This window comes from Zalophus californianus, chromosome 10 (genome assembly GCF_009762305.2).
Source record: "Zalophus californianus isolate mZalCal1 chromosome 10, mZalCal1.pri.v2, whole genome shotgun sequence".
Taxonomy (NCBI): Eukaryota; Metazoa; Chordata; class Mammalia; order Carnivora; family Otariidae; genus Zalophus; species Zalophus californianus.
In genome coordinates, this window is record NC_045604.1 from 90,087,865 (window position 1) to 90,232,043 (window position 144,179).

Sequence of the window (144,179 nt, forward strand, 5' to 3'; positions counted from 1 at the left end):
GATATTGGTAGGAACTCTAACCTCAACACCAACCATAACATTTCTCTCTCTGGACACATTTGGTTCAGGGAAGGGCGTGCTTCCCAAGCCAGCCAATGAAAACCTTCCCCTGGAGAGAGTTTAGCCAGCATTTTGGCTAACAGATAAGTCTTGCGGGAAGCTGCCTTTGTATGATCAGCACCGCGGACAGCAGTGCTCCTTTATGCAGGAGGTCTCCACTGGGATGTTGCTCTCCCAAATACTACTTGCAGCTTTGAGATGGATATAACAAGAAGAATGAAATAGTGAAAGTGACCTCCTTCAATCAGGTTATTCAGTTGGTATGGGTGAGAGATGTCACAGTCAGATTGCCTTTAAAACTAGAAATGACCAGTCGATTCTTGATGTTTGTCCTTGCGATAGTTATGTTTTATAAAATTGCCACAAACATTGAATTAACAGATATTGAACTATCACTCCTAAGCAAAATATAGAGTTAGGTTCTTGCAAGTTTCTGATCATAACATATTCATCAACTGATCAATAAATAACTTTTTAAAATGTGTGTTTCTGTTTAAAGATACCTTATTTAGGGCCTTCTGGGTGGCTCCAACTCTTGATTTTAGCTCAGGTCATGATCTCAGGGTCATGGGATAGAGCCCCATGACGGGCTCCTCACTGAACATGAGCCTGTCTAAGATTCTCTCTCTCCCTGTGTCCCTCCCCCACTTGCATGCACTTGCGTGCTAAGAAAAAGAATTTAAAATTAAAAAAAATAAAGATACCTTATTTAATATACATGATTGAATAATCAACATTGAACTCATGGCCAATGGCACTATCACTCTTGCATAAACAAAACCTATCTAACACATATATTTTCTCTGAAAGGCATATCACAGCTTTTTTGTGCCTACAAATACTGGGGAGCATGTCAATGCTATGCTCAGATGCTGTTTTAAACAGCAACATCAGCAACAAAAAGCATGAAAATGTGAAAAACTGGGCACTAAATAGGCTGCAAAAAGAACACTTGTTTACAGCATGAGAGCTCAAACAAGCAGGCAGAGAAGATGGACATCCCAGCTCAAGAAAAAGAAAGAAAATGTGCCCTTTCGCTGCCTTTTTCTTCTATTCCGGTTCTCAGTAGATTAGATTATGCCTACCCACATTGGTGAGGGTGATCTTTACTCCCTCCACCAAATCAAATGCTAATCTATTCACAGAAGTACTCAGAAATAATGTTTTCCCAGCTGTATGGGCATCCCTTACCCCAGTTAAGTTGACACATAAAATTAACCATCATTCCAAGTCTCAGGATACAAAAGATGTTCAGAGGTTATAGAAGCCAAATCCCATATGGCCCTACATAATTCAATTACTCTTCTTTTTCTTGTGTCTCAGGGTGGATGATTAGGTTATTGACTTGAGATTTTCTTCTTTCTTTATTCTTTTATTTATTTTTTTTAAATTTTTTATTTTTAAGTAGGCTCCACGCCCAGCCTGGAGCCCAACACAGGGCTGGAACTCATGACCCTGAGATACAGACCTGAGCTGAAATCAAGACTCAGATGCTTAACCAACTAAGCTACCCAAGCGCCCCTCTTCTTTCTTTCTTTCTTTTTTTTTAAAGGTTTTATTTATTGGGGCGCCTGGGTGGCTTCGTCGTTAAGCGTCTGCCTTCGGCTCAGGTCATGATCCCAGAGTCCTGGGATCGAGTCCCGCGTCGGGCTCCCTGCTCCGTGGGAAGCCTGCATCTCCCTCTCCCACTCTCCCTGCTTGTGTTCCCTCTCTCACTGTGTCTCTCTCCATTATTTATTTATTTGACGGAGAGAGTGAGAGAGCACAAGCAGGGGGAGCAGTAGAAGGAGAGGGAGAAGCAGGCTCCCCGCCAAACAGGAAGCCAGATGCTGGGCTCAATCCCAAGACCCTGGGATCATAACCTGAGCTGAAAGGCAAGGCAGACGCTTAACCATCTGAGCCACCCAGGCGCCCCGCCCCTCTTCTTCTTCTTCTTTTTTTTTAAGATTTATATTTATTTGAGAGAGCGAGAATGAGAGAGACAGAGCACATGAGAGGGGAGAAGGTCAAAAGGAGAAGCAGGCTCCTCGCGGAGCAGGGAGCCCGATGCGGGACTCGATCCCAGGACTCCGGGATCATGACCTGAGCCGAAGGCAGTCGCTTAACCAACTGAGCCACCCAGGTGCCCGCCCCTCTTCTTTCTTAATATGGATATTTTCAGCTATAAATTTCCCTCTAAAAACTGCTTGAGCTACATCCCATAAAATTTTGATATGTTGAATCTTCATTTTCATTCATCTCAAAGTATTTTCCTTGCTTTTTTTTTCTCATCTCAAAATATTTTCTAATTTCCTTGGGGTTTCTTCCTTTACCATTGGTTAGTTGGGAATATTTTCTTTAATGTTCACATATTGGTGAATTCCCCACATTTCTTTCTGTTACTGATTTTTGATTTTCCTCAACTGTGGTCAGAGAATGTACAGTGTATCATTTCAACCCTTTAAACATATTGGGAGTTGTTTTATGCCCTGCCATGTGGTCTGTCCTGGAGCCCTACGGTATTGAGTGCCACTAAACCAGCTACCACTCTAACCCTCATATCCTATACTTGCCCTTCACTTACTTCCCCCATGCCCGCCTCCTTGCTGTTTCTCAAACACTCCCAGGCATGCTCCCATCTCAAGGTCTTTGCATTGTGATTCCCTCTGCCTGGAACGCTCCTTTTCCTAATTTTTGCCTAGCTCACTATTTCACCTCCTTCAGTTCGTCGCTCAAAAGTTGCCTTCCCAGCAAGACTTTGATGATCACTCTATTTAATTTGCAACCTCCAGTGTTCTGTTCCCCTTTCCTGCTTTATTTTTCTCCATCGCATCAATTTTCATCAGTTACGCTGTGTATGTTACTTGTTTGTGTCTTTCTCCATTAGGATGTAAGCTCCTAAGAGCAGGTATTTTTGCTTGATTTATTTACTGCTTTATCTCTAGCATACAGAACAGTGCCTATCACATAATAGAAGCTCAATATGTATTTTAGGAATAAATGAGTGAGTAAAATAATACAATCCGTTCTAATTTGGTTGATGGTTGGCTCCCCTGCCTCTAGAAGGCTATGCCTGGGGAGAACAGGGTTGTTTCAGGCAGGGGAAATGCCCAGCTAACTGCAGACTGGACAGTTGAGTGGGCCAATAAGAGACAGTTAGGTCTGTTTGCATTGGCAGAAATAGAAGAATGAGTGTTTAATGTTTTTATTCTTTCAGCTTTTCTCTATGTTTGAAAATTTTCACAATAAAAGGTTTAGAAAATAAGAAGTAGAGTAGTTAGTGATGTGCTCATTAATATGGACATGTTTTTTTCATCTACCAATGAAATGGGTGATCTTGGGGCACCTGGGTTGCTCAGTCAGTTGGGCGTCTGGCTCTTGGTCTCAGCTCAGGTCTTGATCTCAGGGTCATGGGTTCTGGCCTTTTGGATTAACGGTCCACTGTAAGTGACTTCACTTAAACTGAATCACCTCTTTATTTATTTTTTAAAGACTTATTTATTTGAGAGTGTGAGTGGGGTAGGGTAGAAGGAGAGAGAGAGAATCCTGAGGCAGACTTCCTGCTGAGCAGGGAGCATGACACGCTGGGCTGGATCCTAGGACCATGAGATCTTGACCTAAGCAGAAAACAAGAGTCGGATGCCTAACCACAGGAGCCACCCAGGCAACCCCTGAATCACCTCGTTAAAGACTACCTCTGAATACAGTCACATTCCCAAGTACTGAGGGTTAGGACTTTAACATATGAATTTGGTGGGGGGACAAAATCCAGCCCATAACACTGACATATTCAAGATGCTACAAATTGGTTTGCTTGTTATTTTCTTCCTCTCTGCAAATATTTGATATTATATTTTCAGTTCTGTTCTATCTTTACCTGATTTCCAGCTTTTGAAATTTCTTGACATCTCTCTGCTGGATTAGCTGTTACTAATTTGACAGCCTTACCTCCCTCTTCTATAGTTCCCTTGGCATCACAGGGAGGATGCCTAGAATTACACTTCTAAAAATCTCTTTCTTAGTGTTTGCTAATGTGAGGTACCTGTAAAGAATTTGGAAGATAAAAGAGACATTGTTATTTTCTGGTTTCAGTTGTAGGCAGACAGAGGAGCAAACAGCTGGGCCTGAAGTTCTCATTAGCTTCCAGGCAGGCTACTATAAGTCATTTCTTTTAATCCTGCGGGTAGATGAGAAGACAGTGGGTCTTCCCAGATCTCTTGAGCAGGGCTGGGATTTAGGGTGAGGTAAGTGAGGCAGGGTCGTCCAAGGGCAGGGTCAGTGTCTGTTTTTATTTAAAAATTTCACATTTTGTTCATCATGGATTTTTTTCCATAAGTTTTCTTTTCTAAATATTGCATTAAAATGTTCTTTATTTGGATGAGTGAATTGGGAGGGTTTATTTATGTGTCAACTCGACTGGGCTCTGGGATGCCCAGATAGCTGGGAAAACATTATTTCTGGATGTATCTGTGAGGGTGTTTCTGGAAAAGATTCGAACTGGCAGACTAAGTAAAGAAGATCACCCTCACCAATGCAGATGAGCATCATCCAATACACTGAGGGCCTGAATAGAGTGACAATGCAGAGGAAGAATGAATTTGATTTTTTTTTTAACTGGAGCTAGGACATTCATCCTCTCCTGGCCCTGGACATTGGCACCCCCCTTTAGTCTTGCAGACTCAGACTGGGAGTGACACCATTGGTCCTGTGACTCTGAGGCCTTTGGACTGAATTATAACACCAGCTTTCCTGATGGTCTAGCTTGCAAACAGCAGATTGTGGGACTTCTCAGCCTCCATAACTACATGAGCCAATTCCTAGAGTAAATCTCCTTTCATATCTCTATATATCTCTATATCTCTATATATCTATTCCATTGGTTTGTTTCTCTGGAGAACCCTAATAGTGCCTTGGTGCTCTCTTAAAGTTTGTGTCCAAGGCAACTGCTTCACTCGCTTTGTCCTATCCCTGGTCTTGCCCTTGGGGAGGTACAGGGCTTCCAGGTTGCTCCTGGGATTCACTCACTTTGGTGATGCAGGCTGAGATGGGTGACAGTGGCTTGCTTGCCCTGCATTCCCCAGCCTTCCAATGATGGAGTAAGCCTCAACGTCCCCCTTCCTACCCAAAATACACAGAGTGGTTTCTGTTCTTCTGATGGAACCTCGATTCATACAACCTTTCATCAACTGTATTCACTTTTTTTCTGATCTCTTTTGTGGGTTTACATCTGTTTTATTCTTTTACTATCATCTGAGTAGTGTTTTGGTATGGAGCAGAGGAAGATTTATATGTTTAATCTGTGCATTTTTCTAGAAATCCCTCTCTCCTCAAATTCCCAGAGTTCTGAATCATTTGAACAATTATTCATCACCCATTGCATCATATCCAATTATAACTGATTGCATCTTCTTCATTTTTGTGCAAAATTTAAATCTTCAGTACGCCTCCTTGTGTCCACAACGTCCTACATTATCTGACCTCTTCCCCTCCTCCTCAACTGCATCTTTGGCCAGTTTCTGCTTTGCTCAATTTGTTGCAGCCACCCTGACCTCCTGCTCTTCTTCGAACATGCCAAACTCATCCTCAACTTAAAAGAGTTTTTGCACTACCTCCTCCTTCCATCTGGGATGGTCTTCCCCAGATTTGTCCCCTTGTTTCATTCACTTCTCTGTTCAAATGTCCCTCCTCAGAGAGGCTTTCAATGCTCTATGTGAAAGAGTCTCTCTCCTTACTCCCCATGTCCTTCCTAGGTTTTAGTTTCATTCAAAGCAATGATCAGTAGCTGAGATTACATAAGATATTTGTTTATTTGTTTATTTTCCCTCTGGAATGGAAAACATTTTGTGTTTTCACTGCTGCATCCCCAGAATCTTGAACAGGTGCCTACCATATAGTGAGCACTCTAATATATTTTTTAAAGATTTTATTTATTTATTTGAGAGAGAGAGCGTGCATGTGCACAAGTGAAGGGAGGGGCAGAGGGAGAGAGAGAATCCCAAGCAGACCCTATGCTGAACGCAGAGCCCACTTGGGGCTCGATCCCATGACCCTGAAATCACGACTCTAGCTGATACCAAGAATTGGACACTTAACCGACTGCCACCCAGACACCCTACTCCAATATTTCTTGAGTGTTTACACTGGAATGGATCTCACAGTTCTCTGATTTTGGCAAATAAATTAAAGGTTTTATTTTTTTCTTTTCCATGGTGTTCTGGTGTCACTCAGGCATCCACAACTCCTCCACGGTCTCCATTCCCTGTTCCTGACTCCTGTCTGTGATGATCTTACAATTCCCAGGAGGATCTCTGGCCTCTGGCCTCTGACACGTGAGTAAGGATCAGACTCCCCCTCCATTTGGACCTGCCTGATCTCAGAGACCTGGAAGCTGAGAGCCCCTGTGGGAGCCCCTCCTACCAAGCAAGTGCATCAGTTGCCTCTTAAGATGCCCAGATGCAAACTCTCCCAGAAAGGGATTCTTATTTTCTCTACCATTCTCAAGTCTTCCTTTCAAAAAACATTGATTGTTCAATATTATTTTTTAAATCTACTTTCATTTTTTAACTTAAATGCACTTTAATACACTTTTTTATGTTGGAATAATTTTAGATGTATAGGGAGTTGCAAAGAGAGTACAGAGTTCCTATATAAAATTATCCAGTGCCCCACTGGGTATTTACCCCAAAGATACAAATGTAGGGACCTGAAGGGGTACGTGCACCCCAATGTTTATAGCAGCAATGTCCACAATAGCCAAACTGTGGAAAGAGCCAAGATGTCCATCGACAGATGAATGGATAAAGAAGATGTGGTATATATACACAATGGAATATTATGCAGCCATCAAAAGGAATGAGATCTTGCCATTTGCAACGACGTGGATGGAACTGGAGGATGGTATGCTGAGTGAAATAAGTCAATCAGAGAAAGACATGTATCATATGACCTCACTGATATGAGGAATTCTTAATCTCAGGAACAAACTGAGGGTTGCTGGAGTGGTGGGGGGTGGGAGGGATGGGGTGGCTGGGTGATAGGCATTGGGGAGGGTATGTGCTATGGTGAGCGCTGTGAATTGTGTAAGACTGTTGAATCACAGATCTGTACTTCTGAAACAAATAACGCAACATATTTTAAGAAAAAAGAAAAAGAAGAAGATAGCAGGAGATGAAGAATGAAGGGGAGTAAGTCAGAGGGGGAGACGAACCAGGAGAGATGATGGGCTCTGAAAAACAAACTGAGGTTTCTAGAGGGGAGGAGGGTAGGGGGATGGGTTAGCCTGGTGATGGGTATTAAAGAGGGCACATTCTGCATGGAGCACTGGGTGTTATGAACAAACAATGAATCATGGAACACTACACCAAACAAAATATGTAATATACGGTGATTAACATAACAATAAAAAATTTAAAAAAAAAGAATTCCCTTTAAAATTATCCAGGGCCCCCCAAGGTTGACAGCTCATGCAACCATGGTACAATTGTTAAAACTTTAGCCCAAGAAATTAGCCTTGGTGTAGATCAAGTCCAGGTTTTACCTGGATTTCATCAGCCTTTCCATGAAACTCTTTTCATGTTCCAGAATCCAATCCCAGATACCTTGATACATTTAGGCGTCATATCTTGTTAGTCTTCTTTGGTCTTTGACAGTTTCTCAGTCTTTGATTTTCCTGACTTGGCATTTTCAAAGAGGACTGGTCAGTGATTTTGTAGAATGCCCCTAAATTTGGGTTTATATGAAGTGTTTCCTTATGATTCGACCAGAGTTATGGGTTTTGGTAAAGAATACCATAGAGGTGACGTGCCTTCTTCATCACATTGTATATACTGGGGTTTGATGTTTAATTTTATATGTCTACTTGACAGGGTCATGGGGCACCCAAATATTTGATCAAACATTATTCTGGGTGTTTTTGATGAAAGTAACATTTAAATTGTTAGCCTGAGTAAAGCAGATTGCTCTCTCCAATTTAGGTGAGCCTCATCCAATTGGTTGAAGGCCTGAATAGAACAAAAATGTTAACCCTCCCTCAGTTAAGAAGGAATTCTTCCTGCTATATTGAATGAGCTGGGACATGGGTTTTTTTGTGTTTTGTTTTGTTTTCCTGCCTTTGGACTTAAACTGAAGCATTGGCTTTTCCTGCTGGCCTTTGGCCTAGAAGTAGACCATTGGTTCTATTAGGTTTGCAGCTTGATGACTGCAAATCTTGGGAATTGTCAACCTCCATAATGATGTGAGACAATTCTTTGTAATATATCTCTCTTTCTGTCCTTTTCCCCCCCTGAATCTCTGCCCACCCCATCTCTGGTTCTCCCTCTCTCTATATATGTATGTATATACACACACATGTCTTATTAGTTCTGTTTCTCTGGAGAACCCTGGTTGTGACAAGGGGTTACTTAATATCAACCTGACTTATCCCTGGGTGATGTTAACTTGATCACTTGGTTAAGTTAGTGGCTGCTAGTTCCCTCCACTGCCAAGTTACTCTTTTTCCCTTTCCACACCTCATTCTTTGGAAGTGAGTCACTAAGTCCACATTCAACTTCATATCACTGTAGCAAGAGGATAATCAGTGTTGCTATAAATAGAGGACAACTGTAAAAATGAATAGAGGAAAACAAAACAATGTAATTAAAGTCTATCTAGATACTTTTTTGGTTATCCCATTGTAAGTAACAAATTACCCAATAAGGGAAGGCGTTAAAACAATACAATAATTTATTTTACCCATGAGTCTGGGCAGGGCTTGGCAGGGAAGGCTTGTCCCTGCTGTAGGGACATCACTGGGTGGATTGACCCACTTCCAGGATAGCTCACTCACACAGCCGGCAAGTTGGTGCTGGTTGCCAGCCGGAGCTTTGCCAGGGCCTGGGGCTCAGGGCTTTGGTCCTGATTCTATGTGGGTCTCTCAGCGTGGCCTGGGCTCCCTCACAGCATGGGTCCCAAGGGGGAACATCCTAAGAGAGAGCGAGAGAGACAATTGAAAGGCACATCGTGTTTTATGATCTGGCCTCGGAAGTCACATAGTGTCACTTCTGCGGAATTCTGCTAACCAGGATGGCCATGAAAGCCCACCAAGTTTCCAAGGGGAGGGGGCATAGACTCTACCTCTCACTGGGGAGTGGCAAGGTTCTCAAAGAGCATGTGGGATGTAAGCTACAAACTATCCCAATAGTGTTGCCTGCTGAAGGCTCTGAACAAGCCTGCTCCATTGGTGTTTAAGAAGAGAGAGAAAGAAAGATATTAGCAGGGGGCACCTGGGTGGCTCCGTCAGTTAAGCATCTGCCTTCGGCTCAGGTCATGATCCTGGGGTTCTGGGATCGAGCCTCGTGTTGGGCTCTCTGTTCAGCGGGGAGCCTGCTTCTCCCTCTGTCTGCCACTCATCCTGCTTGTACTCTCTCTCTCTGTGTGTCAAATAAATAAATAAAAATCTTTAAAAAAAAAGGAAGATATTAGCAAGTGTTGGAGCAATGTACAAAACATTCTAGCCCCATGTTGAGACAGTTTCTTTTAAAAGGAAATGAATGGAAAGGACATATTTTTCTTATCATGTATTTCTGAGTCTGTAGAGCTACTTTGAACTTGAGCCTCTTTGACATCCAAACCTTTTCATGTCCCTGCATCTTTACACATGTGGTTCTCTCTTCTTCAGATTCCCTTACTCCCTTCTCTGCCTAGAAAACTCATTTTCACTCTTCCAAACCCAGCTCGTTCTCTGAGGCAACAACAACAACATCCTGTTTATTCTAGCCCTTATTTATCCCTTGTGTTATAATTTCTCTGAGACCTGTTTGGCTTCCCACATTCACTCACTATAATTTGAATTCCTAAAGCATAGGAACCACATGTTATTTGTAGTTAGAAATTTCTGCCCATTTTACCTCTTCTTGCCACACCCCAACCCCACACTATATTTCCTACCTGGGCAACTCCTATTCAACCTTAAAAACCCAGATTGACTAATACTTTCTAAATGAAGTGCTTGCTACCTTCCCCCAACCGAATTATTAACTTCATCTTCTGTAATCTCTCAGGATCTCATTTGTATCTCTAGGACAATGTCTGGGTGTTACAGTGCAATTCTATAGATGGTACACCAGTCTTTCAGGGCTGGATATGAGTTAAATCATCCTTGTCATAGACCAGTTCCCCAGCACCAGACCCTGAGATGACAATTCACATGAAACGATTTATTCAGGAAGAGCTCTTAGAAGAAACTCCTGAGAAGGGAGGGGAGCAGGTCACAGAAAAGGAAGAAGTCAAGCAAGGATGGGATGACGGGCAAGGTCTCAGAAAGAGTATCTTTAGCCTAACCCTGCAGGGAGCTCTGGAATGTTACACCTCACAGTTTGTCCTGACTGGAGGCAGGGAAGCTGGCTTCCGTACTCCGGCACCCAGCTGTCATTGGCTAAGGGCCACCCCAGAAAACAAACCCTAGGTGCTTCCAGCTTTCTGTGTGAGCAGACACGGCAGTGGCAATAGCCCAAAAGCAGGTGCCAAAAGACAGTCACATTTGTAGCAAAGTACACAGCTGGGGACGGGGCCACAGAAAAGGCAAAAGGATCCCACAGGATCTGGGTAGGGCCCCAAGAGTGTCAGCTACAATCCTGTATCTTAGTGAATGCCCTTGAAAAGAAGAAATGACTAGCAAACAGGGAAGGCCATCACACCAATGACAACAGAGCCACAGATTGAGGAATAGATTTAACTTGCATCCATGGCCCTGAGCTAAAAATGAAAATAAAACCTGAAGAGAATTCTTTGTAAGATCTCACTAGCAAACTGGAAAACACGGGTGATTTTCTAATGAGATAAAAATGGCTGAAATTAATTCAAGAGGAGAAAGAAAATTTAGACAGACCAGTATTAATGGGTGAAATTAATGGATGAAAAGTATTTCAAAGAACTGCCTGCTCCACCTGATCTAGAGAGTAAACTGGGTGAATTTTATAACCTTTGAAAACACATCATTTAAATTGTTCCAGACCTAAAGAAAATAGGGAAGCTTCACAGTTGTTTCTAAAAAGCTGGCAAAACTGAACCCTGACAAGAATACTGAGCACACATACAGCCTGCAAGCTGGCTTTCTTATAAAAATAGATGTGACATTCTCTATGAAACCGTTAGCAAGTAGACAAAGAGATACACTTGATGCTATCAACTTGGTGTACCAGGTGGATAGGTTACAATGGACATCTGTCATTTCGGGCTGCCCGGCATGCCGCGGTCCTCCTTTCAGAGGGAATCTCAAGATCGATGGGAAGCAGCTCCATCTCCCATGATGGAGGCTGGAGGGAGATACGGCGCTGTCCTACATTCCAGCAGCTTGTGACCAGAACTAGGATCTAAGCCCAACAAATGGGTGCTTCCACTTTGGGCTTAGGATCTTGAAGGTGGGACAGCAAAAGCTCGGGGACAATCAAGAAATTATTCAAGATTATTCAGAGTGGCTATGGCAGAACCAAGAGTCCAACAGTGTGGGCTGCCACTGTCAAATGGTGGTGCTGGTCTTGGTGGTTGTGGCATGTCCAGCTTCACCGATGGTGCCATCTTAAGTAGAATTTTCTGGAGCAGATCCCTGGCAGTGTACTTTTTTCTTTGATTTCCCAAGTCTGGTTCTGAAGCTTTTCTGACAGTTCTGTGAGTTGCTCTATATCCACCCTTCCAATAAGCTCCTTTTCTGCTTAAGTTAGCTAAAAGTAGTTTATGTTGTTTGTTCTCCAAAACCCATGATGGGTATACAGGTCAAACGTAAAAAAAAATAAAAATGAAAATAAAGTCAAAATTAAAAAAAAGCATATGCTCATCACTGTTCATGCCCAGAGGGCATTTGATAAAATTCAAGATCCATTTCTGATAATAACCCTTTCTGAAAGAGGAATAAATGGATACCACTTTAATGCAATAAATAATATATATCTCAAACCAAAAGCAAGCATCATGCTTAATGGTGAGGCACTGGAATCATTGCTGTGAATGTCAGGAACAATGCAGGCTTTCCCACTCTCATTAATATTACTTAATAGAATTCTGGATGGGCAATTAGACAAGAAAAAAATAATGGTGAGGTACAAATATTATAAAGGAAGAGGCCAAATTATTATCTCATGCATACTAGGAGTTCCTGAAAAACCCAAGAGCATCAACAGAAAATTATAAGAAAGAACTAAAGTATTTCAAGGTGGCTGGTAACAAAAATAATTTTGTCCTAGAGACAAGCAACAGAAAATACAATGGCATAAAAATATCCCATTCAGGATAGCAACAGGGAGTAATAAATTCATTAATGTTACACAGATATGGAAGGGAACGGTATTATTTTGAAAGACATTAAAAATCCTCGTGTAGGGGCGCCTGGGTGACTCAGTCGGTTAAGTGTTTGCTTTCGGCTCAGGTCATGATTCCAGGATCCTGGGATTGAGTCCCAGGTCCAGGCTCCCTGCTTGGTGGGGAGTCTGCTTCTTTCTTTCCCTCTGCCCCTTCCCCTACTTGTGTGCGTGCTCTCTCTCTCTCTCTCAAATAAATAAGTAAAACCTTAAAGAAAAAACCCTTCTGTAATTTTTAAAAGAAATACTTTATTCCCAGATAAGAAGGTAAATATTGTGATGATGTCAATTTTCCCTAAATTAACCTATATGAATTAATCCCCTCTAAGGATTAAATTCATCTGAGAGAAAAAGGAAACAGCCAATCAAATACTAAGGGGTATTGTCCTACAAAACATTGCAATATATTCTAAACCTGTATTATCAGGGAATACAGAGACACATCAAAGAGATAGAACAGAATGTTTAAGCACTCCAAATGTATGTGGCGTTTAATATGTGATAAAAAGTGACATTATAAAGCAGTGGGAAAAAGTTAGATGACTTTCTTTTTAAATGGCCCTGAGACAGCTGGCTAGCCATGTAAGGTGGGTAAAAGGCAAGATCCCTACCTCATTTCTCACCCGAAAATAAATTCCAGATGGAGCCAACATTAAAAGTAAGGCAAAAGAAAAAAAAATAGGAACTATAATAGAACTAAATGAAAGCAGAGTGAGTACTCTTATGATTTTGGAGTGGGGAAAGGCTGTTTTCTTAATCATGTTTATACAAAAAGATCAGAAACCTTTATGAAAATATACTAATCAACCTGACCATATAAAATAACTACAATTTCCTATTTAATATCAAAACCTTATAAATATGGTGAAAGAATAAATGGTATAGACCAAGGAATAATACAATTCACATACAAAGTGCTTTTATTAGCAGGCATTATAAAAAGAACACATCAAAGAAAAAATGGGCAAATGATGTGGGCAGGTAAATCACACCAGTAAAAATACAAATTGCTAAAAAAAAAAAAAAGGCATTACTAGTCATTTTCTTGCTTGCAAACAACAGAAACTGACATGGGTTAATTTCAGCAGTAAAGGAATTTATAGGAAGCCTATCAGACTGGCTCGCACAATAAACAGAGCCAGAGAAACAGGCTTGGGCAGAGACCCAGGGAGGCAGACACCAGTAAGGGAACTTGCCACTCAAGCAGCCAGCTGGACCCTCTCTGCCATTATCGCTGGCCCTGCCACCACTTCATCTCTGCTGAATGTAGAGCCACTAGATTCACTAATTTGCTGTGTTGTCTCCAACTAACCTTGCATCAATACTTCCCGAGCCAAGGCCCAGGTGGGAGCATCTGATTGCCCTTGCTTAGGTCACCTTCCTGGGCTCTGGCATCCTGGGGTTGGGAGGAAAATACCTGCTCCCCAGCTCCTGCCCATTTTTCACTGTGGGAGCTTGAGCTGTCCTGTGTAATTCGGGATCCTTTCCAAATAGGAAGTCTGTTTAGATGCTATATAGCTAAAGAAACAGCACACGTTGTTCAACTTCATTCCTACAAATACAAGCCCATAACATGACATCTTCTGTTCATTGAATTTGCCAGTGTAAAAAAGCCTGAAAAACTTGACACTGTCTTGGGATTAGAAAATGTGTGCCCACCCCCGCTTTCACTGTTGGGAGGATAAAGCCTTTTTGGAGGTCAGCTTGACAACAGGTGTCAAAATATGAAATGTGCATAACCTTTAATCCGAGGGGTCAGTTTAAGGAGATAGTCGCAGGGATGAACCAAGTTTGGATTGCGATGATTATTCACCGCATTGCTCCTTCTAATTTGTGTTTCCGTGGAGCAGGGAGGGTAAAGGGTGGGTACAAAGAGGGATGATGGAAGATTTACTACGGAATGTTGTTTGGGGTGGATCTTAAAAAAAGGACATCTAGGTGCTCCAATTAGGAATTCTTTTCCAACCCTGTTCTGGCCAAGCTGGGGTAGGTTGGCTTTGGGGCTCCATGGGGACCAATAAATGTGGAATGGTGGGAGGGCCCAGATTGGGAAGGGGGTCATGTGTCTCACTAAGGAGGTCCCATGCTGTTTAGATACATTGCTGCCAAATAATCACTATGCTATAATGATGGCTACCTTACTAGGTATCCAATAATGAATAAGATGAGCCCCTGCTGGATTGAAGCCTACACTTAAGGGCAGGTGAGTTTGTAAGCTGACTTCTACTATGGTAACGTTAGCATCTGAGAGGTGCCAAAAAGGGACAAAGAGAGGTTAGCTAAGTGAAGAGGCTCGAGGAAAGGTGTTTGGCACAGAGGAAACCGCTTGAACAAAGGCCCACATGTCTAGATCAAATTGCCTGAGGGCGTGGAGGGAAGACCAAGACTTTTCATAGTGCCAGGGGCTGGAGGGCAACTCTAGTGCGAGATCAGAGAGGACTGTATTTTAGTGGACTCAGTGGAAACCACCCTCAGGATTACAGCTAAACTACACTACTACATTTTGGATTTCAGCTACATGCTAGTGGGAAAAGGTAGAAGTGGAAATCGGGTGAGGGGAGGGGGCAATGTTCAATGGGGGTGAGCCTGAGCCCCTGTCTGGTGGTGCTAAGCTAAGGAAGTCAGATCTGGTAATGGGCTCAGCCCTAATTTCTTTGAAGCACACGATGAACTGGGATTCCATGGGCCTCTCTTCGACTGGAAGGAGGGCCTGGGCACTGGGTCATATTCAGGCTAAGGCTCTAGTATAAAGAGAAGCAGCATGGTAAACTTCCCCTGGTCTTTGACTTTCAGTTTAATAAATTTAAAAAAGTAGGATTTGTTAGCATCTGCTGTGTGCCAGCCATGTAAGACAGTAAAAGGAAAGAATGATGTTCTGGAAAGCAGTCAGCAGGACAGTCAGGAGGACAAGTCCTGTTGGTAGATAAGACCAAAGATTATTTACAGCAGCTAGGACAAAACCTGATCTTGACCAAATCAGGATCTCTCTTGGGTTAAATACCTAGCCCTAATTAAAGTGGCTCAGTGTCTTAGTTTGGGTTGTCCTTAGACCAGAGCCTGAGACAACGACCTGGGTGCTGGTAGTACATTTGGGAGGTGATTCCGGAAGCAGGAGTGAGGGAGTAGTGTAGGAAGAGGGAGACAGGGAAATAGAGAAATCTAGAAAAGGGTGCGTTATTGAACTGGTTGTGGAGGGCAAATGGGCCTGCATTCCTCTGGGGACTCTCTGAAGAACCCCATTATGTACACCTTAGAGTTGTCTCTCCAAAGGATGAGAGGCCTGGGAGTTTATCCAGTGGCTGGTATTTCCCACTGGTTGAAGGTTGCCCCTGTTGGGGGAGAAGGAGTTGTTAATTCAAACTCCCCTCTGAGGAGAATTCTTTGGCTTTGGAGAAAACCCTCAGGCAGAAAAGCAAAAGGGGTAAAGAGCAGGCATTTGAAGTGGGGGACAGTCACAACGCAGTGGCTTACACAGTTTATAATGGTGCCCGTAATTGGAGATGGGCTCTGGGCATAAAACGTGGGGAGTGAAAAGATTTTGCTATGTTCAATTTCATTCTAAAGCCGTTTATTCATTAACCAAACATTTATTAGAAACATGGTCAATGCTGGGCATCTATGGTCAGCAAAACAGATCTAGTCTCTGTCTTAAGAGCTGGTAGTCTTTTGCAGATTTTGAACAAGCAGGATGGTGCAATGAACATCTAGGTCCAAAATGGAGAAGTGCTAGAAAAAAAAAAAAAATGAAGCAGCTTGGGAAAACTAATTGAGGGCTAACTTCTAAGTCCATTTGACATTTAGGGAGACCACAGCCCCAAGACCCTTCCCACCACCTAAAAACAGGCAAGCAAGCAAGCAAACTTTTAACATAATGCCTGGGTATTGTGATAAAAGTGTTGTCAAAGTGCTTGAAATTCCATTAAAAGCTATTCTTTTCTTTTGTCCTTCCCTCACCCATGATTTTCATATTTGAAAAAAACTCAAATATGTCTGCCAAGGTTGAGGGCCATTGCATTCACACTAAAGTATGAATGATCAGATTGCTTTCTTCCCGGTGTCTAGATGAGCTCAAGATGAAGTGAAGAATGGATATTTTGACTAAGAGGTGGGAATGTAGGTGATTTGGAGGCTAGTGCAGAGCACCCTGGGTGGGGGTGGTCACCATAAAGGCCATGTTTACTTGGGGTGGAAGGCTCCGGCAAAAACCATTTACTCTGAAATGTGGTGTAAGGTGGGGTTTATGTTTTAAAAAGGCGAAGGGCTCTCCCTTCCCTGATTTCTCCCTTATGCAGTAACCAGAACTCAGGCTAAAGGTCAGCAAAGGACAATCTACAGAGAGGAGATCACAAACCAGTTGATTTTGAGCTCAAGGGAGCCCAAAGATGTACTTTTTTCCCCCTGCACTATTTCTTTTTTAGTTGAACCAACATTTAAAAACAGGATTCCCAACTTCTCTTTAAAAAGTCAGATGATCTGAGCCCTCATTTTTACATGGGAACAATTGGATCAGCTGAGTGACAGCCACCCCCTTTAGAAAGATGTTGATTTGCAGTTTGCCGTGGGCCCCACCATTCTTTATATTCTCCCCAACAGTCAAGTCACTTGAAGTATTAATTGGTCAATATGATGATTGAAACACCATGATTCTTTACTCACTGATATGACCTATCTTGGTCCCTGTGATATTTGTGAGTCTGTGACCTTTCGTTTAGAGGTCAAGTCTTGGGGCTTTGAACCAAACTTGGTTTTGAAATGGATACATTGTACCAATCTCAAAGGCACTGAACTGAAAATTAAGGGAAATATTGCAAGCTTAGCACAATGCTTGAAACATAGCAGCTATTAACAGCATCTGCGAGTGGGAAATGCAAGAGGGCAGGCAAAAACCGTGCTAATTTCATATTTTGTCATATTCCCAGAGCCTAGCAGTGCCTGGCATACAGAAGTAACTATTTGTTGAATGAATGAATGATGGTAGAGCTCAGCGGAGATTTAAAGGTAGGCTTGCAAAGGAAGGTGATTCTGATTATACCGTTTCACTGCAAGCCCAAGGGGCCACCTGGAAGACAAGCCTGCCAGGACGTGCCAGACTCTGTGATGGCGTTCCGGTATGCACGCAGGCAGTCGGGTCCCTCGGAAGCCTGGCAGGGCTGGCTCGCTCAGGACTGGTCAGTGCCATGTCTTTTACTTCTCCCACGGTCTGGTAAGGGGCGGTATCCTGATCTCCGCACTTTCCCAAGGCCTCCGCCTTCAAATCAGAAGACCGAGACCCACGCCTGGGGTCCATGCCGGGGCACGAGCCCAGCGGTGCCCACCGCGCCAGGACCGTGCCCACACCAGACATGGCCTCTCTCGGACTTCAGAAAGCGGGACCGCCCCGGAGCCGCGAGTCATCTGGTCTGGCTGGAGGGGCACCTCCATTCCCACAGTCAACATGGCAGCCGCCACGGCTTCAGCGCCGGGCGGGCGGCGCCGAGAGGCGCGTCACGTGAGCGGCCCAGCTGGGCGGATCGCGCGCGCGCCCGCCCGCCCCGCCGGCCGCCGCTCGGTCGCTAGCTCTCTCGGCGGCGCTCTGAGGTGTGTGGAGCGTCGAGCTCCCCAGCTCCGTGAGGCGCTGCGCTGCGCGGCGGGATGCGGCGGCGGCCGTGGCGGGGCCGCGGGCCGGGCGGGCGGGCTCGGTGATGAGCGTCGGCGGCCGCCGCCATGTCCAAGGTAACGGCGCCGGGGCCCGGGCCGCCGCCAGTGGCGGCGGCGGGCGGGAAGGAGAAGCGCTCCTTCAGCAAGCGGCTGTTCCGGAGCGGCCGCGCGAGCGGCGGCGGCGGCGCTGGGGGCCCCGGGGGGCCCGGGCCGGCCGCGCCCGCCTCGCCCTCGTCGGCGCGCTCGGTGGGCAGCTTCATGAGCCGCGTTCTCAAGACGCTGTCCACGCTCTCGCACCTTAGCTCCGAGGGCGCGGCCCCGGACCGCGGCGGCCTCCGCAGCTGCTTCCCACCCGGGCCGGCCGCCGCGCCCACGCCGCCGCCGCCGTGCCCGCCGCCCCCCGCCTCGCCCGCGCCGCCCGCCTCCGCTGCCGAACCGGTGCCCGGGGTGGCGGGGCTCCGGAACCACGGCAACACGTGCTTCATGAACGCCACGCTGCAGTGTCTCAGCAACACCGAGCTCTTCGCCGAGTACTTGGCACTCGGCCAGTACCGGGCGGGGCGACCCGAACCCTCGCCCGACCCCGAGCAGCCTGTGGGCCGCGGCACGCAGGGCCAGGGCGAGGTCACCGAGCAGCTGGCGCACCTGGTGCGGGCTCTCTGGACCCTGGAGTACACCCCGCAACACAGCCGCGACTTCAAGGTGAGCCCCGCCGCGTCCCCACCCCAGGAGGGGGCCCTGCACCCCGCGTCCGTCCCTGGGGCACCGTCTCCCAAAGTCTTCCATTCCTCCTTTCCTGGCGGCGCGGCCGGCTGGCTAACCAGCGCCCGGATCTAAAGAGGTGTGGGCCCCGAGTCTAGGACCGATGCCACTGATTGTAAGGGAGACGCACCCATTCATTCATCGTGTGCTCATTAAGGGCTTACTACGTGCCTGGCCCTGTGATGGGCCCTGGAGGGCTATCGCAATGAACAAGACCGGCTGCCTTCATGGAACTTACATTCTTGGGGGTGGGAGTGTTGAGCCTGGCTTCAAATCCTCGTTCTGCCACTTACTAGCAGTGTGACCTCGGGCAAGTGACTGAACCTCTGTGACAGTTTTCTCATCTAGTACCTACGTCATAGGTGGTTGTGAGCAGCAAACAGGTTGATATGTTAGGTTGAACCCAATGAGGTCACCCATTTTTGATCGTTTTTGACTTACAGGTTGGCACTTTTAAAGCATTCAACCTGGTATGTAAATCGCTTCCGTCGTACATAGTCCCATGTGTATTTGCTGCGTTATTGTTTTTATTATTAAAGATTTCAGTAAAGTAAGAAAGTAGTATCAGTGGTTCCAGGAAAGTAAAATCTGGTGATGTGATTGATGTGTTGGCAGGCTACTTTAAATGGGGGAGGGGGCAGGGTTAGGGTGACCTCTTGGAAGAGGTGACATTTGAACTGAGACTTGAGTAACCCGGGAGAACCAGCCTTGAGGAGGTCAGGGGGGAATTGCTTCCCAGGTGTAAGGAAAGTGTGAAAGCGCGAGAGCCTAGTGCGCTTGAACAGTGTAGCTCTGGGATCCGCAAACTCTTTCTGTACAGGGCCATATAGTAAATGGTCAAGATGCAAAATTGAGGCTAATATGTAGGTACTTATATAACAAGAGAAAACAAATTTCCACAAATTTCTCATTGACTAAGATAAAAATATGAGTACAGTACTTTGTAATAGGGGTCTACTAATGAGAGGAATGGGATTCTTTTTTTTGGAAGGGATAACATTGGAGTTAGAGTTCAAAATTAGTGTTCCCTGTCATCAAATTGATTACAAATATTTATCTCTACAAACCGTTCTTATGCTCACAGGCCATAACAAAAACAGGCAGTGGGCTAGATAAGGCTGTTGGGTTCTTGTTTGCTGTCTGCTGGTGCCATTGGAGCTCAGATGAGCGCCGCGTGGTGGGCTGGGCCAGATTGTGTAGGGCCATTTAGGCTGCACTAGGGAAATGGGCTCTTATTCTGAGCAAAAAAGAGGGAAGATGATTTGAAATTGTATGAGGGATACTTTGGGGTGGGACATGGATATGGTGTTAAATAGAATGAAATCACATGGTAGAAAGTTAATTCCTTTTCCATTCTGTCTGTCCTGAGTATGCCCAAGAACAGGTCTTAGCACCTTTAACACCTCATGCTCACACCCCCACCTTTCTTTTTCTTTTTTTTTAACAGAACAAGCTTTAAGTTTAGAGGCCTCGGCAGGTAACAGTAGCTAGGATTTAATAAGGTTGTGTTTTCATTGTCTTTGTGTTTACATTTGTTTTCTGTTTGTGGCAAATGATACTGGCTTTCCATTGGTGTTGTAAAGTTTCTTTTAAAATTTATTTAAGTAAAAATAAATGATTTTAGTAAAATGCAAAGTGATAATCTGAGGATTCAGCACTTGGTTGAGGACCCACCTTGCTGAAGAATAGTACTGCCCAAGTGCACCCGTCCCCTTTTAATACATTATATTTATTAATGTTCTCTTTTGCTAAAAAAAAAAAGTGATTGCTGTTTGATCTTGGAAATTTGAATAGAAATACTGGACTGGGATAGGGACTGGAAAAAAATGAGATCCATGTCAGAGATTTCAAAATAAGAAAGTAGGAGAGAATGGCAACCAACCAGCTACTGTTAAGTCTTTTTCCTTCTCTTTTTTTCTCTTTGCTTATAGTTGCCTATCAGTAGCCACAGCAATTGCAAACTTTTCAAGGTCAGAGCCCAGTGTTTTAAGTTTGGTTTTCTACTCTTTCCAAAATGTAAAAATCAATTTCTACAGCATTTTTGTATGTGAACATTTCCATTGCATTTTAAAAGGTTTTTTTTTTTAATCCATTAACAAGCTGTGAACAGAAATGGGTCAATGATTCTAGAAATGCAGAGGCTGATTTATAAGCATGCTTTGGCAAAGTTGAACAGATTCTTCGAGGTCTTATTTTAAAACATATAATCTTCTAGGGGAGCCTGGGTGGCTTAGTCGTTAGGTCATGATCATGATCCCAGGGTCCTGGGATCGAGCCCCGCATCAGGCTCCCTGCTCTGTGGGAAGTCTGCTTCTCTCCCACTCCCCCCTGCTTGTGTTCCCTCTCTCGCTGTGTCTCTCTCTGTCAAATAAATAAATAAAATCTTAAAAAAATAAAATAAAACATATAACCTTCTGAACCTTTAGTAGATTTCGCATTGCATTCATTCATTCATTCATTCACTTCCCATTTATTGAGGGTTTACTCCATCAGTTAGTAATGCATTCAGCGCAAAAAGAGGAAGCCCTAATGATGATTGTATTAAGCAATAAAGATGTTGAATCGGCTTAAACAGTAAGTCTGGAGGTACACGTTCTAATGTGGTACAGTGGCTTGAAGGGCCCACAGGGACTCAGACCATTTCTGTGTTTCCGCTCTGTTGTTCTTAGCTATTTTGTCCCTATTACGTCTTGGCTTTTTATCCTTAATGTTTGTCAAGGCAGGAAGTCACTGGGAAAATAAAAGTTCTTCCAGAAGCGTCCCCTCAGCAGGCTTCTGCTGACATCTCATTGACTTACAACCATGTCACTTGGCCACCTCTGGCTGCCATGGAGGCTGGAAGGTGGATGTTTGGGTTTCCCTTCCTAAAGGAGGGATTTGCCTCAGAGGCAACCTGCCAGTGTGTGAGGCACTTTGATTTTGGGAAGACACTGTACCTGCCTGTGAAGAACTGAGTCCAGTGAGACCTGGTACGTTCCCCAAGACATCACTTCTTTTTTTTTTAAGATTTTATTTATTTATTTGACAGAGAGAGGCACAGCGAGAGAAGGAACATAAGCAGGGGGAGTGGGAGAGGGAGAAGCAGGCCTCCCGTGGAGCAGGAGCCCGATGCGGGGCTCGATCCCAGGACCCTGGGATCATGACCTGAGCCATAGGCAGACGCCTAACGACTGAGCCACCCAGGCGCCCCCCCCCCCCCTTTTTTTAAGATTTTATTTATTTATATGACAGAGAGATAGCGAGAGCCGGAACACAAGCAGGGGGAGTGGGAGAGGGAGAAGCAGCCTTCTGGCCGATGTGGGACTCGATCCCAGGGAGCCCAATGTGGGACTCGATCCCAGGACGCTGGGATCATGACCTGAGCCGAAGGCAGACGCTTAACGACTGAGCCACCCAGGCGCCCAAGACATCACTTCTTACAGTTCAATGTGCACATATTCACGTGGGCATCTTGTTACCGAGCTGTTTTGGATTTGGTGGAGCTGGGGTGGAGTCTGAGATTCTGCATTTTTATCAAGCTCCCAGGTGATGCTGATGCTGTAGGTCCAGGGAACACTTGTTCTAGGGAACAAGTAAAGCATCACAGCGCAGTGGTCTGCAGGATGAATAGAAATTAGCCAGGCAGAGAAGGGGTGGAGATGGCATGAAAGGGCATGTGGTTTTGGGGGAACAGTGAGACATTTGGTGGCTGGTTACACCGTGGAGAATAATGGGGGTGCAGAAAATTTGGAAGAAGTGTGTTGTAAGTGGATTGTGAATGCCTTTGTAGGCTGTGTTGGTTTGGACATTATCCTATGGAAGCTGAGAATCCAGGGCTGATTCTTAAGCAGGAGAGTGACAGGATCAGATTTCTTCTTCTTCCTCCTCTTTTTTTTTTTTTTTCTTTTTGCCCCTGAATTAGGTTAAGTCTGGTGGCACTCTGGAGGATTACTTTTTTCCCCCAAAATGTTTTATTACAGCCCAATTTGATGGGTATTATTTTGAGCATAAAGAAAGTTGAGTTCAACACCAAGAAGGTGGATGTGAGGCATACCTGTTACCACGGCCCCTTGCCTGTTTGTGGCAATGTTGATGTTCGATGCAGATACTCTTTCCTTGAGCTCTCAGAATCCTGCTCAATTCTGGGCTCCACGCAGCCACTACCAGTTGACTGGAGTTGGCAGAGAAGATAAAACCAATTTGCCATCTCGAGAGTTTGCCTTGAGGTCTCAAAAAGCACTTAGTGTGTTTTTGAGTGTGCTTTTATTGTCTTAAAACTTCCTTAAGTTACTAATGATTTTCTTTGTAAGTTTTCTGATTAGAATTCTTTCTTGATTTCTAACCACATTGATTTATGTGAGCTTTAGGAACTTGGCAGGTAAACGGATTTTTGATTTTGGATGAGCTAGTTAGTTGGTTGTTAGGGTAGGACTTTCATTTCCCAGAATGAAATGGATTGACTGGCCTAACCTTGGTATGCTTTGAGAAATTTCTTTAGCTGTCACTTCTCTTTTTAAGCAGGTATTTTTCTCCTCTTTGAGCAGGGTTCTCAACTAGGGCTCTTTTGCCTGGTTCCCCAACCCCTTCATTCCTGGTACATTTGGCCTGTCTGGAGACATACTTGGTTGACACAACTGGGGTGGGGGTGCTACGGGCTCTGCTCCCCTCAGTGAGGGGTTATCCAGCCCAAAATGTCAGTAAGGCTAAGATTGAGAAACATTCTGTTGGAGGAATGTTTTGAGCCTCCTTAGGGCGTTTTTCTTACCAACCCAGCCTTTAGAAGGTTGCCTTGTTACTTTTTCTCCTCTGTGTGTATGTGTTTGCAGCAGCACTAGGGTAAAATTTGGACTTCACTGGCAGGTCCTTGGATCACTGTCTTAGTAAAAATGCCTTTTAGAGAAAATAAATCATTCTGAAACCCAAATACTCAATATGCTGTTTTTAGAGGAAATGAGCTTATTGTCTCACTAGTAGGATATTAGCATGCACACTTCCAGGTTCATATAGATGCTGATTTCTAGTGATTAGTGCCCCTTTGCAGTCAGTAAAAAGATGGATGGTCATCTCAAGTAACAAAGATACGTTTTATAGCAGCAGTTTTCAAACTGTGCTCCCAAAGAACAACTAGAACAGAGTGATCTACTGATAAAAGAACTGCAAATTTGCAGTAAAACAAATAATTGATGAATAGAAATTTCTCTTCTATATTTTTCCCTTTGAACTGTGGTGCCCGGTGGTGTTTATTTATTGGTGAGAGTTCTCAGGTTACAAAGGGAATAAATGTAAAAATGAGTAGGGGCAGACAAGCTAGCAATCAGGGTTATACTGGCTCTGTTTCACACCTAACTTTTTCACAGACTCATGTTAGGGGCTCCGATTTTATGCTGCAGACCTATGGTCTAAGTTTTCCTGGTTTGTGAGAAGATGTTTAGGATATTGGTATGTCACAGTGGTTCCCAGGGAGTACTCAGACCTCAGGGTACCCCCTGAATTTATTTGAAATGTAGAAAAATTAGCTTTGTAGCTGAGTATAGAATAGAAAGTATGTCTCTTCCTGGTCAGTTCCCTTGCCTGTCAAATGCTGTCACTTTTGTTTCAGTGAAGCTCCACATCTCTGAAGGAGAGAGGAGGTAACAGAGTCATCAAATTTTAGACTTAGAAGGAGATGTGGGGGAGATGTGAGCAGCCTCACCTCTTTCTGGATGGGGGAACTGAGGTTCACCTGCTGGCTAGAGACCAGGGGAACAGAACCAGCGTTCTTTTTTATTATTATTATTTTTTATATTTGAGAGAGAGAGAGTGAGCACACCTGTGCATGAGCGGGGGGAGGGGCAGAGGGAGAAGCAGGGAGCCTGACGTGGGACTCAGTCCCAGCACCCTGGGATCGTGACCGAAGGCAGGCACCTAACTGACTGAGCCACCCAGGTGCCCAGAACCAGAGTTCTGACTTCACTCTGTCACCCCTACATTGCTGAGGCACACACTGAGTCCTGCGCCTGTAGTTGCCTTATCTTTACAACCTCTGAAATGACAGTTCTCAACATAAAACATAAAGAGGTAGGGGGGCTGTGTTGAAATATGTAGTGTTTTTTTCCTCTAAGACTGTGGTGCTGAATCTTTGTGAAAATAAGATCAGCTGCAGCTAACTTTATGTATTTGCCATTGCTTCTCAGACTTAGGCGCTTTTGGAAGTCTTTCTTAAAAATAATCCTTTCAGACCACTTAAATTCATGTATAAACATGTGTATACATCTTTTACATCGATGGGCGCATGCTCCACATATAGTTCTGTAACTTGTTTCCCCTCTCCCTCTTCCCCGTGGATAGCATGACTTACTTTGTTTTTTTGTTGATACATCTAAACCCACCTCATCCTTTTTATTTTTTTAATTTTTTAAAAAGATTTTATTTATATTTATTTGACAGAGAGAGAGAGAGACAGTGAGAGAGGGAACACAAGCAGGGGGAGCAGGAGAGGGAAGAGCAGGCTTCCCGCTGATTAGGGAGCCCGATGCGGGGCTTGATCCCAGGACCCCGGGATCCATGACCTGAGCCGAAGGCAGATGCTTAACTACTGAGTCACCCAGGTGCCCCCCACCTCATTCTTTTTAACAGTTGTATAGTCCAAGGAAGGGTGTTTAGGTTGTATAAAGTTTTTAATCATGATAGCCAATCCTTCAACATATATCAAGTCTCCTTTTCTAAAGACTGAGTCTTAGAAGTGGCATTGCTGAGTCAAAGGGAAGGTGCGTTTAAAATGTGGCTACACCTCGCCATATTGCCCAGCAAAGAGTTGTAGAGGACAGGACTCTCTGACCCATCCATGGTGCATGCTAGGGCCCTACCCCCCTGACATGTGCCTCCTCCTATTAGTGACTGCCCTTGTTCGTCGTTTTTTAAACTTAAAGTTATTTTCTTTCACAGGGTCAGTTTTTGTCGGGGACTACCCTGGCATATTAGGATGTTTAGTGATGTCCCTGTCCTCAACCCACTATATGTTGGTAGTACGCCTCTCCCTACCCTGGTCATGACAATCAAAAATGTCTCCAGACATTGCCAAATATCCCCTGGGGGGCAAAATTGCTCCAGTTGAGAACCACTGATTTGGAGAGAAGGGGAAATAAATGCAGATGAATGAGCTGAGAGAGGGCAGATTGTGAGTGGCCTTGAAAGTCTGTCACAATAGTTTAGCCTTGAGGCTGCAGTCAGTAGTATTTCAATATAGGCTTGAGCTGTGCAGACAAATTTGATGAAAAGGATGTTTTTGAAAAATTGTTGTGATGGTGAGCACAAAAGAATCAGATGAAGGAGAAAGTAAATGCAAGAGGGCAGTCATAGGTATGAACAGAGGAAAAGGAGGAGGAAAGAGTGAGTCCAAGGGACATTTTGGAGGACATCATCATGTTATTAGGGAAAGTCCAAGGGATGGCGTAGTAAACACCACGGTTTCAGACCTGAGGGATGGAGAATATAATGGGGATTATCTGACAGAAATGGAGCAGTTGGAAAGGGGAAGTGGTTTGGGAAGCACAAGGGGCAGAAAAGATCGTGCATTTAAATTGAACACATGGGGTCCGGGGTCATGAGATATTTAAGAAAGGGAGTCTTGATAGACAGGAGGAACTATGGTGCGGTCTACGACTAGCTGTGTAGACTTGAATTCAGCTGCATATTATGTGAGCTATCTCACATAATTGTATTTTTATCACTGGACAACTTTAAGCAGTCTTGGGTGGTATTTTAAGGGAGTCACACACCCTGTCATGGATTGCAGTGGATTCAATATATTTATTTCCTTTTCCGTGTCTTTTGTTCCTTTCCTCTGACCTTTGAGCATATACAGAATATCTATTTGAAGGAGAGTTGACGGTGTTTGGCAGCTTTATGGGTGTGTGAAGAGTGAATAAGAAGGAGGAAAGGAGCATAACTTGGAGGTATTGAAACAGGGTGACTTGGGATGGCACTGTTCAAGATTGGAAGCACAGAATGGAAAACGGTTCTGGAGGTGGGTGGGAAGTTCAGTTTCAGACAGGCCATGTAGTGTTTGAACATAAGAGTACTAGGAAACTTTTTTTTTAAGTAACTTGTTGAATGTCTGTCATATATCAGGTATTATGCAAAGTGAATCATTTGAGTTTTTGGTGACCCATGTAGAAAGCAGCTGCTCTTGGAATTCTAAGTCAAGATACAGATGTAATAATACAGGTGCTTGTCCTGACTTACAGATGCTTATCCTGAACTAGTTGTTTTTTGTCTTCCTTTGTGTGGCCTAAAGCTTTTAGTTTGACTCTGCCTCTTTTGTTATTAGAGTGTGGTTTGATGGATTTTTCCTGTCCCCGTCTATACACTTGTCACAATGAGGGGCTACTAAATAGGGCAGTGTTCACTGTTTGTGTAGTTCTCCACAGCTGTTTCCTATAGTAAAGACTCTGCAAAACAATGACCTCATGGTTTCCACAAAAAAACCTTTTATGTATAATAGTGGAAAAGAAATCACTGAAAGCCGAGTGATTTAAAGTTCTGTCCTCTGTAGTTTTTTCCCTCAAAAATATTCTTGTTTGCTTTGCTAATTAATCGTTTGTTGGCTGTTCCTCAAATGACCTTTTATGTTTAACAAACAACATTTTTGCAGTGGAGCACAACGATATATCTTGTCTTTCATCTGACTGTGATCTTTCTCCATTTAGAAATCATTGTTTGATGCCATGGACTGTGGCAGTTCCTAGAGGAATTGGCCAGTCACTGAACATCTGTTGCTTCTTCCCTCCGGTTGTTGAGCTTGGATGGTAGCAAACAATGTGTCCACAAACAAACAGTTCACATGTTGGAAGATTTCATGGGACTGGTCAGGAAATGCCTTTGTTGCTTCTACTGTAAGGAATCTCTGTAAGCACATCACCAGCTCAGTAAATTCTTTTAATTTAATTCTTGGTATTCTAACCTATCTTCCTTTCTTCCTTCCTTCCTTCCTTCCTTCCTTCCTTCCTTCCTTCCTTCCTTCCTTCCTTCCCTCCTTCCCTCCTTCCTAAGTTTGTTTATTTATTTATTTATAAACTCTACACCCAACGTGGGGCTCAAACTGAGGTCAAGAGTCATGTGCTCTTCTAACTGAGCCAGCCAGGTGCCCTTGGTATTTTAATCTTTAATTATTTTTTTATAAAATAAAGATTTTATTTATTTGTCAGAGAGCGCGCACGCACGAGCAGGGGGAGCAGCAAGGAGAGGGAGAAGCAGGCTTCCCGCTGAGCAGGGAGCCCAATGCAGGACTCGATCCCAGGGCCCTGAGATCATGACCTGAGCTGAAGGCAGATGCTTAACCAACTGAGCCACCCAGGCATCCCAGTATTATAATCTTTAAAAGCAAGGCAGAGCTCTCTGATTTTTAGGAGATTTAAGAAACAATAATCTTAATAATGAAAATACCATTTATTTGTGTGGAGCCGAATCATTTACAAAGTCCATTTGATTCTTGAACAACACTGGTTTGAACTGTGTGGGTCCACCTATATGCGAAATAAAAAAAATACACACATATACATATGTATATATATATATATATATATGAAACTTTTCTGGAGATTTGTGGCAATTAAAAGAAACTTGCGGATGAACTGCGTAGCCTAGAAATATCAAAAAAATTAAGTGGAAGTTAGGTATGTCATGAATGCATAAAATAGATGTAGATAAAATCTATCAAAACTTAAGCACACACAGACTGTACATGGCACAATTTACAGTCAAATGTAAAAAGTTTAGAGATGCAGTATTAAATCATAGCTGCATAAAATTCACTGTAGTACATGCTGTACTACTGTGGGGTTTTCGTGGCCACCTCCCGTTGCTCTTGCGGTGAGCTTGACTGTTGTGAGCATCTGCTTATAATGCCGAGTGATGCTGATCATCTCTATGTGAGCAGTTAGTCTGTCCAGTAAGTTGTATATTGCAATAAAAAGTGATCACTTGTGGTTGTCACTATTAGTAGTTAAGTTTTTGGGGAGTCCGAAGTTACACACAGATTTTCGACTTTGTAGAGGTCAGTGCCTCTAACTTCCACATTGTTCAAGGATCAACTGTACATTCATAAAAATTTTTTCATTAAATTTTCACTACAGCCCTCTGAAAGAGGCATTATTATCCCATTTTTGATATTAGGATATTGAGTTTGGTGCTAGTAAGTAGCAGAGCCTTACATGGTTTTTTATGAGGATTAAATAAGAAGATATAAATAAAAGTTTAGTATAGAAACTTATACTTAGTAACTATTCAGTAAATAGCAGGTGGTGAAAATGAAGGCTGTCATTCTAAGTCTGTGGCCCCCAAGTACCCTTCCCCATTTCTAAACTCTGTCTCTTCCAATGGACAGTTTTTATTGCTGCCAGATTAATCTTAAAGTTTACCTGTGATTACATTATTTCTGTTCTTTTTTTTTTAAAGATTTTATTTATTTATTTGAGAAAGTGAGAATGAGAGAGAGAGAGAGAGCACATGAGACGGGGGAGGGTCAGAGGGAGAAGCAGACTCCCCGCTGAGCAGGGAGCCCGATGCGGGACTCGGTCCCAGGACTCCAGGATCATGACCTGAGCCAAAGGCAGTTGCCGAACCAACTGAGCCACCCAGGCGCCCTCATTATTTCTGTTCTTAAAAATTGCTTTTACTTTTTCTTTTATATACAACGTACAGTATAAATTTCTAGCTTGGCATTTAAGCTTTCCCAGGAAAATGGAGTAAAAAGCATACATAAAACCGGCCCTGTTAAAATTTAGACTCAGTAGACATAAAACTACTGTTAATTTGCTCTAAATGTTTCTAAATGTCTGCTCTCAATTTCTGTACTTTCCTGGTCATGGACTGGTGACAAAAAGTTCACAGATGGACACCTGTCCAGGGATCACATTTTGAAGAGCACTGCTGTAGTGCTTCCCAGAGTCTGAGTTTGCCTGTTGTATTCCTGTAGTTTCAGTTGAAATGTTCTGTTCCCATATTTCATGTAAAATGATAGATTTAGAGACTTAATGAGATTCAGAGTTGAAATGGTTTTTTTTTTCTTTTTTTTAAATTCCCCCTTTGTTTTTTTGGTAGTCTTGTAAACTTTCATCAGGAAGCCTGTAATGTCTGGTTGTGTGTCTTACTACGTTAATAGACATTGATGATTATTCCTTGATCCATTAGTTCATTGAGGCTTGAAAATGGTGATGTTATAACTTTAACATTCTTTTTTTTTTTAAGATTTTATTTATTTATTTTGACAGAAAGAGACAGCAAGAGAGGGAACACAAGCAGGGGGTGTGAGAGAGGGAGAAGCAGGCTTCCCGCTGAGCAGAGAGCCCGATGTGGGGCTCGATCCTAGGACCTTGGGATCATGACCTGAGCTGAAGGCAGATGCTTAATGACTGAGCCATCCAGGCGCCCCTAACTTTAACATTCTTATTAGAACGTTTCTGTACAGACTCTTGCCCTTATCAATTATTTGGTTACCCCAAAGTAAATTTGGAGAAGAAAGGCAACATAAATGCTTGAGGTTTTTTTCCCCCTTTATTTTTGGTTTTCATAATAATTTTTTTTAGGGTTTTATTTATTTATTTGACGGGGCGGGGAGAGAGAGCGAGTGCACACAAGCAGGGGGGAGCGGGAGAGGGAGAAGCAGGCTCCCTGGGAGCCTGATGCAGAGCTTGATCTCAGGACCCTGGGATCTGAGGCAAAGGCAGACACTTAACGGACTGAGCTACCCAGGCACCCCTCAAAATAATTTCTTAATTTCAAAATATGGCTGGTGAGTTTTTGTTGTAACCATATGAACTCATGGATTTAAGTGTGTATCCAGTGTGTTTCAGTTAAAATTACTAACCTTATTGATGCTCAAATTGTCCCATTTTTGGCCAGTAGAAGAAGTTGGCTCCTAAGTCCTTTTGACATAAGTAGTCTGTGATGTCACACCAGAATCCCGGGAAGATATCCTAGGCTCATCTTGCATGTTTCCTGCCGGGATCTGGGATCATTCATTTCTTTAAGGAGCCCTGGTTGCCTTTTATTGGCAAATGGCACTAAGAGGTCACAGTCTGGGCACTAGGGGTGCACGTGATGTCTGTGTCTTCTAAGTAGACAGAGCTAGGAAGTATGTAACTTCTTTTAAAGAAATAATAAATCATGAATTCATATTGATAATTCCCATTCAGGATTTCAGGGTTTTTCTTTCACTCGTTGATCTTGCATCTATTTCTCCTTTCTCGAACTATGCTGAAAACCCTGTTCCCAGCACTGGTGTACATTCTCATTTGCATTATCCCACAGTGCACTCATAAGTCTCAGGACAATGATCCCAATACTACCACCAACATACAAGTATTTGAAAAATATTTAAGATTTCTTTTCTTTCTTTCTTTCTTTCTTTCTTTTTTTTGCCCATAGGACATGGCCTACTAGGTCTGTAGAGTCAAATTACTATGTTTTAAAGTCATTTGGAATAGTTCTTAGTATGACTTTGTCACCAGCTGGATACTTAGTTAAATTCATTCGTTTCTTTTTGCTTTTGATTTTGAGTGATTGCTTCTTAAAATTTAATTTTGTTGCATAATTATGTAAAAAATAAAATACATGGCCCAAAGTCAAATATACAATATAAAATCTATTCAAATAAGTCTAGTTTGTCTTTGATCCTGACACCCTATTCTCTTTCTCCCTAAATTTTGATTTATTCTTTCATTGTTTTAATATAAGCAAATTAGTTTTGCTTGATGTGTATGTGTATATGTGTATGTATTGTGCGTGTATTCATATTTTCTCTTATTTAGATCAATGGTAGCACATTGTACAGAAGTTTTTCCATCTTTTTCCTATAGCTGATGTATGAGTGCTTACCACATGCCCTGCACAGTGGATTATTTTATTTATTTCTTATAACATTGTAAAGTAGATACATAAATTATTATTTCCGTGAGGCATTTCTACAGACTTCTAATTCTGTGAATCTCTAAATTTCCCATAATAACTGGTCCTGTCCTTTGTATGCATGTTTATGAGTGAATGAATGGGCAGGGACCTAACTTCTGTATCTGCTTTACTTTGAGCAATGAGGGAGGCAGAGAAAGACTTGTATTTAAATTGTAAGGAAGGAGATTCCACCTTTTATTTGAGGTCCAGAGCTCTCTATAGCTGGAGAAGAATTATAGAACTTTTCCTGACTAGAGGTGCTCCTGGTAATTTTAAAGATACATTAACTTGGAACATCCTGTAATCTTCCCATAAAGGAAGAATCCCTTTTTCATAGTATAGTGACAGCTTGGTAAATCTCCCTCATTTCAGAGCCTTTATGCCTTGAGAGTTAGAATAAACTAGAAATGCTAAAGAAAAGACAAACTCCTTTAAAAGCAGTAGCTCATGGGGAATAGCTACTAGTTAATGATATCAGGATTTTAATAGTGACAGGAAGGAAGGAAAGAGGAGAGTTGCCTCATTTCCCTGCAGGTGGGTGAGAGAGGAGCTTTGGTAGCTTGTTATCATGTATCCCGCAGGAGGAAGGGTTGGTTCGGTTGGAGACCTGTTGGTCGTTACCCTTTGAGGCTCTGTTGTGGTGCCAGGCAGCAGAGTAGGTTGGTGTAACTGCCCACACCCACTTCCTGGTGATACCAGATTCTGTCTCAGGCTTCAGGCTGTCAGCATCAGAGGTTTGTGCCAGGAGTAGGGTGAGGACAGCCGGGGATGCAGGTCTGCTCCTTCCCTTTTGAAAATCAGAACCCATGAGTTTTGAATTTAGTGAGCTGGTCACTGAGCCTCAGTTTCTTTATTTTCCTTTTCATTGCCACATGAGATCAGCTTCACAGATCACAATGTTTGACAACCATTGGTTCCTTTAGTGATGGGAACATTTTAGCAGGAAAAACCAACCAGCCATCTCACACATCCACCAGCCCAGTCTGTAAGAGCAAGCCTGAGACATAGGAAAGGGACCTTGGTAGGAAGAAGATATGGAGAATCCTACAAAAGGCCACTGTAGTCAAGTGCTGAAGAGAAATGTGTTCTGCCTCAAAATTTTCTCTGGGTTTGGCCTTGCAACTCTAATTGTTTTGTAGCTCACCTTTGATGCATGTGTGCTCTAGGTTTTGACCCCTTGAATTATAGACTATTTTTGAAGGGGTAGTATTTAAATCTCCAGTGTTATAGAGCTAGATGTCTCAACTGAGGCATCTGTCCCCTGGAGGGTACTTTTCAGGATGATATAGTCTGTGCCCTTGTGTTGTCATTTTATGATCTTTTCGAATAACACATTAACCCATTCATCTGGCCTTTGGGGGGAATAAGTGTTTTATATAAGTTATTTCCTAGATAATTATTTGTTCGAATATCAGGTCTTTAAATTTTTAACTTTATTATTTGATTGTTGACCTGATAGAGTATTTACACACTAACTTTCCTAGGAGAAAATCCTGGATATATTTCACTCTGTCCTTGGTGATTTTTAGACTCTAATAAGCATCATCTTTTACGTTCTTCTGTGCTGTGGAGGTTTCTTTGGGGCTACTGGGATTATAAGTCCTATGGGATATAACGATTGGTGCTAGATTGCTGTATTGTTTGAATTCTTATGTCTGCTTTTTTTGTAATACTCTCTTGCTTCCTACCATCTTTCTTCATGGTCCTTCCTTAGTTTTCTCTTGGTTTATTCAGTTTTGCTTTATCCTAGGGGCCTATACCTCCTGCTTCCTCATTCCTGTCTTTTGCAGTTTTTAATCTGCTTCTCGTTAAGCAACCAGATAAATACAGTCAGCTCCAAATAAGACTAAATAAACTGAGTTAGGGTGTAAGAGTCTGGCTAAATTAAGAAACTTTAGTGTTTTTCTTTTTTGAAGTCAACTAACTTTTTAAACTTTTTCAAATAAGATTTTACTTATGGGGTGCCTTGGTGGCTCAGTTGTTTAAGTATCTGCCTTCGGCTCAGGTCGTGATCCCAGGGTCCTGGGATCGAGCCCCGCAGCAGGCTCCCTGCTTAGCAGAGAATCTGCTTCTCACTCTATGCCCCTTACCCCTGCTCATGCTCTCTCTCTCTCTCAAATAAATAAAATCTTTTATAAGATTGAGAGAGAGAGAGAATGAGTGGGGGTGGAGAGACAAGCAGACTCCCCACTGAGCGAGGAGCCTGATGTGGGGCTCGATCCCAGGACCCTAAGATCATGACCTGAGCCGAAATCAGATGCTCAACTGACTGAACTACCCAGGCCCCTCTAATTTTTTTAACTTTTTAATGAAGTACGGCATACATACAGAAAAATGCATACATTGTTAGTGTACAGCTTGGTGAATTATCCTAAAGTGATAATGTTTCAACTAGATCAAGAAGTGGAACATCACCAGCACTCCAGAAGCTCCTTCGATGACCCTTTCCCAAGTTCCACCTTCTCCCTCCTCCCCAAGGGAACCATTCTCTTGACCTCTAACACCTCTAACAGGCTTTGCCTGTTCATGAGTTTTATTGTGAGTGAAATAGTAAAGTATATATTCTTTTTAAATAAAAACACCTTATTGGGGCACCTGCCTGGCTCAGTCAGTAGAGCATGGAAATCTTGATCTCAGCATCATGAGTTCGAGCCCCATATTGGACGTGGAGCCTACTTAAAATTAAAAAAAAAAAAAATCAAACCAGTTTTACTGAGATATAACTTACATATCATATAATTCACCCATTTAAAGTGTACAATTCAGTGGTTTTTAGTATATTCACAGAATTGTGCAACCATAACCACAATCAGTTGTAGAACATTTTTATTATCCCCCCAAAGAAACCTCATTGCTAATTGCAGTCACCCCTCACCCCCCAGCCTCCCAGCACTGGGTGTCTAACTGGGTGTCTAACTGGGTGTCTACTGACCTACTCTCTGTATCTGGGGATTTGCCTTTCGTATACATGGAATCCTGCAACATGTGCTTTTTTGCATCTGGCTTCTTTCACTCAGCATGTATTTTCAAGGTTCATCATTATACTTCATTCCTTTTTATAGTTGAAAAATACTCCATTACATGAATATACCACGTTTTGTTTATCCATTCACCCATTAATGAATATTTGGGTTGTTTCTACTTTTTGGCTGTTACGAATAATGCTGCTCTGAACATTCATGCACACATTTTTGTGTGGACATACGTGTTCATTTTTTTGGTATATGCCTAGGAGTGGAATTGCTGGGTCATATTGTGACTCCATGTCTAACTTTTTGAGCAATTGCCCAACTGTTTTGCACAGTAGCTGCACCATTTTATATTCCCATCAGCAATGCATGAAGATTCCAGTTTCTTTTTTTTTTAATGTTTTATTTATTTATTCATAAGAGTCAGAGAGAGAGAGAGAGAGAGAGGCAGAGGCAGAGGGAGAAGCAGGCTCCCTGCCTAGCAGGGAGCCCGATGCGGGGCTCGATCCCAGGACCCCGGGATCATGACCTGAGCCGAAGGCAGACGCTTAACCATCTGAGCCACCCAGGCGCCCCGAAGATTCCAGTTTCTGTACATTCTTGCCAACACTTGTTATTGTCTGTCTTTTATTAAAAGCCATTCTAGTGGGTGTGAAGTGGTATCTCATTGTGGTTTTTTTTTTTTTTTAAGTGTCATCTTTTAAGTAAATGCTACCCCTGATGTGGGGCTTGAAATCACAACCCCTGAGATTGAGTCTCATGCTCCACTGACTGAGCCAACCAGGCGCCCCTCATTGTGGTTTTGATTTGCATTAAGTATATATTCTTTTGTGTCTGAATTCTTTTGCTGAAGTTCATTATGAGATAAAATCTATTTTGATAATATTATATAAGTTATTGTGGAAAACTTAGAAAATATGTAAAAATTGAAAGGAAAATTGAAAATGTATGGATGTTGTTTGGCATATTACTTTCTTGCTTTCTCTCCCTTCTCTGTGTGTTTTAACATAATTGGCATCAAACTGTATATACAGTTTTGCATTAATGTGATTTTCATTTCATACTGTATTATGATTAATTTTTGTGACAAAAACTCTTCAGATCATTGAGTGAAGGTATATGATGACCTATTCAGGGATGGTTTCTGGTTGTGATGAAGATTTTTTTACATATATCTTTCACTTTTTTTAGGAGCAGAAAATGGTTATTATTCATTATATATATGAATTATTAAAATCCGTAAGAAAACTACAGTTACTTTTGATTATTTCTTTAGGATATGTAGAAGTGAAATTCCTGGTTCAGTGGCTGTCTGTTTTGAAGATCCTTAAGTCACACTGATAACCTTATTTTACAGGATTGTGCCATTAGCCGTGTGTAAGAATGTCTTTACGTCCCACTGTTGCAAAATAGAAATCTTTGTGTCCATAGGTGAAAAGTAGCATTTTACTGTTTTAATCTGCATGTCTTTAATAACTAGTGAGATAGGACAGCTTCGTCTGTCTTTTAGAGTGGAAGTATACCCATATGATAGTAACATTTTGATAACTTAGGGAATTACCCTGTTTTGATTTCACAGACTTCCCTTTGTTATCTATGTATTCACACACTCTTCCGTTTAATCTTCACCTTCTACAGGCAGATGACCAAGGCCCGAACCAGCTAGAATTGGCCAGGCCGTACCAGGCTGAGGCTGGGCAGGTTCTAAATTGTAGTTTGCTAGGAAAAGCCTGGAGCCAGGACGAGCACCTTGTGCTGGTTTTTATGCGATCTGATTTTCATGGTGAGGGTTGAAAGAACTGGCAGAGGCCAGGATTGATTTGGAGACTGTACCTGTGTGCAGCTCAGGAGTCAGCCTGGCCTGACTGTCAGGCACACAGTGTTGGGTGTGAAGAGGCGATATGGCAGGCCCATGACTTGAAAGCATCTTCAGCCAGCTAAGATTTATTGGGTTTATGGCACTCCAGGTTTTTGGCAATATGAACACATAATTTGTAGTGAAACTTGCTGGATCTGCTTATGAATGATACCTCTTGGTTACTACTAGTTGATGTTTCAGTTATCAAAATGCAATAATAATAATGCTTCAAAGCAAGATTATTTCCAGAATATTTTGGATCCCTTTATAAAATTGGCTGTTTGGTCAAAAACATTTTATATCTGCTTATGGTCAAATATCAATATATTCAGAATCAAGAGGATGCATACTTTGTCTCTTTGTGTATAATCACACACACACACACACACACACACAGATTATAGAAGAAATATATGCATGTTTGGCTTTGGGATAGTTCAAGGCTTGACCTTATGCATCCCCCACTGCTTGTCTTTCTCACTCTATTCCACCTCCAAGGGCGTATAGGTCACTTCACTTCCATCCCAAAGAGCAGTACCACTCAACCAAGAACTTTGGCCCCTGTGCCAGTGAGTAATGCCACGTGCTGAGTTTATAAGCCAAGCCCATGTTCCTCCTGTGCTTCTGTCCACTTGATCAGGAAGCTGACCTTGGGTTTTTTTTCTCTTCCCAGGGCTAAGCTTTTACCTCCTACTTGGCAAGACAGAATGGCTTAAAAAGGCCCCTGGTGGGTGTCTGTAGACATAAACTTTTTTTTTTCCTCTGTCTCTTTCCCCTATTTTTCTTTGATGTTAGCTGCAGTCCCTTTTTTCCACCAGTGATAAGATTCAAAGATTGGCATAGGTTTGGGTTTAGGATTACTATAGGCAGAAAACTTTGGTTTGAGCTCCTTAGGTCTGTGTAGCAGAGGAAAAAGAAATTATCAGCATCGTGCAGTCTGACTCACTAGAATTTGGGGCCCCTAATAAGGTACATTTCTTTGTTTTGCCAGCCCCATCTTCTTTGTAGAAGATTTGGGTTCCCTGGCCAGTATACTAGGGTGTTTTCTCATAAGATCCCCACATGGTCATTGTTACAAATTCATTTTAGAAAACGTGGGAAATATGGAAACATATAAAGAAGAAAGGGATAACTCATCTAAAACTTGCCACTCTGAGGCAATGACTGTTAATGTTTCAGTGTATATTTAGAAGGATAAAAGACAAAAAGGTCTTTAAAGATGTATTTTAAAAGTTTGAGATTATGTTCATATGTAGTTTTGCATCTTCTTTCTGCTTAATTGTATTGTGTATTTCTCCATGTTTTCTAAAACTTAAACATTTGTTCCATGGTAGGAGTATATAATAATTTCATAGATATTTAGATGGCTTTTCTAGTTTTTCTGTTTTGACTTTTTTTTAAAAAAAATCTAAAGATCTTTATTAAATAAATAATTTATGAATGAAGCAGCATCCCATCTAGCACGTGGGGGGAGGGCTCCAAGATCTCTGTTTTGACTTTTTTTTTTTTAAAGATTTTATTTATTCATGAGAGACACACACACACAGAGGCAGAGGCAGAGGGAGAAGTAGGCTCCCCAAGGAGCAGGGAGCCCGATGCGGAACTCGATCACAGGACCCTGGGATCATGACTTGAGCTGAAGGCAGATGTTTAACCATCTGAGCCATCAAGGCGCCCTCTGTTTTGACTTTTAACTCTTGAAGAGGCCTTTTAGCTAAATCAGGACTGGACGTTTGCTTTTTTGACTGTGTTGTTAGTCAAATTTTCCTCCTTTAAAAAAAAAAACTTTTTTTAAAAGATTTTATTTATTTATTTGACAGAGAGAGAGCGAGCACAAATAGGCAGAGCGGCAGGCAGAGAGAGGGAGAAGCAGACTCCCCACTAATAGGGAGCCTGATGCAGGGCTCGATCCCAGGACTCTGGGATCGTGAACTGAGCTGAAGGCAGACGCTTAACCGACTGAGCCACCCAGGCGCCCTAAAAAAAAAAACTTTTAAAAAGTGTATTTTATTACAGTTGGGAAGAATCTTAGACTGTGTTGGATAATGACAAAGAGACCGAAAAGAAGATACTCTTGAGTTACTTAAGTTACTTGATTAGATATGTAAACACATTTTGGTGACCTGAGCTGACTTTAACCTTGGAGTCAGCGAGACTTGGCCACATAGGGTGTTTTGGGAAGGATGGAAGGGCGAATCGGGATTCAGCGCCACCAGCAGAACCGCTTGAGCATTGTAAGGTGAAGAGCATCCCCCTTTACATTTGCTGATGAGAGACAGATGTAGTTTTCCAGAGTCAGATTGTTGTCTCTGTCTTGTTTGCTTTCTCCAGCATCCTGGGACACTCAGGCAGGACATAGTTCTTCACATACTGCAACTTGATCTTCTGACATAGTCCAAATTCCTCCTTACTCCTCAAATGATAACATCTCAATTAGATAAACTCCATTTTTTTTGTTTCTGGGCTATATTTCAGTCATAGGAAAAAATGCAAACTACAACAAAACAAACACATTAACAAGCATTTATTTAAAAGCAAATAAGCTCCCAGAAGCCTCAGGCTTGGTACAGCTGTAGTTCAGTCTCCAACACATGTTTTATGTCCACATTGAGAAGTGACATTTCCGAATGATCAAGCCCTGTATGAACCTGAGTCATGTAAGGAAAAGAAAATCATTTATTGAAGGATTTTTGGACAAAAATGTTTTAAGGCTGTTTTAGTCGGAGGTTGAAGAATAGTGGTAACTTTGGGCAAGTTATTTCACTTTACTGAGCCCAAGTTTTTTTTATCTGTAAATAATGATGATAATACTTAACAACATAGGGAACTTCTGGGGGTTAATTTTATAGGAAATAACACCTATAAACAATTAGTATAATGCCTGATATGTTACAAGCACTCAGTTATTAGCTGTCATTATTGTTACTGTTTTGTTTCAAGTATTGGATTTGCTAGGTGTTGGGGAAATAATATTGAATAAGACATTCCAGATCACTGTGTAATGGTGGAGGCAGATATGAGGTTTTGTGTTCTGGTGATATGAATAAAATAGTGTAATAAATGATATAATACAGTTATGACAAAAGAGCCACCCATGAGTTTTAGTGCTTTTGGAAGTAAAACTTCAGAGCTTTTCCAATGTGGCCATGTTCTTTCTGTCTTGGCTTCACTTAGAAATAGAATTTTTTTTTTTTTAAATCACAGTTGAAAAAGGTTAACAATGATCAGGTCCCACTGTAGATAATTAAATCAGCATCTCTGGGCTGCTCCCTCTTCATGGTTTTTGTTTTTGTTTTTTTAATTTCCTCAGATGATTCTAATGTGCAACCAAGGGTTAAGAGCCAATGCTTTAGATATTTTCTTTTCTTTCTCTGTGACATTTTCCAGGTTTATATAGGATAATTCCTTTTTTTCCTTGACTTTTGAAACTTAAATAATAGAAGCTCTGTAGAGTTTTAAAGTTTATAAAATGCTCTTATAAAAACATTTTTAATGAAAATGCTTTTATAGAGTTTGTAAAATAAATCTCATTAAAGCTTCACAGCAATTCTTTTAGAGAACTATTCTCGTCCCCATTTTGCGGAAGACATAGCCGATGCTCAGAGAAAACACATGAAGTGAAAGGTGGTGGGAAGAAGATTTGAGTCCAGGTACTCAGCATCCAGTCTTTCTGTTTCTGTTGCATTTCTAGTGGAAACTTCCAACCACTGTTTACATACATGGGGGTCTTCTCTTGCTGCTGTATTTTCTACCTATATAGCTCTATGGTCTGTTGTGAAATCTTTGCTCGTTGTTCATCTGGCTGAACCACTTGGGGTATATTCCTTTTTGTATTTCTCCCTTTCATCCTGGCTCTAATGCCCTTGACCCTACTTCCACCTTAGTTGTAATTTTTTGAAATGCAATAACTGTTTCTCAACACACTTATTAAAACTTTCTTTTTTAGATAAGATATATACCCTTTCCTAGTCTCTATTTCAGCAATGAGTCCCTGCCACCAAGTCTTTGTGGTATACTCAAGTTTGTTTAATATCCAAATCTACTCTTTTAACAATCCAAATATCCCTTGCTATCCAAATCTGTTTAGTTCCTGAGTTTGGATCATGAGAGCTTGGATACAAGTGACACCTATACTTAAGTTACTCATGTTAGGTCCTTCTGTAGTAACTCCCTTTCCCCTGTGGCCAAATGCGAACACATGAACAGGCTCTGTGTAGCACTCTCTACTCTTCTCATTGAGTTGTCTTTCCATCTTGGATGGCAGCTCCTTTCCTCTTGTCTCCTTTCTTTTCTCTCTCCTCTCCCACCCAGCTCGCAACTCCATCCTACCAAGGAAGGAGAGTGAGGGAGTGCATTTGAGGGATGGAAGTGGAGGGCATTCCAGTCATAGGGCAAGTATGTGTGAAAGTCTGGAGGCCTTACAGTCTCTTTCAAGGGCCTTTTGTTGCCACAGCTGGCTAATATCAAGGACCTCTCAGCCTAACTTGTGTTATGTGAAGACTTCCCCACCAGAGGTGAAGGTGAGGAGGAAAGAATGGATGAAGGACTCAGAACCCCGTTTGAGCATGGCTGCATTCTATACCCTGGTATGGAACACTGTTGAATGGACTCTTTCTCTATCACTGTTTTTCATGGGTCGTATCTGGTTTTACAGTATTCATCCATTTGTACCAATTTCATCCCTTATGTTTTAGTTAAGTATTCTTCATCAACTTAGTAGTTGTCCATAAAGTCAGATTCAAAAGGTGAAACTTTTCTCAAGACAGGTGTTATTATTCTGTTCTTTCCAATACAGTCCAGAAACCAAATTTCACTTTTAGATGCCATCTATGAACTCAGCTGTTCACATTTCATCTTTCTCTTAAAATTTCAGTACTGTTACCCTCCCAAGTTCTGCTTCTTACCCAGAATCACTGGAAATAAATTCTACGTTTCTTCTGGCATAGAATCAAGGAAAGTGGGTGATCATTTGGTTTGGTGAGTTTTGGCAAGCTACCTCTTCCCCGAAAGAGTAAGCCAGCTCCTGATCAAATCAATACTGCCATGTCCATTCCCCATAGGAAGAGATCATCAATAGCTGTTGCTTTGTTGTCTTCATCCTGCAGTTGGGTAAAGCGTGTCTTGGACCAGTTTCTGTCTTTTCCCTGGAGCCCAGGATTCTGCTGCTTCTGTACTAGGGTGCTATGGAAAGAAAGAACTTCATGTCTAATATTGCCGTGCCAGTTGGATAGACTTCATTCTTTTTCTTTTCAGGGCCATGCTTCCAACTCCTCTTTTTTTTTTTTCTTTTCTTTTCTTTTTTCTCTTTTCTTTGTAAGGGGAAAAAAGTTCTCTGTAGATCTATGCCTTAAGATTTTATTTGAAGGGTAAAGAGAAGTTTTATGAAATTCGAAAGCTTTAAAGATTTGTTTGACTTTTACTTTATTTAGTAACTGGATATTAAGGATCATCTTAACTGAAGATAAAATTGGAACGATGGTCAAACTTATATTTATAGTAGGATGTATAGGATTTAAACCAATAGGTTAGTTAATCTTTTTCCAAACACCACACCCACATTCTATAAAATTTCTATAAAATGAAGGTTTATTTTAAGAAGGCTCATATTCTATTTTTCGTAGAAGTGACAAATTTAAATAATTTAATTTCTCAGATTGTAGCCGTGCTCCTATTTATAGATGACATACTCCAGTGATAATTACCTTTTTTTTAAACCTGCAAAAATACAGAAAGATTGATTTTAGGACATAAATAAAAATAAACTAAGGTTTAATTTTGCAAAAAATTATAAAAGGCAAACCAAAGCAATGTCAGATGAGGCCCAAAGCAAAAATCAAATCACTTGTTGGGACTCTAAGGGAAGAGCTTGGGGGAAGATTTGGGAGGCTAGGAGTGTCATCGATGGCCAACTCAACTGCTTTGCTTTATAAACCAGAAATCACAGGTTCCATGAGTTACCTAAGATAACCAGTGGTTTGTGGCAGAGCCAGAGATTGGGCCCAGGTTTCCTGATTCCCACTATTTTTTCCTTCTTGACTCCCACTATTTTTCTTTCTTCTGTAAATGTACTAAAGGATGGTTATTAGATTATTCTATGTTTTGTTTTGTCTTGGTAAGAAGTAAAATAAATAGTCCCTTGGGTCTCTGCAGTGGGAAAAAGTCACCATTGCGAAGGAGGAAGAAGGGGCAGAAAAAGGAGCCTTTGTGTTTGTGTGTGTTCAGGGAGGTTTCCTGTAAAACGTGCTTAGTTTGTGATGTAGTGATTTAGGGTGGGGTTGACCTAGAGCAGTTTTTGCCCTCGTTACAGAGGTTGTGGAAGTCCTGTTGCCTGTTGAGTCGTGCCCAACAAAAATCTTGTCGAGCAGCCTCTGCACAGCACTTTGTACACAGTGATTGGGGGATAAGTGCTTAGATGAGTTGAAGTGATAGTGGCAGGAATCATAAATCAGATTTAATGCAGTCCTGATAAAGAATTGTGTATTGTCTCCACTCTGACATTTGACAGATACTGTGCATGAACTGTCCACCGTGACACATAATGAAGAATTTGATTTCGGCTAACTTGTTTCTTAGGAACATGTGTATTCGGAGAACTCCCCCACCCCCACTGGGAGTAAATATGAGAGAGGGTTCCTACACCAGACACTTGCCATGCTTCAGGCAGTTTGTGTGCCCCAGCCATATGCCGTGAGATTTGTCATTAGCCTTACCACACCTGAGACTTCCTCTTGGCAGCTGTCCTGTGCTTCTTCCCCAAAAGGAACAACCCAAAACAACTAACAAAAATAAAGGTTCCGGGCACCTGGGTGGCTCAGATGGTTAAGCGTCTGCCTTCGGCTCAGGTCATGATCCCAGGGTCCTGGGATTGAGTCCCGCATCGGGCTCCCTGCTAGGCGGGGAGCCTGCTTCTCCCTCCGCCTCTGCCTCTCTCTCTCTCTCTCTCTCTCTCTCTCTCTCTCTCTGACTCTCATGAATAAATAAATAAAACATTTAAAAACATATTAAAATAAAAAAATTAACTTTATTAAAAAAAAAATAAAGGTTCCCTGCCTTCCTGTCTATAACTTCTGAATCTGTAACTTTCTTTACCTCCCTTCTCTTCTGTCTCTCCCACCTCCTGTTTAAGGCACTTCTCTACCTCTTTTCTGAACCTCCCCCTTTGCCCCTCACTGAAGAATGCTCTTTCTGCAGGTGGCTCCCTTCTGTTATCTCCTTCCCCTGAGTATGCAAGTCCCTCTTCCCTGTAAGTCCCCCACCAGGCAGAGCATCTTTCCTTCTTCCTTCCTTCTATAACAGAGCCTCTTACATCTGAAGGGTGGTTGTCTTGCAGTCAGTCATTCAATTTCCTTACCTTTTCTTCTGTCTCACCCTCTCTGGTCAATATTCTACTTCACTGAAACTGCACTGTCAGCTTCTTAACTTGCTGTTCCAAAGGACCATCTCCTGCCCATCTTACTTTACTTTTCTATAGTCGTTTACATTGCTGCTTCCTTCTTTCTGGCTCTTCTGGCTGCTCTTATCTTCTTTGGCTTTCTTATTGTGACTTGTCCCTTCTGTGCCATCCTTCCTCAAGAATCTGGCTGCCTCCTTTTCTCATTAGATGTTCCCTGGGTTTTTTCCTCTGTGTTCATACGGTAAGAGAGTGCTGCTCTGATTTAACTTTCCAGCTCAGATTTCTTTCCTGAGCACGAGACTTCACCTCACTGGGGATCCTGTAGGTGCCTCAGATTCAGCGTGTTCAAAGCTCTACTGTCCCTCAGTCTCTTCCTCTGTTCCTGATTTCATTATCTATCTAAATCAGGTACTAAAAACCTTGGTGTCATCCCTCATTTCTTTTTGTTTTTTTAAATTATTTATTTATTTGACAGAGAGACACAGCGAGAGAGGGAACACAAGCAGGGGGAGTGGGAGAGGGAGAAGCAGGCTTCCCACTGAGCAGGGAGCCCGATGCGGCGCTCGATCCCAGGACCCCGATGAGGGGCTCGATCCCAGGACCCCAGGATCATGACCTGAGCCGAAGGCAGATGCCTAACGACTGAGCCACCCAGGCGCCCCTTCATTTCTTCTTTGTATCCCTTAATATAGTATTACCAGTCACTTGTTTCTTTTCCATCCTGAGTCAGCCACACCATCAGGGGTGCTGCTAGTGCTGATGGCTTTTATTGGTCTTTTTTTTTTTCTTTACTGGGAAATCTTCTCTTTCTTCTGTAGCTCACATTTTCCCACTGTCCACACCAAATGGCTCTGGCTTTGATTCTCCTAAATGAGTGCATAAGGCCACAAGCCAAACTATTTCAAGATGAAGTAAGGTGTCAGGTATAAAATGCTACAGGGAGATTGAGGAAGGTGAAGCCCAAGAAAGAAAATACTGGATTTGATGATTCAGGTGGTGTCTGACCCTGGGGGATGTTTTGTAGTATAGTGAAGACTCCCCACACCCATTTCTCCTTTTGTGTACCTTTGAGATAGCATTCAAGTGGTATCCTTGTAGTCACTGAAACTTTGTTATCAGGGTCCTTCTTCTCCTTTGCTCACTTTATCCAATAGTAAATTTTGCCAGTTGACACTTCAGTCTTCTCTCTCATTTGTGTCCCTTTGATTTTTTTCCTCCTTGAATTTGAATCTTCGTAAATCATCTTTTTGTTATCATTCACATTTAACTGATCATCAGGTTATGATCGTTCTTCTTCATAATCAAGTTGTAAATCTGTCCCTTCTTTTTTTTAAAATATTTTTTAAAGATTTATTTATTTATTTTAGAGTGAGTGAGTTGGGGGAGGGGCAGAGGGAGAGAATCTTCAAGCAGACTCCCCACTGGGCATGGAGTCTGAGGCAGGGCTCGATCCCACTACCCATGAGATCATGGCCTGAGCCAAAACCAAGAGTTGGAACTTAACCAGCTGAGCCACCCAGGCGCCCCTTAATATTTTATTAAGTGATCTCTATACCTAATGTGAGACTCAGACCCACAACCCCGAGGTCAAGAGTTACACACTCCACTGACTGAGCCAGCTAGGCACTCCCCTATAATCATCTTAAATTGGAAAATGCAGTGGACAGTTTTTAGTTCTTTGTCCTATTTTATCATTCTTAATGCCATTTAATCACTCTCTCCTTCATAACCCTCTTCTCTTGACTCTTGAGACTCTATTCTCCTGCTTTTCTTGCCATGTCTTTGGTGGCTTTTTCTTGGTCTCCTTTGAGGGCCCCCAAATATATTTGTCCTCTGACTTGATCTCTCATGACCATGTCTGGACAATCTCAGCTATACTCATGATTTCAACTACCATCCATCTGTTGACTCACAAATACTTGTCATTAGGGCACACTCTTCCACTGAGCCCCAGATCTGTATTCTTCATTTATTTACCAGGTACTTCCACTTGGAGTTTCCATAGAACTTTAAATGCAGTGGATTTGAAAGGGGACTCATTATCATCTTCCCCAGACTTCTTTTTCATTTTGTCTTGATGAGGGGTACCATCAGTTGCTCATCATCTAGATAGGACACCTTGGGGACATTAATGCCTCCTTTCTCACTGTCCCCATTCATTAGGTCACAAATCCTGTTGGGTCTACTGCCTAAATTTCTGAATCAATCTCTCAGGTCTGCCTTCATGTTTCTGTCCTCACTGCCTTAGCTTGGATCCTCATTATTTTCTTGCCTCATCAGTGCCTTTGTCTCTTCATTGCCCTCCCTTTGTGCAGTTGTGTCCCCTTCTTCCTCCCTACTTCCAAATGCCATACTCATCTGAAATTTGAGTGCTTATTATATCTTACTTATGTGTGAAATGTTGTGCATGCATTCTTACTTAACCACCACACTAAGTTACCATTCTCCCTTTTACTTTGGAAGAGAGTAAACCCCGGTCTCACAAATACAAGTGGTGGGAGAGCAATTTGAACCCAGGCCTTATGCTCCAGAGCCATGAACTTAACCATTTCACTGAGAACCTTTCATTGGCCACCCCTCTTTCCATATTCTAGTCTTTGGAAGCAAGTCACTATTCAAAGTAGAAGGTTAAGGTCCAACTCCTGAGAGGGAACTATTGATGTTGATTATTTGGAATTCTATAAGGAAGATTTATTTCTTATTTATTTACTCAATCATTTATGTTTTATAGATGTGTTTATTTCATACTTGGGTTTATAATTCAATACTATGTTTCTTATTTTAGAAGATGTTCTCATTTTTAAGATGTTCAAGTTATTACCAACTTTTTGCTATTATAAAGCCTGATGAATGAATATTTTCTTAGAAGTTTTGGCATGCTGTTTGATGGTTTCTTTAGATATATTCCTCAAAGTAGGATTGTTGGGTAGGTGCATTTAAGTCTTCTGTACATGTTTCTGGGGATGAAGTTTTTACATAAGGATCTGTTTTTATATTGCTGTCTTTCTAAGAAGTTACTCTAATACCCTTGAGATTTTGCATCCCTTTTTGGGATTATAAATAGTTCATCTTTAAAGCCAGGAACTCAACTATTCATGCTGATTTATTTACCTGTGTAGAGTATTGTGTCAAAGAACGCACTGCAATATCGGGGAAATTCCCAGCATGACGCCCAGGAGTTTCTGCTGTGGCTTCTGGACCGAGTTCATGAAGACCTCAATCATGCTGTGAAGCAGAGCGGCCAGCCTCCTCTGAAGGTGAGGGTGTGCACCCTGCTGGGGCAGCCAAGGAGCCGTGAGCAGGGAGCTCCGTGGTGGTTTAGTGAATGGAGTGAGTGTAGATTCTTCTCTCAAACCTCCACTGAGGAGTTGTTGCAGTTTGCATTTAGTTAATATAGTGAAATCAACTAAGCTCTGGGTGAGTATAAAATTCAGGGATACTTAGAGGAGTTTTCCCGTGTTTACTGCTTGCTGGCAGCATAAGAGAGATGCTGTGTCTAAGGAACTTAAGAGTCTAGTGGGAGGGGACATATTTGCATGTATGACTAGCTTTAGACTACAATCAGGTGATTCCAGTTCACTAAGCTGTTTTTAAAGCAGAAATTGGTTTCTTTTCCAGTGAGACATGTAGCCTTACAGCTCACTGAAATGAATACACACTCAAAAAGGAAATGAATGGAGGTCTTTGCTGTTACAATTGGATTTGAATATAGGAACTGAACCCCTAGAATATTCTACCAAGAAACAGTGATTCATCCTCAATTTTTATGCATGCAACCTTAATATGATTGGTAAAATGATTTATATAATGGAAATAATTAAGACCAAAGAGTTGTTATTCTCTTGCCACTTTTAAAGTTTTTGATAATTCTGCACTGTATCTCGAAATTTCAGTCTGGTTTTGTAAGGTGTTAAGTAATTCTGATTCAAGGTCCTTCTGTGCCCGGACACTCTGTACTGTCATAGGACCATGTGCTTGTGGCTGGCTCTCCCACCAGATTGAGATGTACTCAAGGTCAGGCACTATGTCTTATTTATCTATAATTGTGTCTTAATGCCCTTTGCGGGGCTCTCTGCAGGTGCTCGCAGGTGCTCAGTGACTAATTATCAGGTGGGTGGACATGAAAAGGCCAATTCAGTATGCCGTCGAGTGGCTGGGCATCCCAGCGAGCAGTGCAGTGGGCAGGGCCTTGAGCAGGTGGGCACCGTGGCTAGGGTTATTTCCTGGAAGAGGCCAGGGGGAGACCTTCGGAGCTGGAGGGAGATGGGAGCACCCTGTGGAAGGACTGCCGGACTGCCTGGGTGGGGTGGAGAGACCAGCACAGGCACGGTCTGTGGGAGAGCTTGTGACATGCGTCCTTGTGACCCCCATCCTGGCCGCTGTGTTCCGATGCCTGTAGCACGTCCTTTTTACGGGAACGTCTGGACCTGATGTACCACTTGTAGAGGAAGTCAAGGACATTTGTGACTGTTTCAGGCTCATCTTCCATTAAGAATTGGTACTTCTAACGTGTGAAATTGTACTTTCCCTTTTTTTAGCCACCGTCAGAGACTGATATGATGCCTGAGGGACCATCTTTTCCTGTCTGTAGCACTTTTGTACAAGAACTTTTTCAAGCCCAGTACAGGTATGAGCATATCAAACTGTCTCTTATGTGGTCTGCTTGGCATAGCTCTAGATGATCTCACTGTGCGTGTCTTTTGTTTTTGTTTCTGAAGATCTTCTTTGACATGTCCTCACTGTCAGAAGCAGAGCAACACTTTTGACCCTTTCCTCTGCATTTCTTTGCCAATTCCTCTACCCCACACAAGGTAAGAACAGATGTAATAAAATTAAGACTGTACATTCCTGTGTATTCCTTTCCTCTGTAGGCTCCTGTTAGGGCTCCTTACTTATTTAGACAAGTAATGGGATTAGTGATAAATTGAATACAGGCTTTGTAAAAACCTTACAGAAGTCTATAAATCCTGGTCTGAATGTGCAGGGTGAGCAGGCACATGGGGCAAGCGTCTTTTTACAGTCCCTGGGGTTGTTGTCTGTTCAGTTGCTCATCCACTGATAGTATGGGGCAGGGGGAGGGTTGTTGAGTGCCTTCTAGATTTTCTAGAGACTTTATGTTGTACTTTTTAAAAAATTTTTTATTGTTATGTTAATCACCATACTATGTTGTACTTTTAATTAGTTGCTTTATTTGAACTGTTTTTCAAAATTTTTGAGAGTTATGCTGTTGTAAAGAACGTACAACCACAGAATCAAGTGTTGATATGTTATATTTTGTTTGACTGCCTTTTCCAAAGATGTCTTGATTATTGTTTTCTGGTTCCACTTAGGTCCAGATGAGATTTTTTTTTTCCCCCTTTGGCTTCCAAATAAAGGTGTGGGTTAGCTTCAGTTTTGTGTTAATTTCAGATCAGGTTTGTTTTGCTTCTGTATTTTAGTTAAAGTAAGTGCCTAATGAAAAGATCTGACTTTGATCTGCACAGGCCTCTCTATGTTACCGTAGTGTATCAGGGGAAATGTTCTCACTGCATGAGGATTGGTGTGGCTGTGCCTCTGTCTGGGACTGTCGCCAGGCTTCGGGAAGCAGTGTCTATGGAAACAAAGATCCCCACTGATCAGGTAATAAGCCTGCTCAGGCCAATTACATATGAGCCATAAAAGTGTTGCTTTCTGTTCTCCAGGAATTTTCTAACAGTCCTCTGCCAAGTATGGTTAGATAGAAATGTAAAACCAGTTGTGTCTGTATTGAGGAAAGAAAAATCAAGATCCAAAGAGGGAAAATGTACATTAAAACTTTCATGCTTCATTTAATTGTACATATATTTTTAAAAGGAAGGCTGCGACTTGACACCAAGACCTTCTTTTAGCTTTGTTTATAAAGTATAGTTACTTAGCCTCTCTTAAACTAGCCTTATGGATGCTTATGTGGGCAATAGGAAGAGCATCCCTGTGGTATTTGGAGGTCAGAGAGGCTTAGAAAATCCCACTAGTGGCTCTTGAGAACCCCTTTCTGTTGTGCTGATTGAGAATGGATATCTTCTTGCTGCTACAGTACATACAGATGCTCAATATGGTTTGCTTCCTGCTTAAAGCTGCGTCAGAGACTCACTTCATTTAGATGAGAGAAAGGAATGTTGTGCCCCTTCTGCCTTCTTTTTTTGGGTACATTTTTGATCAGTAGTTATATTTAAATTGACCCAAAATACTTTTAGCCTATTTGTTACTTGACATTTTTGCATACAGTTTTTACTCAATTCAGTATTATGATTTTATTTAGAAAAATGTTTCTTATTTTAGATTTACTAAGAAAGATGATCCTGTGGTAGGATAACTTTTCCCTAGATAGCTTCTGGAAGCTGCTATGTAATCACATGATTAATAAAGGTGTTTTGTACGTTGGCCTCATGTGGCTTCATTTGGAAAGTTACTGCAGTAAAACAAATACAACCAGCGGTATTGCCTTAATATAGCGAATATCTCATATTTTCATGGGTCAAGTACTGGTGTGTTGATAAAATGTTCATATTCTTCCTTACTCTCAAGTGCTTTTTGATTCTTTTTTTCGCTTCAGGATGAGGGCTAAGACTGAAAGAGGGAGGCAGGCTGAGCTGTGTGTCCAGGGCAGATCTGATTGTATCTTTATTTATTTTTTAAAAGATTTTATTTATTTGACAGAGAGAGACACAGCGAGAGAGGGAACACAAGCAGGGGGAGTGGGGGAGGGAGAAGCAGGGTTCCCGCCGAGCAGGGACCCCGATGTGGGACTTGATCCCAGGACCCTGGGATCATGACCCAAGCTGAAGGCAGACGCTTAATGACTGAGCCACCCAGGCGCCCCCTGGTTGTATCTTTAAAGCTTCCAGTGCTCTCGGGCTCTTTTTGCATGTGGTTTAAATGGCTGATAGAATTACAGATTTGTTTTTGACCTTAGCTTGCTGGAGAAAATAAATTATCTTGCATGTTCACCTGCAGAAAAACAATGTGATTATTAAACTCATCAGAAGAAAAATGTGCTAGGGATATTTTTCTTGGACTATTTGTGGAATGTGCCACCAGCCTCTTTCACCTCACAGACTTGTAATACGTTTGTGTTAGCAGAGGGGATTTTAGGGGTCCCTTCCAACCCCCTCATTTGAAGGGGGCCCAGAGAAACCATGTGAGTTGTTCAAGAGCATAGGGCTGGTTGGTGGCAGGCTGGGACTGGAACCTCTTCATGTCCAATCCAGTGCTTTTTCTCTAGACAGTGCTGCTGAGCATGTAATGAGCATCTAAATGTTTCCATTGTTTTTTTCCCCATCTTTTTTGTTTTGTTTTGTTTTATTGTGAAATACTCAGCCATTTCAGAAACAGGACTTAGAAAGTGGAAGTATCTTGTCCTAAGTATCTTAGAACTAAGAGTTACTAACTCTAATACTGTGTTGTATATTCACTCCTATTTTTTCCTGTGCATATACTACATTTGTTATTTTATAAAAATGGAATCGATTACACACATTATTCTTTATGTTACATCTTATTTAACTAGGAGATCTTTCCATGTTGGTGCAAATATATTCGGCTCATTCTTTGTAATTACAGTAGGACTATAATATATTTAATTAGTTCCTATTGTTGGACATTTGAGTTGATTTCATTTTTTTTCCTATTACAAAATCCGTGGTTGTATGACATTTTTTAACCGGAAAGAAAGAAAAGTTACTGATGTAGGAGAAAGTCTCAGAATCAGATATGGAGGGAGACTGAATAGTCAGATACTCGTTGGCAAGTCTCCCACCTTGCTTGCTTGGTGCGAGACTGAATAGTCAGATACTCGTTGGCAAGTCTCCCACCTTGCTTGCTTGGTGCGAGACTGAATAGTCAGATACTCGTTGGCAAGTCTCCCACCTCTCTTCAGTTTCTTCCCCTTGTGAGACAAGGGGCTTATACTTTGTCATTTCCTGGGGGCTCTTCTTCACGAAAACTTAAAGGAACTCTGGATTCAGTGCCAAGGCGTTCTGAAATGAGAGCATATTATACACTTACAGAGGATATCGTGCTTCTACAATTCACTTACTAAAGGCAGATAGTGTGGGCTCCGTGATGGGTTTCAGAGCCCTCTCACGTCCCCGCAAGCCCTGATGGGCTGGAGAAGCTCATGGTAGAATCGGGAGATCAATTCTTATTGGCTTTCCAGTTACCCAACTGTTTACATTTTTCCCATTTTTAGATTGTGTTAACGGAAATGTACTATGATGGGTTCCATCGTTCCTTTTGTGACACTGACGACCTGGAAACAGTCCATGAAAGCGACTGCATTTTTGCCTTTGAGACTCCAGAAATATTTAGGCCTGAAGGAATTCTCAGTCAAAGAGGTAAATGAGCATCTGTTTCCATAAGGGTTTGCAGGTTTCACAACTGTCTACCCTTTGAGATGTCTATTATATGATGGCATACTTTTTAAAATTATGGTAAAATACACATGACACTTATTTTTATGATGGTATAAATTTTATGGTAACTTTTCTCTGGAAGAAAGCAGTTCTCACTGTTTCAGGCAAAGATATTTCCTTAGTTTCTAATCTTTACTGCCCGCAGTTGGAGCGGCTCCTATCTGAGGCTCAGAACTGACTGAATCCTTCCTCCTTTTCTGTTAAGTGGCTTCTTTTTTTTTTTTTTTTAAAGATTTTATTTATTTATTCATGAGAGACACACACACAGAGAGGCAGAGGCACAGGGAGAAGCAGGTTCCCCAAGGAGCAGGGAGCTCGACGTGGGACTTGATCCCAGGACCTTGGGATCATGACCTGAGCCGAAGGCAGATGGCCAACCATCTGAGCCACCCAGGCGCCCTGTTAAGTGGCTTCTTAAGCATCTTATGACAGCATTTGGGAGGATGCATGATGCCATAGCTGCCTTTTTTTTTGCATTTTGTTACCTGCTCCAATGCTTAATTTCTAAATTCTAACTCTGCTATAAAATGTTTTCTTGATACCTTGCTTTTAAGAAATTTGCATCAATAGGCAGCAAAAGAAAGTACAGCTGTGGACAGTGCCGTTCCTTTTCCTATGGTTTGGGCTGTGATTTAGAACTTAGCCTGTCTCTCAACTGTGCTTGGAGGATTTGGGGGCTAGTTCTGATTTTGAAAGTTGCTAGACAACTCAAACTTTGTTCTTGGCCTTAGTGTTCTTCATGGTTCTGGGGCTTCTGTTCTTTTTCTTTACCCCAGTGATTATTAAAGCTTGAGAGGCACCTGGGACATGGTTAGAAATGCAGATTCTTGGACCCCACTCCAGACCTACTGAACGAGAGCCTGTGGGGGTGGGGCCCAGCATGCTGTTTTTCACAGGTGATTCCAATGCACACCAAAGTTCGAGAACTGCTGAACTGAGAACCTAGTCCAAGCAGTGTCTTTCTACTGCCATGATTTTTAGAACTGAACCTCCCTGCTCATACTCTTTTCTTCTCTTTCCATACCCTGACTTTTCTTTTTTTTTTTTTTTTTAAGATTTTATTTAGTTATTTGACAGAGAGACGCAGCAAGAGAGGGAACACAAGCAGGGGGAGTGGGAGAGGGAGAAGCAGGCTTCCAGTGGAGCAGGAAGCCTCATGCAGGGCTCGATCCCAGGACCCTGGGATCATGACCTCAGCTGAAGGCAGACGCTTAATGACTGAGTCACCCAGGCGCCCCTCCATTCCCTGACTTTTTAACTGTCCATTGGAATCTCTGCTTAGAAGTCCTGCGTCGTCTTAACACTCAGCATTTCTTAGACCCGATCCTCCTGCATTTCTTCTCTGGAATCATGGTACCACCATCCTTCTTTTCACCCAAAGTGGATTGAAGCACTTCTTCCTCAAAATTCACATAGAAATGATCAAACACTATGCAGTTTTACTCCTCAATCCTCTTGTCACTGGTATAGCTCAGACCAGTCTCAACTGGGCTTTTCTAGTAACTTCTCTACTATCTTTACCCCTAGACTTTCTTCTTGTATTTTTCCATGGTGCCACCAGACTTATTTGGATATACATTTCTGATCATATTATATGCTTGTTGATTTGCCAGTGTTTCCCCTTTGAGATTAAATCTGAACACCTTGGAAGAATGCATGGCCCGTCATGGTTGGTCCTTGCCTTTATTTCCAACCTCTTTACTGTATTCCATCTCCTTCCCCATGTACCCTATCTAGATTACTCTGTATTTCTCGAATATGTCATGTACTTTTATACTTTCCAACTGTCAGCTCCTTTCTCAGCTCCTACTTTGTCTCCCCTACACACGCCTCCCCGCATCTCCCCATCTTACCCAGTCCTAAGCAACCACTGTTCTACTCTCTGTCTGTAGATTTCCCTAGTTCAGACGTTCATGTGAACAGAATCATATAATATGTGGCCTTTTGTGACTTGCTTCTTTCACTTAGCATAGTGTTTCAAGGTTCATCCGTGTCGTAGCATGTATCAGTCCTTCAGTCCTTTTTATGGCTGAATAGTAGTCCACTGTATGTATATACCACATTTTGTTTATCCATTTATCTGCTGATGGACATTTGGGTTGTTTCCACATTATGAAATAGTGCTGTTATGACCATTCATGTACAAATATTTGTTTGAATACCTGTTTAGAGTTTTTTGGGGATACACCCACATACACACCCCTAGGAGTGGAAACACTGGGTCATGGTAATTCTGTGTTTAACCTTCTTGGAATTGTCAGACTGTTTTTTGCAACAGGTGAATCATTTTTCATCCACCAATATATGAGGGTCATAATTTTTCCACATTCTTGCCAACATTTATTATTTTCCATCTTTTTTTTGTTTGTTTTTTTAGGACACAAAGTTTGCTTTAAATATTTTTTTTAGGGAAAGGACACCACACTTCTACTCAATTAAGAGAAACATTTTTACAGTCTTGAGGTCTTTTATTTTCTTTACATTTATCATACCATGAATTCATAGGGAATGGGTTCCAGCAGTTCAGGCTCCTTTCCATTAGTTCTCACAAAGTGTGCTTCTCTGGGTGGGGCAGGCTGGCGCTTCAGATGAACCCAAGTACCTTTCTCCTTGGCTTCCTTCTTTTTCTGATCATTTTCCTTCACATGCTTCAGGAAGCTGTCTCACTCAGCTCTTTGAGTGTTTAATATGCTCAATGCGTACATTAATTCTCTTGGCAAGATCTTGCCCTTAACTTGTTTGTTTACAACAATGCCAACAGCATGCTAAGTAACATTGTAGACTCTTCCAGTTTTGCCATGGTAACATTTGTGGGGCATTCCTTTTTTGAACAGTGCCCATTCCCTTGATGTCCACAATATCACCTTTCTTACAGATTTGCATGTATGTGGCCAAAGGAACAACTCCATGTTTTCTAAAAGGTCTAGAGAACATATAGTAGGTACCTCTCCTCTTTCCCTTTGTGTTGGTCATTTTGGCGAATTACTGGAAGATGGCGGTTCTGGCCGAAAGGAAGCTATTTTCCATCTTTTTGATTATAGCCATCCCAGTGGGTGTGAAGTGGTGTGTCTTTGTGCTTGTATTTGCATGATAAATGATGTTGATCATCTTTTCATATGCTTATTGGACATCTGTTTACCTTCTTTAGAAAAATGTCTATTCAAATTTTTTCCCCATTTTTAAATTGGGATGTAAAGTTACTGAGTTGTAAGAGTTCTTTATATATGCTGGTTCTAGACCCTTATCAGATATATGACTTCCAAATATTTTCTCCCATTCTATAGATTGCCATTTCACTTTCCTGATAGTGTCTTTTGATGCACAAAAAGTTCTTAGTTTTGATGAAGTCTAATTATTTTCTTCTTTTGTTGCTTATCCTTTTTGTTGCTTATGTAAGATTTCATCCTTAAATCCAGGACCGTGAAGTTTACCCCTGTGTTTACTTCTAGGAGTTTTGTAGTTTTAGCTCTTACATTTAGATCTTTGTGCCATTTTGAATTAATTTTTGAATATGGTTTGAGGTGGGTGTTCAGCTGCATTCTTTTGTTGTATGTAAATAGTAATCCTAGCACCATTTGTTGGAGATACCATTCTTTCCGCTTTGAATGATCTTGATGCCCTTGTTGAATGTCCTTATTTTAGTTCCTCGTTTTCTTCACCACCCACTTCGATAGGTGCCTCTAGTTTCTGAACCTTTACATAATTCTGTACGTTGGGTTGGTCACCTTTCTCCATTGCCAGCCTAGGATTCCGTTATCTCTGGTATACTCATATTTACATTATTATTTTCTAAGTAGTCCGTTATTTCAGTTTTGATTTTTCTTTGACCTAACAGCTTCTTTTTGTTTTCTAGTTGCATTTTCATGTGTGTGCTTTGTTCAAATTGTTTTCTACTTTTATTACATTACAGTAAAAGAATACTCAGTTATCACCTTTTCCAGAAAGCTTCCCCCCCTCACCCCCCCGCAGGCACCCCCCCAGGTGGGCTGGCTGACTTCCTCCTCCTTGCTCCAGTCACATCTTCTGCTAATCTCTGACACCAGCACGTTGTGTGCAAATAATCTTTTTTCTTCTCTGTCCTTCCACCACACTGCGAAATTCTCTGTAGTTGGGGCTGTGTTTATCTTTCTGTACCCAGCAGTTCAGTATAGTTCCTAATGCATAACAAGAGCCCAATTAATGTTTGTTCAACTGAAAATTTGATCAAATCCCCTTTCACACCCCCATGGCTAAGGGTTAACGCTAAGTTTCTGTTTTTAAGTGACTTTGGTGAGGTCCAAGTTTATCATCTACTGACCAGAGAGTTTCTTTGTTGGAAGACTGTACCACTTATTGAGTATGTGTTAGCCTCTGTTAAAGCCTTGTAAATAACTTATTTGAGACATATGAAGCTGCTACCTTCCCCACTTTGCAAATGAGAGAGTGAAGACTTGGGGTGATTGAGTAACCATCCCAGTCATGCAGCTGGTAGTAAGTGAGTGTGCTTTTTGAACACAGAGCTTGATTTCTTTCTTTTTTTTTTTTCAAGATTTTATTTATTTATTCATGAGAGACAGAGAGAGAGAGAGAGAGAGAGAGAGACCGGGAGGCAGAGGGAGAAGCAGGCTCCCAAGGAGCAGGGAGCCCGATGCGGGACTTGATCCCCGGACCCTGGCATCATGACCTGAGCTGAAGGCAGACGCTTAACCATCTGAGCCACCCAGGCGCCCCCAGAGCTTGATTTCTGTGCAGTTGAGTGGAACCCCCTCATCACTTTAGAACAGGTCTTCCCAGCCTTCTGCAAGGAGGTGGGAAATGAGGTTGTTCATTGTCTCAAATTCAGACTTCTTTTATTTTTATTTTCTCATACCGAAGTTTAAAATGGCTATGGAGTGAAATCTGTTCTTCCTTTTGTGATTTCTTTTTGGTGTTTAAGCTTAAAAAAGTATTCCTCTCTCTAATAGCTTGATGAAGATTCCATTTTTTCTTACTTCTAGTTTCTGTATACTTTTTTTTTAAACTCTAATTCACCTGGAATTTATTTTGATTAACCACATACTGGTCATTTTAAATTGCTGTAATGCTGATGTCCCTTAATAGGTTTGGCAAGTCTTATATTGCTGGATATTTAGGTTATTGCTAAAATGCTGCTACGAATACTTTTGTATAGCCACTTTTTATTTTATTCTCCTTTTGGTGGTGGTCTTATTTGTATGTGTGTGTGGTGGTGGTGGTGGAGGGCTTTCGTCTTTTTTCTTTTTTTTAAAGATTTTTGTTTATTTGAGAGAGAGTGAGTGAGAGAGAGAGAGCACAGAGAATGGGGAGAGGCAGAGCAGACTCCTCCTGATCAGGGAGCCTGACGTGGGGTTTGATCCCAGGACCCTGAGATCATGACCTGAACTGAAGGCAGATGCTTAACCGACTGAGCCACCTCGGCAACCTGGAGGGCTTTCTTCTATTTCCAAGTTTGGGTATAATTTCCTTAGGCTGTACTTCTGAGGATTAAAGAGGTGAACAATTATTTTAATTTAATTTTATTATTTTTTTATTGAGGTGTAATTCACATATAACATGTTAGTTTCAGGGGTACAACATAATGATTCAGTATTTGTATATACTGCAAAATGATCATCACAGGAAGTCTAGTTAACATCCATCTCCATATAATTACAAAAATTTTTTTATTATGAGAACTTTTAAGATGTACTCTCTTAGCAACTTTCAGATATACAGTACAGTATTATTATTAACTGTAGTCACCATGCTGTACATTACATCTCCTTACTTATTTATTTTATAGCTGGAATTTTGTACCTTTTGATCCCCTTTCACTAATTTTGCCTGACACCATCCAACCCCCTGCAACCACTAATCTGTTCTCTGTATATGTGAGCATGGTTTCATTGTTGTTGTCTTAAATTCAACATATAATGAGATCATATGGTATTTATCTTTCTCTGACTTCTTTCACTTGGCAAAATGCCCTCAAGGTCCATCCATGTTGTTGCAAATGGCAAGATTTCCTTCTTTTTTATGGCTGAATAGTATTCCATCGAAATGAACAATTGTTTAATCAAGCACTTAATTGAGTTTCTCCTAAGTACAGGGCATTGTCCTAGGTACTGAATTGCTGAGTAGCTCTGATTGACAGCTCTGTTTTCACCTGATTTTCAGCAACCTGTATCATGCAAATCAATCATATATTTTTGTTCACTTAAATGTAGGTCCATCTAGTGTGATTGATTGTATTAAAGTTGACATGTCCTATAATGGCTGTGAATCTCGTAAGCGTGGTTTATCTTTTGTTTCTTATAACTCTGGCTCTTTAATTAGGGAGAAGAAACTGCAGTTAGAATATTGAAGATCATTCCACATTTACTAGTCTTAATTTTTTTTTTCCCAATTTATTTGGTTGCTGGTTGCATGGTCTTACCTTTAATTTGTCTTGGTGGATCATCTCTGCAAACTTGCTCTTCTAAAACGGTATCCAGTATTCACTCAAGTGAAGAGGTTACTGTTTTTTATTTTTAAAGATTTATTTGAGAGAGAGAGAGCATCCATGGGGTGGGTGGAGCAGAGGGAGAGAGAATCCTCAAGCAGACTCCTCACCACTTATGGAGCCTGAAGTGGGGCTTGATCTGAGAACCCCGAGATCATGACCTGAGCTGAAATCAAGAGTCAGATGCTCAACTGACTGAGCCACCCAGGTGACCTCAAGTGAAGAGTTTTAAATTTCAGTTTTCAAGATACATCAAGCTAGTTTAAAGGATTTTAATGATGGGATGCCTGGGTGGCTCAGTTGGTTAAGCCTCTGACTCTTGATTTCAGCTCAGGTCTTGATCTCAGGGTCATGAGTTCAAGCCCCACTTGGGCTCCACGCTGGATATGGAGCCTACGTAAAAAAAAAATTATTTTAATGACTGGATAAGTTATCTCAAAGTAGATCATTTGGGGGGGTTGATTATAGTTTAAATTACATAATGCAACTTCTTAATTTCTCCATTGGGTGAATGTCTTTGTAATGAATGAAAAGAATTTTGAATTGATAGAATAAGTTTTTTATTTTATTTTTTCCAGGAATCCACTTAAACAACAATCTAAACCACTTGAAATTTGGCTTGGATCATCATCGACTGTCTTCTCCTACACAAACTGCAGCAAAGCAAGGGAAAACAGACTTGCCCCCAGCAAGAGCGGGAAACGACAAGATTGTTCTATTAGTGTGTAACCGAGCCTGTACTGGGCAGCAAGGGAAAAGGTAAAAACTGGCTTACTAATAAGTGCTGAAACTTTAAAAGTCCAATATTTTCAAACATTTTAAAAAGTGGGGATGAAAAACCCTTACTTTTATTAACTTTTGATTCCAATATTTAGAAAGAATATGTGTATAAGTTGACCTCATTTTGAGGGGTTGGGAGGAGGAGAATATAAAATTAGGATGATAGAATCTGAATTAGAAAGGCTCTCCAAGCTCGTCTAGTTGTTAAAGGCTCCGTTCATGTGTTTATTTTTAGCTCAGGTTCCTCATGGGGCCTATAGGCCTATATCCAGCTACTTTCTTAACAGCCTTTTTTTTTTTTTTTTTTAATTCTTAACATATCTACTTGAATGGTACATGCACCTCAGTCTTACGTTCCAAACTGAACTGATTCTCTTTCTCTGTAAATCTGGCTCTCCAGTATTTCCTGTCTCAGCAAATGGCAGCACTATTCATTCAGCTACTTCAGTCAGAAATTCGGGAGTTGCAAATCTCTCTCAAATCTGTTTCCTGCTAAGAATATATGGGAGGTTTAGACTATCTTTTAAAGCAGTTCTATCACAATAGTAATGTAACCTGAGTAATAATGAAATATGGGTATGTTTCAGGGACAAAGGACTCTGTTTCTACTGTTTGTCAGGGTAGCATTTTATTAGTCTTTTAAAATGTTGCTTAGAAATAACTTATTTAATGATGGTTAAATAACTTAAGTATGAAATGTGTTGATTTGTATATTTATGATACTTGTTAACAAATACTTTAGTGTTTACAGTGTGTTGGGCACTGTTCCAACATGGGATAGAGCAGTGAACAAGACAGACTGTGTTCTTGTGGAGCTTACATCCCAGTGAGGACAGACCGACTGTAAACAAGTAAACACATGTCACTTCAAACAGTCCTCACCATTTTGAAGATATTAAAGCAGGCCTGGATGATGGAGTGTGCTGGTGGGGGGGCAGCCAGACCATGCTAGAGGTGGGGACAGGGAGGTCCACCTGAAGAAGCAGCATGGAGCTGAGGAGACGGTGTGAGTGATGTGAGCCTCTGGGGAGAAGGCTGCGTGGGGAGAGAACATGAGTACAAAGACCCTGAGACTAAGGAGAACTTGGCATGTTTATTTAAGGGGCAGAAAGAAAGGCAGCTCAGTGTGTTGATGTAAAATAAAGAACTTGTGGAGTCCCTTTTGTAATGATTCTCTTCTCTTGCAAGTGAAGACATGACTATGTGAAAAATAGGAGTGGCTGATTTGCACGTGCTTGTCATTTCTTTCACATCACAGTGCTGTTTGTGGAATACTGCTCTATGTAGACTGAGGCTGTTAGGAACGGCTTTCTTGATCTGAGTGCCTCTGCTTCAGCCTGAATCAGGGATTTTCTCTTGGCTCCTTTGTTCATTCATTAAGCGTGTATGGATTTCTGGGCATTGACTGGGTGTGGGGTACTGTGATAAATCATAGTTCCCGCTGTCAGATAACTCAGTCTACTGGTGGAGGCAGGAAGATAGACAGTATTTGCAGCACGGTGGAGTGAATGCCATGGCCCACATAGCACAGAGAACAAGTCAACAGGGTGCTTCCTGCAGAAGAATCCCTCTGCTGGGTCTTGATGTGAGTGAGTAGGAGGTGGCCCAGAGGAAGGGTGGGAGGGGTGTTCCGAGCGGAGGGAGTTGACCGCACAGAGAGTGAGTAGGACACGTGTAGGGCAAAAGAATAGGTCTGAGTGGCTGGGCTTGGATGAGAGTGTGGCTGGGCCAGGGGTCCTCGGCCATGGCTGCATATCAGAACCGCCTGGGGGTTCCTCAGCACATCTCTGTGCTCGGGCCGCGGACCAGAGTGATTACAGCAGAATCTCGGGGGCTGCACTTGGGCATCACCGTGTTTTAAAGCTCCCTTGGTGATCTCAATGTGTAGCCAAAGCTGAGAACCGGGGTACGGTACTCCTAGGAGTCCAGCATGGGCAGGGCCGCATGGCTTCTCCTGTAGGCTGGGAGCTGACTTTCTGTGTCATTTGCCTGCCAGTGCCTTCCTCGTCAGACAACCAGGCTATGGCCACCTGCCTGCCAGGCCTTCTAGGCTTGTCTGTTACTGCAGCACACAGCTCCTTATATGGGGACCCGCGCTGTTAGCCAGACCACGGCCACTCCTGTCGTCTTTCCTCACCGTATTCACGGATCCTGCCCTCTTGCCCCCTCGTACCGCCTAGAAGCCATTTTGACACATGAACTGTAAAATTTTGTGTAGAAATCTAGGCTTCTCTGCTTTTTCATCTACTTATGGGAGTAACTATTAAATTTCCTGTTTGTTTTATTTTGAGAACTGTCTTAAACCCAATAATATAGTCGTTCTATTTTAAGAGACCATGAGTAAACAATTACAATATTAAAGGGATTGCGGTACTTTTAAGGTGATTGCAATATTTATGTGTGTTAGATTTGGACTGCCTTTTGTGCTGCACTTAGAGAAGACAATAGCGTGGGACCTTCTGCAGAAGGAAATCTTGGAGAAGATGAAGTATTTCTTGAGGCCCACGGTTTGCATCCAGGTGAGTAAGCATATTGACACTCCAGCATAGCATGCATGTGTACCCAAGTGAAGAAACAGTCACTGTGGTGAAATTTGAATTTTGGACCTCTGCATTTAGGGAAGACCAGGCGCTGAGCTGGATGTTGAGGAGCCCTGGTGGAAAGCTGTTTGGTAAAATCTGCTGTGTTCAGATTTTCAGGACTAAGGATTTACCCCTCATTTTCTGGCCACTGCAAGAATTCCCTTGAACTGCTAGGTATTTCTTTATAATATATATTTATCTAATAAAGATTAGCACACAATCAGCTTTGAGAGATTGTAGAACAGGTATCTGTATATTTTCAAAATTAGGATTACTATATGAAGGTATCCATGGAGGACTTACATTAAATTAAGGTTCAGCCTAAAGCAGCATATTACTTGTCCTGCATAACATGTTTGATATGTAAATTGCATTAGGTTAATCATCTTTAAAGTGTGTAAGAGTGGCTCAACAACCTAAAAGAATATCAGAGAGAAGCATTTTGCAAAAGCGTTTGCTGTCCCTCTCGTCTGTTTTGGAAATGCCACTGTGACGCACATGCCCTTGGGGAGAAATTCAGCCACATTTTCCTTTACTGTTTGATGCAGGTGTGTCCATTCAGTTTGCGTGTTGTCAGTGTTGTGGGGATAACATACTTGCTGCCCCAGGAGGAGCAGCCGCTGTGCCACCCAACAGTAGAGAGGTAAGAATCGATCAGTCAGTCACCTGCTAGAATTTTATTTATCTTCCTCTGTAATTTCTAGTGATGTCTGATATAATTTCTACCTAAGTGTGGTAGGCTCATTAGGCTTGTTTAGAAATTAAGTATACTTATTTTACTTTTCATTCACATTTGAGTATGATATATATGATCTTTTTTGAAATCAGGAAAGCAAATTAATGTATGTCCCAGGACTACAGATAAATTACACTTTAATATTCAATCAGGATGGAAGCTTGCCAAAGTAGAATTCTCATCATGCCCCTTTCCTCCTGGAAATCTTAAATGGAAACCTGTAGCCTAAAAGATAAAGCCCAACTTCCATGGTGTACGACGCTCTACACAGTTTGAACCCTGCTTACTTCCTGCTTGTCAGGCCCCACTCTTCTCCTCCTCCCATCTTAGACCTTCAGTAGTATCAGAGCACGAGGATTGTTGGAAGTGTTGGCACCGCTTCGTGTGTGCCTTTGCATGTGTGGTGTCCTCTGTCGATCATTCCGTTCCTTCAAGCCTTCTTTCTGTCCCACCTCTCCCTCAGTAGACTTAGTCACTTCACTCTGCTACCTCTGTGCTTGGTGTATGGGGGAGAAGGAGAGATGTAGGAGCAGACTTTGTTTCCAGAGGAACTATTATCTGGTCTCTCTTTGGGTTGGTGAGAAATGACACAAAAAGTTGGAAAGGTCATTAAAAAAAAAAAAAAAGAATATCTAGAAGTGGTTGTGGACAGCCTTATAACATGAGACTAATTTCTTCCAATCTCTTTATTTCTATACTGGATGTTTTAATTTAAGGATTTTTCAGTCCAATTGTAACCTAGTTATTCTAGATACGAGGTCATAACGGTCTCAATAGAAACTTTTTCTGATGAGGAACAATGGTGAAGATTTTCAGTAATCATATTATGATGCCTAATTTCAGATAGGACGTAAGTAAAATCATTTCTTTAGAACATAATATGTGACTTCGTCTCCATGCTCTAGGGCACTAAAATCTTGTGGACCAGGTGGCACTGCTCACGTGAAGTTAGTGGTAGAATGGGACAAGGAAACAAAAGATTTGTGAGTATTTTTTTTTACTTAGTGCTTATAGAATCATTGATTTAATTATCATTTTAATAACATCCCTTTGATCTTTCAGATTAGCTGAAACAAATCTCTCTTTAAGTTTCCAAGTGGGTTACTAATCCTTTATTTAACCAGTTATTTCTTTCCTGTACATTCTTTTGTCTGGATCTCAAAAACCTCAGAATGTTTGCTGCTGATCAGACAGAACTATTTATTCATTACTGTACAGGGCCAATTACTTTTTTCTTTTATTTTTAGAGAGAGCATGCTCAAGCAGGGGTGGGGGAGGGGAGGAGAGGGCAAGAGAGAGAATCTCAGTCCGTGCTGGGTGAGGAGCCCGACTCAGGGCTTAAATCTTACAACCCTGAGACATGACCTGAGCTGAAATCAAGAGTGGGATGCTTAACCCACTGAGCCACCCAGGTGCCCCTTTGATTTTTATTACAGGCCCATTAATTCTAGTAAATTATACCAAATGCATGCCCTTAGATACAAAGGACAAGAATCTATGAATTAATAGTTCATGGCCAATCCCATGAAAACCAACTCCCAAGTTATTTCTTGAAAATAACTTTATAGATACAGAACTTTTCAAGAATATTTTGAAACATAGAAAACTTGGATGACTGGTTGGATAACCTGTTTACTTTCATTACACATTGGTTCTTCTTGGTTATAAATTTATAGTCACATTGTGAAGCTGCAATTTTGGGGTCAGTTTTGCAAGACATTCTCTGATAAATACCCACCCCCTCCCCCATTGCAGCTTGTTTGTAAATACTGAAGATGAATATATTCCTGATGCAGAAAGTGTCCGTCTGCAGAGGGAGCGTCATCATCAGCCTCAGACTTGCACTTTATCCCAGTGTTTCCAGCTCTACACCAAAGAGGAGCGGGTAAGAGCCTGGCAGCACTTCTTAGGTGGTGAGGGGGGCAGGGAGGGGGTGGGGCAGGATGACACCAGAGAAGCAAATGATGCTCCAGAAAAGTCCCCAGACATTCTGCACTCATGTAAGTTCTGCTGCACACACAATGGGCATCTAAGTGCTATCCATTTTAGGACTTTAACAAAAAGTAGTTTAGATTACTAGAAAATTTTGACTGATTGAAATGCTCTAGAAGTGAACCTTTGTAGTTAATATTTTCCCCTTTTAACAATAATAGACTTTTTTGTTTCGACTTAGAGATTTTATTTATTTGTTTATTTATTTATTTATTTATTCTTAAGACTTTATTTGAGAGAAAGAGAGATCGTGTGTGAGAGATTGAGCACAAGTGGGTGGGAGGCAGAGGGAGAGGGAGAAGTAGACTCCGCTGAGCAGGGAGCCTGACGTGAGGCTCGATCCCAAGACCCTGGGATCATGACCTCAGCTGAAGGCAGACTCCTAACCAACTGAGCCACCCAGGCGTCCCTCAATTTAGAGATTTTAAATCATTTGCCCTAGTAACCAGAATAGTGATTCTTAATTTTTTGGTACTAAGAACATAGGTGCCAGAACCTATTTAAATTTAAACTAAATTAATGAAAATGAAATAAAATTAAAATTTCAGTTCCTTAGCTGCATTAGTCACATTTGGAGTTCTCAGGGCGGGTATACATGGAAAGTTCTATCAGATAGCAGTCAACACAGTGCTTGGCAGATAGAGGGGACTCAGTAAATATTTGAATGGAAGAATGGACAGAGACATGGATAAGTAAGTCTCTGCGGTTGGGGCCAAGGCCTGTGTGATTTTTAAAACTCTCCAGGTTAATGCACCTTGAACAGCCTTGACTAGAGTAGTTGGCATTCATCTAATCTTGAGTTGATGTTGGCATCATAATTTTGACTGCTAATTGTCACTGCTCACTCTTGTATGTAGTGAACCCTGAAATTTCAGGGTTAGAGGGGACTTTAAAACTCCTTTTTTCTAATGGTTGCGTTCTTCTACCTAATTGCAAATAGATGATTGTCCAGCTACTGTTTGAATACCTTAGTTATGAGGCATTAGTCTCTACTCAAGAGACATACCATTTCCTCTCTGGATATCTCTGATGGTCACTGAAGCTGCCCTGAAATAGGCCCCAGGTTACTATAGCCAACAGGCGTTCTCTCTCCTGAGTTCGTTAAGGATATTTGAGGACAAGTCTTAATTTTCTTCCACTTGTCTGTCCTTTAAATATTTGAAAATACTTTTAATATTCTCACAGAGTCTTTTTCCCCCAAGCTGTTCATAGCTCGTTCCTTTAATAACAGTTTTTTATAAGACCTGTCTCCCCGCCCCCCCCCCCCCCCCCCCCCCAGTTTGGGGCCTAATTATAAAATAGTTGGCCTTATTATTTTTTTTTTAATTTTTAAAATTGTTTTTGATTTTATTTATTTGAGAGAGAGAGAACACAAGTAGGGAGGTGAGGGAGAAGCAGACCCCCTGCTGAGCAGGGAGCCCAATGTGGGGCTCGATGCCAGGACCCTGGGATCATGACCTGAGCTGAAGGCAGACGCTTAACTGACTGAGCCACCCAGGTGCCCCAGTTAGTTGGCTTTAAAATGGGTTGATGGCAGATTCTGTTTGGAACTTTGTCCTATAGGGCTTGCTTTTTTTTTTTTTTTTTAATTTGGGAGATGTTTGAGAATGGCACAAAGCTTAAAACTGAGCAGATCTACTGTATGACAACATTGGTATTCCACAAAACATCTCACTGGTCTAGAAGGATGAATTCAAGCTGGCAAGATACATTTTAGTAGGGATTCATTCAATAAATGTTTACTGAGTACATACTTTGTGCTAGGTGCTACACATGGTACTGGGGATGTAACAGATCGAGCCAAGTGGGGGTTCTGCCTCTGGGCTATTTATAGTCTCCTGGGGATAAATAAGTAAATCAAGGAAGTAACTTGATGTGGTTGAGAAACAGGAATGAGGCCAGTGTAGCTGCAATACAGGGGTGAGGAAGAGAGTTGTGAGAGTCTGTCCTGGTCATAAAATAACCTTAGCATCTATAAAACAGTGCTTGGCACAGAGAAGGCATTTGGTAGGTACATATTAGAATGAGTGAATAAGTGAGTATTACTTGGGTCCAGAAATCACAGAACAGGTACAGAGGAGGAGATATTATTTAGCAGCAGACCGTGAGGCGGTAACTTCGGGTTTAGGTGTCCGCAAGCTCAGTACTGATCCACAGTCACCACCGTGTCAGCCACCTCCAGCTGCCTCAAGGATACTTTAAAATAGTGTCCAGAACTCAGATGGTGATAGCACTGCTCTTTTCATTACCTTAAATGTTCACGGTTAAAAGAGACTGACAAACCGTGGCATGAGAGAGTGGCTAGGGGATGGTGCATCTGGAAACCATGATGCGCTGAATGTCTTTTGACAGAGGAGGCCTTAAGTGGGGATCTGATAGTTATTTTTAGGCACTTCAAGGACTGTCTGTGGATGAGGGATTGGACTTAATTCTATCTAAAAAGCAGAACTTAAAGATTGGAAATTACAAGGGAGAATGAATTTGTCTTAATATGAGGAAGAACTCTCTGACAGACCATCTGAAAATGAAATAGCTGCCTGCTGAGATAGCTGTCCTTCATTTGCTACGCAGAGTTAGCTAGACCAGCGATGCTCCGAGTATGGTCTGCAGGTCCAGGAGCTCTTTATAGCAGTTTACAATAAGATAAGTACAGAAATCAGAGACGTTTTAGAAAATGTCGTAGCTATTAGACATTGTCAGGACATTCTTACTGTATCTTGTACAAGTATCTGTGTTGGAAATTAACAAAACAAATAAACAACTTGCCCTTTTACCACAAGCCCTGGGCTGGATGGCCACATATGGAGACTATTAATATGTCAACGGAGGTGCAGACTTAACGGATGACAGTGTAGGTCCTTGCCAGTCTGTGTTTGAGCCACCTCCATCTACCCAAACTTCTGTTTCTCCCCATGTTTCCTACAAACATGATTGGGTCTCCCTGTCATGAAAAAAAAGAAAATCCCCTCAGTTTTGTTTCCCTTTCCAGTGACCATGCCTGCCTTTCTCTTCCTCCTTTCTGCTTCATTCCCCATTGGTGGTTTCAGCTCTTGTCCTCCCTCCATCTGACTTGCATTTCTGACACTGCCCTCTGAAACTCTCTCTGTGGCCCTTGGTTTGCTCAGTTCTGTGGCCTTTGCCCCATCTCCAGCCAACCCCTCCAGGATCTTGCCATTCTCTCTCCTTAGTCTGTATAAAAAAGAATGCTTCTGGTTTGCCTGGTTTTTTTGACTATACGTCCTCAGGCTCTTTCCCTTAAAACGAGGATTTCCCCAAGATTCTGTTTTTGACTTCTGTCTGTCCCATCTCAGTGGGCATTGTCATCCACAGCATGCTTTCCTTACCTCATCATGTTCATGGTCCTTGATCTGATGTATCTTCTGAACTCCAGAGGGGATTTAAATCTCTCACCAGACATGCCTCATGGGCACCTCTAACTGAATATGTCCCCATCCTGAAACCCTCGCCTGCAGAGATGGCATATGTAGACCTGAAGCCTCAGATTGACATTCAGAAAGACCTTGTTGATAGCAGGAGGTGGGGGGGATTGTTTAGAGGGGTTCAGTGCTTGGGAGAGAGAGATCAGTTAGGAGACTCGCCAAAGTCCAGGTAAGAGCATGGGTGAGGATTGTGAATTAAGGCCATCTTCGTGGGAATGGAGTAGAGGAGACAGGTGTATGATATGGCAGAGACAATTACTTTGGATAGATGTGGAACCGGAGGAAGAGGGAGGGTTTCGAAGGTTTGGGATACTCCGCCCCACCCCGCCGCGAGTACTGCCTTTTGTGGGTGGTAGTGGTGGTTGCTGAGGTAGGACTTAGAGGAGGAGGAGAAAGTATATTGATGGAAAGGCAACAGGTTGAGTTTAGGAGTTTGTGGAATTTGAGGTTCTTCTGTGACATTGAATGTCCTCTGTGTAATATTTACTTGTTCAGTCATCTCTTTTTGAGAGAGAATTTATTCAGCAAATCTTGGGGGGCCATCTCTGGCCAGGTGCCTCTCGTGATTGTGTTTTTCCACTGACTCCCCATCATATGTGGTTTCCAGAGAGATTCCGAATCATACCACACCTTGACCAGGAAGTGAGTGCCACGGTCTTCTGTAGAAAGTCTTGCCTTAAGTGGTGCTTAACGGAAGTCGTTTCATGTCCTTGTTTTCAGCTTGCTCCAGATGATGCCTGGCGCTGCCCGCACTGTAAGCAGCTGCAGCAGGGGAGCATTACGTTAAGCCTCTGGACTCTGCCTGATGTGCTTATTATACATCTAAAGAGATTTCGACAGGTAGGTAAATCCTCTGTCTTAGTGAGAAAAGCTGTGGCCATGTTTCTTATACCTCTACTGGTGGGCTGCATGGGTTCTTTGTGTGTCCCTGTTTGATCTAGTGTTCCTGTTCATGTTGTTACAGACACATCTGCCCCGTGTTTGGGGTCATGTTTTGTTCTTACCCAAAGCAAAATTTGAGCATCTTGTGACCCTTTAAATTCTAAACATTTTAGTTCATACTGCAGATATTTTACTTTGTTCTTGAGGACTTGCTTTAGATTTGTAAATGCTGTGTTTTAAATTTTAGTAAGTGTATTTTGGTATTTAAAAAAAAAAAAAGTAGAGCTCCTTTCTGGGGTGGGTAGAATTCTCTTTGTACCTAAAGTAATAATGGTGTTATCCTGCTCCCAAGGAGCTGTTGTATAGTTGGGAAGATGAGTCATAAATATATACAGAGAAAAGCTGCTTTGAGCTGTATTACTCTGAGTCAGTTTTTCAAAAAGGCTGTCTATTCCCTGAGGTTAGGGTTGTCCTGGGCAGGCCCCATTGTAGGAGAGGTAAAGAGGAAGTAAATGTTTAAGGAGCATCTGAGGCCTGGCTTTAAGGTTTGTATCTGAAAGATTAGGAGGAGGCATCTCCCAGTTGAGGGGAGCAGGGCTGCGCACTCACAGTGGCAGAGGGAGCGATGTGTGCAAAGCCCTGAGTGCGGATAGCATGTGCCAGAGACTGAAAGCAGGCCAGTTTGGCTGCAGCTCCAGAGGATGGGGGAAGCTGTGAGCTGAGGTGGAAGGGGTGCGCAGGGGCTGGCCAAGCAGACCCTTGTGGGCAGAGTGGGATTCTGATAAAGGGTTATAAACGGAGAAGCAACATGACCAAATTTGTGATTTGAAGAGACCATTCTGGCTGCAGTGTGGAGAATGTGAGGCTGCACGAATGAAGCTGGGGAGATCTGGAGGGAACCAAAGCAACCATCCAGGGGAGGGGTGCTGATGGCTTCTCTGGAGCAGTAGCAATGGAGATGAGATTGGAATAGAATCAAAAGATGTTTAGGACTTGCTGATGAAGTGGAGGTGTCTGCGGTGACATGCACAGGATCCCCAGGGCTGGGCTTTCACTCAAAGGTTTAGGGTCTGGCTCCTATAGTAAAGAATGTCCCAGCTGCATGCTTCCATTGGGATCTGCAGGTAGACAGCTGATGAGGTTCAGAGCCCAGCCTTCTCTGGCCCCTTCCACATATGCACACTAACTTCCTTCGCTTTCTGTTTCTTTAGAAGGCATGTCCCCACCCTTACCACACCTCGGACTCAAAACTGCAGTGTCGCTTTTGACTTCTTTCTTGCCCCTCCCCTGTAGCCAGTTACCTCTTCAGCTTGGTTGTGCCTCTGCATGGCCTCCTGAGTGTGTCCCCTTCTCCCCACTCTTTTTTTTTTTTTTTAAAGATTTTATTTATGGGAGAGAGAGAGAGCATGAGAGGGGGGAGGGTCAGAGGGAGAAGCAGACTCCTCGCTGAGCGGGGAGCCCGATGTGGGACTCGATCCCAGGACTCCAGGATCATGACCTGAGCCGAAGGCAGTTGCTTAACCAACTGAGCCACCCAGGCTCCCCCCTTCTCCCCATTCTTGCTGTCAGCATGCCACTGCAGACCTGTGAGACTTCCCAGCTGGTTGCAGTTACATTGTCTTCTCCTTGATTTCTTAGCCTAAGCTGCTCCTCCCTTCGTGCCACGTCCTGTGCGCTGCTTACACAGCTCTGACGACATCCCCTCAGGCCTCAGTGCTTGACTGCAGAACAAGGTCCAGATTCTTGAATCTGACTTTCCTGACCATCCAGGGCTCATCCTGCCTTTCTCTTACGGACACTTTCCTTCTCTTAGAACCATGGCTCCTTGGGGTGGGCGTTAGCCATGGCTGTTAATTTCTTAAAGCTCCCACAGACACAGGAAACATTTAGAAAACAGCTGTTGAGCTGACGGTTGGATTTCAGAGGATTTCCCAGTGGCCTTAATGGAAAGTACAGATTACCTAAGATGATCAACTAAATGAATATATCAAGTCAGTGTTAAGCGGTAACATGCTTGTTGGAGGAGGTAGCCGGTGGGGGGGGGTGGTGATAGGGTGCACTGCTTATCCAGCGCTGCTCTGTGCACGTCATCCCTCACGTACGTGAGTACTCCATCGCTGTTCGTGCCTGTGTGACAGAGGTATCAGGATGAACTGCCTGATAATGTCATTTTGTAAGTCTAAAACCTAAAACACCTTTATCAGATAAGGAAATGGACTCAGAGGCTCATCACCCCTTATATGTAGGTCATTGCTTGTTCTACTTTTAGTGGTATTACAACCTGTTCCTCCAGATAGTTAAAACTATTAGTGAGTTTCCCTATTTTGAATGTGTCTTGGGAAACATCAGGTAACTCAAACCACTCTAGCTGATAGGGTCCACATTCCACACAAAACTGATCTACCATCTACTTGCATGAAAATATCATCAGAACTTGTTTTTCTTCTTGCAACAGGAAGGAGACAGGCGTGTGAAACTTCAGAACATGGTCAAGTTTCCCTTGACTGGCCTGGACATGACACCTCATGTGGTTAAGAGAAGTCAGAGCAGCTGGAGTTTGCCATCCCATTGGTCTCCATGGAGACGGCCCTATGGACTCGGGAGGGACCCTGAGGACTACGTCTATGACCTGTATGCTGTGTGCAATCATCATGGCACCATGCAAGGGGGGCACTACACAGGTCTGCAGTGCGAGAGGCCGGGCGTCTGTGTTGACCCTTCCTTCAGACAGGTTTTACTTGTGACAGGGTTACTTTTGCTTTAGAACAGTGTGCCAACTTTGAGAGCAGTTTTCATCCTCTGGATCGCTGTCCAAGAGCAAATAAACAAAATTTCTTCCTTCTTTTCCTGAGTTGGGTCCTCCAGTAGTTGTCTGACCTGACTGGGGAGTGGTGCGTGCAGACAGATAGCACCATCTGGGCCACCAAGGGCTCACTGTGATTACCTCCCCTGCACTCCCCATTTAAGGTTTCATTCCACCTCCTTGAAATTCTAGCTGCTCCCTTATTTGGAGTGATTTTATGAACCAGCTTTATAGTGTCTTTATAGTGACTTGGAAGAGTTTTTCTCTTTGTTTTAAGGCTAAATTTATTTTTCATTTTTTAAAAGCGACTGTGTTCATTATCTGAAATTTATAGGCTAGAGAGAAAGAGAGAACATTACCATCATCCGTGGGCTCATCACTCAAAAATAACCATTGGCAACATTTTTTAAAAGATGGTGATAAATATACATATCAAAATTGACCATTTGAACCATGTTTGAAGTGTGCAGTTCAGTGGCGTTAAGTACATTCACATTGTTTTGCGGCCCTCACCACCATCCCGTCTCCAGAATGTTTCTTCTTCCCAAACTGAAACATTAAACAGTAACTCCCCTCTGCCCTCTTCCCCCCATCTCCTGGCCACCACCAGTCTTCCTGTCTCTGTGAATCTGATTACTCCTGGAACCTTCTGTCACTGGAACCATACAGTATTTGCCCTTTTGTGTCCAGCTTAGTTCATGTAGCATAATGTCTGTAAGATTCACCCATGTTCTAATATGTGTCAGAATTTCCTTCCTTTTTAAGGCTGAATAATAATATCCCTTGTATGTAGGTAACATTTCTTCCAGTGTTTTTCTGTAAGTTTTGGCCATTATTTTACACTATCATGATTGTACTGGTAGGTTCTATTTAGGTGAACATTCATGGAGCACGTCCTACATAGCTTGCCCTGGGCTCACATCAGAGGCACATCAGAAATGAATAGGCCTGAACCTCTGTCTTCCAGGAGTGTAATCAGGTAGGGGGAAATAGGGCCAGATGATACATAAGATCAGTAATGTGTCAAAGGTTCTGTGGTGGAAATGTGCTCAGGGGGTAGAGCAGGGGGCCACGGGAATGTGGTCAGAGCGTACTGGAGGCACAGGAGAAGCTGTGGGGATAGCAACCTGCTCTCTGTACTTCAGGACCAGATGGGCTGATGGGGAGACAGACAATAAAAGTTTCAGAATCAGAAGCACAGTGAGGTGCGAGTGCTGTGTACATGTCCCCGTATCCCGGTCTTCACACTTCATTGTAACAGAACTATTTGGTTCTGAATTATTATTCAGCCTTAAAAAGGAAGGAAATTCTGACACATATTAGAACATGGGTGAACTCTAATTTTATATAGCCATTCCCCATTGTTGAACATGTCTGCTGTCTCTGGTTTTTAACTTTGACTGTAAAACTGATGAACATCTTTTAGTTTATATTCTGGTTTTGTAATTCCTCGAGATTGGTCTCAGAACTGGAATTATTTGGCTTAAGGGCATGTGTGAACCTCGGGGTGGCAGGCAGGTGTGGGGACTCTTCCTTGGACATTTGTGTTCAGGGGGAGTCCATGGAGGGCGCTGCTGTTAATTTGGCAGTCTGTATGGGTGGGCGGCCAGGACTTGGATTTTTGTTTCCTTCACACTAAGCACACTTCACATGTGTACTTCCAGGGACTTCCTTTCTTCATGAACTCAGTGCTTCATGCAATAAGACTCCAGGGCACCGGTGATGCATAGAGGTCAGGGGAGGTGGAGGAGGTTGGGCTCCACCAGTTAGTTTTTAAAAATCTGTGAGACTCTTCCCTAGCAGTTAGCCCCAAGAGCCCTCTCAGCAGGCTCCTGAACCCCTCCACCAGCACACTCACTCAACCTGCTCTCGGAGACCACAGGAGGCAGGGATGGGGCAGGTGACTGGATACAGTAATCTTTTATTCTTGAAACCCTTTTAGCTCATGTTCATTTAGTACTTAGATGCCACAGGCAACAATTATTTGTGAGAGGAATGATCCCAACTTGGAGTGTATCTCATCGTAGAACGGTTTGTTTTGCCTCTACCTGCCCTAGGAAGCACACTCAGGGAGAAAAACGAGATAGAGAAGTCGAAGACCCTAGAAGACGAAAGTTAATTAAACATTTAGATCTATTTTACCTTGTATTTTGGTTTAAATCAAATTTAAAATCTGATAAGACTGAATTTTGTGTCTTGCATATTTTGTATTTATATTTTATGGGGCCAGTTGCATTTAAATGTCATGTACCTGTTTGGATGTTTGCTTTTGTGGCATTACCAGTCATGTCTGTGTTCTTTGATACTGAGTCGTAAAATTAGACACTCATGGACTCTTCAAATGGAAAGGGACTTAGAGGTGATTTCAGTTCACTGGTTAGCTGGTGTAGTAACACCTTTTCCAGCATCCCTGGTCAGTGTTCATGCAGCTTCAGCTTTGGTAAAGAATGTGTCTTCTGTTGATAATATTGTTTCTCAGGAAAATAATGCACTTTCTAACAAGAAATTGTTGAGAAAAATAGGACAGTACTGGATTTTATCCTATCGTGTTCTTCTTTATATAGAGTGGGCTTTGGAAAATGCCTGAAAACCTGCAGGTACTTGGGAGGCCTCATAGTTTAGAGTCAGGAGCGTGAGCTAGAAGCTAGACACCTCTTCCACGCTCTGTGACCTGCAGCAGGTGACCTTACATGAACTTGGTGACAACACCAGCGAACTAGACGTGCTCGGACCTGCCTCTCGCGACCTATTGTTACCTAGGAAGAGCTTAGGCACTTTCTGCATTATTTCCCCTTTGTGATGCCTAGGCCATACCACTGCTTTTCTGATTGATACATAAAAGTTTAGGGTTTTAGTTTAGAGAACATTTTAAATGCCTTTGTATTGTTGAATTCAAGATGACATGTTTTTAAGTCTTTATTTGGAATTTTATTTTGCACTAGTTCCAGCTATAATCACATGGTACATGTATGGCTAACTTGTATATGAATTCTAGATCAAACTTCCATGATGAAGAATCTGCCTTTTTTCTTTTTCAAAATTTCCAGTTTTTCATGAATCAGTCTTTGTAAAAATACAGAAAGAATATCACGGCAGTGTCAGATTGCTATTTAAATGCTAATTTCAGTTTGGGTGCTTATCTTGTTGTGGACTGGCACCAGTCTGTGAACCACAATTTGAGTAGCACTTGTCTAGAAAACACTTGAGAAGCTAGTGCCAGGAAGAAAAACAAGTAGAATTATTTGGTAAATACACTGAAACCATTAGTGATTTGCCGTGCTGCCTTAGTTGCCTTGCTGTGACTGGAAACAGACCACCCTGAAGAGAAACGGACTGATGCTAGTGCTGGGCTCTTCTGTTACCTTGTCTTGGGCGAGTCCTACTCCAGAAGAGCAGCCACCTTGCCAGCTGGGTCATTTCTGTATCGAGCCTGACCTGACACCACTGGCCAGTTGCTGTTTTACCAGCTCCATGTGCTACCTCTCTCTCTACTTCTCTCCCCTTCTGGTCCTAGGAGTCCATAGCAGTCCGTGATTTCCCTCTCCACGATCAAAGATTCTTATTCTGCTCTTCTCTTCGGGGACCTGTCAGGTGTAGCCCCTCCTCACCTCAGTCCCTTTCATTTCTTAAGGTTCCACACTCACAAATGTGGTTGTCGCCTGTGAGGGAGTCACTCTTTGGTGCCTCAGGACGCTATGTGCCCTGCCCCTGGAGTGTTCAAAATATCCTAGCACTCATTTATTCTTACTCCAATAAATGGGTATTTTTAGAAAGCGTGATAAGAGTGTACCCCTTTGGATCAAGTTTAATCACACCTCTTGATATATCCTTACAAGATCACATGGCCTCATGAACACGTTCTTGCCTGCTTTTGTTGGTACTCGAATGGTCTTTATTTCTCTCTCAGGCTTAGAATTTGTTTTTTTTTTTTTTTTTTTAAAGATTTTATTTTATTATTTATTTGAGAGAGAATGAGAGATAGAGAGCACGAGAGGGAAGAGGGTCAGAGGGAGAAGCAGACTCCCCGCAGAGCAGGGAGCCCAATGTGGGACTCGATCCCGGGACTCCAGGATCATGACCTGAGCCGAAGGCAGTCGCTTAACCAACTGAGCCACCCAGGCGCCCCTCTCAGGCTTAGAATTTGAACTGGAGAGAAACACGCATACATTTATGAGCTTAAATATTCTTAGTTTGCTGGGGGACTTCCACTGGCGCTCTGTTTGTGCTATCCCTGAGAAGCAGGGTGGGGTAGTTTAAGTGCAAGCTCAGGGACTAGATACACTTAATATGAACTGGGCCCTGCCTTTCACCAGCTGCTTGACCTTGGGAAACTTGTTCATTATTTTGAGCCTCTGTAAAATGGAAATAATAATCGAACAAATCCCATAGGATTAGCTGATAAGTTTGGCACATAATAAGGGCTAAACAAATATTAGCTGCTGCTAGTATTAGTATCATTATTTCTAGTTCTATTTTCTATCTCTAATAAACACTAAAATGTGACGACATGCTTATATCAGGGTTTCCCAGCCTCAGCACTCTTGACAGTATGGCTGGATAATTCTTGTGGCAGGGACTGTCCTGGGCATTGTAGAATGTTTGGCAGCATCCCCGGTCACCCACTCAATGCCAGTAGCACCCTAACCCCTTGTGTGACAGTCAAAAATGTCTCCATTCATGGCCAGATGTCCCTAGGCGAGCAAAATTGTCCCAGGTTGAGACCCACTGGTTTAAATAAATGAGTATATTGTGTTTTCTAAGATTAAATAGAATTTTGTCCATTTGGAATAGTTTAGAATTTCCTGAAACATTTTGCCTGAGCATGATAGGCTATTTGGGTTTTTTCCCCCTTCGTATGTTACTACATGCAGCCTTAAAAAGCTCTTGAGTTAATGATATGAGCCAAAGCACTGGTGTCTGTGGGCAGAGTGGAGTGGCTGGTGCCCCCCTCCCCTGGTACTGACGACAGGCTCTTCTTTGGCAGCGTACTGTAAGAACTCTGTGGACGGCCTCTGGTACTGCTTCGATGACAGTGATGTGCAGCAGCTGTCGGAAGATGAGGTCTGCACACAGATGGCGTACATCCTTTTCTACCAGAGGCGGACAGCCATTCCATCATGGTCGGCCAATAGCTCAGTGGCAGGTAAGGCCAGCTTATTCTTTGGCAGGTTTTTCTAGAACAGAAGATTGTAATTAATGGTCCAGAGAACTTCTCCACAAGGTCTCATGACTCTGTGGGGTTGATCAGATCAATCCTCACATTTGCATTTAATCTGGAAACCAAAATGATTGTGGTCAAGGAAATAGGGGTGGAATGTGTGAACCAGCAGCATTCACATGGAAGCATGTAGAGCCTGTCTCAAAGTGAGCATGCCATATTTGCTTGTGGAATGAATGAATGAATGGAAGGAAGAAAGGAAGAAAGAAAGGAAGGAAGGAAAAAAAAGCAGTACAGCATGCTACTCTAAAAGGGAATGAGACTTGGCTTTGCCATGTTTTGGTTGGATCCATCATCTTGGAGCACATCCCATCCAAGCCACATGTTTAATCATCTGTAATGTGGGAGTACTAATAATACCTGCCTTATGGGGTTATTGTGTGCATCAGATTAGGAAAATGTATGTTAGAGCCTTTTAGAAAAGGTAAATAGCCGTTAAAAATAGTTCTTTTTCTCTATGCAGTCGGCCTGTTCCATTAGAAGGGTTGAAGGCTACGGTCTATTAGATGGGCTGGGTTTAGCTGGATGGGGTTTAGTCTGGATGCAGCCACACAGTCCAGGCAAGGCGATGCATGCTTCTTAATGCAGAGTTTAAGACACTGTGGCTGAGGACGGGGGCATGGTAACATGGGATCATGTTAGAGAGTATTAGCCCTGGGTTGAAGCTTGTGAGGGGTAGGTTCGAAGCCGCTGAAAGGAGGCACAGCTGAAGCAGAGTGAGCCCCCGCTGGAGTCAAGCCCCACTCAGTACACTTGCCTCTCTGTAGCCACTCACTCCTTTAAGAGAGTGGGAACTCTAGTGCTCTAGTGCTTTTCCCCAGTGCTTTCCAGAGCCTGAGATATGCTTGGAAATTACACCCTCTTGAGGTCTATTTGAGACATGTTCTCAATTTTGAGAGCAGTTTCTGTTGCTCTGGAATATATTTCAGGGCATCCCTGGAATGGACAGTACAGATTGACGTATATCCTGGGTGTGTGCATGTGTGTGTGTTTGTATATTAACATCGTGGAAATGATGTAACGACTCCACAAAGCAGTGAGGCTAAGAAGATAACGGAGCATGCCACTTTTATTTGCTCTGTGTCAGAATTTTTTCTGTGTGTGCTTAGAACAGTACTCGGCAGTAGGTGCTTAATAAATATTTATAGAATGAGTATGAACGATTCTATTGTCAGCACTTAAGACCTGTACTTTGCATTACTAAGTGTCCATGCCTATACTTGCATTTCATTACTATAAACATGTGCGAGAGTCTGGCCTCCTTCTTCTCATCTTAAAGGGATATTCAAGCAGGCACAGGTCTGCTTGGGGTCTGGGAATTAATACTGATGTCGGCCACCTCCCAGCTCCAGCAGCAGCACTTTTGTGAGGGTGTGTGCCAAGCTGCCGGCCCGGGATTCTGGCCTGACCTCAGTGCCCGCTTCTTTTACTGCAGGTTCCACAAGTTCTTCCTTGTGTGAACACTGGGTGAGCCGGCTTCCGGGGAGCAAGCAAGCCAGCGTGACCTCCGCAGCTTCCTCCAGACGCACCTCCCTGGCCTCGTTGTCCGAGTCGGTGGAGATGGCTGGGGAGAGGAGTGAAGACGATGGTGGGTATGGGTTTTGTGACACATTTCTACAATGGTGTCTCACAGACACAGCACAGGGTCCCTCATGCTTAGGAATTAAGCCTCAAGAAGACTGGGAGAAGGTAAAAGGGCTGTGTAGCTGTGGGTTACAATCATAAATGCCATTTTCTATAAACTGGGTCATTCGCTTTTCCTCTGTGACCTCTAGGATGACTTTCTCCTCCTACTTCATTATTTTCCACTTCTAAGGTCTAGCGTGGAGGCTGGAGCTTTAACTCTGTAGAATAATGTATACTTTCTTTCAAAGTGCTTTTCAAAGTTCCTAAAATAAGCTGTAAGGGGACTCCGCAAGGGTGGTGATTTGCCCAGGGCCTCCTTCCTGGCAAGGAGGAGTTGCTGTGCTGGCTCTGCTGGGGGCTTCCTGACTCTTGGCTTCTCCCCTTTCCACCGCGGTTTCCTTTAGAGGAATTTGTGGCATGTTCTTTTAAGTACAGAAGCATCTAGAACAAAAACTCTTGCCTCTGCATAAAGGTAGTTTTTAAGAATTCTGAAGATGGTCACCATACAAAAACTTGGGAAATATGAAACAAATAGAACTTTTTTTTTTTACCTTTACCTACCGCTTAAGTAATGGCAGCAGAACCCTCAGTTCTGACAGGAGCCCCAGGTGGTGCAGGAAGGATCAGGCGGCCCAGGCGCTGAGGCTGGGAGGAGGTGAGAGTGAGCTCAGCTTCTCTAATGAGGATGGTGACTCATCTCCCAGCAAGTCTTCTGCGGCCAGCATGTCGGTTGCTGTAATCCTGTAATCTGCGTCTAGTGATGGGTAATTGTGAGAACGTGAAGTGGAGGGAAACAACAGGAGGCTGAACGGGGCCACTTGGCCGGGGAGGTCTGCGTCATTGTAGCTCCAGCACCGCTCCCTCTTCTGGCTTGTAGACAAAATAACAAGAGTACTTAGCTGGAATTGCTAAGCTCCTGACATTTTATAGAAAACCAGCCAGTGGATCTTTGCTTGTTTAGGTAGAGGTTTTTCTCAATGAAGCCTTTAAATTTAGAATTCACTGTTGTTTTAACAGTAAGCTGGTTTGCCCTCGGTCTGTGTAGTTGGTGAAATCAGTATCCTCTTAAGCATCATCATCACACTGGTGCCGGGTGGTGCCCACAGAACAGAGCCTGTCTCTGGGAGTCTTATCTGGATGGTTTTATAAATACCACAGCTACGGTACCAAAGTATCTATGAAATTTAATTTAGAATATTTTCTTTGGAAGGAAGTATTAAGGCACTCAAAATAGAAGTATGTAGTTCTAATTATGAACTTTTTCTTTGGAAGTTGGAGATGACTCAGGAGTATATTATTCTAATTATGGATATTGCCTTTAGAAGTTTGAAGTCACTCAGGATAGGAGTGTATCGTCTCTGGTTCTTTCCACCAATCTGCTGTTATAGTCAATAATTACAAGCCAGGCTGCATGTGGCATTGAGTCGGGGGCAAGGGTTTGTGGTTCTGGTGTTAGCTCTGCCTCTGATTCTGTGTAATCTTGAGCAACGACTTGACTTCTGTGGGCCCTGGTTCTCCTTAGTTAGATGAAGAAGCTGGATCAGTAGCTCCCATTTACTAAGCATCTGTGAAATGCCAGGTGGGCATAGGACTTTCAGGATTTTATTTCTTATAGTAGTCCTGTGAGAGCAGACAGCCTATGGGCCAAATATGGCCCCTGCCTTTATTTGTAAATAAGGTTTTATTGGAACACAGCCACACCCATTTGTTTATGTGTCTTCTGTGGTGGCTTTCATGCTGCAGTGACAGAGTTGAGTAGTTGGCCCACAAAGCCTAGAGTATTAACTGCCTGGGCTGTTAAATCTCTTGACCCCTGACGCACAGCAAGAAGTAAAGAGACAGTTTGCTGATCCCTGAGTTAGAATGTCCCTATTTTATAGATAGGAGAACTGAGCTCAGAAAAGGAAGTCACGTGGCTGCTCTTGTGACCCCAGACATGCTGGCTCTGAAAGTCACGCTCCTGTCATTCCACCAGACTTGCCTTCCTTCCATCTTCAATATCTTAAGGTGTTGCTGGGACGTGTTTTCGGTTTAGCTTAATGCTATTCTCTCTGCTGCATTCAGGAGGTTTCTCAACTCGACCATTCGTGAGAAGTGTCCAGCGTCAGAGCTTGTCATCCAGATCTTCTGTCACCAGCCCCTTGGCCGTTAACGACAATTGCATTAGACCTTCTTGGTCCTTGTCCGCCAAGCTGCAGATGCGCTCCAGTTCTCCCTCCCGGTTCTCAGGGGACTCTCCGATCCACACCTCTGCCTCCACCTTGGAGAAGATTGGGGAGGCACTGGACGACAAGGTCTCCATCTCTTGCTTTGGCAGCTTGAGGAACCTTGCCAGCAGTTACCAGGAACCAAGTGATAGTCACAGCCGACGTGAGCACAAGGCTGTGGGCCGGGCCCCTCTGGCTGTCATGGAAGGTGTGTTCAGAGATGAATCAGACACCTGCAAATTGAACTCCAGTGTTGTAGACACACAGAGCAAAAACTCAGCACAGGGGGATCGTGTGCCCCCAATCTCTGATCCATTTGATAACAATAACCAGATTGCTTATGTGGATCAGAGCGATTCTGTAGACAGCTCTCCAGTCAAAGAGGTGAAACCCACAAGCCACCCGGGCTCCCTCACAAAGAAATCAGACAGCACAGCCAAGAGATCCCCCAGCTCCAAAGGCGCTTCTGAGCTAGACAGAAGCTTACGGAAGGGGAGACCAGTCTTGGCAAGCCAGGAATCATCTCTTTCAAGTACATCCCCTTCTTCTCCTGTTCCTGTAAAAGTTTCTATAAAGCCCTCCCGATCCCGAAGCAAAGCAGATTCTTCTTCCAGGGCCAGTGGACGGCATTCCTCCCCTGCCTCTGGCCAGCCCAGAAAGGAGTCCTCCCCCAAACCCCAGGACTCCGTGTCATCTCCTTCGCCCCAGAAGCAGAAATCATCTTCTCTTACCTACACTGCTTCCTCCACATCTGCCAGAAAAGCCTCGGGCCCTGCTGCAAGGGGTCCCTTCCCTCCTGGGAAGAGCAGGACTTCAGACCGGAGCTTGAGTAGAGAGGGCTCCAGGCAAAGCCTGGCTTCGGACAGAGCCAGCATCACCTCCAGCTCTAAACCCAACTCCCCTCGGGTGAGCCAGGCCAGGTCGGGGGAGGGCCGAGGGGATGGAAAGCACGTCAGGAGCTCCTCCATGGCCAGCCTGCGTTCCCCCAACACAAACATGAAGGCTGGTCTGAAGAGGGACAGCAAGTCGGAGGACAAGGGACTGTCCTTCTTCAAGTCAGCCTTGAGACAGAAGGAAACCCGGCGGTCGACTGACCTTGGCAAAACAACCTTGCTCTCCAAGAAGGCCGGCGGGAGCTCTGTCAAGTTGGCTGGTAAGAATGCGGGGGATGAGAAGGCAGAGAAAGGCTACCAGCCTCCAGGTTCCCAGCAGCCAAGTGCAAGTGCAGTTGGAAAAGAGCAGCTTGTCTCCAAGGACCCTGCTTCTGCTAAACATTCCCTGCTGTCCACTCGCAAATCCAAGTCTTCCCAGCTAGATTCTGGAGTGCCCCCATCTCCTGGTGGCAGGCAGTCTGCTGCGAAATCCTCAAAACAGTTTTCTTCTAGCATGCAAACCTCTGCACGGCCTTCTCAAAAACCTCAGTGATGTTTCTGCAATCCACGTGTTTTATCTGTAAAGATGTTTATTTATTTAGAACCCCTTCCCTCCCACCAAAGCCCTCTATGCTTTTGTTTTGTATGTTTCGGGTCACTGCCTAGTGTGTGTGCGCGTGTGTGTAGAATTCAACTGCAGATTGTTAAAAGCGTCGCCTTATTCTGCCATTGAACCAAATAACAGCCATAGGCAAAGCATTGATACCAAGCTAACTGGAATAATTGTAGATGAGACCCTGGGTGGTCCCTTTAGCAATTGTACATATTTCTTTCTAGAGAACTCTAATGACTTTTGTTGGATACTAGGGTTTGGAAACCTGTGAACCAGTTGAGCTGTCATTAGTGTGTGCTGTGGAAGGATCGGTTATTTGACTTGGGTTTCATCTGAGCAGGATTTTTCCTCACAGCTAATTGTCGTGTGGCACCAGGAGCTCTAAAAACTGTGACGCTAACAGTGAAACAAACCGAGAGAAGACTGTTGCTTTCTGCACTTTGGCCCCATCTACCAGTCTCTGCAAAGGGCAATACTTTAACACTAATGTTTCTCAGGTATATACTCAGCTAGTCTAGGGTGGATGCACAACGAAGAAGGTGGCCTGTGAGTGACTGTCATTTCTCTGACTGCCACAGATAGAAATTTCTAGAGGTAGAAATGAAGTCTTTCATAGCTTCATGTCTGCAAAGATGTGTGTACCATAAGCTGTCTTGATTCTTAGGATATGTCCTAAGAGGTGGCAAATTGGACAGCCAGAGAGCCAGTCACTGATTAATTTTGTTTTCCTTCTAAATTCGCTAGCTATGGCCATGAGATTTTGAAATGTAGAGCAGTTGACACCTTTGAAAGATTTCCGGAAAAAAAAAAATGGATTCTGAACTGGATGCATGAATCTGTACCATTTTCCTTCTCTGATGTTGCTTTTTTCTATGTTAGAAGCTGAAAGCTCCGTGTTGCCCTGTGTGCGCATGCCCATGTTTCTTGTAACTTGGAGAGGAAAGAAGTTGCCTAATGCCAAAAGTCAGTTGATGGTGTGTTGAAGCATCGTGTGACAAAGTATTATGTGTGCACTTCTGATGCTGCCTGTCAGTCTCAGTTGTAGACTGCTTTTCAGTAAGTCATTTATTTCTTCTTTGTGCTTAAGACTTAATCTCTTACCCAGGACTCAGAAGCAGGATTGGAGCATGTTCCATCTGGCATTGTCAGTGCAAATTGCATTTCTTGTTTAGAAAACCGGGGAACCTCACAAAAATCTCACAGATAAGCAAGATACATAGTTCTTCAAGCTTTTTGGAGGTATCCTGGCAATTTTTAGCTTTTTTTTTTTTTTTCTATTTTTTTTAAATGTCAAGAGAGTCATGGTCCTGATTTCTCTTTGAATAGCATTTGTCACTTTGCCATGAAATATAGCATGCTAAGTTTATATGCTTTTAAATATTAACTTTTAAAAAAATTATAAACCCTTCCAGTTCTTCCTGAACTTTTGGTGCACAGATCCATTTATAATCTCCCTTTTCAGTATTGCTGTGTGTGAAGTAATTAGAACATGTACACATGCATAGCTATGAATTCTGCACTGCCTTTTTTTTTTCTGTCCCCCCCCCCCCCCCCCGCCCCCATGAATACCTCTTGGGAAATATTTCCAATAGGTTTCTAACTTTATTTTGCTGCTACTTTGAGCATTAGCAGGTAACTTGCAAGTCTGGAGGCCATTTCTGTTGAGTGTAGCTGGCATTTTAGACCCTTGCAATTTTTAAGACTTGGCTACTCAGCCTTGTGAAAGTTACCATAGTGCTCCATGAAGTTCATTGAACGTGAGCCTGTTGCCCGGTGCACTCGGTCCTGTAGTTACCCCTTCACTAGGTATCGCTGTTGCACTGCATGGGCTTCTGGTCTCCCAAAGCAGTGTTCCTCTCCTCTACTGTAGTGTGACTGTCCAAGACTGGCTGCCCTCAGTGTGGTCACTGCTTCTACAGGCACACTGACAGCCCCATCAGTGTTTAGCCACCGCTGGTTTTTCTGTGTCACTTTTATTTCCTGGAAAGGATGCACCAAGTATGGGATCATCAGTATCAGGAGTTGAATGTTTGTCTGATTTGAGCCTCTCTTCTCTTTGAAATAGATAAATCTCATTTGAAATCTCCTATCTGAAGCTCTGAAACAGCCTTAGAATTATAGTTTGACTACATACAGGGTTTTAATAACACCTTTTTCTGGGGTTGTTACCAGTTAAGCATAAGTAGGATCTAGTTTAACTTTCACAGTGGCAAATATTTTTATTCTCAAGTCCTCCAGGAACGGATTTTCCATTATATCTAGTGTTTTCAAAAAAACAAAAAACAAAAACAAAACAAAAACAAGCAAACAAAAAACTCTACAAATTTCTTTAATTTTCCATGGGACCTAGAAATAAAATTTTAGTATCTGTAAACAATATGTCTATGGAGTTTAGTCTTTTTTTTTTTTTTTCAGATTTAAATAAAAAAAATCAGGAAGTATAATGGCATTGTCTATGCATCTTTAAGCTGTTCCATTTCTGTGCTTGGTAAACAATGAAAATCTCATCCATATCTACTAGGTACAACCTTTAAGTCACAGCAAAGGTTATTTGCCCAAAAGTTTGAAGGTACTCTTTGAGGTGTGAAAGATCTTATGGTAGAATTATTACTTGGTTCAATTCAGTTGTTCAGTAGGTTAGGGACTTGGTGTTTGTTTTGTTTTTATTTTCCCAGTGATGTTTGGCACACTGAGCATATCTATGCTTTGGGGTTAAAAATGATCTGTCAAGGATGGTGGGCCTGAGTGTCTGGTTGGCAACCAGGTGGGCCTGATTAGAGCAGTTATTTCCTGGTAGGCACAGAGTAATCCCTGACAGGAGTGTGGCTCTTTAATGTTTTTTGCTTTAAAAAAACGTTTTGTTTTTGATTTCTTTTCCTGTGAACATCCAGTGCACTGAGGCTATGTCATTCCTTCAGAAGGCCGTACACCCTTGTATAATGTGGAAGCACAACGAAACTGTTAAGCTCACGTCATCTCAAGATCATGTCCTAGCCCTTGTGTTTTCCCATCCTAAAAGCAGCCTAACTGAAAGGAAGTAATACCTTGCTGGGCCAATAGAAATGGATGTGGGAGTATTTGTGGTCTGGTAAAATATTGTAATTCTCTATGAAGCTGCCCTAAACCCTTGTAATCATTCTTTCCTCATTCATTCATTCATTCATTCTGCAAGCATTCGTTGAGGGCCTGCTTTGCTCATAAAGGCAAGCGGAAAGCGTCAGGAATTCGCTATAGCCGAGGAACCCTGGGAGCCCAGCCGATGAGCCAGGGGATGCCAGTGATACCCTAAATGGGGTGACGGTCCCCCCCGCCCCAAACAAAGAGAGCAGATGGATTCTGGTGAACCAGTCAAGGCCTGTGGTCCTCTTGAGCAAGTCTCTCCTGTTCCGAAAACCAAAAGTGCCCTTCTTCATCTTTGGAGACATTTTACTCTTACATCCACTTTTTCAGACTGAGCTGTCTCTACTACTTAGGGGTTGAAAATTCATTACGAAGTCACTTTCCATTAGAATTTGGTCATCCACATGTGTATGAAATAGATGTGGGGGCTGGGGGAGGGGGACAAATTGCCATCCCTCTAAAGTAACTATCATGGAAAAAACTAGGGACAGTATGTCCAGGAAGCAGTAGTGTCAGCCTTTAGGAAAAATGGAGCAGAGATGAGCTATGAACAAAGCTCACTTATTTCAAATAAACATGTTTTTAAAGATAGATTGACATCTGACGTTACATTTCATTCTGACAAATTACCAAAGAGCTGAAGTTGTTGTTTCCTACGTAGGTTATCAGAATTACTGGATGCCAAGATAGTTAGTGTTTCTGGGTTGGATTTTTGAGACAGTATGCAAATCATAAGCACAGTTTCAATAAAACACATATTCTGTGAGGCGTGTTGAACTTGTATTATTTGGAATTGAGAAGAACAAAATTTGCTGACAAACCAGTGCCTATATCATAAACAGAAAGTAGCTGCTACTACCGTGCCGACTGTCTGTCTTAATGTTCATAAAGGATACATTATTGTATTAAACCTGACTACATTTTTTGAGGGGAAATCCTGTGCTTTCTTTAAATGAACACTTAGTGTTTCACACTGCCTTTTGATCAACTCTCAAAGTGTTCATTTTGCAGTTGCAATTTGAGCATGACCAGTCATTTTTTTCCCCAAGTAATGACAACAATTTTCCTTCGCCCCCATATAACCCAGAAAGCGTGTTCTTACCACCTATGCAAACAACTAATAAAATGTAGACTACCCTAAATGTAAATTTTAAAAAAGGCAATTCTTGGATTATATGAGCTCTATTTTTGAATTTGTAATTTTTTACATGTGGCTTTGTCATCAATACTGAAGAGCATGAATATGTTTTCTTGTTTTGCTTTGCACATGTTTCTCTTTGCTGTTTTGTTTTTTTGATCGTTGGCAAGATTGTATGTAAAATAAGTATTTTGCAAGCAGGAGTGGAATTGGATATGTTGAACACACACAGGTTTATATACTGTATTTAGCCTGAACACTTTTCCTAAAGTATTTTGTTCTGAAAATAACCTGCCGTTTTCTATAGATTTTAATTTTTTATATCTTCTAGGGTTCTGTCGTGGTCACAAGGAGAGAATGTGGCTTCTAATAGTGCTAACAATTTTAGAATGCTTTTGTAGAGACTTAGAGCCGTTTTGGAAAGCTTTGGAGCTTCCCAGCCACTGGTCACAATAAGACTAAGCTCGTGGAATTTATGGTTGCATTCTATAGTGGATTAGGTTCTAGATCCATCTCATAAGCATTTAAAACAGGTGTTTCCCAATTTTGGAGGGAAGGGAGATCCACTGCAGGCTTGCAAGGCTTTTTTCAAATCTCATACATGTACTCTCACCAAGATTCTGTTAAGCCTCTTCTGAATGACTTATCTGAGATTCTGATACTCAGCATTCACTAGCATCATCTAGAGAACTTTTACAAATGCTTGGGTCCCACTCCCAGGCTTTTGATCTAACTAGTATAGGGGCAGGTCCCAGGAATTGCCATATATTTTAAAGCTCATGGGGGTTTCTAATTTGCGGTCAGAATTGAGAACCACTGTGCTACACCATCCCTATGGTGAGAATCACTGCCATGTGAAGCATTCAGGAGTGACTCAGACTCTGTTTCGTTGGAGAGGAAAGGAAAAAAGAACCACTGATATTAACATCCTGTTTGAAATAAGGGAGCCTTTCTGATTTGAGACCCTGTTTGGGTGTTTGGAGCGTTTGGTGGGTGGCCCAACACTTGCCAGTCTATTGGGATTCAGTGGTCTTCAGTTTGCTGGAGCAGACAGAGTCCCCTGTGGGGTGTGCATCCTTCCTAGGGTCTTTTCCCTGGGTGCCACCACAGGGCTAGACCCACAGGGGAGTTGGGAAGTCACTCTGAGTTAGAAGATGCTGAAGTAAAGCCTTTGTGGCCTTGGAAAACCTGTTCCTGATTTTGATAGAATGACTATCTTTGTAGTAATTACAATAGCAAACTCCAGGCTGCCACCTAATTTCCTAGTTAGCTCATTCTCTACTTATCTGCAGTGTAATTTTAGGAGTTATTTTTAGTTTAAAAATGAATGTGAGACATTTTATTTGGAGTCTTTTTTTTTTTTTTGGTAACCTTCTGTGCTTCTTCATGTAATTACAAAATATCAAATAATACTCATCCAAAAATTTGGCAGTATATGTTACCTGTGGAGGCAAATGAAATTTAGTTTTAATCTGTGGTGAGCTGAAGGCACTTACAACAATTTCAAAGTAGTCTGATGTGTTTCTTAGGTGGTTTCATCCTATTGAGCATGATGCTACCTACAAAAAAAAAAGCAAAAAAACACAACTTACCTGATGTTTCCAACATTTCAAGGAATGAAGATTTAAGTAAAAATCCAAGTTGGAAATCCCCCTGTAGAAAAGCCCCTCGAAGCAGAACGGCCTGTTGTGGTGGTGAATTTGCAGTGTGAAGTTGCCTATAGGTGCTATTCTAAGTGGTGCGGCATCCTCGTACCAGATGGGAAGGCAATTCCGGTGTTTTCTGAAGCTCAAGTTCTCTCTGTCGGCCTTTCAAATATGCATTTGTGTTCCCTGTCGGTTTGCTCACCAACTGTGCCTCTCACCACTGGTTAAAATCGAATTCAAGCCCCATTACAAAAACAGTTTCTTCCCTGAACGCTTCAGTTTTACACTGGAATTTCTGTAGTTGTCTTAAAAGCTGCATGTCCCTGTCACTGTACACAAAATGCCTTGATATTGTTCATGCACCGTTAATAGTGATTTCTCTACCATTTTCTTCTTTAGTTGTATAGTAATACGGAAGGCAGGATGTCTTTCCTCGAGGCTGGAAGAAAAGTGTACCATACATTTTAAATTATTTTAGAAACAAGTGCATGAGTTGTGTCACTGACTTCTGTTATTTATTTGTATGTTTTATTATTCAAGGTGTATGCACTTTTAAGAAGCAAAATTTATATTTTTATGTTTAAAATGTTTTATTTCTGGAACAGCAGTTGATTATATAGTATACAGTTGGAATTAAGAGAAAAGTGGAAAATGTAACAAAATATAATAAATTTATTACATGATGCCCTCCTTAAGCCATATTCCTCTTTCTCCCCTTGCCAACCTATGTCTTTGGTTTTAGCCTTGGAAATTAAGCAGGAATCATCTTTATACCACACTGATCTCTACAAAATACTTTAAAACCATAGTGTGAAGTGAAAAAAGCAAGTTACAAAAGAATACAGACAGGTACTCTATATGTAAAATTTTAAAACAAAAAAAATTACATCTATGCTTATTTTAATTTTCACAGGGATTATTCCACTTTCTCTAAGAGGTAGTGTGTCCTGGGCCATGGGGCTGGGCAAGAACTCACAGTCTGGCTCAATTCCCGCAAAGGAGCCATTCTTTTCTGGGCCCTCTCTTGCCCCGGATATCCTGGTTTTTAACCATATGTTCTGAAAAAATTTTTCCTAGTCTTTACATCCTCTCAGGACAGGACTCCCTGTCGAGGATGTCACATTACTTATGACCACTTGGGGGCACCAAAGATCACCGTCGTCATTTAAATGTCTAGTGTGTTCTTCGCCTCTCGGTTGACATGATTATTCATTATGAATTGAGTGCATTTTCACCGAAGCAGGGGTTTTGGTTTAGATGAGTACCACCAGCCATTGTTTTTCCTGGAAACTATTAACTGCAGGTCATAGAGCAGATCTTGTTTTCTAAAGCTCAGCAGGATGGTTTAGGATTAGGCCAGGGAAACGGTTCCTAACCAAGGACAGGTGTGAACCACATGCCCTAAAACCGAGGTACAGCACTTATAAACCTCTCTAATTTTAAATAGTGAAGTTTTGTTGTAGGTTCCATAAAGAGTTTAACCATGTAGTACACTGATTATTCAAGAGACTTCATTATGCTTGAAAGTATTTGCGTGTCATAAAGTACATAGACTTAATAGTCATACAGATATTTATGGATCATTTTGTCTCCATAGAATTTGGAAGATTATTTTCAAATATTTGAATGATCAGTATCTCCCTGTACACCATTCTGTCCTCTGTCAGTCTTTCTGGACAAAGCAGGGGCATGATAAAGCCCATGGCCCTGGACCACATGTTCCTCTGGGCCCAGGGAATGATTCTAGGCCACTGTACCTCCATAGGATGAGGCGTTGGCCTGTTTCCCATCCTCAGTGTCCCCTTTGTCTTTCTGAGGCCCGCTGCTAAGTTCTCCTGGGTGGTGGTTTTGGTTTTCCTTTTTGCGGCCTTGTTCTGAGTCTGAGGCATCTCCATGCAGGTCATCTGGTAGATCTCACCTCTCCGGGTGGGTTGGGTCTACCTCATGTAGAACCCTCTGGATTTCAGTCTTGATTTGGTCTGGTCTTAGCCATGTTTCTCACCCCCTGTCAACATTGGCTACACACAGAAAGGACAAGGGCTGTCTCCTAGAGTGATAGGTCTTTGTATCATGCCATATAGCCTGATGGCCTTGCACCTCATTTCTTCAAGAGTTCAGGGCTGTGACGTTAATCTGACCTGTTCTTTGTATTTATTACAGCTCGGTTTTTCTTAAAGTGGGAAGGTGTTGTGAGTGAAACCAGGGTTGTAGTTAGAATCAGGCCTCCCCACCACTGGCAGGCTCTCCTGCGCCTTTCCTTTGCTTCAGAAAAATCCACGGAGGCCCACAGTATACAAACCCAGTTTCTGAGACTCAGACAGTGTCAGATTCGTCATCCCTTCAGAGAGTGGGAAAAGGAAGGCATGTGTGGGGATGGTGCTGTGTGGCTGAGGATGGGTGGTGCCAGTTTCAGGGTTCCCAATCCACAAAAGGTTGTGGTGGAGAAAGTGTCTCTTTACTGTTGCACTCAAGATCGAAGTCCAGATTCTTTTGTTTTGCAGTGCTTCCTGTATGCCAGAATGCTGGGGGAATGACCATGTCCAAGGAGCTCACGGTCTACCCGGTGTCAAGTTGGTTGATAGATAATTAACATTTCGGTGCTTACTGCCGTGCCATTTACTCGTTGCTCTTCCCTCAAGGCGTCTCTCGTACCCATCCCTCTTCCAGCACACTTCCTGGAATTCTGCCTAGGAGGCTTGTATCCAAGGTACCCACATGGCCCATCCTGTCATCTCCTTCACGTCTTTACTCAGATGTCACCGTCTCAGCGAGGCCTTCCCTGACCATCCTTTTAAACATTGCAACCTGCTTCATGTTCTCCCCCTTTCCTACTTTATTATATTCTTCATGTAAGTTGTCACCAACTACCACAGTTTGTATGCAACATAATCTACAATATATATGCAACATCAGTCTATCTGCAGTATATATGCAACATAGAATATATGCAATATATTTGGTCTGTATGCAATAGTATAAATGCTACATCAGTCTATATGCAATACATATCCAGTATATAGTCTATATGCAGTATATATGCAACATAGAGTCTGTATGCATACAGAGTACATAAGCTCACTTCTATAGCTTCTTTACTTGTTCTGTTCACTGCTCTTTCCCGGCACCTCAGAGAGTGCCAAGCATATTAGTACTTAGTAAAAATTGACTACCTGAATTAGTGGATTTGCTTGAGTAATCCACTTAACCATTCTGAGTCCCCTTCCTATCTAGAAGATGAAGAACAGTACTTTCATCATGGAGTTGTGAGGGTTAAATAGGAAGGATGCCCATTATGCATCATCCGGCACAGTGCCTGGCATAGAGAAAGTGCCCAGGGAATAGTGCCATTCCTAATCATAACAATAGGGATGGAGAGAAGGGCTGACCCTCATGGGAGCTTTACAGAGGAGGGGCAATTGGAGCAGAGCTCATACCTTCCTGACTGGGGAAGCTGCTGGTACTTTCTGGAAACCCCAGGAATCAAAGTTTCCTAGAATGTAGGGCAGGAATCAAACTTCCCTGGAATGTAGGGCAGGAAGGCAGGAAGCAGTAGATGAAGGGAGAAGGGAGGCCAGCAGAGGCCTCATTTGAAGGACCTTTCATGACTTAGATCTGTCCTGAAGTAAATGAGAATCCAGGAAGAAATTTTAATTTAGGAGAGAGATGAGATCCAGTTTGTGCCTTGGCATGGGTCACCATGGCAACAATGTGGCACCAGCGAGCCCTGGCTAGGAGCTTGTTGCAGGAATCTAGGTGCAGTCTGTGGAATGCTGACCTAAAATAGTGTTGGGTGGACAGAGAGGAGGGGGAGCTCTTGGAGGGGTGACGTGCTCAGGTCCCAGAGGTGGGCTGCTGGTTCAAATTCTGGTACTGTGACTTCCTAGCTGGACAGCCTTTGGCAGATTACTTAACTTCTCTGTACCTCAAATTCTTCACCTGTTAAGATGTGGCTGATAATGTCTACATGATCACTGGGAGGCTTAATTGGGATGGTTGGTTTGTTTACACTTAATACATTGCATTAATTACAAGTATATTTGATTTTATCTCCCATCTTACTATTCCTTTGATACTTGTCCCACCTATTCTATGTTTCTTTTTCTCTTCTTTCTTGCCTTTCTTTTAGATCAGTCAAGCATTTTTTAAATTCCATTTTTTTACCTCTATTAGCTTATTATTCATCCTCTTATTCTTTTTTTAGTGGCTGTCCTTGTGGTATCAGCATGCATTCCTGATTCAAAAGAGTCTAAGAAGACGTAGTAATTTTTGGCCCTTCAGGGTCTTAGAACGTTTTGATTCCCATTTTACCCTTTCCACCATTTGTTACTGGTTGCTGTGCATTCCAATTCGATGTGTATTTAACACATATAGATACATAACACACGTAACTAAGATGATTACTGATTACGAATGTTGAAAGCCAGTGTCCATTTAGATGTACCAGTACGTTCGCCTTCGGTGTCTTGTCCTCCCCTCTGGTGTTCCATTGTGTCTCCTGCAGTCCTTTTCCTTCTGCCTGAAGAATTCCTTTCAGTCTTTCTTTTTTTTTCCAGCCTGTGCAAATGATGCACTCTCTTAGCTTCTCTTTGATTGAAAAGGTCTTTATTTTGCCTTTCCTTTTGGAGGGTGTTTTCACTGGGAATAGAATTCTAGGTTGCAAGTGATTTTCTTTCCTTTTCATTCGTGGTCTTTTGCCGTTATTATTTCTGTTGATAAGTCAGTTATTAATCTCATGGTTGTTCCTTTGAAGGTGCATTGCTGGGTTTTTTTTTCCTAAATGCTTTGAAGATGCTTCTCTTTGTTTTTCACTGGTTTCATTTCTAAATGTGTTTTTATCCTGTACTTTATGAATCCAACCTGGAAACTTTTTTAGCCACTATCTCTTTAAATGTTGCTACCTTTCCATCTTCCCAGCCCGTTTTAGGACTCAGTAATTGGCGTCACCATCCATCCCTGCTGCTCAGTCCAGACCAGGGGTCCATCCTTGACTCTGGTCTTTCCCTCAACCCCCATCCTTACATCACATCCATTCACAAGCCCTGTTCAGATCCACTTCCACAAGTAGGTCCTAAATCTGCCCTCTTCTCCAACCCCATTTTATATCATCCTTTCCTCACTTTCAGGCACAGAAACCACCTCTCAGTGCCTTGACTGGAGGGTCTTATTTCCATTTTATGCATATATAGATAGACTGAGGCTCAGAGAGAGTAAATGACTTACCCAAGATCACACAGGTAATGAGTGATAGGTCTTGGATGTGAATTAGGCCTAATACTACAAGGCTTGTGTTTTTTCACATTATTACTCCCAATTCCCTATAGGATAGTAAATAAGGGAATTAAATAACATATAGAACTGTATTTAGCCATGCAGTTACTAGAAGGAGAATCTAGATTGTATAAAGTCCTTTTCTTTGTAATCTCTAAGTAATTATAGCAGATTCAGGAAGTGAGGAAATTTCTGCTTTTTGGTAACAGAATTTAGGAGAACCTCCTTGGCTCAATTTTTTTTTTTTTTTTGAAACTAAAAAGTAATAATTTTAGACTCAGAGAAAAGTTGCAAAAAATAGTTCAGCTAATTCCCATATAGTCTTCACCCATCCCCCCTGAATATCAGCATATTGTGTAACCATAGTACAATGTTCAAAACCAGAAACTAGCCTTGGTACAATACCATTAACTAAACTACAGACATTATCTGGATTTCATGAGTTTTTCCACATCTGTCCAGTCTTAGGTCCCACAGTGCACTTGTCATTTCTCCTTAGTTCCTCCAAGGTCTTTTTTGACCTTGACAGTTTTGAAGAGCACTGGCCAGTTATGTAGAATGTCCTTTTGCTTGGGTTTACCTCATGCATTGTCCCAATTAGATTGAGGTTTTGCATTTTTTGGCAAGAATATCACAAAAGCAATATGCCCTTCTCAGTGCATAGGGAGTACATGGTATTGATATGTTCTGTTACTGGTGATATCAGAATATTGGTCATTTGGTTAAGGTGACATTTTTGGGTTTCTCCACTATAAAATTACTGTTTTTCCCTTTGTACTTAATAAATGTCTTGGGAGAGATACTATTAGACCATGCAAATAACTCCTCAGACTTTGGCCAACTCCTCAAATTTTAGGATCCATCAGTGGATCTTGCCTGTGACAGTTTTTATTACTGTGGTCTAATGGCAAAAGAAAGACATTTTAATAACCTGATTTCATAAGAAATCCAGAAGCAGAACAGGAGCAGGGGTTGCATCAGCACCTCATCAGTGTCATGAGGACCATGGTTATGTCTGCCACGGTAGCCTTTGTCCCCAGAGTTGGCCTTCAGTGGCTGCCACAGTTGCGTAAACTTGACAATGTCCAGCCGAAGAATGCGGGACCTGTCTCTCCCTAGGTCTCTTGACCAGTAAGAGAATATTTCCCAGAGACCATCCCCAGCCCCTTCTAAAAGTTCTTCCCTCTTGTTGACCAGGATCTTGGTTACCTGCTTATGACCAAGTTGCAAGAAAATCAAAAGAAGTAAATCTGACATTTCCCGCCAGTGTTTTGGAGGGTAGAAGGGTGGGCTCTGGCAGAGAAGAAGACCGGAGTAGTGAGTTTGGCGAGACAGCCCAGCACCTGAGGCAGTGCCTTGCAACTAAATGTTTGTAAATCTCAATAAATCTTTGTGGAGTGAATGAGGTTCTTTGTCTCTTGCCTAGAGACATAATGGGCCATTACGTGGAAGCATTAGAGCTCTTGATTGTGGAATCAGAGAAGAGAATGACTTAGTGGATCCGGGAACAGTGAGGACATCTTGACAAGGATGGCAGAATGGCAAATGTGGGTCCCTGGTGGGAGGGTCCCAGCTCTGCGACACCCTTAAGCTTCACTGTGCTTTGGTCTCCCCGAGGATAATGCACCTCTGGCCCCGTTGTTCCCTCTCCAAAACCTGGAGAGACCTTACAGATGCATTTTTGAAGGAAGACAGAGAAACCTGTTTGCTAGACCCAATTGCCTCTAGCCAAAAGGGTCTCTAGAGGCAAAAGGGCACTGAGAGGAGATCCCTGCTCCATACACTCAGGCTCCTGGCTCTTGGGGCCTTGGGCACAGCCGGGTAGCTTGTTTGGTAAATAATGACATTGTTATAAATATTTAATAAGTCAAGGGACTGCAGCACATGCAAAATTGATGAGGTCCCTGTGTGGGAAATGCGGGCTTTTCTCTGTGTGTGCTCTGGAGGAGGCAGTTAGAGGCTGACATCTGCTCGGGCTGACACCTGTATTTGTGGTAGGGCTGATGAATGGCTGGAGGAATATTCGCCATGTTGAGGAAGCATCAATCCATCATGCTGGAGTTTAGGCGAAGGGAGGAATTCACGGCCATCCGTATTCTCCGTGTTTATTAAGCACCACGTGCTGCATGAGACAGTGAGTCCTACACCGGTCCTGGGAGCAGTGCCTCCAGAAAGGGCACGGTGGCTCCTTGATGAATGACTTTAATAAGAAGCAGCTTGGAAGTACCTTCAAGTAAAAAACTAATAACAATAATTAGATGTTTCTTAATCATTTATTTATTTTATAATTTATGCCCTGCCTGCTCCTGGAAAAGGAATGGCTGTGGCTCGCAATTAAAACACATCTACCCAGGATGGTTCAAATGAAGATAAACACAAGTTCAGAAACCGTATTGAGGGAGTGAATGTTTCTTAATCAACTTTGCCGCTACCCACCGAGAATATTGTATTCCCTCTGCTCAGCAGTCACCTTTTGCTCTGTGAACCCATGGGATATGGCAGGTGTAAAGCAGCCCCTGGACAGGAGGATGAGGCTGGAGCATGATGTGACCTGTAGTCTCAGCATCTCAGCCCTGGGCTCCTAGTCACATTTGCATTTCATTTATCATTGCTCCAAACAAATCTGTGTGTCTGCGGCAGGGTGGCATGAAAAATTAATGCCCCTGTGTCAGGCAGAGCTTGTCAGAGTGACAGTGCAGAAAGGGGATAACAAAGGGGCAACACGTGTGGCAGTTTCTACTTAAAAACCACTCTCATGTTCCCTGAACGCCTTCTCCCAAGCCTGTGGGTTGGGCGAATGGGGCTTCAGCAGCCAGCGCCTGCCTAGGAGCTCAGCACAAAAAACCTGTCTCTGTGCAGTAGCTCGGGCCCTGTGTCTGGCGTGTGCTGTCTGGGAACAGAAGTGGCTGTGGTCAGAGCTGGGTGACCAGTGTCCCAGTCTTTGCTGAGCCATCCTAGGCTCAGAGGAGCAGAAGGAAGGCAGCCCCGCAGAGGGTTCTTGGAGAACAGGCCAGGGCAGAGATGTGCTAGAGAGGCTCCAGGATGGGATTACCTGGGGAACAGGGGTGCACAAGGACAGGGAGGGGAGGTTCGAGTGTCCGACACCTCAGAACCTCCTATGAGACTAGTGCTTTTTCCTGCATGCTTCGATGCTCCACAGATGTTTGCTCAGTCAGAATCTTGTGCTGGCTTCTTTCTGACCTGTGGTCCTAGGGGTGGGAAGAGCCACTTCCTTCCTGCAGCAGGGATGGTCCAGTGGAGTGGTTCTGAAATCATGGATCCTGGAGCCACACTGCCTGGGTTCAAGTCCCAGCTTTACCGCTTCCTAACTTTTTGTGGCCTTGGGTAGAAATTTTTTTTTAACATTTTTGTGCCTCTGTATTTAGACAAATGTCTCGTCCTTGGTGTTAATTGGGTTAGTGATTATTATTTCCCTGACCTTCATCCAAGGTGAGTGGATGGGGAAGGCCATGGAACTCAGTAACCTAGCCTTGAGCCACATCAAAAAGGTCATGCGGCTGGAGCTGTGTAGCAAGAATTAGGAACGTTTGGCCTTGGAAAAATAGACATGCTCTTCTGTCTGGCTGACCCACTGAAAAAAAGAAGTCCCTCTTGCCTCCCTTCCCCACCAAGCATGAGTATAAATGCCATGTTAGGTTTCTGAGATGAACCACTCTGACCCAAGCCAGGGCTGAGCAAGGCATTCTCTACTTATGAAAGAGAAAGGAATGTAGCTTTCCTGCCCTCTGGAAATTTAGTAGTAATCTTCAAGCACTGGATCTCTTCCCTCATTGCACATTAGAATCCCCTGGGGAGTTTTTTAAAAAAATTGCTGACGTCTAGAACCCTCATCTAGAGATTCTGATTGGTTGAAGGTAAAGCCTGGGTAGCAGTGTGTTTTTATGGTTCCCTCCATGTTAATTCTACAGGTGGTGATGAGTGAGTCCAGAGAATCTTCAGGAGGTGTGCAGGACGGATGATAACAAGGTCAAGAAGGTGTGTGCACCTCTGGTATAAGGGCTGCAACATGATTTTGTTTTGTTTTTTTAAAGATTTTATTTATTTATTTGACAGAGAGAGAGATACCGAGAGCAGGAACACAAGTAGGGGGAGTGGGAGAGGGAGAAGCAGGCTTCCCACCGAGCAGGGAGCCCGATGCGGGGCTCAATCCCAGGGCCCTGGGATCATGACCTGAGCTGAAGGCAGATGCTTAACGACTGAGCCACCCAGACACCCCTGCAACATGATTTGTACAGGACGTGGATGAGAGATGTGGCAAAAATTGCGAAGGCAGTTCTAAAATGTCTGGAGTTTGGAGAAACTCTGGGGTAGATCATCCACTATGGTTTGGGGCTGGTCGGGTTTCCTGCTCTAGCCCTTGAAATAGGAATTTCTGCCAACACCTAGGCAAGAGTTCAGAGGTGTTGAGAGGTGAGTTTATGTCCTGGGGTCAGTGATCTCATCCTCTGCTGTACAAAGTGGCAATTGTCCTCCATTTTCCATTCTTCGAGACCCTGCTAGCAGCTGCATTTCCCAGCCTCCCTGTGGGCAGGGGTGGTCCTCTGACTAAACTCTGGCCAGGAGGGTGTAAGGGGAAGGGATGCATGTAACTGCTGGGTCACATCTTTGGAAAGGAAACAGGTTGCCCTCCACTTCCTCTCTTTCCTCTTCCTGGTGGCTGGGCTGTGGTGACCCCTGCAAGCAGAAGCGAAGCCGCATGTCAGGGAGGGCAGTGCAGTCCCGCAGCTCTGGACTGGTGTGCGAGAGAAAAGAGCCTGTTATTTTACTGAAGTCACCACGTTGTTCAGTCTTGTTTCAATAGCATAGCCTGCACTCTAATACTTGAGACCTCTTTCACCAACGTTGGCACACTCCAGAATGCTAGGAAGCGGACAGGGAAGAGTACAAAGAGGAGGGGGAGTAGGAGGATTCCCCCCCTCCCTTTGCCACCGAGGTGATCTGTGTTACTCTCAAGTACCAGAGAAGTCTTCCCTGACTCTGTGATCAAGTCCATCCCCTCCCGCTCTACCACGAAATGCCTCTTGAGTTCCGTGCACCCCCGACTTAACAGCATTTATCACAACTGTGATTTTTACGCCCCCCCCTTTGGCTCCTTCAAAGGTTTCACCTTAAGGTTTGCTCTCAGCTGGCTCAGGTTCTTGGTTTGTTGTCCAAATCCTGCCAGAGCAGGGGAACATTATTCCTTGACTCCCTTGACCCCCCTGCCATTAGGAAGCAATGATCTGCAGTCATACTCTGTGCCTCTTTCTCAGATCAAAACATGGTCCAGGGGGAGCCCTTCATTTTCTCTGTAGATTCCATTTGGTGACCTAGCCTTTTGCTGAAGATTGGCTTATTCATTCAACACGTATTTATTGAATGCCTACTGTGTGTCAGCCACAGTATGCCAGACACTGGGGGTAGAGTGTTGAGCAAAACCAACATGCTCTTTGCCATCATGTGGCTTACAGTCAAGTGGAAAGAAAGTATTAACAGAATAACTTCATTGACCCACATTATTCGCAGAGAAACATTTGCATTTTTCTACTTTGCTCAGGCCTATCAGAAAAATGAGAGCAATATTAGCCATCAGTGGCTTTTTCCCCTGGAAATGAGAACTCTAGTATCATTTGGTTTTTATTACTTAGATTTTTCCCTCTGATAAGACAGCAAAGAAATAAGCTGGAGAAAAGGATTTTTACAGACCAGTTAACAATTTAAGCTGTGCGTCTGACTCTCTCTTCCAGTATCTTACTGAAGTATCCTCACTTAAACCAAATAGAAAACTCTAAGCCACTCCTACAAATAAAAGTAGCATCCATAGGAGGCTTCCGTGGAGACCTCAGTGTGGGGGTAGGGGGGACCCTCTAAAACCTGTGGCCTTGAGAAGATACTGCAAAAAAGGGATGGGAGGATTCCCCCACCTCCAACCTCCCTAAAGCCCATGGCATCTGTGGAATCAGTGAAAGGTTAGGGAAAAGGACTAGTGAGTACAAACCAATCCGAGGGACAAGTCGTGTGCTCAAGGGAGCAGGGCTTCTACAGTGATGCCTTGGAGCCTGCGTTCACAACCTGTAGGGGTTGAGGGGGGATGCTGTTGGGTGTGATCAGTACCTGCCAGGTAGCCCCTTGGGGAGGAGGTTATCGAGGAGGCGAGGGGAATAACTAAATACATGCATGAATAAGAGAAAGAACTTTCAATTATTTATGAAGGCTTTTCACAGACTGAATATAATAATATGCCATAAACCAGGGGGGTATGTTTACCTCAACTTTCTGCAACTGAGGTCAGTCAGATAATCTAATGATCAAACAAAGTATAATTTCCTTCTTCTTTTGGTTTCAAATCCATCAACATGAGGTGTTGTTAATGAAGCTCACTCTCAGCTACTGGCATTGAACTATCTTCACTTATTTCTGAGAAAAAATTTCTAGACACGTGAAGGAATTCATCAAAGTGAAAGAGGGGGAGTACCCTGAAGACTCAGAACAAGGGATACACCATGAAGCTGCACTGCTACCATGAGATTTAGGGGGGCAAGGCAATGACAGAAGCACATGCAGGGTCCTATGAAAAGGTATCCTCAGAGAAGCAAAAGAAATTTTGGAGAGACAAAGCATGATTTCAAAAATGGGATAGCATAATTAAATGAATAAATTAAAAGGCTTTATCAAGATACTCCTCTAGAATTTGGTTTAAAAAGACAAACAAAAATCATAAAAGACAAGATATGAAACTAGATCAAATTATTCAATACTTATGTAAAAGAAGTTCCAGAAATACATAATGAAGTAGATGGAGGGGAAGAAATAATCAAAGAAAAGAAAATTTGCTTGACCTGAATACTTAAAATTTTATGTCAAAGGGGCTTCCTGATTTATGCTTAGGATTAATTGGAAAAAAAAAGTTCTGCACTTGGAGATGTTTTGTGGATTTTTATAAATTCTAAGTATAAAAAAGATACTAAAATTAGCTAGGGGAAGGCAAGAGCAAACTAAACCTAAAGTATGCAGAAGGAAATAATAAAGATTACAGCAGAAATTAGTAAAATAGAGACTAGAAAGATAATAGAGAAAAACCAACAAAACCAAAAAGTTGGTATTTTGAATGAGTCATCAAAATTGGCAAATCTTTTGCTAGAGTGATCAAAAAAAACCAAAACTCAAATTACTAAAATCAAGAATGAAAAAGAGGACATTTGTAATATTGTGATTGGTAATAAATACCCATTTGGTCTTCATCCTGGTTCTTGGCACAGACCTCCTAAAACCTTTGGAATTTCCTGAGTGAGAAGAGTGATAAAAGTGAAAGGAGTGTCTTTTGTTCATAAGAAGCCCCTTCAACCACACCTGAATTTGTTATTGGGAAAGCCCCTAAGGAGGGAGCGGTGCTGGTTGCCCGGAGAACCACCTTTGTGCTTAAGGGTTGGAAATTTCAGCCTCACCTCCCAACTTTCAGAGAGGAGAGAGAGGGCTAGAGGTTGAGTTAATCACCAATGGTCAATGATTTAATCAATCATGCCTATGTAAGGAAGCCTCCATAAAAATCCTTAAAGTACAGGGTTTGGAGAGCTTTTTGGTTGGTGAAGACAGGGGTGCTAGGAGGGTATGGAAGCTCCTCGCCCCTTCTCACATAGCTTGCCCTACCTATCTCTGCCATTGGTTATTCCTGAGTTGTATCCTTTTATAATAAACTGGTAACCTAGTAAGTAAACTGTTTCCTGAGTTCTGTGAGCCGTTCTAGCAAATTATCAGACCTTAGGAAGAGGTTGTGGGAACCTCTGGTTTATAGCCAGTTGGCCAGAAAAACAGGTAACAACATGGACTTGCAGTTGGTGTACGAAGTGGAGAGGTAGGGGCAGCCTTAACTCTGGGATCTACACTAACCCCAGGTAGACAGTGTCAGAGCCATGAAATTATAGGGCATTCAGTGGTGTCTGTAGAGAACTGGAGAATTGCTTGGTGTGGGGAAGACCCTCCCACACTTGAGTGTTAGATGTGAAGTATTGAGAATAGTAGTAGAGATTTGAGAGGAGAAACAGTGAATTTTTCCCTTCTGACAATATTACTATTGACCTTACAGAAATAAAAAGGATTATAAGGGAATAATACTGTGAACACCATACCCAAGGAATTAGCTAGCTTAAACAAAATGGACAAGTTCCTAGAAAGACAAAGTAGCCAAGAAGCAGTAAAACATCTGAATAGAACAAGTAGAGATTTAAGTTAGTAAAACGAAACCAAAAAAACTACCCATAAAGAAAAGTCCAGGCTGAGATTGTCATTGGTGATTTCTACCAAACATTTAAAGAAGAATTAATACCAGACCCTTCCAAAAACAGAGGAGGAGGGAACACTTTGCAATTTATTCTATGAGGCTAGTATTATCTTGATAGTCAAACAAGTTAAAGACATCACAAGTAAAGGGCACTAGAGACTAGTATCTCATGACTATGAATACAAAAATCCTCAACAAAAATTACTAAACCAAATCCAGCAATATATAAGAGGGATTACACACCAGGACCAAGCAGGATTTATCCCAGCAATGCAAGGTTGGTTTAATATTCCAAAGTCAATTTAATGTACCCTGTGAAAAGAATAAAGGGCAAAAGCCACATGATCATTTCAATAGATGCAGAAAGGTATTTAACACTAACATCCCTGCATTATAAAAATACTCAACAAACAAGGAATAGTAGGGAACTTCCTCACCCTGATAAAGGACATCTATGAAATTTCCACAGCTATCATTATATTTAGTGGTGAAAGGCTGAATGTTTTCTCCCTAAGATCAGGAACAAGAAGGATGTCTGCTCTCACCACTTCTATTCAACATTGTACTGGAGGTTGTAGCCAGCGCAGTTAGCTAGAAAATGGCATAAAAGGCATCCAGACTGGAAGGAAGAAGTCAAATTATCTCTAAGTGCAGATGACATGGTCTTGTGTGTAGAAATCATAAAAAATCCACTAAAAATGATTAGAACTAATGAGTTCAGTGAGGTTGCAGCATACAAGATCAATATACAAATATCTTGTATTTCTATACACTAGTAATGAACAAACTGGAAATGAAATTAAGAAAACAATTCCATTTCCAAGGGCACCAAAAAATAAAATACTCAGTAATACACTTAACGAGAGATTCAGAACTTGTACACTACAACTACAAAACATTATTGAAAGAAATTAAACAAGATTTAAGTAAACAGGCTCGTACATTGGAAGACAGTATTGTTAAGATTGGCAATACTCCCCAAATTGATCTACAGATTCAATGAAATCTTTATCCAAACTTCAGCTGGCTTCTTTGCAGAAATCGACAGGTTGATGCTCAAAATCATATGGAAACTTATGGAACCCAGGATAACCAAAAAGAAATTTTGAAAGAGAAGGACAAAGTTGGAGGACTCACACTTCCTGATTTTAAAATTTATTAGAAAGCTACAATAATCAAGACAGTGTGGTATTGGCATAAGGACAGACATATGGATCAATGGAGTAGAATTGAAAATCTAGAAATAGACCCTCATATTTACAGTCAATTAATTTTCAACAAAGGCATCAAGATGACCCAATGGGAGAAAGTATAGTCTTTTCAACAAATGCATGGATAACTGGATCTTGCATGCAAAAGAATGAAAGTTGAATTTCTGCCTCACACCATGCACAAAAATTAACTCAAAATGGATCAAAGACCTAAATGTTAAGTACTAAAACTATTACATTCTTAGAAGAAAACATAGATGTAAATCTTTGTGACCTTGGCACCAAAAACACATACAGGGGGAAAAAGTAGGTAATTGACATCATCAAAATTAAAAATTTTTATGCTTTAAAGGACATCATTGAAAAGTGAAAAGATAGCCCATAGAATGGGAGATAAATTTTGCAAATCATATTTCTGATAAGGAACTTGTACTAATATAGATAAAGAACTCTTACAACCCCCAAATATAAAGACAAATAACTCCATTTAAGAATGGGCAAAAAAATCTAAATAGTTCCCCAAAGAAGATATACACGTGACCAATAAACATGTGAAAAAAATGTGAACATCATTAGTTATCAGGGAAATGCAAATCAAACCCATAATGAGATACCACTTCCCACTTATATAAGAATGGCTAAAATAAAAAAGACATTACCACAAGGGTTGGAGAGGATAGGAGAATTGGAACCCTCATACAGTGTTGGCAGGAATGTAAAATGGTGCAACCACTTTGGAAAACAGCTTGGAAGTCCCTCAAAAATTTAAACAATCCAGTAATTCCACTCACAGGTATATACTCCAAAGAATCAAAAACAGGTGTTCAAACAGAAACTTGTACATGAATATTCATAGCAGCGTTATTCATAATATAAAAAAAGGAAACAACTGAAATGTCTGTCTACCAATGAATGGATGAAAAAATATGGTATACTCATACAATGGAATAATCAGGAACAAAAAGAAATGAAGTACTGATATGTGCTACAACATGGATGAATTGTGAAAACATGCTAAGTGGAAGAAACTGATCTTAAAAGACCACATAATGTATATATCATCCCATTTATATGAAATGTCCACAATAGGTAAATCCACAGAAGCAGAAAATAGATTAGTAGTTGCCTAAGGCTGTGGGCAGAAGTGGGATGGAGGAGGGGGGTGGGAGGGGCGGGAGGAGTTTGGATGAAATAGGGAGTACTTCTAAGGGGTAGAGAGTTTCTTGTTGGTGTGATGAAAATATTCCAAAATAGATTGTAGTGATGGTTGCACAAGTCTGAATATACTAAAAGCCACGTACATTTAAAATTGTGAATTATGTGGTATGTGAATTATAGTCTCAATAAAGCTGTTATAAAAATAGCAGTGGTGAATCACGGATATCAGAGAAAATTAGAGTTGGCTAAGCAATTGTTAGTGTGGTTAAGGCTATTATAATTGAGAAAAATATTTTATTGGGAAAACATATTCTTTGTACAACAATTATCAATATTTTGACAGTCTTATTTTATCTCATAATATATTTTTAAAGATCACTGATAATCTGGGACCATATAAACTCTCTTACATATTTAGAGTATGTATTTAGCATTCTTTTCAGCTGTCCACAGATGAGTAGAAAAACTCACTCCTCTCATGTCTTTCTCCTTTACTCTCACACAACTACCACACTCACAACAGTTCTGATGCCATTTGTGTGGTGTTTTTTCCCACACAGAGCAATCTGTATGATACCAGCTGGGTATCCTACAATTCAGTTCAATTCTGACACTAACTGGAGTAGCACAGAACCCATAAGTTAAGGACCCAGTCCCACAAGACTGCTCCCCCCCCCCACACACTTTATAGATGCCGTTCACAAGAGGTAGGTCCCAGGTTATCCACAACTTCTGTTGACTTGGCTACAAATCAGAGGTTCCCATGACCACCCTCACTCCCCACTTTGAATTCAAGTATTTGTTAGAACAGCTCATAGAACTAAGAGAAACACATATTTACATTTACCAGGATAACATGTGAAGAGATGAAGAGATACATAGAGCAAGGTCTGGGAGGGTCCCAAGCACAGGAGCTTCTGTCCCTGTGGAGTTGGGGTACAGCACCCTCCTGGTATGTGGATGTGTTCACCAACATGGAAGTTCTGCAGACCCCATACTATTGGATTTTTATGGAGGCTTCATCATGTCAGCATGATCAGTTATTGCCTCCATTTCCACCCCTCTCTCCTCTGTGAAGAATGAGAAGGGAAACGTGGTAGGGCTGAAAATTCCAAGCTTCTAATCATAGCTTGGTCTTTCTGGTAACCAGCTCCCATCCAGGGGCCACCCAGGAGCCCACCCAGAGTTTTCTCATTAGAACAAAAGACACTCCTATCACCTAGGAAGTTCCAGGGCATTTAGGAACTCTGTCAGGAACTGGAATCAAGTATCAAATATTAGAACAAAAGAAGCTCTTAGTGGTCTGATCACTCAGGAAATTACAAGGGTTTGAGGAGTTCTGTGCAGGAACTAGGGGCAGAGACCAATGTATCTCTTTTCTATTTTTCACAACAGAATACTTCTAAAGAATTATTTTTCACTGAAGATGAGAATTGTCTGTTTTGTTTACATGCTGAATTCTTTTATGACTCAGAAATGCTTTCAGATGCAAGTAACAAGAAACCCAACCATAGTGGCTGATACCAACATGAGGAAACTTTTTTCTTCATATGAAAAATCCGAAAGTAGGCAGCTGCTGATATTGGTTCAGATGCTCAACAATGTCAAAGCAAATATTTCTGGGATTCTCTTGGTGTTTCTAAACATTAGCAGTCAAGACAGGAAGAAGGAGGAAGAAGACAGAGCAGCACCAACATCAGAAAGGTAAAAGCTTAAAAAAATAAAAGAAAGAAAAAGCTTACCTGGCAACCCCACCAACTTCCACTTACATCTGGGTCACATGGCCACCTCCAGTTAGAAAGTGGATGGGAAAAGGAGGGTTAGGGATGAGAATAGGAGGCAGGACACCAACGAACAATATCTGCCAGGATCCCGATGTCTATAACGATTTTTGTTATATAGTAGGAGGTATCTCTGTAGTCATTTATAAGTATCTATTGAATGCATATGGTGGAATATTTATTCACAAATATTCAACCCTCCTCTGTTGAGAGGATAAGAAATCCATGCTCTGTTGAACTCAGATGTCTGAGTTTCATTCTTCAGCGAAGGAAATGGACACAGAAGTGGCTTTAACAGCCAGGCCCTCTTTTCTCTGCCCCTGTGATCATGAAAACGTGTCAAAATGGAGCTTCTATCAGTTCAGGTCCCTGAATGAGCATGATGAGAAGAACGCCCAGCTTACCCATGTTATTTAAGCCACTAAGAATTTTTGGTTGTTACTGCAGCTTAACCTAACCCAACCTGACTGATACAATGTATGTACCCAGGCAAAGAAATCTACAACAAATCCCCAAATTAAAATTTTATAAACTGTATTTCTTGATCACATTAATAGCAAGTCTGTGCCTAAATTAAGATAAATGGTAGCCATCTGGAAACTAAACAAAAAAATAGCCCTTTTGTCAAAGTGGAAATTGATACTGAAAAAAACAGGCCAGACATTTAAGATGATGAGAACACTATAAAAATACATACAGGTGTGTGACTAAAGTTATTCTTGGTAAAATCCATAATCTAAAGCTGTTATTACTAAAATATGCTTAAACATTGGAGATTGAGAATAATTGTATTAAGAATTCAAAGTAAGAAGCTAGAAAATGAACAGCAAAATAAAAGCGAGAGGAAGAAATTAATAAAGATAAGAGCCTACATTATTCACAAAGCAAAAAGTCAGTGGAATTGATTAATCAAATCAAGGACCAGAACTTTGAAAGGATAAATCAAATAGACAAATCTCTGGGAAGTGTGATTCCCCTCAAAGCAGGTGGAAACATAGATAGATATTCAATGTAAGGCATGAGAAAAGGACAATATAAATTGCTACAGGATTTCTGGTGGGCGGATTGACACAACTGTCAAAATGTAAAATGTGCGTACCTTGAAAACTTGATGAATAAATAAATGTTAGGTTGAACTGAATGAGGTTCTGAAATGTTGAAGTCTCATGGAAAAATACTACCTTTTTGTAAGAAGTTTGGAACCCCACACCTGGTGAACAGGGGATAACGTGGAACCTTCTCCATCAGCCTTTGAAGAGAGATGTGTCTCGATTGTTTTGGTCCTGGAGATGGGCCATACGACCTTGGCTCCGTGATCCTGTGAATCAGTCCTGTACAAAGGGGGTGATCCCAGCTATCCTACTTCCCTTCCTGCTTCCCTTCTGGAAATTTTTCCTGGATTGACAGACAAAAGCATCCTCAGGCTCCCAGAGCTTCCCCAGCCTCGATGGTGGGTGTTCACTGTAATGCCTTCTCCACTCACTGAACTGTCCTTGTCTGATGCCTCCAGGGAATCTCCTTGAGTCACCTTGCCCCTTCTCATGCTACGAACCAAGGCCTTTTTGAACTCAGGTTCACGTCCCCTCCTCTTTCACCATGTTGCCCTAGGCTTTAATCAGCACTTATGGCTGGAAGGCTGGGGGTCATTTTGTGCACTGGGCCTCTCTGCCCTTAGCATCTTCATCACCCATGGGACGATTTCTTTAATGCCCAGAATCCTAGAATGCAAAGTGCCGATACATCCAGGCTTCTGACCTTGAGTAGTCTCTGGCCATTGGAATTCGTGGCCAGAAATGAATGATAGACTATTCATTCATTTACGCATGTTGGCATTTATTCATTCACTCTAGTCACTCAAAAAAAATTTATTGGCATACCTATTTAGTTTCATCAGTGAAACCAACAGAGGAAAATCCTTTCCCTCCTAAAGCTAACATTCTAGTAGGGTGGATAAATAGTAAACAGAGTAAGTAGGTGAACTGAAGTGTATGTCAGTAGTAGAATCTACGTAGAAAAATAAAACAGAGGTGGAGGATAGGGAGTATGTAAGGGGTTAGAGGCCCCACCAAGAGATGACATTTGGATAAAGGTGTGAGGGAACGAGCCCTGAAGATTTTCAGGAGAGACATATTCCAGGCAGAGGGAATGGCAAGTGAAATGCCCTAAAGAGGAGGCCTATGAAGAGTATTCGAGGAAACAGCAGGGAGGTCAGTAGTGCTGGAGCTGAAGGAGCAAAGGGATGAGTGCTAGGAACCGAGGCCAGAGGGAACAGCAGGCTGGAGGCCATTGTCAGAACCGTGGCTTTCTTCTGAGTGAGCTGGGAGCTACCGGAGGACCCTCAGATGGGGAGAGACGTGGAAGGACTCTGGCTGCACTCTGCTGGAAACACGCTGTCGTGAAGCTGGGATAAACATAGGAGGCCAATCAAGAAGCTTCTGGTAATTATCTGGTGAAAGGCGATGGTGGCGGGCCTGGGTGATGGCATGGAGGTGAAAAGTGGGGTGTGAAGAAAGGTGACAGTGATGGCTCCCAATGCCAGCTTTTAACACCCAGAACACGCACCTCCTGTAGGAATCCCTGCAAGGTAGCGTGGGCTCTCATCACTCATCTTCTAACCCCTTCCTCTCCGAGGACCTGCATCAGGTCATCTCCAAAAGCTGTTCCCCAGCACTCTGTGATTCTCCCTCCAGAGGGCTCTGTTCCCCACTGTTGGATGAAAAATGAATAGGATGAAAACACCAAGTGAGCACGGGCTCATCTGAATTCTGCCTCAGCCCCCTTGCTCTCTTCAGTGACAGGAAAAAAACATCACCGTGTAAGCTGCTCAATGAAAAACAATATTTAATTAGGGCTGAGACAGTTAGACAAGCAAACAATTAAATGTTCTATTACAATCAGTCTTTAGCCATTTAAGCTTCAGTTCAAGAAGGAATTGTTATAAAGGTCTAGTAGAAATGAAAATATAAATAGGGTAGTTTTGTGTTGCATTTCAACCATTGCCTCAGCCTTGCAGATCTAAAGTCGGTTTAACCATGGCAGATGAAGGCTCCCAGCCACAAGGGGACTTAACACAAATAGGAAGGAGGTGGATGGCAGGCATGTCCACCAGCTGGCTGGGGCGCAAGCAGGAGCCTTTCAGCTAAGCCTGTTTCATCCTGCACAACAGGGGCTTTCTCATTTTAATGTCTGAGAAGCAACATGAGAATTCTGCCTGGGAGGCAGGAGAGGCAGCTTAAAAGAAGCTTCTAGATATCTTGTGAGATGTTGGATTATAGAATAAATATGTCTAATAAAATCCCCCTGGTTACCCAGTTTTGAGGATTTGGAAGTGACTTTAAGACTATTTCTTGAAGGAATTGCTTCACTGCAACTGGAAAACTACCTGCACAGGGCACCACAATCACAGCAGAGGGCTTTGGGATAAAGATATCATCCATCACTGAGGTCTGAGTCTCTGCAGCTAGGACACCTGCACAGCCTTCTTGGGATGTAGAGAGGCAAGTCCAGGTCACCTCTTCTTTGTATCTTTTCAATGTCTTTTTCCTCTCAAGGAGTTCCCATCTCTTCGCTGGAATATCCAGTGTGTCATAGGCTCTGATCTGGACGTAGTCCTAAGATAAGTCAGGTCTTTGCGATTGCAAGTGACAGAAAATCCCACTCAAATTGGTTTAGGCAAAATGGAGAACCTGTTGGCTTGTGTAACTGAAAAGTCTGGGGCTGGATCTAGCTTTGGGCAGAATTGGATCCAGGTGCTGAAATGAAGTCCATGGGAAAGCATCCACCTCAGCCTTGACTCTGCTTTCCTGGGAGTTGGCATCATTCACAGATAAGTGTTCCCTGTGTGATGGTAAGAGGACTTCTGGAAACACCAGGTTTATACATCAGTCTTCCAGCAATGGCAATAGAGAGACAACTTCTCCTAACACCTCTAGTCAAAGACAGCTTGGGTTAGGTGCCCATCTGCAATCTGATTTTGGTGCCCAGAGGAGTGGAACACTCAGATTGACCAGAGTAGGATCACATGCCCATCTTTGGATCCAGAGGTGGGATTAGCCCCTAGGGTAATCACTTGATTATGAATGGGAGAAGGGTGGTTTCCCAGAGGAAAATCAGAGTACAATTTCCAAAAGTAGATGTTCCAAAAACAGTAACAGATTACCCTACATCCTTGCCTCCTGGTTTTCACAGTCATGATCAAAAGCTTGCAAGTCCCTATAAGCTTAAACACACTGGGCATGGTAGGATTGCTGTTGTAACTTCATCACAAAAGCAGTGGCCAGTGAGAGGAGATAGTCTGGACACCATGAGATGACACAGATCCTGCCCTTGATCTTCCAATATCTTTCAGTCTCTGAACTCTGGACTTGTAGTCCCCTTATCTACTTTAGGGTCTTGTTCAAGACCGGTCATGAGCCAGGAAAGAACACACATAAAATGGGGCACAGAATGAGTGTCTCAGGCTCATGGATCCAGGCCTTGAGAAAAGACTCTCTTTTTCCATTGCATTAGTCTTTGGTTGCCATCAGAACTGTCATATGTAGAGCAAAAGTTGGCAAACTTTCTGTAAAGGGCCCCAGATATTAAATATTTTAGGTTTTGCAGGTCTCTGTTACCTACTCAACCCTGCCATTATAGTGCAAAAGCAGCTATAGATAAGAGTGAACAACAGGCTTGGCTCTGTGTCAATAAAACTTTATTTATAAAAGCAGGCCACAGACCAGTATTGGGCCATGGACCATAATTTGCTGGCCTCTGATTCAGAGTACTATTGCAGGTTGGGCTCCTTGGAACACTGCAGTGGAGATAGAATGCAAAAGATTTTTCGAAGAGTAAGACTTGTAAAGAAAATGGGAGAAGGCAAAAAGGCAAGATGGAGCCAGAGGAGCCCTGGGACGACATTGCAGACCTCATGAAGTCTCTGCCAGCCCAGGGGGAGCTCCAGAGCCCAGGCTGCCCATTAGAGAAGTCCCGCATTGCCAGAAATGACCAAGCCCTAGTTCCACCACCTTGCTCAGTCATTGGCCAGGGACCAGCCCACAGAGTTACTTTGGTTCAAACGCTAAGGATCCTGAGAGAGCTGCCAGATGGGGGCTGTCAGTTATTCATACTCCTCGCCACTGGACAGCTTGCTTCTCTTGAAGGGGGACTTGAGGGGTATGTCTTTGGGTCTTCCATAAGCCCCCAGATCAAGCAGTAAATGAGTAAATGTGGGGGAAGAGGCTAGGGAGAAAGAGTAGGATTTTGGCCTGCCTTTAGAATGGGCCAGAAGGTTTAGATTTGGGACAGAAGCCTTTCAGTACAAGGTGTGATTTCGCCTACAATGTTCTTTCTCTTGAGAACCTGTGGTGGCATTCAGGGGCCTGGCTCCTGGCCAAACTCATTGTGGCCACCACATTTGAGATTCGTCAAACTCAGTTTTTTTTTTTTTTCCATTGGCAAATTTTTGGTTATAGTTTGGCTTCCCATGTGGCTTTCTCTGTAGTAAAGACTGTGCTGGCCATTGGGCTTGAGTGAACAGTTGTATTTCTCATTGTAAATGAATACTTTGAAATTACACCTTACATACCAGCCTCTGTTTTGGGTAAGTCCGCCTCAGAGAAATGGGTCCACTGTCAGAGTCTGGACAACATTTCAGCCTCATAAACAGAACTGGACTGTGACCCACCAAAGCAAATGCCCCCTTTAAGGCTTTTTGGAACTTAAGGAGGCTGCCTTCCTCAGAAACCCCCCTAACATGTCAAGCTCTTCTTTGGACCTTCTACATGACAAATATTTGAGAAGGTTGTTTGGGTGGACGACAACCACCAAATCTTACAAGATGTAAAAGGCCCCACCATTCACCAACACCTGTTTTACCATGAGGTCAGTGCCGAGATTAACAACCATAAGCAGAATTCAGACTCCCCTGCAGTGGGTCTGAAAGACACATGGCTCAGGCAAAAACTGTACTTCCCTGCCTCCCTTGCAGCTGGCTGAGCATGGCCGTGGATCTAAGTTCTAGCCAGTGGGATGTGGAGATAGATAAGCCATGGGTGCATCTTCTAAGTTACAGAAAAAGGGTTTTTTCCCCACTTTCTCTCCCCTTTTCTACCGTCTGGGAGATGGATGTGATGATTGGAGTAGTCATCTTGGGCCATAAGATGGAAGCCATGCAATGAGGGAGGCAGAGCAATGAGCTAGAAGTGTCTTTGTATCTGGATGATTATGCAGATACCACACCGCCTATCTAGGCATTTTAATGACAGAGAAATTAATTTCTAACTTTTAAAGCCACTATTATTTTGGGTCCCTCTCTTATAAACAGCTGAACTGATATCCTAATGAATTCAGGCTTTTTATTCCTCATGTGTGCAGCGAGAGAGGATCAGCAGAAGATTGCAGGTTTTTGGCAAATGTCTAAGGGGGTACAGTGTGGGCAAAGGAGCTATGAGCTGAGGGTTAAGGAATGGTGGCCAAAGGCTGGTCAAGGAGATGCATAGCTCTAGCCCCAGTGCCAAGGTCTTAACTGGGGAAGAGAGAGAGCGTGATCAGGAAACAGGAGAGAAAACCATGGGGTGTTTGCTGTATTCCAGGCACTGTGCCAGCCCTTTACATAGTACCCAATCCACTGGCCAATAAGTCCCAGGAATGCAAGAGCTTTATAGTGGTTTGCCACTATATTCCCGGGCCTAGAACAGTGCCTGGTTCATAGTAGGCCCTCAATAAATATTTGTGGAATGAATGGATAATTATCCCACAATAATTCAATGAGATCTCTAGTCCTAGCCTGATTTTAGCCAATGAGGAAAGCAAGATTCAGAGACATTAAGTAACTTGCCCAAGGTTGCAGGTGGTAAGTAGCTGAACCAGGATTCAAAACCAGGTGGGTCTGTCGCAAAGCTTTGGCTCTTTTCTCTGCTTGGATATCATCTCTTTTGGGAGTACAGAATTTTATGCTTAGATGGCCAGAGAAGCAGTATTTCTATATGGATCAGTGTTATTCAAACAGCTAGTCTTAAATTCTGCTTTGAAGTAGCAGAGAGTCCCTTTGGGATATCTGTGTTTTTACAAGCAACAGGGAGGCTGAAACCATTGTGTGAGTCCAGGGTACAGGTGGGTCCACTGGGTGTAGAGGAAAAGAAAAATCTAGAAGGAGCCCAGGTTACCATGAAACTTATTTCTGTGCTTAGGTCTAAGACAGTTGTCCTGGGTGGAAAAACCCCATCAGAAACATTATTGTGACTATGAATTTTTTTCACATGTGCAGTAACCAGAGGGGCTGTTGGTGATGAAAATTAACCAAAATAGTGTCCTCGAGTACAGGCAAAAGTTGTAATTTACCAAATAGTTGAGAGAACAGACCCAGTTGCAAATAGATTTGTTTTGTTTTGTCTTGGAAGAGAGGAGATTTAAAGCATTTGATAGCACTTTTAAAATGGGGAGAGTTGATTTGAAAATCTAGGGCTTGAGCGGCATCTGCCTTCTTTAAAGGGGCCTCCTAGGTCGCTACTCACCAGGGTCCACCTGGCCAGCTGCCCTTGTTTATTTATAACCCCAGTCTGGCTCTGGGTTCCTTCTGCATTTATAACCCTCCATTTTGGAGAGCAGAGCAGCGGGACTTCCAGAGGACAGAAGTGGGTGTGGGTCTTCCCCAGGTCCTCACAGCCTAGGGTAGATCACAGGTACTGACTTGTGGATGGCCAACCCGGAGACCCAGGTGGACAGGGTCCTTATGTCCTTGGGGAGAGCAGAGCAGCGCTTGTGGCACCATGACCTGAGCCAGAGGCCACACAAGGCCACAGGGGTAGTACCTTCTGGAGGATGGGGAGTGACCCCCTCCCCCACAGAGCTGCAGAATGTCCCATCATCTTGCTAGGTGTGGGGAGGTTGGCCACTGGTACATGGGGCTCTGAAGTGGGCGAATAGATGAATGTGTGTGTGGTGTCTGTGTGTGGAGGCATTTTCTCCAGGTGGTCTCCAGGTGAGTGGTGTGTGTGCCTCGGGAGAGGAGCTTTGTATCTGCTGGCATCCGAGGGAGCACACACATCGTGTCTGTGTGACCGTGACAGATGAGGAGCCTGTTACATGAACAGAGGGTGCGAGGCGTGTGTGCGGCATCTGCATGAATGTGCTTAATTGTTATCACATAGCTCTTTTATCAGCATATTATTTGTTTAATTGATAGCAGTTCTCCCTCTTCCAGGATAATTCATTTGGATTTAACGTTGAGAACAGAACTAAGAGCCATCCGTCCTCGTTTCGCAGGGTGTTTGGAACTGATCTTCTGATTCTGGCTTGCCTGTCTGGTTAGTTGGTTAGCTAGCTAGTTGAGTGGTTATACTTTAAGTAACCTGAGTGGGTTTCCTGTCTTTTTTCTGAGCTGTGTCTTCTGAGCTGATGACTCATTGGAGTCATCAAACCCCTGTTCTCTCCACAGCTCATTGCCACGGAATTTTTTCTTTCTTTCTTTCTTTTTTTAATTTTAGTGAGTTTAAATCATCTCAGAATATATTAGATTATCCTCTCCCTTATGTTGGATATTTGTAGGGATGGAAGTCATCTTTTCTTCTCTTAATTGAACAGGGGCTGACGGCTGGGGTTTGGTATCCTGTCCAAAGATGTCCCTCAACATCCACAGCTGTGCTTCTGTCAGCTCTGTAAACAGCAAGGACAGGCCAGGGCGAAGGTGCTCCAGCATTTAGCGCTGGAACCTCGGTGTGTCAACAAAACCTGTTTGAGTCACCCTGTTTGAAGCCCTACTGAATCCATGATGGCCGAGTCCTCCCTTAATTGGCAACCATCTGCCTCGTACAGTAATTCACAGGGACCTCATACTGGCGTTTAGGCAGCTTCCTGTTTTGCAAATGATTTGTGATTCATCATGAACAAAAGATTGCTCTTCAGATAACCTGTCAGGGTAAGGGGCTGGGATCCATAGGAATCTGTCCTCTGTTCTGATGGGTAGGAGGGATCCAAGGGGCCACGGTAGTGCAGGGGGGATGCAGTACAGGCTCGCTGCTAGCTTATACAATGCCTTTGTGTGGATTTGCAAGATGTTCCCTCTCTGGGTAGACACAGCCCTGTGGCCACACAGTTTGGCAAGGGGAGGGCTCCTTCTAGGAAGAAAATGTGCCTCTTTCCCCTGGCACGTTTTGCCCTGTGCTAGAGAGTGTGCTTTGATAAGGAGAGTGTGGACTCTCTTTCAGGCCCTGCTCGATCCCTTGGCCAGGTGCTTTAGTGCAGGGCCCTGAAGCAGATGCCACTCATTCTCTTATGGCAACTGGGTGAGCCTCTTCTGGTACTGGTTCTTCCCACCTTGAGAGTATTAAAAACAAGACAACAGGCCCAAAATGAAGTCGCTTATGCTAAGTTCCACCTCATCAAACCAAGGCTTACCTTAAGGTAAGGCTTACAGTTTTGGTTCTCCCAGAAATGGAACCTTAAACCATCAGTCAGGAAATCAGTTGAATTTTTTTTTAACAAGGGAAAGAACAATCTATCCTTTTGCCTTCTCTTTCTCATGTCTTCCTCATCTCTCAACCATTCTGTTATGATGTAGGTATTACTGGTCCCATTTTAGAGATAAGAAAACTGAGGATCAGAGAGATTTTCCAAGGCTGTGAAGCTTGCAAGTGATTGGATTGGGATGATTAGAACCCAGGTCTGTCCACTCTAAAGCCGTGGTCTTTCAACTACATTTCCTTGTAAAAACCATTAGGTGGATTTGGGATTTTGTGTGATCAGGATACTGCAGTGTTGGGTCTCTTTTCCTCAATCCTGTGATAATGCCTTAGTGTAACTCTAGCTACCAACTTTTTGCCAGGCTCTGTGATTAATGTTGGGTGTAAGAGGCAAATGAGCAAAAGGAACTTCCTGTCAGGAACGATTGACAAGTCCTGTCACCCAACTACCTTGTGTCCATTTCTGTGTCTCCATGAGAGGTACCTAGGGGAGAAGAAGGACTCCTGGACTGGAGGTCAGGGGTCTGGAAGCCTTGCCTCAGGTTGGCTGATGATTTGCTCTGTGATGCCCTGAGTAAATCACTCAGCAAGGGACCAACTCATTCAATATGTTTTGCTGGGGACTTTCCTGGTTTTAGCACTGGAAGTCCTACATCCTGGGAATCTCCCACACCTCTCCACAAACCATCACAGTTGGTCACCCTACACTCAACCCTAAAACTCCTATCGGGCTCCTTCAGGAGACTGCAAAGCACTTTGCAGAAGAGGAACATTTTCTTTTGTTATTTATTATATAAGTCATGCATGTTGATGGCTGAAAATAGAGATAACAAAAAAAGTACTATGTTAAAATGGCTAATAAACATAAGAAAAGATGCTCAGTCATACTCTTAAAGAAATGCAAATCAAAACAAGATATCACTTTCACCTCTCAGATTGGAAAAAAAATGAAAACATTGAGAACACATAGTTTAAGCTGGAGAGGTGTGGAGGATGCATGCCCTTCCATTTTCCATGGTGGGAATGCAAATTGGTACAACCTTTTAGGAGGTCCATTTGGCATATCTATCAGCATCTGAAGGTGTACGTCCTTTGTCCTAGCAAATCCATTTTTAAGAATGGGTCCTACAGAAATACTTGCATGAGTCTTTGAAGATGTATACAAAATAATATTCAATACAGACTTTTTGTTGTTGTAAGAGAAAATTGGAACTAATGTGGGATTCCACCAACCGGGGGTGAACAATAGAAAAATTGAACATGGTGGAATTTTAGACATCCTCTTCCTGTGATTCCTATAGACAGGGGTTCTCAAATGTTAGTGTGCATCAGAATTTTCTGGAGGGCTTGTTTAAACAGATTGCTGAGACTCATTCCCAGAGCTGTTGTTTTAGTAGTCTGGGGTGGAGTCCAAGAATTTGCATTTCAAATAAGCTCCCAAGTGATGCTACTGGTCCCGGGACCACACTTTGAGAACTACTGCTACAGAGAGAAAAGAGAAAAAATTTTCAAGTGTGACCTTGTCCAGATCTGGGAGGAGCACCGTCAGAGACAGAGAGGCCTGGGCAGGGGACCAGGAGGGAGATGGGACGTACGCTCTGATTTCCCCTCCCCTGGCCTGAAGCCTTCACCTGATCCCTCAGAGCATAATCCAAGTAAAATCCTTGGCAAACAGGAAGCAGGAATGCCTGGGATTCCTACAGAGCAAGTCTCCTCTGTGGGCAAGGGAAGGGAGCAGCTTGAGGGTTGGCCTTGCTGGCATACGTTTAGGGTGCAGAGGAGGAGAGAGGGCAGCTGGGTGACTTCTGCCAGCTGTGTTTGTTGGTGTCTCTCCTCCTCCCTGGGAAGCTGGCATTCTGGTTTCAAGGACAACATCAGATGCTAGGGGAATAGAGGAGCAGGTGTTCTCTGGAACCAAACCTTGCAAATGAATTAACAGGTGCTGATTGCTGCCAGGCCGAGGTATGTTAAGTGTGGATACTGTTTTGCCGCCTTCTCCCTTCAATTCCAGGCTGAAACCAACCACCTCATCCTCTCAGCTAGAGGGCTGCTCTTGAACTCTCTCCATGTGCATACTGTGACTTAATTTGGGACTTTTCCTTAGGTACACAGTTTTGTACTGTCTTCCGTGGCTAGGGCAATGGTTGTGGCATGATGAAGAGTATGAAAAAGGAATGCGGAAACACCCCCTTTCTTGCCTTCTTTTTGGAAACTCCCACAATCCCCACTACTACAACCTTTGCTAGAATTTTTCTCAATGTCCCAGGAAAGGTCAATGGAAGGCGGGAAAAGGAAAATAAATCATTGCTACTGCACCGTTCCTCACCCACCCATCTGGGCTCTGTTCCATGGCTGATCTCTGTTCTTTCTGTGTTCTATCTTTTGTTTCCACCAGACTTGTCCAGGTCCTTTAAAATGCTATATCTTCAGGGGTGCCTGGGTGGCTCAGTTGGTTAAGCATCCAACTCTTGTTTCGACTCAGGTCATGATCTCAGTGTGGTGAGATCAAGCCCTGCATTGGGCTCTGCCCTGAGCATGGAGTCTGCTTAGGATTCTCTTTCTCTCTCCCTCTTAAAAAATAAAAATAAAAATATTTAAAAAATATAAAATGCTATTCCTTCTACTGCACGTTCTTTGCATCACCTAGAAAGGGCATTCTGGTGCCCACTCACTATTCATGGTCTTATTCTTGAACCACTTTGATCCATTCATCACACCTCACTTCATTTTGGACTTGACTTTTCTGGCCATTGAATTTGTTACGCATTCTCCCATTTGTCTCTGTTCCTCATCCTTCAGATTCATACCAACTTGGCTCTTATCAAAAATGCTTTTAGTTCTCCACCCAAGCTTCACTGTCCTAAGTTACCATGGGTAGCTCCCACTCTTAGTTCTCCCTGCTACCCTTTCTCTCACCCTTCCGGTTCTAGCACCCTGCCTGCAGACAGAGCAGCCCCCAAAGAAAAAGACTGGGAATTTCGTCTAGGGAAATCCCTGCCCTGAACTGGAGAAGAGAAATATGAACTTGGAAGCAAATGTTGAAGGCCCGAGCCGTAAGACTCCAGCCTAACACCGAGTCAGCTGTACAGCTCACGGGAAGTCTTTGAGCCATGAGCTGACAAGAAAGAACTGCAGGGTGGGCCGGTGAATGGAGCTCTGATAAGCTTCCTTAGCGGCATCTCTGCTGTCCATGGTGCTGAACCCCACCAACCCGTTGCCTCGAAGAGACGAATAGGATCAAACAGTCCATAGGAAGGACATTAAAACCAACTGTCCTGGAACCTAAGCCCCACCAGGAAGATGCTTCCCACTACATTAAGGTCTAGTTAAACTGTAGTTATTTGAGGTTGTCTGCTTGGGCTTCAGGTCCACTGACCAAGCAGAGAGGAAATAACATTGAACTGCTGGCCAAGCATTGTGCTTGACACCTTGGCTACATTATTTATCTTAATCTTTAAAATAACTGATGGGGACGCCTGGGTGGCTCAGCCATTGAGCATCTGCCTTTGGCTCAGGTCGTGGTCCTGCGGTCCTGGGATTGAGCCCCGCATTGGGCTCCCTGCTCCGCGGGAAGCCTGCGTCTCCCTCTCCCACTCCCCCTGCTTGTGTTCGTTCCCTCTCTTGCTCTCTCTCTCTCTCTGCCAAATAAATAAAATCTTAAAAAAAAATAAAATAACTGACAGGGGTAGGAATGATTATCTTCATTTTACTGATGAGGAAATAGAGGCACAGAGAAGGTGCTCACACTTTGGCCAAGCTCCTTCAGCTATTAAGTGGTAGAGTCAGGTCTCAGGCACAGAGGTGCCCATTCCCAAAGCTGGAACTGCTGACATTAGACCCATGTGCCCTAAGCTAGTGCCAATGGTTCTTTGTTAGGCAGCTACCTAAGAGCTGCTGACATTTGGGTAGGTCACCAGATCGTATGTTTTCTCCCTGGGACATTACAAATTTTAAATCTTTGAAACCATTTCAAAAGCCCTCATTGTCCTCAAAAAACACACACCACACCCACACAAATGAACAAGCTTCATTTACTTTCTCATTTATGGGAAAGGGATGTGAATATAAGCAGGACATTCAAATTAAAATTGACTGTTTTATTTTAATTGACCTTTGATTTCCAACTCACTATCTCCCTCTTGTCTCCGCTCCGGCCTCTTCCATCCCTTGCTGTGTTCTGTGAGTCACGAGGGCCTGAGGCTCAGCAGCTGTAATTGGTTTGTAACTTCCTGGAATGTCAAAGCCAAGATGGAAATTTTACGTATCACTCCACCAATTCTATCCTGGCTTTAATAATAAGTTGGCAGAAGGGAAGGCAGATTTACAGCAGGAGAGAAATGTAATCAAATTTGGAGGTGAAATGCAATAAGTACAAATACTAGTTTTCATTTGGAAGCTCCTTAGATAAATGTGATCTCACCCAGCTCCCCAGCCAAATCTGTTGTTTCTTCTCCTGGAGTGGTGGAGGGCCCTGGTGTAGTAATAATCTTCAATAGGAGAGTTTGTATTCAGGATTCCCCCTACCCCAGCCCCAACAGAGCGACCCTGGAGGGCCGGGAAACAATAGTGAAAGAGGCATGAAGAGTCCGTTAGGGAGACAAGGCTTAGCTGGGGCCTCAGACGAACAAAACTGGAGGGGAAAGCTAGAGTTGAGTACTTGCTAGGTACTGTATTACGTGCCTTGCATGCATTCTGTTCGAGTTTCATGGCAACCCTATAAGGAAGTGATGTTATTCCTCCCATTTGATAAGAGAAATAAAGTGAGTTTTATGGGTGGTATTCTCAGTGATCACAGAATGAGATTCTGTTTCACTCTGGAGCTTATATTATTAACCCCTCTCTTCCAGGAATTTTAACAGCTATCGTTTCTTGAATACTCACACTCTTCGGCTGCTTCGAGAGAACTTCCATAGCATCTCTGTGTGGTAAGTACTGTTCCCATTATTATCTCTGTTCATCAGGCAAGTAAACTTTCTCAAGACTGATCTTGTAAAAGTCAGTGGGTGTCACATGAATAGATGTTCGCATCATTAGCTGTTAGGGAAATGCAAATTAAAATCACAATGAGATGCCTTATACCTCTGTCGGGATGGTTGCAATGTTTTTCCCATATGCTTTTTTTTCTTTTTCAAGTTTTTATTTAAATTCCAATTTGTTAGCACTAGTGTAATATTTGTTTCAGGTGTAGAATTTAGTGATTCATCACTTAGGTACAACACCCAGTGCTCATCACAAGTGCCCTCCTTAATCCCCGTCACCTATGGGATGATTACAGTTTTTAAAAATAGTGATAACATCAAATGCTGATGAGGATGGGGAGGACCTAGATCACTCATTCATTGCTGGTGGGGATGTATAGGGATGTAGCCACTCTCAAAAAGGGTATGGCAGTTTCTATGGAAGTTAAACATGTGCTTTATCATACAACCCATCAATTGTACTCTTGGGCATTTGTCCCAGAGCAGTGAAGACCTATATTCACACAAAAGCCCATGCATGAGTGTTCATAGCAGCTTCATTCATAATGACCAGTAATTAGAAACAATCCAGATGTCCTTCAACAGGTGAATAGTTAAATTGTGGAACATCCATACTCTGAATTAATAGTCAGCAATAAAAGGGACAGGCTACTGTTACATGCAACAACTTGGATTGGTCTCTAAGGGATTAGGCTGAGTGGGGAAAAAAAGCCAATCCCAAGGGATCACATACCATATGATCTCATTTATATAATATTCTTGAAATGACAGAATTATAGAAATGGAGATTAAAGGTGGCCATGTATTAGAGAGGAGGGGAGGGAGGCAGCTGGTGGTGGCTGTCAAAGGGTCGCACGAGGGATTCCTACGGTCATGGATCCCGACAGTGGTGGTGTTGACACAGATCTCACATGGGTTAAAATTGCATTGAACTAAACACATACACACACACGTATGAATGGATTGTATCAATGTCAACTTCCTGGCTGTGATATTGTATCAAATTTATGCAAGGTTACCATTGGAGAAAATTGGGAAAAAAGATCTATGACCTTTTTTCTTAAAAGCGAATGTGCATCTACACTATCTTAAAATAAAACTTAAAAAAAAAAAACGTCAGTGAGAGAAGTGATTGGAGAGAGCAAAGAGGGGAGAAGTGAAGGCACTTGCCCAAGTTCACACACGAGGCAATTGGACTCCAGAGCCTTGGGCTCCTATCCTTTGCTCTGTGCTGCCTCCCCATCTGATAGAAAACTTTATCCTTTACTTCTGGGAGCTTCCCCTTCTTCTCTTCATCTGACTTCAGTGATGTGATCAATAAAGGGGCCTGGAGCCCAAGATCACAAGGCCCATGCTCTTACTCACACTCAATGTTCATACTCTACTGGCCCACTCCCCACACCCCCAGTCTGTTGTCCTCAGCCTTGCTGGAACTGGGCCAAGCACTGCTTTTCTAGACCCGCCTGGTCCTGAGTCCAAACTAAGCTAGAGCAGAGGAAGCAAGTCTGATCCTATGAGGTGAAGTGAAGTGTCATTCCCTGGCCGGCTGGTCTTCAGGATCTGCGGAGGTGCTCCCATCTAATCAAAAGGCTCGGGCCTGAGTCCTGAGCTCTCCCCTCTCTCCCTCTGGGCTTCTAGTCTGCTTCCCGCCCCACATTCCTGCTATAGGTGTTGTACAGACTCCCAGCTCCTCCATAAAGGGAATTACAAACTGGTGGTCTACAGATATGTCTTCTTTGGTTCACACAACTATTATAAAATGGAATTCTTTTGACAACATTGAAAAATAAGGATATTTCATTTCAAAATCTGGACTTTCAGATTGTCTTGACAAACCTGGAGGATCTTGTGTGGCAAATGGCTGAGTTGTGCCCCCAGTAGAGGGCATGCAGTGTTTGGGTCAGCTCACTTCAGACTCCAAGGTTGCCTAACCTGGTCTCCGTGGGCACTGGTTTGGGACCCCTGTTCTGTGAGCCTGGGTCTGCCTTCATCTACTAGCCCTCCCACTCTGAGCTGGGGTTGTCCCCTTCCTCTGAGCTAGATCACAGATGCTGTGAAGAGCTTCCTTCCACATTCTGCTGGCTGACCTGAGGTGAATCACCAAAGCTCAGGGACTAAAGTGCCCATGGGGAAGAGACAGTGAATAAGAGATATGAACGTCTTAGATGCAAAATCCTTAAGTGCATGGCTGGTGACTTGGCTGGGACCTCATTTTTTAGTGTATTAGGCTCATTTGGTTTCTGGGGAAGTTGAAAAGATGTCAGAGACCCATCTGGCTGGCAGTAAATTGAGAGTTTACTATTTTTCAGGTATCTAGTTACTTTCTCCAAGCTTATCTCTAAGGGCATGATTTTGCCCAAGATTTATAAGCTGTAGGAAACACCTTCTCCTAGGGCAAGAATAAATAGTCTTTTCCAATTTTTGGTCTCCTCCTGTGCAGCATTATTACCATCCACATTGTGTAGCTGGGCAGGATGCAGAGCAGGGAAGGAAAGCCTCCAGGAGACAAGGAGGAAACTTTGCTGCTCTGCCTCGGGCGGGTCCCCATCTTCTCATCCTGACCTCTTCATCACTCTAGGATCTTTAATGCCTACTTAGAATATTTGGAGGATATGGGCTTTTTACTAACCACTGCAGTGCTTTGGTTCTCCCCACCTCATGTCCCAGTGGATGCCAACATTAAATCAGTCCCTTGTAGCAGCAAGACCCACATTTCTTATAGCAGAGTCTGTGGCCAGATTCTGTTCTAGGTGACTGGGCCCAAGAACCTGCGTTTTGCTGAGCTACACTCTAGCCAGGAAAAACTTACTCAAATGGAAGTTTGATATTTAACTGATACGGACTCTAAATTCTAGAGGAAAGATTAAAGTATATATAGGCAATGGAAGTTGAATTTTTCACTAGGTGGCTTTGCTTTGTAGGTAAGTTTTGGCAGGGTGGAGAGCTGCAGAATTTAAGGCTGGGTTTAAAGGCTTTAAGCACTGAAAATATTATGGTGTTCCCCGGATCTACCACCATTAATTCAGAATAAAAGTAATACTAAGGCAGAAAACACAAAGTGTATGTGTTGAAATAGCTTCCTTCTGAGATGTGCTAATTGGCAAAAGTTTAATTAATTTGTTGAAATGGAAACAATTTTATTTTGTGGCTGCCACTGCTTAGCTGGTGTCCCATGATAATGTTTGTTCTGCCTCGTGAATCATCTGGCTCTGGTAACATTCATTCATTCATTCATTCATTCATTCATGCAATGAGTATTTATTGAGCTTGGCATAGCAGTTAACCAAAAGGCAAACATCTTTGCCTCTACGGAGCTTACGCTCTAATGCTGGGGAGACAAGCAAGAAACACAGTTAGTATATAAAATATATGGCATATTAAGAGTGATACGTGCTCTGGAGGAAAATAAGGCGGGAAAGACAGATAGAAGTTCCAGAAGTTGGAGGAGAGGTGATCAGGGAAGGCTTCCCAGAGGCAGGGTTTCTCAAAGTGAGCAAGTGAGCCCTGGAGGAGGCAAGTCCTGGCAGAGGGCACAGAACTTCGCCTAATCCTGAGCAGCCAAGATGCAGGACCCTCAGCTACAAAGCCCCAGGTGACCCCAATCCAGAGGGAAGCCAGGCCAGACCGTCCCTCTCCTCTTACAGTAGTAGCAGAGTCTGTGCCACTGCTCATCACTGGTGGCTACAGGGGCTGTCACCCAACCTCTGCTGAGAGTTACCATCTTCTCCTCGTGGGTCTGATCTGTCCAGTGAACCCCAGTTAAGCACCGATTCCATTCCTGGACCTGTACCAGGCACCTGCAGGTCAGAGACCGGTCAGCAAGCCTGACACAGAAAGTTAGAATCTCAGTGTGAGGCACGGAGCAGGGGCTGGTGGGGGGTGGGGTGGGGTCAGGGGCTTCCTGACTCTGACTTTCTCTCATCCCATGTCCCGCTCACTCATACTCTAGGCCGCTTTCTAGGTCTCAGAGTTACCAAGTCTGGACTCACTGCAGGGCTTTTGCTGTTTCTTTCCCTTGCATTCTCTTTCCCCAGGTCTTCCAGGGGTAAGCCTGCATGCTGTCACTCTGTGTCTCATCCTTTATTTCCTTCCTGTCATAGCCACCATCTGAAACGATGGGCGCTGGTGTCCCCTCTCCTTCACTCTCTTCACGAGAGCTGTGACCCAGTTTCTCTCCCATTCATCCCTCCATTCCTGGGGCCTGACAAATAAGAGGCTCTCAGTGAATATCGACCAATGAATAATTGATGCATACTTGAGCAACCTACACCCCTCTGCCTGCTGTTCAGGCCAGTGTGGCACATTCTTGGATGCTCCCACTGGCCATGAGAACTGTTGTCATCCATCCTACAAGACTCAGGGCAATGTAATGATTAAGAACATGAATTAGGAATCCAGACAGGCTTGCTTTGACGTCTGGCTCTTCCCCCTTTCAAATGGTGTGCCCTGGGCAGATTAATTAACCTCTCTGAGCCTCAGTTTCCCCACCTGAGCAGAGGATGCTTTCAGTAAATAGTAGCCTTTGTTATTCTGCCCAAACAATGGTTACCAGATTCCTGTGTCCAGAAGGGTGGCTTGTACCACTTTCTTCTTGAGATGAGAACCTTGGCCTAGGCTGGAGCCCCCAGAGACCCCTGCAGAGAGATGGACACATCTAAAAGTCCAGTCTCACTGATTGTGCCTCTAGGGACCAAGAGTTAATGATCCAGGGACAGTTAATGAGCTTCCTCCTCTGCTCTCTCCCATCGCAGGTGGCATGGCAGCCTTCCAGCCCAGCGGCTGCTCTGTGCACCTGTCCCCTCCACATCCAATTTCTTTGCAGTGTCCTAAAAAGCTAACCAAGCTGAAATCACCTTGGTATACCAAGGTTCTAAAACTCCGGCACCATTATTCAGTGTTCTTGAGGCCCCAACTCATCACCATCTCCCCGTCCTTCCCATCTGCTGGAGCAGTTGAAGGACCCAGTGTTAACCACTGAGGTGATCTCTTTGGTGTTGCCTGTCTGGCCGGGCTTGGGTGGGGTGGACAGAATGAGGCTGCCCTGGAGGGCTTGCTTTGGTTGTGAATTCCTGAAACATCCTTCTCATTCCTGAGCATTCTTCCCAGTGCTTTCCCAGGTAGCCCCACACATTAGAGTCCCAATTATATTATTATCTAATAAATGCCACCAGAGATTACCCCTGGAGAGGTGGCAGAACAATGTGGCTAGGAACAAAGACTCAGGAGTTGGGCTGCCTGGATTGAATCTTGGCTCCACCATTTAATAACTGTGTGATCTTGGCCCAAAATAATGTTAGTGTTCATTATCACATACAGCCTGCTTCACGGGAGCCAGGCATTGCTCATAAACCCTCAAGCTAATAATAATAGGAGCTAATATTTATTGAGAGTCAGGCAATACTTGATGAATTCCCTTAATCTCCAGAGGACAGGTATGTTCATAGATAACTTTTGGTGTTCAGGGCTGCGCTTCAGCTGGGACTAGACCAGAAGCCTATGAACCCCAGGCGTTATTTGCATGGGTGAGTTACATCAGGGTAAGGGAACTGTGATGAGGACATTGTAAAGGTTCATTTCCAGGCTCAGAGAAGACAGGATGGCATGTCCTCAGCCTAGCTTAGCCCAGCCCATACCACATCCCCTGGCCTTGTCAGATTTCAGCAGCAGCCGTGGTGGGCACTTCTCATGCCTGCAGACAGTGTCCCACCTTCTCTCTGCTTCTCTGTCTCACTGAGAGCTAACTCAGCCCTTGGACAGGCTGGGGAGATAATGCCCTCGGGAATAGACCTCAACTAATGGTCTGTGGGAGGAGGGATAAATGTCTCAGCCTCCTGTCCTTCAGAGACACAATTCCTCAGCTTGTCTATGGTAAGACTGAGTCCTACGTATCCACAACAGTTATCAGGTGACCAGCACACAATTTATTGACTTTTCTTCTTTCCCCTAATACTCTGCCTACTTCTCCTCTCCTACTTCTTGGGATCACCTCCCAAATCAACTATAGGAACCCAAATCCTTGCCTCTGGCTCTGCCTTGAGGGATCCCAAACTAAGACAGTCACGTAGTTCTGGGAGCTCCAGGGGTCTGCCGTCTGGTCTACACAGTGCTTTCTCTGCTGATTCCCAGAGCACTGACACAGCAGACACGGCCAATGCACAGGAACTGTGGGACTCAGGTGGTGTTCAAGCACATGTGTGACATCTTCCAAGGCGCCCAGCAAAACTTGGGGTGGTGGTGTCATGTTGACTCCTTATCACTCCCCAAAATGTACTCTTCCCTTCTTTTAATTATAGGACTCTGTAGGCTGTTCAGTGGAAACTACATTTCGCATCCTCCCCACGCTCGGCGTGGCCACGTTCTTGCCATTGGAATGTGAGAGGAAGTGATGTGTCATTTCCTTAAAAGGAAATTGCTTGGCCTCTAATTCTTCTCTTCTCCCCTCTCTGGGGACTGGAACGTTGGTGGTGGTGCATGAGCTTTGACTTAGATGAGAACAAGATAGAAGGAAACTGGGACCCTGAGTGACATTGTAGAGCAGAGTAACCTCCCTGTCCAGGACCACTGTCCACCTCTGGGATGTTACATGGGGGAGAAATCAACTTCTATTTTGCCTGAACTACTATGTATTTAAGTCTCTCTGTTCCAGCAACTTATCCTGTGCCCTAATGAAGGAGTATGAGCAAGCAAATTACAAGTATAAATGCTGGTGTGACCTCATTTGTGCCCCAAGGCTGGTGAGGCCTAGGGGCATTCTGGTTGTGTAACTCTCCTATATGGTATGCTGAGTACTAAGGAACACCTAGAGTCAAGTGAGACCCAGGCTCCTCTCTGACTTGTCACAGACCTCAGAGTCTCCCTTCTCAGCTTGTGTCCCCCTTCCTGTAATGCTATCTGCTTCCATGTTCTTTCTCCCAAACACCCTCTTCCCAGGCTTGGCTGTATGTTAGGCTTGGGCTGTCTTGTGTGGAGAGGGCTTTAAAGGGAATACTCAGTCAGCTTCGGGGACCTGGGCCCCACAGTAAACAGGCAGCATGTTCTGGAGCAAACATGCCTTGGCTTGTGTCTTCTCATCTTTGTGTCCAGGTGGGGGCAGTATTCCACCTTTAGGTCATCCTGTATCTCCTTATCTATTGAACAGGTGGTGATGACTTGTGGTATCAGTTTTCTATTGCTGTGTAACTAATTACCATGGCCTTGGCAGCTTAAGATAGCAGCCATTTATTACCTCACAGTTCTGTGGGTCAGGACGCAGGGTGGGCTCAGCTGGGTTCTCAGTTTCAGGGTCCCCAAGGCTGAAACCAGATGTCACCTGGGCTTGGCTGTTATCTTGAGGCCCTGGTGGAAAAAACCACTCTCGGGGTCGTTCAAAGTGTTGGCAGAATTCAATTCCTGGGGGTTGTAGCACTGAAGTCCTAGCTTTCTGGTTGGCTATTGGCCACTCTCTAGTCCTTACACATGGTCCCCTTCATGTCCAAAGCCAACAATGGCACGTTAAATCATTCTCATCCTTCAAAAATCTTGCTGACTTTGCTCTTCTGCTATCAGTTTGGGAAAACTTTCAGTCTTTAAAGGGCTCCCATGATTTTATTAGCCTCACCAGATAGCCCTCCTTTTTGATGAACTCAAAGTCAACTGATAAGTAACCTCAATTACATCTGCAAAATCCCTTTTGCCATGTGAGGTAGTGTGATTGCAGGCATGATTGTGCATCATATTCACAGTCCTGGTCATTATAGCAGGAAACCTTGGGGGCCATCTTAGAATTCTGTCCACCACATCTGCAGTCCCTTGGATTTTAGAATGTTTGACCTTCAGCCTTCCTCAGGGGGAAGGAAAGGTTGTTTCTTGATGCTGGATTTAGGGGAAGAGCCCTACTATGTCAAGGTGTCCAAGGGGGTGAGATTAAGAGCCCGAAGCACGATTAATCTTGGATGAAAGGCAGACATTTTATTTGCTCATCCAGCCATATTTATTGAGACCCTCTAGTGCTAGGTGCTCTGGATCTGGCCGTCAGAGGGACAGGGGCAGTCCATGCCCTCGTGGAGCTGATGGTCATAGTGGTGTAGCAGATCTTGAAGATGATGAGGGCTCCCCAAGGAGAGCTATAGGGGTCAGTGGGAGGAAAACTGAGGTTAGAATGTCAGCTAAGTGTGAAGAGAGCACGGATTGACATGTGGTTGAGGTAAAGTTTTACAATTTCTGTGAGGAATGTGAAGGCCACCATCTTTTTGGTGAGGTTAGAGATCAAACATTAAAGAGCACCAAGTCCTCTAAGAATCCTGAGATCTCCTTGGGTCCCATGGGTCACCAAGAAACTCTATAACTTAGCTTATTAGCTTAGCCTCAGGGTCACCAACTTGAACAGAAATGACTACCAGGGCAGGAACTTGACATCAATCAATGAAGCAGCCTGAGTATGAACTAAAGAACACGGCAAGCATGAAGGCAAATGGGAACTGGCCTGTGGTCTCAGTGTCGGGGGTGGGGGGAGTGTGGTGGGTAGCAGGGGGCAGTGTTGTCTCTGCACACTGGAGCATGGACACCTGTCTAAGGTGGGGGGTGTTCAGCTGCTTGCACCATCGGGGACAGATCATCTGGTCTTCTGATTTTTAACTAAATTCAACTGATTTTGTAAAATATCCCAAAATATTTTAAAATTTAATTTAAAATTTAATTTTTTTGAAAATGTAAGGATCTTCAGAGAGGTGACACATGTGTGGGTGTTTGTGGCCCAGGGCCAGCCTGCAGTCTTCTGTTTGTAACTTTCAGCAGAGTTACCCTCCCTGAGTTGAATTTGGATGCTCTGACATCAGCTTTAACTGAGAACAGTTCTGAGGACGGAGGTGGCCTCTGCATCTCAGAGTTCCCAGCCCAAAGTTCTGCATGAGAAATGCCTTTGAGATTTCAGCTGAGGAAACCTTATGTGTCCTCCTAGAGATTCCTTTTTCTTTTCTTTTTTTTTTAAAGATTTTAATTTATTTGAGAGAGAGAATGAGAGAGAGAGAGCACGAGAGGGAAGAGGGTCAGAGGGAGAAACAGACCCCCGCTGAGCAGGGAGCCTGATGTGGGACTCGATCCCGGGACTCCAGGATCATGACCTGAGCCGAAGGCAGTCACTCAACCAACTGAGCCACCCAGGCACCCTAGAGATTCCTTTTTCTTTCTCTTCTTCCGTCATGACCTTTCTGCCATCCCTGTTAGATGACCACCATTCAATTCTACTTATCCCTCCCCCAGAATCTAGTATTTTGTCTTCCCTTCCTCCTCAAAGTCTCAACTCAGGCAGCTGTACGAGCTTCTGTTCCATTTCCTGGTACTTACCATCTGCCTCTGGGCAGGGGAGGTAAGTATTTTATTTAGCTCTGTATCTGCAAAGCCTGGTACATGGTAGGCACTCAGTAAATACTTGAGTGTTGGACCAATGACTTGAGTATTGGACCAAGGATATATTGGCCATTATTTTTGGTTGATACCAGATATGGGCATGTGTAAAAAGAATGCTGAAATTTGCGTAACTGCTATTACTGAGAACTCATCTCTCAATGTCACTTAATTAATTAGGGTGACCAACCATCCTCATTTTCCCAAGACTGAGGGAATTCTTGAGACGCAGTACTTTTAACCCAGGAAAACTGGGATGCGTTGGTCTCCTGCCCTTAAATAAAGACCTGAAGGAAAACAAGATTCTCTTGAAGCTCAGAAAGATGGAAAAAGCCCATTTCTCCTGCTAATCTGAGATGTTTCCTTTTGTCTGCTGATGGGAGGTTTTAAAGCTCGCCTGTTTCTTCCCTCTTTGCTTTGATCTCTGAGAAGCTCCAAGGTAACTTCTCTGACACTAGTCAGTAGCATCTGTCAGTCCAGTTAGTGTGAAATAATTGTCTCATTGCCTCTGCCTTGGTTTTTATTGTCTTTTTTCCCTTTGAAAATTTTAACAGATGGTACAAATTGTACCCAGAATTACATTAAATTATTCTTACCTAGGGGCACCTGGGTGGCTCAATCAGTTAAGCATCTGATTCTGGGTTTGGCTCCAGTCTGACCTCAGGGTGGTGGAATTGAGCCCCTGGTCGGGCTCCATGCTCAGGGTGGAGTCTGCTTGGGATTCTCTCTCTCCCTCTCCCTCTGCCCCTCCTCGGATCTCTCTTTCTCAAAATAAACAAATAAATCTTGAAAAAAAATTATTCTTACCCAGCAAACATGGAGGAATGCTATGTCTTTTTGCTTCCCTTCAAGTGGCTACTATTCTATCCTATGTGTTTATTATTTCAGGGGTTGGCAAACTATGATCTTTGGGCCAAATCCGGGACTGCTGCCTCTTTTTGTAAATAAACTTTTATTGGAATAGAGCCATGCTTATTAATTTACGTATCATCTGCAGCTGGTTCAGTGTTACATTGGCAGAGTTGAGTAGTTGTGACAGAGATCGTGTGGCCCACAAATCCTAAAATACTGTCTGTAAAGTTTGCCAAACCCTGCATTCTATCAGAGACCTCAAGTCCTTTTGAAAGGATTTCTATAGAATTTCAAATTTTACATATATAGGTATACTTTCTGTTCCAAGATATAGTATCTGTGTGTATTTCTGTTTATAAAAGTAGTATATGCTCCTTATAAACATGCGAACATCACACAAATATGTAATGAAGATAGTGACCATCCCTTTTAAACTCAATTCCTATGCGTGGCCTCAGTTACCTAGTTGGTATAGATTCTTCCTGATTCCCTTCAGTATGTAAACTAATCTGCATGTATCATTAAAACACTAAAAAAGAAATAAACCTCCATGTGAGCAGATTTTCCTGGGTAAGCATTCTTAAATTCTCCATCAGCAGCATTTTTCAGCCACATCTCTACTGACATACTGGCTGACATCCCCACTCATTGTTTCCAATATCTTTCCTCATTGATCTAGTTTAATCAAAAGCCATTTCTAACTCATCTTCACAACAGCAACATCACTGCAAGTTCTAATTATTCCTGGTATCTCTCATTATACTAATTATTCTTTTTTAAATCATTACTAATTACTGTTACTTTAAAACATCTCTCAGAACCAGTGAGGATGTCAGATGCCTGAAGATTGTCACCCTGCTTCTAAACCATTAAGCTAAGTATTTAGGACGGTGGCTTTGGCTCATCATCCTCTGGTTCTGGGAGATCACTCAGCCCCCGAAGTCCAGATCTTGTAGGGCATCTGTCCTCACCCAGAATCTGCAGTCCATTGTGTTTTCTACATCCTGATTGGACCAGTTTCCCTTATCCCCTTCTTCCCTCCCCAGACGTTTGCTCTGTCCCCTCTGGAATTCCCAGTTTGTCACCAGCAGACATCCCTATATTCTCAGCCTCTTCTCTGACATTGTCTTTCATTTCTTGTCTTAGCTTACATTCAGAGGTCCCCCAGCCTCCTGGGCAGCCTTCCTGAGTATAGGTTGCTTGTCTCTGTCACCTCAGATACCTCAGCATTCCCCTTTGCCACTTCCAAAACATTTTTTTTAAAGATTTTATTTATTTATTTGACAGAGAGAGACAGCGAGAGCAGGAACACAAGCAGGAGGAGTGGGAGAGGGAGAAGCAGGCTTCCGCTGAGCAGGGAGCCCGATGCGGGACTCGATCCCAGGACCCTGGGATCATGACCTGAGCCGAAGGCAGACGCTTAACGACTGAGCCACCCAGGCGCCCCAAAACATTTTCCCTTTCAAAAAAAAATCCCCAAATCTTTCAGCTCAGATTATGGTACCAGTTGCTTCTCCTCAAAGTGGTCATTTACCATCCCCTCACTCATTAAAGACTCTAGTGCCCAATTAGTCTTTCTCTTCATTACCATCCCACTCTCCTCATCACTCTTGGTGATTTTAACATTTACACAGCTAACTCATCCAACCCTTTGACTTCTCCATTCCTTGGTCTTCCTACACGCCCATGATTTGTTTCTCCACCTCTCCTCACGCTTTCCTATAGCCTCGCCATTGATGGTAACTGTACAACCTCAAATCTAAATTTCACATTGCTCAGTCTCTGACCAATATTTCTTCTTTTATTCTAATACCACCACCCCACACATTTTCCCAACTCAGTAAGACCTTTAGTTCAGCCCTGTTCAACAGAAATATAATGCAAGCCACATAGGCCATTTATGCTTTTCTAGCAGCCACATTAAGAAGTATAAAAGAAACAGTTGAGATTAATTTTAATATTTTTAATTTAATCCAAGAGACCCAAAATATTATCATGTTAACATTGTAGCCAATATAAAATTATTAATGAGATATTTCACATCCTCTGTTGCTCATATAGTCTTTGAGATCTGTGTGTACTTTATACTTACAGTACATCTCAGTTCAGCCACATTTCAAGAGCTCAATAGCCACATGTAGCTAGTGGCTACCATATTGGATAGAGCAGCAGCTCTAGTCCACTGACATAATTAAATTTTTTTTAAATTTTTATTGTTATGTTAATCACCATATATTACATCATTTGTTTTGGTGTAGTGTTCCATGATTCATTGTTTGTTCATAACACCCAGTGCTCCACGCAGAACGTGCCCTCTTTAATACCCATCACCAGGCTAACCCATCCCCCTACCCTCCTCCCCTCTAGAAACCTCAGTTTGTTTTTCAGAGTCCATCATCTCTCCTGGTTCTTCTCCCCCTCTGACTTACTCCCCTTCATTCTTCCTCTCCTGCTATCTTCTTCTTTTTCTTTTTTCTTAAAATATGTTGTGTTATTTGTTTCAGAAGTACAGATCTGTGATTCAACAGTCTAACACAATTCACAGCACTCACCGTAGCACATATCTTCCCCAATGTCTATCACCCAGCCACCCCATCCCTCCCACCCCCGACGACTCCAGCAACCCTCAGTTTGTTCCTGAGATTAAGAATTCCTCATATCAGTGAGGTCATATGATACATGTCTTTCTCTGATTGACTTATTTCACTCAGCATAACACCCTCCAGTTCCATCCACGTCGTTGCAAATGGCAAGATCTCATTCCTTTGGATGGCTGCATAATATTCCATTGTGTATATATACCACCTCTTCTTTATCCATTCATCTGTCAATGGACATCTTGACTCTTTCCACAGTTTGGCTATTGTGGACATTGCTGCTATAAACATTGGGGTGCACGTACCCCTTCGGGTCCCTACATTTGTATCTTTGGGGTAAATACCCAGTAGTGCAATTGCTGGATCGAATGGTAGCTCTAATTTCAACTGTTTGAGGAACCTCCATACTGTTTTCCAGAGTGGTTGCACCAGCTTGCATTCCCACCAACAGTGTAGGAGGGTTCCCCTTTCTCCACATCCCCGCCAACATCTGTCGTTCCCTGACTTGTTAATTTTAGCCATTCTGACGGGTGTGAGGTGGTATCTCATTGAGGTTTTGATTTGGATTTCCCTGATGCCGAGCGATGTTGAGCACTTTTTCATGTGCCTGTTGGCCATTTGGATGTCTTCTTTGGAAAAATGTCTGTTCATGTCTTCTGCCCATTTCTTGATTGGATTATTTGTTCTTTGGGTGTTGAGTTTGATAAGTTCTTTATAGATTTGGATACTAGCCCTTTATCTGATATGTCATTTGCAAATATTTTCTCCCATTCTGTCGGTTGTCTTTTGGTTTTGTGAACTGTTTCTTTTGCTGTGCAAAAGCTTTTTATCTTGATGAAATCCCAATAGTTCATTTTTGCCCTGGCTTCCCGTGCCTTTGGTGATGTTTCTAGGAAGAAGTTGCTGTGGCTGAGGTCGAAGAGGTTGCTACCTGTGTTCTCCTTTAGGATTTGGATGGACTCCTGTCTCACGTTTAGGTCTTTCAACCATTTGGAGTCTATTTTTGTGTGTGGTGTAAGGAAATGGTCCAGTTTCATTCTTCTGCATGTGGCTGTCCAATTTTCCCAACACCATTTGTTGAAGAGGCTGTCTTTTTTCCACTGGACATTCTTTCCTGCTTTGTCAAAGATAAGTTGACCATAGAGTTGAGGGTCCAATTCTGGGCTCTCGATTCTGTTCCATTGATCTATGTGTCTGTTTTTGTGCCAGTACCATACTGTCTTGATGATGACAGCTTTGTAATAGAGCTGGAAGTCCGGAATTGTGATGCTGCCAGCTTTGCTTTTCTTTTTCAATATTCCTCTGGCTATTCGGGGTCTCTTCTGGTTCCATACAAATTTTAGGATTATTTGTTCCATTTCTTTGAAAAAAGTGGATGGTATTTTGATGGGGATTGCATTGAATGTGTAGATTGCTCTAGGTAGCATTGACATCTTCACAATGTTGGTTCTTCCAATCCATGAGCATGGAACGTTTTTCCATTTCTTTGTGTCTTCTTCAATTTCTTTCATGAGTATTTTATAGTTTTCTGAGTACAGATCCTTTGCCTCCTTGGCTAAATTTATTCCTAGGTATCTTATGGTTCTGGGTGCAATTGTGAATGGAATCGACTCCTTGATTTGTCTCTCTTCTGTCTTGTTGTTGGTGTATAGGAATGCCACTGATTTCTGTGCATTGATTTTATAGCCTGCTACTTGACTGAATTCCTGTATGAGTTCTAGCAGTTTTGGGGTGGAGTCTTTTGGGTTTTCCACATAAAGTATCATATCATCTGCAAAGAGTGAGAGTTTGACTTCCTCTTTGCCGATTTGGATGCCTTTGATTTCTTTTTGTTGTCTGATTGCTGTGGCTAGGACTTCTAATACTATGTTGAATAGCAGTGGTGAGAGTGGACATCCCTGCCGCGTTCCTGACCTTAGGGGAAAAGCTCTCAGCTTTTCCCCATTGAGAATGATACTCGCTGTAGGTTTTTCGTAGATGGCCTTTATGATATTGAGGTATGTACCCTCTATCCCTATACTCTGAAGAGTTTTGATCAAGAAAGGATGCTGTACTTTGTCAAATGCTTTTTCTGCATCTATTGAGAGGATCATATGATTCTTGTTCTTTCTTTTGTTAATGTATTGTATCACGTTGATTGATTTGCGGATGTTGAACCAGCCTTGCAGCCCAGGGATAAATCCCACTTGGTCGTGGTGAATAATCCTGTTAATGTACTGTTGGATCCTATTGGCTAGTATTTTGGTGAGAATTTTTGCATCCATGTTCATCAAGGATATTGGTCTGTAATTCTCCTTTTTGATGGGATCTTTGTCTGGTTTTGGGATCAAGGTAATGGTGGCCTCATAAAATGAATTTGGAAGTTTTCCTTCCATTTCTATTTTTTGGAACAGTTTCAGGAGAATAGGTATTAATTCTTCTTGAAATGTCTGATAGAATTCCCCTGGGAAGCCATCTGGCCCTGGGCTTTTGTTTCTTGGGAGATTTTTGATGACTGCTTCAATTTCCTTAGTGGTTATAGGTCTGTTCAGGTTTTCTATTTCTTCCTGGTTCAGTTTTGGTAGTTGATACATCTCTAGCAATGCACCCATTTCTTCCAGGTTATCTAATTTGCTGGCATAGAGTTGTTCATAATATGTTCTTATACTTGTTTGTATTTCTTTGGTGTTGGTTGTGATCTCTCCTCTTTCATTCATGATTTTGTTGATTTGGGTCATTTCTCTTTTCTTTTGGATCAGTCTGGCCAGGGGTTTATCAATCTTGTTAATTCTTTCAAAGAACCAGCTCCTAGTTTCGTTGATCTGTTCTACTGTTCTTTTGGTTTCTATTTCATTGATTTCTGCTCTGATCTTTATTATTTCTCTTCTCCTGCTGGGTTTAGGCTTTATTTGCTGTTCTTTCTCCAGCTCCTTTAGGTGTAGGGTTAGGTTGTGTATTTGAGACCTTTCTTGTTTCTTGAGAAAGGCTTGTATTGCTATATACTTTCCTCTCAGGACTGCCTTTGCTGTATCCCAAAGATTTTGGACAGTTGTGTTTTCATTTTCATTGGTTTCCATGAATTTTTTTAATTCTTCTTTAATTTCCTCGTTGACCCATTCATTCTTTAGTAGGATGCTCTTTAGCCTCCATGTATTTGAGTTCTTTCCGACTTTCCTCTTGTGATTGAGTTCTAATTTCAAAGCATTGTGGTCTGAAAATATGCAGGGAATGATCCCAATCTTTTGGTACCGGTTGAGACCTGATTTGTGACCTAGGATGTGATCAATTCTGGAGAATGTTCCATGGGCACTAGAGAAGAATGTGTATTCTGTTGCTTTGGGATGGAATGTTCTGAATATGTCTGTGAAGTCCATTTGGTCCAGTGTGTCATTGAAAGTCTTTATTTCCTTGTTGATCTTTTGCTTAGATGATCTGTCCATTTCAGTCAGGGGGGTGTTAAAGTCCCCCACTATAATTGTATTGTTGTCAATGTGTTTCTTTGCTTTTGTTATTAATTGCCTTATATAATTGGCTGCTCCCATGTTCAGGGCATAGATATTTACAATTGTTAGATCTTCTTGTTGGATAGACCCTTTAAGTAGGATATAGTGTCCTTCCTCATCTCTTATTACAGTCTCTGGTTTAAAATCTAGTTTGTCTGATATAAGGATTGCCACCCCAGCTTTCTTTTGGTGTCCATTAGCATGGTAAATGGTTTTCCACCCCCTCACTTTCAATCTGGGGGTGTCTTTGGGTCTAAAATGAGTCTCTTGCAGACAGCATATGGATGGGTCTTGTTTTTTAATCCAATCTGATAGCCTGTGTCTTTTGATTGGGGCATTGAGCCCATTTACATTCAGGGTAACTATTGAAAGGTATGAATTTAGTGCCATTGTATTGCCTGTAAGGTGACTGTTACTGTATGTTGTGTGTGTTCCTTTCTGATCTTTGCTGCTTTTAGGCTCTCTCTTTGCTTAGAGGACCCCTTTCAAGATTTCTTGGAGGGCTGGTTTCGTGTTTGCAAATTCCTTTAGTTTTTGTTTGTTCTGGAAGCTTTTTATCTCTCCTTCTATTTTCAATGACAGCCTAGGTGGATATAGTATTCTTGGCTGCATGTTTTTCTCGTTTAGTGCTCTGAAGATATCTTGCCAGTCCTTTCTGGCCTGCCAGGTCTCTGTGGATAGGTCTGTTGCCAATCTAATATTTTTACCATTGTAGGTTACATATCTCTTCTCCCGAGCTGCTTTCAGGATTTTCTCTTTGTCTCTGAGACTCATAAGTTTTACTATTAGATGTCGGGGTGTTGATCTATTTTTATTGATTTTGAGAGGGGTTCTCTGTGCCTCCTGGATTTTGATGCCTGTTTCCTTCCTCACATTAGGGAAGTTCTCTGCTATAATTTGCTCCAATATACCTTCTGCCCCTCTCTCTCTTTCTTCTTCTTCTGGGATCCCAATTATTCTAATGTTGTTTCGTGCTATTGAATCACTTATCTCTCGAATTCTGCCCTCGTGATCCTGTAGTTGTTTCTCTCTTTTTCTCAGCCTCTTTATTTTCCATCATTTGGTCTTCTATATCACTGATTCTCTCTTCTGCCTCTTTTATCCTAGCAGTTAGTGCCCCCATTTTTGATTGCACCTCATCAATAGCCTTTTTGATTTTGACTTGGTTAGATTTTAGTTCTTTTATTTCTCCAGAAAGGGTTTCTCTAATAACTTCCATGCTTTTTTCAAGCCCAGCTAGTATCTTTAAAGTCATGATTCTGAACTCTAGGTCCGACATCGTGCTAATGTCCGTATTAAGTAGGTCCCTGGCTGACGGTACTACCTCTTGTTCTTTTTGCTGAGGTGATTTTTTTCGTCTTGTCATTTTGTCCAGAGGAGAATAGACGAATGAGAGAACAAAATGCTAACAGGTTTACAACGTCCCCAGCAAATACAGCGTATACAAATCAGAAAAGACCTGAAACCAGGGGAAAAGAAAGGGAAAGAAAGAAAAAAGAAAGAGAAAAAAAAAAAAGATAAAAACAAAAACAGAACAATACAAAAAAAGCAGAATGTGATCAAATATGATCAGGCTAGTGCATAGATCAGTGCCACACACTAGATTTTGGGTGTATTTTGGTCTGTTAGAAAAAAGTGCCTCCTAAAATTTTAAAGGAAGAAAGACATATATGTACAAAATAAGGGTTGATACAATGAAGGGATAGGAGATGACTGTAAAGATGAAAATTATAAAAGATTTTATAAAAGGACTTGATAAGATAAGAAGTTGTTTGAAAAGGGAAAGAAGATTTAAAAAAAAAAAAAAGGAAAAAGGGAGAGAATGTGATCAGGCAGGAGACTAGAACAGAACCATACACTAGTGATTTAGGGTATATTTTTATCTTTTAGAAGAAACTATCTCAAAATTTTAAAGAGAGAACAACATATATATATGCCAAAAATCAGGGTAACTACTATGAAGGGATAAAATATGACTCTAAAAATGAAAAATAAAAAAAAATTTTTTTTTAAAAAGAGATTGATAAGATGTTGGTTGAAAAAGGGAAAAAGAAAAAGAAAAAAAAAACAGTTAACAAAAATTAACTTTGATGAACTAATGAATCATGGTAAAAAAAAAGCCATGAATTCTATGTGCAGTATTCCCCTAGCGCTGGAGTTCTCCCGTTCTCCTTGATCGGTAAACTTGGTCTTGGCTTGCTAGCTGTTCTTGCTGATCTTCTGGGGGAGGGGCCTGTTGCTGTGGTTTCCAAATGTCTTTGCCGGAGGCTGAATTGCCCCGCCCTTGTCGGTCCGGGCTAAGCAAGCTGCTCGGGTTTGATCTCAGGAGCTTTTGTTCCCTGCAAGCTCTCCGTACAGCCTCGGAGGACCAGGGCAAAAATGGTGGCCTCCCAATCTCCACCCGGAGGAGCTGAGAACTCAGGGCCCCGCTCCTCAGTGCGCCCACAGAGAAAAGCAGTCACTCCCTTGTTCCTGGTCTCCGGCCGCTCTCCGTGCTCACCCGGCCTGTGACCGAGCGTTTGTATCTGTGGCACCCGACCCCGTGTGGAGTCTCCAAACCCAGCAGATCCCTGAGGTGCGTTCCCGCGCCGCTCCTCCCCAGGAAGGAAGGGGAGTCTCCCCGGATTTGCCACTTGTTGGGTCCCTGCTGCAGGAGCAGTGGCCCGACTGGGCCGCAGATCACAGTTTATGGCCACCCCGAGGTGAGAGCCCGCGCCTCAGCTCCGTCTCTGCAGCCGGCTTCCCCGCTCCGATACCTGGGAGCTCTGGCGCACTCAGGCTCCCCCGGTCTTTCTGTGACCCCAAGGGTCCCGAGACCCCACTGTCCCGCGAGGGTTCCACCCCCGCTTAGCCACTGCAGCAACGTCCCTCAGCGGAGCCGACTTCTAAAAGGTCCGATTTTGTGCTCCGCGGCTCTAGCACTTGCCAGAAGCGGCCGGCGGAGGCCCCTCCCCCGCCGTCTATCCTCCCGAATATCGCCTCGGATTCACTTCTCCGCTCGTCCTACCTTCCAGTAAGTGGTCGCTTCTCTGTTCAGAGAGTTGTTGCTACTCTCCTCTTTGATCTCCTGTTGAGTTCGTAGGTGTTCAGAATGGTTTGATCCCTATTCAGCTGAATTCCTGAGACCAGACGAAATCTAGGTCTCCTACTCTTCCGCCATCGACATAATTAAATTTTTATCCAGCCTTTTGAATGTCTTATCCAATGTAAGTTCCATGTTCCATTACTATCATCACACTACTTCAAATATTCTCCACTTTCCCTTAATCTATTCATCTAGGAAAAAACTCATTATTGGTTGGACCAAACCATCAGTCTGTACCCAGGCAATTGAATACCAAAGGAGAAAATCACACATCTGGGCTGCCTTGCTTCCCCTTAGCTTCATGACCACAAATTTCAGTTGGGCACATAGCACTCCTCAGAAACCTTGTCACACACTCCTTATTGAATCCACTTAATCACTCTCTGAGACTACCATTTCAGATGTTTCTGCCTTTTCTCAAGCCTCCCGCCTTCCACCCCCCACCTCTCTCTCTCAGCAGATGCCCTGCTTCATTATTCACTACCAGATGTCACAAATGTAACATGTCCAGATGGAACCCTGCACTTTCCAGCCTGTTCAATTCAGGTGATGGGGCCATTGTCAAGCCTGGAACCTAGGAGTTCGCTTTAATCCTCTCTCACTTCTAATTCACCAACCCGTCCTATCGTTCAAAAAGAACCTAAAATCTGTCCCCTTCTCTTGGAGTCTAGAGCCACCATCTTGGATATCAGTCATCATCCCCTGCTCAGACTTCAGTAACAGCTAACTGGTCTTCCTTGTTTCCATTCTGCCATCTTGCAATCCATTTTCCACTCAGCAGCCAAAGCAGTCTTTAAAAAAACATAAATAAATCAGAGCATGTTGCTCCCTTTCTTAAAGTCCTTGTTTCCATGGCTACAGAGGTCCTCCATGATGGCCCTTGGATCTTCAGTGTAATCTTTCGTTGCTCTCTGGCCCACTCCCCACACTGTAGTCAGACTGGCTTCTCTCTCATTTTTGCAACACACCAAGTTCTTTCTTTCTTGCCTTCTGGCTTTTTGCATTGCTGTTCCCTCTGCCAGAAAAGATCTTTCCCTAGTGTTTCTCATGATTGGTTCCTTTTCTCCTTTTGTTTTTTAGAAACATCTTCCCTTAAAAACCTTAAAGTCTCCTCTCCCCTCTCCCATCAGTTAGTTTCTTACTAGGTCTGTTATTTCCCTCATGTCACTCATTATCTGAAACTACCTGGTTTTATTTCCTCAGTTACCTCTTGATCATCTGTTTACCCACCAGAAATAAATTCCATGATGGTAAGGATGTTGTCTTATTCACCATTGTATTCCCTGAGCCTGGTACACTACCCAACACATAACAAACTCAATGAATAGTCACTGAGTAAATGAAAGAAGGAGTCAAAGAACTGGAGGTTCCAGTATTTCAGGGCTCCCCCTCATTACTGTGAAACACACAGACTCCCAAGATTGAACTTAACAGCCCCAGCAAGATCATTAACCTCCTATCTGGGTCACTGAGATTGACAAAGTACCCTCTTTCCCCCACCTTAATAGAGATCATGTCTATAAATACTTCTGGGTGTTTGAGCTGTCTAAATGTGGTAAAACAGCAAGTCTAAATAGACTGCTTTCCTGACAGGGTTGGGTCAACAGAATATATTACCCCAGAGAGGCAGATGGGGTGGAAGCCTCAGAGCTACATCACTTCAGAAGCTCAAGAGATGTTCATCATGCAGGCTGTACAAATAGGCTGTGACCTAGTAGTAGTTGTGGGAACTTATCATATGTTCACTTAAAAAAAAATGACGCTGGCTTCTGTGTGGATTAGAAGGAGGCAAGAAGGGATATGGGGCATCTGTTAGTAGTCATTCATTGGCAAGTGACAGAAAATTAACCATGATTGGTTCTAGCAATACAAGAATGTATTGACTCATGTAACTGAGTAGGCTGGAGGTGTATGGCTTCAGGTATAGGTAGATCCAGGGGCTCAAAAACCTACCATTAGCCAGGATATGCAGCTTAGTTACCTATTCTCTCTTGAGCATAGGCTGTACTTAATGACTTGCCTCCAAAGAACAGAGTATGGGAAGGGGAGAAAACAAGGTAATGTTAAGTAGAGAAGCCTGGAAAACTTTATGTTGGCCAGGTGACCAAGGTTAACAGTGACAGCCATTTTGATAATATGTACCTCCTGTTATGATGTGACTAGGAGGGCACTTCACTTCTGGAGCATTTCTCTCCCAAGCCCATAACTCTAGTCCAATCATGAGGAAAACATCAGACAAACCAAATTAAGGGACATTCTGCAACATACCTGACCAATACTCTGCCAAACTCTCAGTGCCGTGGAAAATAAGGAAAGACTGAGAAACTATCACAGACTTTCAGAGCCCAAGGAGACATGACAACTAAATGGAATGTGGACGCCTGGACTGGATCCTGGAAAAGCTAGTGAAATCTGAATAGAGTCTGGACTTTAGTTAATAGTACTGTATCAGTGTTGGTTTCTTAGCTGTGATAAATGTACCATGGCAATTAAGATGTTAACCATGGGGGAAACTATATGCAGGGTTTATGGGAACTTTCTGAACCATCTCTGCAACTTTTCTATAAGTCTAAAATTATTCCAAAAGAAAAACCTTATTAAATCCTTAGTAGTTACCCAAGCGAGTTGAAAACTTATGTCCACATAAAAACCAGCCCATGGATGTTTATAACAGCTTTACTCATCATTGCCAAAACCTGGAAGTGACCAAAATGTCCTTCAGTAGGTGAATGGAGAAATACACTGAATACATCCAGACAACGAAGTATTAGTCCTAAAAAGAAATGAACTACTAAGCCACGAAAAACATGGAGGAACCTTAAATACATATTACTGAGTGAAAGAAGCCAACCCGAAAAGGCTACATACACAGTGTATGATTCCAACTGTGTGGCATTTTGGAAAAGGCAAAACTATGGAGATAGTAGAAAGATGAGTGGTGGCAAGGGGTTGGGGGATGGAGGAAAGAATAGGCAGAGCACAGGGCTTTGTTGGGGCATTTAAACTATTCTGTATGATACTGTAATGGTGGATACATGTCATTGTGCTTTTGTCCAAACCCATAGAATGTACAACCCAAGAGTGACCCCTAATGTAAACTCTGGACTCTGGGTGATAGTGATGTGTTGGTGTAGGTTCATCAACGGTCACAAATGTACCCCTCTAGTGGGGGACAGTGACAGTGAAGAAGGCTGAGGGCGGGGCAAGTATATAAGGAGACACTGTGTACTTACCACTCAACTTTGCTTTGAACCTTACAACTGCTCTAAAAATAAAGTCTTTTTTTTTTAAGATTTATTTATTTATTTTGAGAGAGTGAGAATGAGAGAGAGAGAGAGCACATGAGAAGGGGGAGGGTTAGAGGGAGAAGCAGGCTCCTTGCTGAGCAGGGAACCCGATGCTGGACTCGATTCCGGGACTCCAGGATCATGACCTGAGCCGAAGGCAGTCGCCCAACCAACTGAGGAGCCACCCAGGCGCCCTAAAAATAAAGTCTTTTTAAAAAAATTTTATTTAAAAAATGAAACTATCAGCAGGACTCAATTTCTCTCTGAGTTCTGCTTTCCTTGCTGTCAGCTCTTTCTTGTGGGCAGGATGACCAGTCGCTCCAGCATGCCCAAGACAGTCCCAGTGCTTACTTGTCCAGTATAAGTACTGACAGTATTTCCTTTTACTCTCTAAGTGTCCTGATTTAGATGATTAATTATGTGGTTACTCTGTGTGTGGACCTCAGCAGCTCCAGGCCAGCATCCTCCCAGCTTCCAGGCCAAGAGGCAGGAGAGATCCTTGTTTCTCAGCAGTTCGGACAAAAGTCCCTACACTGAGTCTGACTGGCTCTGACTGAGTCTGGTGACCAATCTGGGACCAATAGTCTGGGGCATACTGTGCTCTTAATGGCCACATCTGGGCCACATGCCCACTGCTGGCATTGGGACTGGAACCGGCTCTACCCAAACCACACTAGAAAGTTCGGGGTAGGGGACTTATTTTTCAGGCTGCATTGGAGGTAGAGTGGATACCAGGCAGGCAAAAACACAGATGTCAACCCGATGGGGAGACAGACGGTTTTCAAATGATTTACCTTCCAGCTCCTAAAATTAGAATGGGCATAAGACTGCACGTATAATGCATTATTCTCACTCCCTTGCATCGTAGTTAGTGTGTTCAGAAACACACGTAACCTGCAGACTATCTCATCTTGGCCATAGTTCA

The 144,179-nt window shown here is 42.9% G+C and overlaps 1 protein-coding gene across 1 annotated transcript; it reads left to right on the plus strand.

Moving 5' to 3' along the window:
* The first annotated feature begins 18,015 nt into the window (after window positions 1-18,015).
* On the plus strand, window positions 18,016-86,437 carry USP31 (ubiquitin specific peptidase 31). Its single transcript, XM_027610705.2, has 16 exons — window positions 18,016-18,707; window positions 47,013-47,150; window positions 48,432-48,520; window positions 48,612-48,704; window positions 49,377-49,512; window positions 52,100-52,244; window positions 59,379-59,559; window positions 61,988-62,099; window positions 62,711-62,805; window positions 63,804-63,881; window positions 64,654-64,783; window positions 69,051-69,170; window positions 71,668-71,893; window positions 77,000-77,158; window positions 78,669-78,821; window positions 80,924-86,437. Exons 1-16 carry the CDS (start codon window positions 18,072-18,074, stop codon window positions 82,489-82,491), a joined length of 4,059 nt encoding a protein of 1,352 aa, XP_027466506.1. The 5' UTR covers window positions 18,016-18,071; the 3' UTR covers window positions 82,492-86,437.
* Window positions 86,438-144,179: the final 57,742 nt, after the last annotated feature.

Bases quoted from the DNA above. Each gene is read 5' to 3' on its own strand.
- USP31 (XM_027610705.2), top strand. From the start codon at position 18,072: ATGTCCAAGGTAACGGCGCCGGGGCCCGGGCCGCCGCCAGTGGCGGCG. The intron at 52,245-59,378 runs GTAAATGAGCAT...TATTTTTTCCAG, and splicing joins AGGAATTCTCAGTCAAAGAG to GAATCCACTTAAACAACAAT. The intron at 77,159-78,668 runs GTAAGGCCAGCT...CTTTTACTGCAG, and splicing joins GGCCAATAGCTCAGTGGCAG to GTTCCACAAGTTCTTCCTTG.